This window comes from Atractosteus spatula, chromosome 5, assembly GCF_055471065.1.
Source record: "Atractosteus spatula isolate fAtrSpa1 chromosome 5, fAtrSpa1.hap1, whole genome shotgun sequence".
Lineage (NCBI taxonomy): Eukaryota > Metazoa > Chordata > Actinopteri > Semionotiformes > Lepisosteidae > Atractosteus > Atractosteus spatula.
In genome coordinates this window covers 12,271,137-12,411,804 of record NC_142710.1, presented here as the reverse complement: position 1 = coordinate 12,411,804, position 140,668 = coordinate 12,271,137, and the positions used below count along the sequence as shown (strand labels likewise).

General features: G+C 50.1%; 6 protein-coding genes and 3 long non-coding RNA genes across 14 annotated transcripts; 3 read left to right on the top strand and 6 right to left on the bottom strand.

The window, feature by feature from the left end:
- Positions 1-4,425: 4,425 nt before the first annotated feature.
- On the bottom strand, positions 4,426-24,513 carry LOC148834137 (myosin-7-like). 2 transcript variants are annotated; one of them, XM_088916681.1, is made up of 39 exons: positions 24,343-24,513; positions 23,889-23,934; positions 22,982-23,191; positions 21,996-22,139; positions 21,487-21,643; positions 21,360-21,387; positions 20,733-20,838; positions 20,311-20,403; positions 20,093-20,156; positions 19,674-19,772; positions 19,485-19,588; positions 18,973-19,111; positions 18,513-18,631; positions 17,939-18,088; positions 17,132-17,302; positions 16,560-16,869; positions 16,002-16,078; positions 14,887-15,092; positions 14,681-14,804; positions 14,459-14,595; positions 14,113-14,368; positions 13,650-13,892; positions 13,378-13,554; positions 13,104-13,249; positions 12,933-13,023; positions 12,461-12,850; positions 10,637-10,763; positions 10,437-10,555; positions 10,151-10,347; positions 9,648-9,831; positions 9,378-9,543; positions 9,139-9,263; positions 8,671-8,979; positions 8,349-8,552; positions 7,970-8,266; positions 7,747-7,851; positions 7,409-7,504; positions 7,166-7,300; positions 4,426-4,558 (listed from the first exon to the last, which is right to left on the bottom strand). In XM_088916681.1, the coding sequence occupies exons 3-39, from the start codon at positions 23,180-23,182 to the stop codon at positions 4,538-4,540; spliced, it is 5,817 nt and encodes a 1,938-aa protein (XP_088772807.1). In that variant the 5' UTR covers positions 23,183-23,191; positions 23,889-23,934; positions 24,343-24,513; the 3' UTR covers positions 4,426-4,537. The 2 variants fall into 2 exon arrangements, with proteins under 2 accessions (XP_088772807.1, XP_088772808.1); XM_088916682.1 differs by lacking the exon at positions 24,343-24,513 and adding an exon at positions 24,262-24,328.
- Positions 24,514-33,889: 9,376 nt separating this feature from the next.
- LOC148834135 (uncharacterized) lies at positions 33,890-49,953 on the top strand. The gene is made up of 4 exons (XR_016091077.1): positions 33,890-34,002; positions 37,778-37,855; positions 38,860-38,956; positions 49,816-49,953. It is a non-coding gene; the product is annotated as an uncharacterized LOC148834135 (long non-coding RNA).
- LOC148834136 (uncharacterized) lies at positions 34,971-36,696 on the bottom strand. Its single transcript, XR_016091078.1, has 3 exons — positions 36,141-36,696; positions 35,547-36,039; positions 34,971-35,257 (listed from the first exon to the last, which is right to left on the bottom strand). It is a non-coding gene; the product is annotated as an uncharacterized LOC148834136 (long non-coding RNA).
- On the bottom strand, positions 42,046-65,549 carry LOC148834133 (myosin-7-like). Of its 2 annotated transcripts, none has more exons than XM_088916679.1 (39): positions 65,398-65,549; positions 63,398-63,450; positions 61,965-62,172; positions 61,419-61,562; positions 61,179-61,335; positions 60,654-60,681; positions 59,269-59,374; positions 58,064-58,156; positions 55,936-55,999; positions 54,880-54,978; positions 54,493-54,596; positions 53,597-53,735; positions 52,835-52,953; positions 51,990-52,139; positions 51,449-51,619; positions 50,853-51,162; positions 50,672-50,748; positions 50,296-50,501; positions 50,094-50,217; positions 49,860-49,996; positions 49,019-49,274; positions 48,560-48,802; positions 48,288-48,464; positions 48,014-48,159; positions 47,843-47,933; positions 47,371-47,760; positions 47,147-47,273; positions 46,880-46,998; positions 46,594-46,790; positions 46,100-46,283; positions 45,830-45,995; positions 45,618-45,742; positions 44,984-45,292; positions 44,329-44,532; positions 43,950-44,246; positions 43,733-43,837; positions 43,416-43,511; positions 43,173-43,307; positions 42,046-42,177 (listed from the first exon to the last, which is right to left on the bottom strand). In XM_088916679.1, the coding sequence occupies exons 3-39, from the start codon at positions 62,163-62,165 to the stop codon at positions 42,157-42,159; spliced, it is 5,817 nt and encodes a 1,938-aa protein (XP_088772805.1). In that variant the 5' UTR covers positions 62,166-62,172; positions 63,398-63,450; positions 65,398-65,549; the 3' UTR covers positions 42,046-42,156. The 2 variants fall into 2 exon arrangements, with proteins under 2 accessions (XP_088772805.1, XP_088772806.1); XM_088916680.1 differs by having other exon boundaries at positions 61,965-62,167; positions 65,398-65,488.
- LOC148834134 (uncharacterized) lies at positions 52,797-55,566 on the top strand. Its single transcript, XR_016091076.1, has 2 exons — positions 52,797-52,933; positions 55,172-55,566. It is a non-coding gene; the product is annotated as an uncharacterized LOC148834134 (long non-coding RNA).
- Positions 65,550-76,421: 10,872 nt separating the features above from the next.
- Positions 76,422-93,302, bottom strand: slc22a17 (solute carrier family 22 member 17). The gene is made up of 10 exons (XM_088916698.1): positions 92,799-93,302; positions 88,898-89,489; positions 88,091-88,194; positions 86,512-86,666; positions 86,254-86,419; positions 85,400-85,518; positions 84,961-85,075; positions 82,173-82,396; positions 79,124-79,235; positions 76,422-78,227 (listed from the first exon to the last, which is right to left on the bottom strand). The coding sequence occupies exons 2-10, from the start codon at positions 89,321-89,323 to the stop codon at positions 77,951-77,953; spliced, it is 1,698 nt and encodes a 565-aa protein (XP_088772824.1). The 5' UTR covers positions 89,324-89,489; positions 92,799-93,302; the 3' UTR covers positions 76,422-77,950.
- A 1,953-nt stretch (positions 93,303-95,255) lies between these two features.
- tm9sf1 (transmembrane 9 superfamily member 1) lies at positions 95,256-106,580 on the bottom strand. Its single transcript, XM_088916695.1, has 9 exons — positions 106,232-106,580; positions 104,038-104,249; positions 103,038-103,169; positions 102,505-102,627; positions 101,329-101,657; positions 100,054-100,208; positions 98,596-98,781; positions 97,748-98,021; positions 95,256-96,745 (listed from the first exon to the last, which is right to left on the bottom strand). The coding sequence occupies exons 2-9, from the start codon at positions 104,239-104,241 to the stop codon at positions 96,352-96,354; spliced, it is 1,797 nt and encodes a 598-aa protein (XP_088772821.1). The 5' UTR covers positions 104,242-104,249; positions 106,232-106,580; the 3' UTR covers positions 95,256-96,351.
- Positions 106,007-118,706, top strand: fen1 (flap structure-specific endonuclease 1). Of its 4 annotated transcripts, none has more exons than XM_088916710.1 (12): positions 106,007-106,073; positions 108,469-108,576; positions 109,643-109,745; positions 110,096-110,198; positions 111,067-111,130; positions 111,688-111,797; positions 112,561-112,697; positions 112,815-112,881; positions 113,637-113,768; positions 115,571-115,722; positions 116,024-116,138; positions 118,388-118,706. In XM_088916710.1, the coding sequence occupies exons 2-12, from the start codon at positions 108,495-108,497 to the stop codon at positions 118,463-118,465; spliced, it is 1,143 nt and encodes a 380-aa protein (XP_088772836.1). In that variant the 5' UTR covers positions 106,007-106,073; positions 108,469-108,494; the 3' UTR covers positions 118,466-118,706. The 4 variants fall into 4 exon arrangements, with proteins under 4 accessions (XP_088772836.1, XP_088772835.1, XP_088772833.1 ...); XM_088916709.1 differs by lacking the exon at positions 106,007-106,073 and adding an exon at positions 106,526-106,596; XM_088916707.1 differs by lacking the exon at positions 106,007-106,073 and adding an exon at positions 106,730-107,514.
- Positions 118,707-120,357: 1,651 nt separating this feature from the next.
- Positions 120,358-139,793, bottom strand: pck2 (phosphoenolpyruvate carboxykinase 2 (mitochondrial)). Its single transcript, XM_088916691.1, has 10 exons — positions 139,319-139,793; positions 127,050-127,265; positions 126,646-126,830; positions 126,332-126,535; positions 125,987-126,174; positions 125,295-125,457; positions 124,622-124,840; positions 122,790-122,927; positions 122,280-122,375; positions 120,358-121,764 (listed from the first exon to the last, which is right to left on the bottom strand). The coding sequence occupies exons 1-10, from the start codon at positions 139,348-139,350 to the stop codon at positions 121,280-121,282; spliced, it is 1,926 nt and encodes a 641-aa protein (XP_088772817.1). The 5' UTR covers positions 139,351-139,793; the 3' UTR covers positions 120,358-121,279.
- Between the last annotated feature and the right edge of the window lie 875 nt (positions 139,794-140,668).

Genomic DNA, 140,668 nt, shown 5'->3' with positions numbered 1-140,668 from the left:
TAAAAAAACTAAGTTTGCAACCTCCTAAAACTCCGGTATAGCATTACAATAATTTAAATAATGGCTTATTCAGTCTATTAAAATAATGATAGAGGTCTACGATAATCCAATATATTAGACTTTTTAAAGAAAACTACAATTTAACAATAATGCTAAAGGCTTGGAGAAAGCATGTTGCCTGCCTTATCAAAAGCCTCATGAACATACTGTAAATAGTACTTCTGTGCATTTTTTAACACCGGGTAGTGTATTAGTGTATACAGCACACATACCAAACTATTTAAATAGTCTTTCCACTAATCGAAACACATTTAAGCATACTCATGTCCATCACCATGCTGGTTAAAAGAATATGCTGCTTTTAAGGTGTTTTCTTGATCACATGCCTTATAAAAGAACAGGCAGGTTAAAAGCTATAAGATACAAGCTTCATGAATAATAATTGGCACTGAGTTTCTCCAGATTTAAAAGGCCAGATTAAATGGTTTCATTACTGTTGATGGCAATTCGCTCTGGTGCCTCACAGCTCTTGTTTCTGGGTTTGATTCTGGACTCTGTGTGGAGTTTGCCTGTCCTCCACATGTTCATAGGGGTTTTCTTCAGGTGCTCTGGTTTCCTCCTACATCCCTTTGACATGCTGGGTAGGTGTGTGTGTAGCCTGTGACAGACTGGTGTCCCATTCAGGGTGAAGTCCCACCTTGCAGACTGTGCTTGTAGGACAGGCTCTGAATTGCCATAATCCCTTACCAAGAGCAAGTGGCTGTTCTGACACAGGAATGATCAATTTGATTATGTGGCCGAAAAGGCTAAAAATGTATCAGTATGATGAAGGAAAATAGAAGGTTTGAGTACTGATTTGTTTTCATATGTTGTAATGTCTCTATGAAGAGTGTAGAGGTAAATCGCACTGATGTGCACACTAGCTTCACCAGTGCAATTTGCCTGTTTAGAAGGTCTTTTAATCAGCCTGGTTTATCTGTGGGGTGGCATGGTGGTGCAGCGGTTCGCAGCGCTGCCTCACAGTGCTGGTGCAGTGGGTATAGTTCTGATCCTGGAGTACTATCTGTGTGGAGTCTGTAAGTTCTCCCCATGTTTGGGTGGGTTTTAGCCAGGTACTCTGGTTTCCTCCCACAGCCGAAATACATACTGGTGGGTTAATTGGCTTCTGGGAAAACTGGCCCTGGTGTGTACATGTGCGTGTCTGTGTGTCTATCCTGCGATGGACTGGCAACCCATTCAGGGTGGATCCTGCCTTGTGACCTTGCTTGCCGGGATATGCTCTGTTATATATACATGATATATATACGGGATATACATCTATACATATACACACGGGTACAAATACTACTCGACTGTCAAGGCTATCACCACTAACACACACAGGAAAAAATAAAGAAGCCTATTTGGGATATGCTCCCCGGCGACCTTGAATTGGAAGAAGAAGCTAGAAAATTGATGGGTGATTTAGCTGTGTGCTTGTGTGCCTGTGTGCCCTCCAGTGGTCATGACAGGTAACCACACAGGCTTTTGTGCTGTACTAGAATTTCTCTGTGTCCTGCGAATTCCATCCGTTTTATCCATTTTCAGAAAGCCTCCTATTCCTATTATCCAGAAAATTCCAAAAGAAGTTATTCTGGCATTAAAATATGTCCAGGAAAATATCTTAACCAGGAAATTCTCGGCTCAAGATAATCTCCCCATTCTACTAGAGCTCAATAATTCCATACGGCTGGAGGATACAAGCATCAAGAATTATTTCAAGCAGGCAGCTGCGTCAGCATGCGCAGGCTGCAAAGGAACAAGCAAAGGTTTATTCCTGCTGAAAAGAAAAGAGACCTGAAGAAGGCTCCACAGCCGAAATGCTGTGCCTCTTTTCTTTTCAACATGGAATAAACCCTTTACTTGTTCCATCAAGGATTATGTTAATGTCCAAACACAGACTTGAAAAGTCATTTGACTTCTATCATGAGCTCGTTCTTCTCTGTCTCAGAATGAATTAAGGATGTAATGTAAGACTACGCATAAAATCAGTTTTGAAATAAAAGACAAAGAGTCATGACAAATTGTTCCTGAATTCCTGTACAGACTTATATCAGTACTGCAATAAATTCCCACACTTTAGCAAGTATAAAATTCCTCTACAAGGAAACAGCGCTTTATGAATCCAGCACTAGATGCTCTTTAAAATGTCTAAAAAGTATATAGGCAGAGAGGGATGTTGTTTTAAAAACTACAGCTGATAAAATAATGTTTTTTCATTAAAACGTTATAGACATATTTATAACCAGTGTTTTGTCAGACTGCACATCTGTGACAGTAAAATGATGGAATTAACTACACAAGTAAACAACACTGACTTAAAACATTGTGTACCATATGCCATTGTTTATTCTTTTTCGCCTTTAATCTCTTTCTGAAATAATTAAAAAAACTGTAACAGGGAAATCAAGAATTGAGAATCTAGTTTTGGAAATTAGTTTCTGACATTCTCAGGATATTTAGTAAAATTGCAGCTGTAGTGGATCTGATTTAGTGATCTACTAATCAGGTAACAGTATGGAGATATTAATAAAATGGTGGGGTTTCTAAGTAAACCTGGTTTTCAGTGTTTATTTATTAATCAACACATCTCCCAAAAAAATGTATTTACTCCTCTCTATGTCCTAATTATGATTTTTGAGTCCTAATCAGAGGAAAGGTTTATAGAAACATGCAATTTGCCTGTATTTCTTAATTATTACATCACATGTCTGCCATTTCTCTATAACAAATAAAGGAGAAACAAATGTAATCAATACAAATATTTAAGATGTCCTTGTTTTATAATTATTGTTTTTTTTTCAATTATCAAATGGAAACAGCTCACAGTATTTTTAAAGTGGTGTTACTGTACATGGTCAAAAATAAACACCGGAAGCCAGAAACCCTATTTACTGTATAATCCTCAAAAAGTTTCACGCCAAAAATTCGAACAGTACAGTGATTGTGCAGCCTGATGTGTTTTTTTGAACACTTGCATGATATAACCCTTGCCTGTGTCTGGCATATGAATTTTGACACTTCAAGCTGAGTCCAAATATTAAAAGGGCATTTTAAAGCATTGCCTTACACTTTACACTTTATATACTAGTCATTGTATACAGACCTCAAATAACTCTTTCAATAGCTCACATATCGCTACCTTCATCCATCTTCAAAGATCTAATGTGAATTTAAAAAGCTTTTTCTTTCATTTCACTTTATGCCACATTTGTAACCCTGTATAGGATGATCTTCAGTTGTGCATGCAAGTCTTGAAGGTAATGTTCTATCAAACAATAAAATAACCTAGCTTTTGAGATCAAATCTGTGGCAGTAGCAGTAGCAGTTCATAAGGGAAGGCAATTTCCTAAGATTCCTCTCTTTAAACACCACTTACCACTGCCTCTTACCATTACCTTACACCACTGCCTAACAAGGGAAAAGACTGTAGAAAAGGCTTGCTAATTACTGGAAAAGATTTCCAGGGTTTATTTTTTTTATTTTCAGTCTTCAGATTCAGTGATTTACACACTATAATGAGCAGTGGAAAAGATTCATTATCACAGGTGCACTACTTCTGTATATTTTAGGCTCCATAATGACATAAATATATAAGTCAATTCACATAATAATAATAATAATAATAATAATAATAATAATAATAATAATAATAATAACTGCTTACACTTCTATAGCACTTTTCTGGGCACTCCACTCAAAGCGCTTTACAGGTAATGGGGATCCCCTCCACCACCACCAGTGTGCAGCCCCACCTGGATGATGCGACGGCAGCTATAGTGCGCCAGAACGCTCCCCACACACCGGGTATCAGTGGGGAGGAGAGCAGAGTAATGAAGCCAGTTCATAGATAATGAAAACATATGTTGTTACAATAAATTAATGCTCAACATTTTGTGTTGACACACTGAGTAAAGAGTAAAGAATTTACCATAAGAATGTACCAATTGTTAAAAAATGGCTTTCAAATCTATTACAGCAGTTGGTAGTAAAAAATATAAGTACAGTACATTATCATCTTAAACTTAAGTTTTAAGGGGATTCTGACCTGTTCAGGTGGAGGAATCTTCAGAAACACTTTAAACTAACTTGTGAGTGCTATCCACCAGTACTATAGTCATAAAAGTCTACAGTCACATGTTTTGTACTATGTTAGGCAGTAACATAGAGAAACTCAACTATTTAATGTGATCCAGTCAATGAATCCAAGCTCTGATCAGCACCCACAGGTTCAGTTCAAAGTTGTTTTTACATTAATAAAACCTACAAATATTTCTTATAGTATATATTGTACAGCTTTATATCTGAACAAGACTGTGAAACCAAAGACAGACCCTGTCTGTAATATCTCCTATCTGTCAAAGCAGGAAGCACAGAAAAGAGATGTTCGATTTGAAACTGATTTTATTCTACAGAATTAGAGGAAGGGCAGAGAGAAAGCAGAGGTAGACTAAAGCACAGCAGACTAGAGGTTTTCAGAAAGGTCCTTCTGAGAGCTTCACTCTTCATCAAGCCCTTTCTGTCAGAGAGAGAGGGAGAGATGTACAGAGAGAGAAGGAGAGAAAAGACCTGGTGAGTGTTTGGATACCATGTAGCTGCTGTTATTACCAGAAGAACTAAGAGAGTTAATAGGCTCTGCACTGTGTTAGAGCTGCGTCTGGGCTCAGTTAGTGTTCAGGAGCTGGGAGGCATGAAAACATGTAATTAACAACTATTAATGTCATATTAGTTAATTAACAAAGAGCTGTGTATCTCGTAAGATGATAGTATGTACTAAATTCAGACTCCTAAATCTTAAATTTATTATATAAATTAAAACAAATAATTTGAATAAAACAAATGTGGATTTTCTGAACTCACTGCTAATAACTATTATTCCTTTACCTACCATATTTAGCAGCACCAAGAAACATTCTTCATGTTAAATAATCGCTCGGATAATAATGTACTGTTTACTTCTGCCATATTGAAACCCCACAGGGGTGAGTTTCCCGAAAGCATCGTAGCGCTAAGAACATCGTAAACTCGCTCTTAAGATCGATCGTTAATTTACGAGTGTTTCCCAAAACCTATCGTAACTAAAGTAGCACGTTAAATCCTTCGTACTCTACGTGCTCCCCGACCCACTCGTTCATCATTATGTGCTTCTTAAACTGGCTACCTCTTGCGCCAACCTTAGCGACAGAGATCGCCAGACAGAGGACAGTCAATTCACGTCATGGGAATTCTCTGGAAATATAGGATACTAAGAGTTTATATGAAGGATTTTGATATTTTGTTGTACTATGTAAGAGGACATTCGAAAAAAGAACATTTATTTATACAGTAATGAATTTATTAGTCATCTTGGGTAAATTTCATATTCATAAGTCAAATGTTTTAATAATACTCCCTCTTTTGTACTTTTGGGGTGGGGTTTAAATTGTATTTAAATTCCATAAAGAACGTGAAACATGTAACATGTATTACAATGTAGCGCCACGCAGGGCGGGCTGAGAACAGCGCCTGGGGGCGGGACTGCGGGGCTGTGTACAGCGGGGCGGAGGCTGAGAGACACTCTCTTCCCTTCGTGCGTGTGTGTGTCAGTGCAGGTGCAGCGCTGTGACCCCTGTCCCTGCGTGTGTACCTTTCTCCGGTTCTGGTTATTAAATGTGTTGTTCAACCCCATTCCCTGAGTCCCACGCCTGCTCCATTCCGTAAAGAAACCCGCGGTCGATGCCATATTTAAAGTTCCAGTTCTGTCGTGATCGATGACGGTAAAGCTTAGACCTGCTTCTTTTCAAATGTGATTATAGGTCCTGTATTTGTTGAGTGACACGTGCCAAGCTTAGCAGTTAATTTTTCCAGATGTCGTGTTAATAAGACCGATTAAAATGGAGTTCCAACACACCCAACAACCTTAAATAACAACAGTATTTTCTCATGAAACACTGTGATTCTTAACGACGGCAGCGTGACAGAAAATCTTGCTTTAAATCAAAGACGCCGTGCAGGACGCGTCACTGTCCACGCAGTTAAACCTGGTTTTCTTTTACGGTACGCCAGTCATTTATTTTCTTTTCTCTTAGAAACAATAAGTGTCCTATTTTGTGCCTATCGATACGCTTTCGCTGAAATGGTTGTTAAATTAATAATTAATATCGTGTTTACTTCATATTCCTTTTCACAACTTTATTTCATCCCACTGAAGGACTAAAACCGACACCGCATAATGAACGTATTGTCAATCGATTGCTTGTCAATCGACTTGTGATGGTGTTTGCTAAGCGACTTCAGGGGCGGGGTGAGCAAAGAAGGACTTTATACTCGCTCGTAAAATGACCGATTAAGAGGGGTTTTGGGAAACGCGCGAAAAAGTAGCACGTACATCGTAATGTTGCTCGCTAGTCTCTAAGATTCATCGTTTTCGGGAAACTCACCCCAGGACCAGTTATTGGGTTGAAAGTGCACAAACTCACAACACCTCAACTGTCACCCTCCTCTGACATTGCCAAATCCCAAATCAAAAACTGAAGAGGGAACTGCACTTTCCACTCTAATGCCCAGTTCAAGATGTCTTCATCTTCATCTCTTCACATGTTCTTTAATAATCGAAACTTAAACTTCTCCATTAATATATCTCAGAAGGTATTAAATATATTGGTGTTCTACTGAGAAATGTTAGAATGACTCCATCTCATGGCAAAAGGTGTAACTGTCATGTCAATACTAATGGGTTAACAGTACAAGCAACATAGACAGTTTCAGCAAAGAGGTTAAAAAGTCCTAGAGATGCTGTTGTCTGTTAAAAATAATTACTTGAGTAACTTCAGACATTAATAATCCTTATATATAACGTATTCACACATATACTGTACATGGGTATATTCATAGATTATTTGTCTCTTACATAGGTTTTTAGTTTCACTACCATTTTCTTTATTGTAAAGCTGTGCTTTACTTTTGAATTATAACATTTTGATCAGATAAATACTTCAAAATATCAGTGAAAGGTAGTACAATGCAGAAACAGAAGAAAAACTTGGGACGCAGTGAATTTTCAGTGCAAACTGGTGCACAAAGTAGTGTGGTATCAGGCTGTGGTACAGAGCACAGTGGTGAGCTCTCAGGCGCCGGGGTCACTGACCTTGGAGCCCACTTCACGGGTCTTGGCGCGCAGCTTGTTGACCTGGGACTCCGCAATGTCAGCCCTCTCCTCGGCCTCGTCCAGCTCGTGCTGCAGCTTGCGGAACTTGCCCAGGTTGGTGTTGGCCTGCTCCTCCTGACACAGACAGACACACAGCAGCACAGCTGGGCGTCAGCCCTGAGACTCAGGATGAAACACTGAGGCCTGTGCGTCGGTGTGGGGATGGTGTTGTCAGATACTTACAGCCTCCTCAGCAGCTCTCTTGTAGGATTTCACCTTCAGCTGCAGTTTGTCCACCAGGTCCTGCAGGCGGGCCATATTCTTACGGTCCTCCTCTGTCTGTGCAGACACAGGGACAGTCAGACACAGGACGAGTGATACTCAGGACATCACTGATACCACACATACAGGACCCACACATGTAGTACAATCATGCACTCAGGACACGCAAACACTGGACAGTCACTCATAGACACAAGATAGACGCACACAGACCCATGCCAGTCACACACACAGACACAGGACAGTGACACACAGACACAGGACATTACACACAGATAGAAGGAAAGAACAGGAGGTACCTGGTAGGTGAGCTCCTTGAGGCGTCTCTCGTATTTCCGCATTCCCTTCACGGACTCTACAGTTTTTCTTTGTTCAGCCTCCAGCTCGTTCTCCAGCTCCCTCACCTGCAGAGACATTGAATGAAAAATGTTACCAGCTCAAGGTAGTCTCTTCTCCTCTGTGTGACTGCAGATCTGATCTGCACACACACTCAGGCAGTGGCACAATCTGTCAGGCACTCACGCGGGCCTCCAGCTTCTGGACTTGCTTCTTGCCGCCCTTCATGGCGATCTGCTCGGCCTCGTCCAGACGGTGCTGCAGGTCCTTGATGGTCTGCTCCATGTTCTTCTTCATGCGCTCCAGGTGAGCGCTGGTGTCCTGCTCCTTCTTCAGCTCCTCTGCCATCATGGCAGCGTCAGTGATGGCCTTCTTGGCCTTCTCCTCTGCGTTCCTGCACTCCTGCACAGCCTCCTCCACCTCCGTCTGCAGCTGGGACGTGTCGGCCTCCAGCTTCTTCTTCTGGTTGATCAGGCTGGTGTTCTGCCACAGGGAAGGAGGGGTGAGTGTGAGGCTCTACACTTGGAGCCCAAACTGTGTGGAAGAGCCAGCAGGATGACAGTACCTGGGAGTGCAGCAGCTGCACCCTCTCGCTGACGTCCAGCAGCTCCTGCTCCGCCAGCTTCCGGGCTCTCTCTGTCTGCTCCACCACCGAGCGCAGCTCCTCCAGCTCCGCCTGCAGCAGGTTGTTGCGTCTCTCCACAATGGCGATGTTCTCCTTCAGGTCATCGTTGACACGGAGGGAGTCGTCCAGCTGCAGCTGAGCATCCTGGGGGGGAAAGAGCTCAGATTAATGACATTACTTTACTAGTATTCTGTGACACTACAGAACAAAATGAAATTTTACATCTGAGATGAATTTCAGTAATAAAAGTAAAGGTTGTCACCTTCAGATGGGAGTGCAGGCTCTTCAGCTGTTTCTGGGCTTCTGCCGCCAGCCTGTTGGCCTGGCTGAGCTGGATCTCCATCTCATTGAGGTCTCCCTCCATCTTCTTCTTCACCCTCAAGGCCTCGTTCCTGCTGCGGGTCTCTGCCTCTAGGGAGGTCTGCAGGGAGTCCACCACCCTCTGGTGGTTCCTCTTCGCCTGCTCCATCTCCTCGTCCTTCTCAGACAGCTTGCGCTCAATATCGGCCTTGATCTGGTTAAACTCAAGCTGGGCTCTCAGGATCTTTCCTTCCTCGTGCTCCAGAGAGGCCTGTCAAGAACAACAGAGGGTCTTGTGACAGAATTCACTGATTAAGGCAACATCTATCGATTGGGTGAATGTATAATGAAGGACTTGGTGTATCAGGGTGTAGACACAATGTCTTTCACATGTAATTTGCATAGTCCACACTGAAAGTCAGTCCCTCACCTCTGCCTCCTCTAGAGCAGCTTGGATCTCACTCTTCTCCTGCTCCAGCTGCTTCCTGGCTTTCTCCAGTTCATGGATGGTCTTGCCTCCCTCACCAAGTTGCTCGGTCAGGTCAGAAATTTCCTCTGGGAATCAGGAGGTCAAGAGATATGTCAGCATCTTTATGGATTCCATTCTGATAGGAAACACAGGTTTATTCACCCCCAACATGTCTGTGAAGAGCACACAGCATGTCTCACCTTGCAGGTTCTTGTTCTCCCTCTTCAGAGTCTCCAGGTGCTCCAGAGACTCCTCATAAGCGTTCTTCAGCTTGAAGAGCTCAGTGCTGAGTGACCTGGCCTCCTTCTGGGAGCCCTCCAGCTCACTCTGTGACTCTTCAAACTTCTGCTTCCACTCGCTCAGGATCTGGGGGGATCAGAACAGACCATTGGAAGCACATTGAACACAGGGGCTTCAGAGAGGCTCATTGAGGTCTCCCTCAGATCAGTCAGACCCATGTCCAGTGGTACCTTGTCAAAGTTCCTCTGTTTCTTGTCCAGAGCGGCAGCAGCTGCATTAGACCTCTCCAGATCCACCATCAGATCTTCGATCTCATTCTGCAGCCGGTGTTTGGTCTTCTCCAGGGAGGAGCATTTAGCGTTTATAGCCTCCACGGCCTCCTCTGCATCCTGCAGCCTCTGAGCCAGCTTCTTCCTGGGAAGGAGGAAGGCAGACAAGGGAATGATTGAGGCAAGAGGAGCTCCTTAAGCCACAGGCTCAAACACTTCTTCACTTACCACACGCACAGTCGTACAGTCTGCAAACAGACAAACTTTTTGTTCGTCTTATATTCTAATTTAAACATAACGCAAACAAAAAGCTTATCTGTTAGAAGAAATGAAACAGCACCTTCTAAACTGCAACTACATGTATAGTATGAAATCTACACATTTCTAACTTTGTAAAGGATATAAATGGATATAAAGGACACAAATACAAAGATAAGAAGTAGGTATTGGATATCAGTCCTTACTTTGCATCCTCCAGCTCCTCTGTCCTCTGGATGGCGTCAGTCTCGTATTTGGTTCTCCACTGAGCCACTTCAGCATTGGCCTTGGACAGACTGCGCTGCAGCTCAGCCTTGGCCTCCTGCTCCTCCTCATACTGCTCCCTCAGCAGGTCTGCATCATGGCGAGCAGACTGCATTGCGTGGGCCAGCGCATTCTTCGCCTGAGGACACAGAAACACACAGAGGACATTAGAGTCTGGGCACAGAGTCCTGTTTTAACGCTCTATGGGGAAAATAACCAAGTAATTACCTTGACTTCCTCTTCCAGTTGTCTCTTGAGGTCCTCAATCTGCTGGGTGTAGGACTGCTTGCCTCTAGTCAGCTGGGAGACTAGAGACTCCTTCTCTTCCAGCTGCCTGGACAGCTCCCCTAGTATAACAACACAGTGGATAAGAAACTGGACTGTTTCAAGGACTGTCTTCAAAATTAATATTCAATGAACATGCCTACCATTCTCAGTCTGCAACTTGGCTTTCTGCATAGTAAAGTCATTGATAGCACGCTGGCTTTCTTCAGACTTGGTCCGGTACTCATTCATCTGGTCTTCCAGAGTCCTGCACATCTTTTCCAAATTAGTCTGAAAGAGGCAAAATAACTTGCATGTATGTATTGATGCCTCCAGTCAACCTGGAATAGTCCTATAAGGGATTGACTGTCTTCGCGTCCTGTGGACATGTGCAGCCCAGCTGACCACAGTGTTTACGGACATCTTTAACTCCTCCCTGTCACAGTCCATGGTCCCCACCTGCTTTAAAAAAAACACTATTGTTCCAACCCCCAAAAAGGCAAAAGTGACGTGCCTGAATGATTACCGCCCAGTAGCATTAACATCTGTGGTGATGAAATGCCTGGAGAAGCTGGTGTTGTCACACATCAACTCCTCCATCACAGAGTCCCTGGACCCCTTGCAGTTCGCCTACCAGAACAACAGATCAGTGGATGATGCTGTCTCCCTGGCTCTGCATACAGCCTTGGAACACCTGGACACTAAGAACTCGTATGTGAGAATGCTGTTTGTGGACTACAGTTCAGCATTCAATTCCATCATACCCAGTCAACTGGTGACAAAGCTCAGGGGATTAGGTCTGTGCAACTCTGTCTGCAACTGGCTGCTGGACTTTCTTATCGAGAGACCGCAGGTGGTGAGAATAGGCAATAAAACATCAACACCACTCACCCTGAGCACTGGAACCCCACAAGGCTGCTGTCTGAGTCCAAGGTTGTACTCCCTATTTACTCACGACTGCACAGCAAGACACAGCAACAACCGCATCATTAAGTTTGCAGATGACACCACTATAATAGGACTGATCAGTGATGATGACGAGTCCACTTACAGGGATGAAGTCGTACAGCTGCTTAGGTGGTGTCATAGCAATAACCTGGACTTGAACATAATGAAAACGAAAGAGCTAATAGTGGACTTTCGGAGACACAGGCCATACACTCACAGCCCACTCAGTATTGATGGAACGGAAGTGGAAACAGTCACCAGCTTTAGGTTTTTGAGAATTCACATCTCTAAAGATCTAACCTGGACTGTGAACACTGACTCTATCATGAAGAAGGCTCAGCAGCGCCTTTATTTCTTGAGGTGCCTCAAGCGATGGGGGATGCCAATACATGTGTTGCTGAACTTCTACCGCTGCACCATCGAGAGCATCCTCACCAACGGGATCACCGTGTGGTATGGCAACACCTCTTCGCGAGAAAGAAAGGCACTGCAGAGAATGGTCAATATGGCCCAGAAGATCATCGGCTGCGGTCTCACCGAGATTAAACAGCTCTATGAGGACCGCTGCCGTGGTAGAATTCTGGCCATCACAGAGGACAGTCTCCACCCCGGACATGAGCTCTTCACCCCACTGCCCTCAGGCAAGAGATATAAGAGCATACGGACACTTACCACTAGATTCTTCAATAGCTTCTATCCACAAGCAGTGAGACTGGCGAACACATTTAGCCATCCCCCTCGGACCTCACCTACACCATCACCATCTACCTCTTTATGATTTCTTATCTATTGCACATCTCCAGTCATTGTTTACACGTCTGTATTGTTTACATTCAAACTGTCTACATGTTTACTTGCACATTGTCTATTGTTTGTTTGTACATTGTCTTGATGCACTGTTTGCACTTTGTTTTGTTTTTTACACTTGTTTTACAATCGAGAGACTTTCTGTAAGTAAGAATTCCATTGTACCAGTACCGGTTACATATGGCAATAAAGTTCAAGTTCAAGTTCCACATTGAACTGAGTCCCCAGTTTACCTTGGTCTTGACGATCTGCTCCATGTTGGAGACCACATCATCCAGCTCCAGCCTGAGCTCGCTCTTCTCCTTCTCCAGCTTCTGCTTCACCCTCTGCAGGTTGTCTATCTGCTCGCTAAGGTCTGCCACACTGTCGGCATGTTTCTTCCTCAGTGTGGAGGCAGTGGCCTCATGCTGCAGAGTAGCCTCCTCCAGGTCTCTGCGCAGCTTCAGGAACTCAGCCTCCCTCTTCTTGTTCATCTCGATCTGGGCAGAAGTGGCCCCTCCAGCCTCCTCCAGCCTCTCGCTGATCTCCTCCAGCTCCCGGGACAAGTCTGCCCGCTGTTTCTCCACCTTGGCCCGGGCAGCTCTCTCAGCCTCCAGCTCCTCCTCCAGCTCCTCGATGCGAGCCTGGAACAGGGAGAATACAATTCTCATATTTCAGCTCTTGACAATGAGCTACAGTCTCACTGAAAATAGAACATGAAGTCACCTGAAGTTCCTTCAGTTTCTTCTGGAGCTGAGCTGCCAGGACCTGTTCATCCTCTATTTTGCTGTTCAGGTGGCTGATCTCAAAGTCTTTCCTGACAAAAACAGTAGTATGACTCATTAAATCATCTTTCTGCAAAATAACCAGATTTAGAAGATTTGTGTTTACTCTTACTTCTTAAGCCTCTCCTCCAGTTGCTGCTTGTCATTCTCCAAGTCCATCACACACTCCTGGGTCAACTTTAAGTCTCCCTCCAGCTTTCTCTTGACTCTTTCAAGGTCCATTCTTATCTTCTTCTCCTGTTCCAGGGAGCCTTCAAGCTGATAAAATAAATCACAAGAACCATCTCAATTCAGATCTAATATTGTACAGTGTTTATGAGTCTGCAATTCCTGTTCCTCTGTATGTTGTAAAAAAGAGTTATTCCAAATAAATCTGAGTGACTCACATCATCGACCTGCTGCTCCAGCTTGGCCTTGGCTTTGGTCAGCGTGTTCACTTTGTCCTCCTCACTCTGCAGGTCATCCAGAGCTTGCTGGTGAGCCTCCTGCAGAGCCTTCTTCTCCTTGGTCAGCTTGGCAATGATCTCATCCAGACCTGCCATTTCTTCAGTCAGATTCTTCACCTGTTAGCACAGAGCAGGAACTCAGCAGACTGTGGGACAGACACACAGACAGAAGAGCAACAGGCAGACACACTGAGAGAGTGCTGCAGGCTGACCTTGTTCTCAGTGGCATGCTTCTCCTTCTCCACTTTGGCCAAGGTGAGCTCCAGATCATCAATGTCCTTCTTCAGCTCAGAGCACTCGTCCTCCAGTTTTCTCTTCTTGGCAGTCAGCTCTGCATTCATCTCCTCCTCATCCTCCAGCCTCTCTGTCAGCTCCTTCGCTTTGGCCTCCAGCTGGATCTTGTTCTTTATCAGCTGGTCACACCGTTCCTCAGCATCACAAAGATTATCTTGTTCCTGTAAAGGAGTTCACCAATTGAGTTACTGTATATGATCAACAGATGTAGCATTTTTCCACCAGTAAATTTCTGATTTCAACTATAGGTTTAAAACATGAATAGGTTAAATACAGCTTGAAGGTAGAGTGTTGTGCACACAACCACCCATCCAAGAATAACTGTCAGAACCCACTTAATTGTTATGGTAAAATATAAACTAAATATTGGTGTGAACTCACAGCCTGAACTTGCAGCTGCAGGTCATTCTTCTCTTGGAGAAGAGAGACCATCTTCTCTTCCAGCTCCTTCCTGCGGGCCTCAGATTTGGCGTAGGCCTCTTTGAGCTTCAGGAACTCCTCCTTCATGTTGGCCATCTCCTTCTCAGCTTCAGCAGATCTTAGCAAAGGTTTGATCTTGAAGAACAGCTTCATCCAGGGCCAATTCTTCACACTCATGAAGGCTCGGACGTTCCACTGGATCACGAGCAGGGCATCTCTTCAAGGAACAAATGCAACATTGGTAAAAGGATAAAATGTAATTGTAAGGCTAATATAGAGTGTGTTCATGAAACATTGATATCCTTACCTGCGCTCTACGATCTTCTGGTACTCAATTCTTGAGAGAAGACCACGGGACCTGGCCTGGATAGCAGTGATGATGAGAGACAAGCGGTCATCTCTCATCTCCTCCAGCTGACCCAGCAAACCAGCCTTGAAGAACACCTGACAGAGGCAAAAAGGAAAACGTATGTCTTGTCTCTGCAAATACATCTCTAAATGATATTTTGCATAACTTGTTGGCTCTTACCTTAGTGTGTCCAAATCTGTACTGTTGGCAGTCAATGTCCAGTGACCCCAGCAGTTTCTCTGCTCCCTTCTTGCTGTCTATGAACTGGCCTTCAGGGATGGCAGAGGGGTTCAGGATGCGGTATCTGTGAAGGCAGCAGACACATTTTGAGAAGGCATTCGAAGGCTGTATTAGGAGATATTAGTTCTGGATAGAGTGACTCCTACCTCTGTTTGAAGTCCCCGTACAGGATCCTGTTGGGGAAACCCTTTCTGCAGATCCTGATGCCTTCCAGCACACCGTTACAGCGCAGCTGGTGCATCACCAGAGGATTCTCCATGGCTCCTGGAGTCTTGGTCTCATTGGGGATGATACAGCGCACAAAGTGAGGGTGGGTGGACCTCAGGTTTGTCATCAGCTTGTTCAGGTTCTCCTGTGAGAATGAGCAAAAATAAAATAAAATTAAATTACACAGGTGAATCACAAAGGCAAAGACTTAAGCAGTCAAAAGAATGGATCCCAAGCACAATTGTTTCAAAGTGTTAGAATTTCAGTTGCATTTCATAAGTGTGTATTGTTCAGTACACAGAATACAGTGCCTATGGGAAGTCATCAAACCCTTTCCATTATAACACATTTGGTGACCAAACAGCCTAAAAATCAAGGCACTTTAAATCAGACTTTTTGACCATATTTTACACATTGTAACACACAGGAACACTATGTGAAAAACAAATGCCTTAACATTCTGAAAAGTGTATTCAGCATGTAAAAGACACTATAAAGGACTATGAGAAAATGGATATTGCATTTTTCTTAAATTAGTCAGGAGCTTGAAATTTCAGGAATTGTAAAGAAAATGAGCATCCACAACAACTGTAGCACACACAAGCCACTGTATTTATGTAGCTGTTACTTACATTTTAATTTATGAAATTTGATTATTTTGGCTGAGAATTTAAAACAAAATGCATTATTTTAAAAATAAGTTTCTATAAAATATGATACCAATAAATTGTTCAGTTTTCCATTTTATTTGATATAATAATCAATTATTTCCCAAAAGTAACATAATTGAAAGAAATCTAAAGCAGATGGTAGCTAAAGTGATGGAATGCAATGAATTGTCCTGAAGAATGGATCTACTTTATTGTTTGAATAATTGGGTTGGCAGGTTACCTGTTGGAAGTGTATAAAAACTCCTGAAGACCTCTGATATCAATTTCATGAGTTACACAGGAGTGGCTCTTGGGCCCTCCTCCCTGTTGCATCATGAAGAGTGGTCAATGGCCAGTGACACAGACATGGGCCCGGGGAATCAGAGAGGCTCTAGCTCACTCACCCTGTGGAGAGCTGACACAGTCTGAAAGGACGAGCCCTTCTTCTTTCCTCCTCCTTTGCCTTTGCCCCCTTCTTGTGCTGCTCAATAAGAGAAGAAGGTTCGTGTCTCTCTTTGCACCACCAGATCTGTGGCTGGATCCACAGTGTAAGAATCAACAAAGCACCAGCAGTATCTATACTGCTGTATTACAATGTAAACAAAAAATTCTGGACAGATTCAGCTTGGGAAACCAATCATTCTTTCATTTATTTGCCATTTGTTGTTACTATAAGAACTGAGAATGTGTTTAATGAATACCCGCAGAAAGTTTTAAACCCTATAACAAAATTAAAAGCACTTGAATTTACCACATTTACTGGGAAAAAAATCTTCTTTTTTATTTCTACAGGTATGTTAAAATTAATTGTGATTGATTTCTGTCTTCTGAATGAATGATTTGTCATTGTACTATATATATATTGTTGGTCACATTTTGAAAACAATGCCCTGGAATTCAATTTAATTCAATTAAAAACAGATCACACTTTATTTTAAAAATGAAAAAATGCGAGTTCCTACCTGAGTCACTACTAGAATAATTAGCGAACAGGATGCTGAGCAGCTTGAGAGAAGACTTCTGGTACAGCCCCACCACCGTCTCATTCAGGGGGTCCTTGTTCTTCACCAGCCAGCCATTGATGTTGTAGTCCACAGTGCCAGCGTAGTGAACCAGGGCAAAATGGGCTTCTGGTTTCCCCTTTACAATCCTGGGCTTCTGGAAGTTTGCTGATTTGCCAAGATGGTTGTCGTACAGCTTGGCTTTGAAGGTAGTATCACTGGCCTTGGGGAACATGCACTCCTCTTCAAGGATGGACATGATACCCATGGGCTGGAATGAGAGATAGACTACAGATGGCAAAGATGCTAGAGCATTTCAGGAGAGCAATCACTGACACCAGTGCTACAGTAACATGACCCACAATAGAGCAGCAATACTCTGTGAGGAACTGACAGCCCTACAGAGTGTCTACATAAGGTATGTAGTGCTTGATCTGTAGTGGGCTACCTTAGAAGTTACTCTTCTTTGTGTTGCTGTGTTCACCACCTGTGTGAACCTGCAGTGCCTCTGTGCTCTCATGTGACTGACAAACCTTCTCAATGAGGTCAATGCAGGCCTGCAGGTCCATGCCGAAGTCAATGAACTCCCATTCGATCCCCTCCTTCTTGTACTCCTCCTGCTCCAGCACGAACATGTGGTGGTTGAAGAACTGCTGCAGCTTCTCGTTGGTGAAGTTGATGCACAGCTGCTCAAAGGTGTTGAACTGCAAGAGACATTGGGAATCTTGGTGTTATTAGGGGTCAATTAAATAAAATGGAATTTAAGGGTGAGATTGAGTGAGATTATGCTGTACAAAGTCAACAGTCTTTGTGTTGCTGACACTGGGAGAGAGTTCAGACTTGTCATTGTTACAGGAGGCTTTTTCAAATGGTAGCATTTGCTTGATATTAATTCCATAACTCAGTGACAAGAAAAAAAAACATTTTCATTTTAAGCTGTAATTGTTTCTTCTAGAACCTTTCAATTTTAGCCCTTTGCAGTAAATGTGCAAGAAACACACCTACATTTTCTAAATCCATGTTGATTCATTCCTAGAATCCTATTTGCTGTACAGATAGTCCTCTTGTTCAGTCCTAATTATTGCTTTCAGACTTTCACTGTTTTGACTTCTGTCACTTTTTATTGATGGGCGGTACTTAAGTAATTTATGAGTCAACAGGTATCACCTCACTCCTGAGTGACTCCTGGAAGGGTTTACTACTAGACAATGAACAACCTCTATTGTTTTCTTAAGTACAGTCGGCAGAATACCACAAGGCCCTTTAAGAGCTTTTAGTACCTGTAACACTTCTCCTCTTCTATGTTAATATTTATTATAGACCTTTGTCTTTCCCTTCACCTCAAAGATCTCAAACCCGGCGATGTCCAGCACACCGATGAAGTACTGGCGAGGCTGCTTGGTCTCCAGGGACTGGTTGATTCTCACCACCATCCACAGGAACATCCTCTCATACACTGCCTTGGACAGGGCACCAACGGCGTAGTTCACCTGTGGGCCGAGAGAAAGGAAGGCAAGGCTGTTCAGTCAATAAGTCATCAAACCAATGTTCAGATTGACAGGTCAACGAGAGGTATGTAAACTGCTGTATTTTGTTTATAGAAAATTATGGGGATATTAAATTGAAGCCATTGTCAAATGTCTCAGCTTCAGCAGTAACAACTTGTTTTAATTGTAAGGTACATCTTCATTTTCTTGTTTTTCATGTGGGTAAGTTTTACTTTCATTTAGTCCCATTTTAACATTATTTTCTTATATGTTACTTTTATTTGGAAGAAACACTTTAGTTCCATATGTGGAGTAGACAGGACAAAACTGTTGTTGAGCTACTCTATGTCAATCCTTTGGTAGATATCAACAGCTCCTTACTCATTCTGGATCAGTTTGTTGGTGTATATGCTCTTCTGAGTCTCACCTGCTGGACATTCTGCCCCTTGGTCACCCATTCATTCCCTACTTTCACCCTGGGGTGACACAGACCCTTGATGAGATCAGCAGAGTTCAGACCCATCAGATAGGCAGACTTGTCAGCATCTGGAATAGATTTAAACTAGATTCGTTTTTATATTTATGTTTTAGACATTAATTAATCAAATTAATCATTAATAATCACATTAATTATAGGGCTTTGACAAGGCTGACACCCAAACCAAAAACAACCCACTGAACATATACAGTGATTTTTACATGCAGGAGACAGACTGCTCACACAAATGTTTCAGGGATAAATATAATCAGATTTTGGCAATCAGTAATCTTCCACTTTGACCTGGTATTTGAGTGAAGAAACAGGCTTATTGGCGAATAAACTGTTTGATTTTTGTAAGCATCCCTAGACAGTGTAATGAAAGGTGGCTCAGTGAAGCCAGGCCTACCCTCAGTGCCGTCAGACTCTGCCTGCTCCTCTCGCTGCTTCTGCTTGAACTTCATGTTGCCGTAGTGCATGATGGCTCCAGTCAGCTTGTAGATGCTGTTTTTCTCTTCCTGAGTGAAGCCCAGCACATCAAAGGCGCTCTGCAGGACAGGAGAGAATGATTCAATTCATTATGCTACTGAGCGCACTTAACCAGAGAGTGAACAAAGTGTCACTGACAGCTCTTTAGCCTGAAGGTGTATTTATTATAATTCTTACACTTATATAGCACTTTTCTGGACACTCCACTCAAAGCGCTTGGTAATGGGGACTGGTGAGTACGCTCACCACACACCAGCTCTCATTTTAGTATCTCCATTTCTATACTTTGGAATTAGGACCCACACAGACCGCAGGGTGAGCACCCCCTACTGGCCCCACTAACACCTCTTCCAGCAGCAACCTTAGTTTTTCCCAGGATGTCTCCCATCCAATATTTATTCCACCTCAGAGCCATTTAGTCTTGTCACTCACGTCTGTGGCCATCAGCTCCTCAGCATCATCAATGGACGCCACTGTGGTCTCTCCTTGGGAGATGAAGGCATAGTCATAGGGGTTGTTGGTGATGAGCAGCATCTCTAGAGAAGAGAAAACCCAACTGTCAGACCAGGTGCTGGTGAGTCTCTGCAATTCACGCTCTAGAGAACAGACTGCAGTACTGACCCAGCAGCTCTGGCTTCTTCTGGGACAGGATCTGGTAGAAGATGTGATAGTCTCTCTCAGCCCTGAGCTGGAAGGTCACACGAGACTTCTCCAGCAGATCTGTGAAGATCAACACAAGACACTACTTAGAACGAACACTTAACATCTCACAAATACAGTCCCAAGTAGAAATCTGGTCCATCCATCCATTTTCTAACCACCAGATTACAGTTAACCTACCAGCACGTCTTAGCGCGTTGAAATGGGAGAAAACCAGAGCACTCAGAGAAAATCCATTCAAACACAGGAAAAACATACAAACTCCACGCTGACCACACCCCAGGAATTGAACCCAGGGTCCCAGTGTAGTGAGGCAGCAATGCTTAACACTGCACCACAGTGCCCCGCTGAAGTAAGCTTATTTTTAAGGAATTTCTCACATGTCTCAATGTCAGCAGATGCAAGTTTTCCAGTGGCCCCAAAGTGAATTCGGATGAATTTCCCCTAAGAAGAGAGAGACAAGAGAAGTCAGCTCTAATATCAACTACACTAAGAGTCGGTACTGCTTTGTTGAGCTGGGATGTCGTTTCAGCACTGCTGAAGATGAATGTTTTTTACACCAGTCTCCTGATCTTCAGGCAGCAGAGGGGTTACTCACGAATCGCGAGGAGTTGTCGTTCCTCACAGTCTTGGCATTGCCAAAGGCTTCCAGGGCTGGGTTGGCCTGGATGATTTGATCCTCCAGGGTGCCCTGGGATGGAATATAGGGTCATGGTGAGCAGACATATGGACTTCTCTATGGACCTATGGAGTCATTAGTTTCCAATACTTCCAATACTTCACACTCCAAACAAATAATGGTGCACCCTTATTTTTAATCCCACTACAATGACAGCACAATTGCAAGACTGAAAACTCAGATTGAGAAAGTGGCAGCTGAGGAGGCTAAATGTTTTTGGTCCAGATAATCCAGGCCAACTCCCTCTGTGATAATAATACATTTCTAGTGTTGAGGTCTTCCATCCAGCTCCCCACTCACTCCTTCACTTCTACTGCTACTGTAGCAGGACCAGGACCCACCTTGTTAGCCGCTGCTGAGTCCTTCTTCCCGCCCACAGCCGCAATGCTGGCGAAGTACTGAATGACCCTCTTGGTGTTCACAGTCTTCCCAGCACCGGATTCTCCACTGGGGACACCGACACAGGCAAGACAAGATGAGGGATGCTCATTCACACTGAAACACTCCAGTCTCATCATCGCTCCAGACATATTTGCAATTATACACAGCAGTCTCATCAGCAGAGGAACTTCAGAAAACAGAAATACTAATCATGTAAATACTTTTTATGTTCTTATGTTCTTTAGCTTTTGAACAGAAGCTAAAAAATGTGAAAGGATAACATAAATGTTTTATTTTGTGAGTCGTATGACTTAACATACATTCACACATTAACATATATGTACATACATTCTGATAAATGTTCTAATTTCTATTGTTTATGGAACTTGTGTCTGCTTGTTTACATATCAGCTGGCCTGAAAAGAGTGTCATTAGAGTCCTGTGTGGCACTGTTCATGCTTCTGGATAGGCAGACGTATAGCCATGTGCAAGTTTATCTTGGATCGAATTGTGGCTTTTTGATTGGAAGACAAGGGGACACAGACCATTTTTCTACAAAGCATAAAGAATCAAGGGCACAGACTTACGTGATGAGGATGGACTGGTTTTCTCTGTCTGAAAGATGAAGAGTAATATGATTTGATGCAGAAGCAGCAGTAATGTTTTAAAATGGTACTGTGTAATGTGACGAGATTTCATGTGCGGTGTGTTTACCTGTCAGCATGTACTGATAGGCGTTGTCAGAGATGGAGAAGATGTGGGGAGGAGCTTCGCTTCTCTTCTTGCCTCTGTAGGCATTGACCACCTCTGCATTGTACACAGGCAGCCACTTGTAGGGGTTGACAGTGACGCAGAACAGCCCAGAGTAGGTCTGTAAAACAGAAGCAGCACCCAGGGGATTACACAGGCTCTACAATCCTAGCTTAAAATACTACATTCTGCAACTGCGCTGTGTCTTCATAAGAGGAGGAATCAAGTTCTGTATGTGTAACAAATTTATAACAACCTGCAGTTGTGGAGAGCGGTTTCAATGAATTGGAATTTGTTCTTCACTTTTTTAGGCAGAACAAACTTGAACTGAAAAAAATGTTTGTTTAAAAGACATTAATATGAAGAAACGCTGCAGCTGTGGTCTGGAGGTTAAAATTGAAGTTGACATGAGCTGTGGTGATCAGAACTTTCTGTTCTTTGCTGGGTATAGTGGGTGAGCGAACTTTACTCACGTAGATCATCCAGGCTGCGTAACGCTCTTTGAGGTTAAACAGCACAGCGGGCTCATTCAGGAAGGTGAACATGGCCATGTCTTCGATTTTATCAAACTTGGGCGGGTTTTGAGGGTGTACATCACACTCCTTCACTGTCACTGTCTGGAGAAACAACGGACACAGACGCATGACGTACCACTCTGATGAACTTATTTAAGCACTGTACTCATAAATATGCCTGGCTAATCTGAAAAAGTATTTTATTATATTTTAACTTCACTCAGATCTAACAAAGTCATTGTGTATCTATCCATAAAGTGTGAAAAGAGTGCAGAGTGGTTGCACTTGTGTGTATGTACAGTGTACCCAGTAAGAGTCTATACAGGTGTGTGTGTGTGTGTGTATAGTGTCTCCAGTAACAGTCTCTACAGGTGTGTGTATACAGTGTCTCAAGTAACAGTCTGTACAGGTGTGTGTGTATACAGTGTGTCCAGTAAGAGTCTGTACAGGTGTGTGTGTGTGTGTGTATACAGTGTGTCCAGTAAGAGTCTGTACAGGTGTGTGTGTGTGTGTGTATATACAGTGTGTCCAGTAAGAGTCTGTACAGGTGTGTGTGTGTGTGTATGTACAGTGTGTCCAGTAAGAGTCTGTACAGGTGTGTGTGTATACAGTGTGTCCACTAAGAGTCTGTACAGGTCTATGTATACAGTGTCTCCAGTAAGAGTCTTTATAGGTGTGTGCACACATACAGAGTGAAACCATTTCAGTCTGACAAACTTGCCCCAGCCTGTGTTTATGGTTACCATCATTTCAACAGCTAAATTCACTTTTAAATAGAAAAATTGTAAAAAATAATTTGCTTCAAAATCTGCCTGTCTTATTCTGCAATTACAGTATGTACTGTATGTACTAGGACCAGGTGACCCATTGTGTGCCTCAGCCGTGAGTCTAAGGCTGCCTTGCCAGTGGTCTCAGTCTCATAGACACTTATTGGTGGGTCTCACCTTGCCTTTCTCCGTCTCGACGGTGACTTTGTCCCCATCGCGACTGACGATCGACCCCTTCACAAACTCCTCCACAACGTCTGGTACGAAGCACTGCTTCTTCATGTCGAAGGGGCGAGTCTGCGCCTCCAGACGCTCCCTGTCCGATTTGCGCAGGTAGGGGGCAGCAGCCCCAAACTCCGCCATATGTGCATCTCCCATTGTTGTAAACTACAGAGTGAAAGTTAGAGAGACCCTCCTCATTTCAGGGAAGTGTCAGGTTTCATCCAAATCCTCAGACATCTGCACTGACGGATCTATGAAAAGGTACCTCAGATGTTAAATATCTGGACTGCAAACAGCTACAAGATTATGAAAGCAAGCAGAATTTTGACAGTGAGGTAAGGTGCGTCTTCGAAAGAATGTAAGCTGTAAAAAAGAATATCTATCGTCAGACGTACTGTACACCCCAATCCTCTTGGTCTCACGGTGATTGTCCTGAATTTTTAAATTGATAGTCTTTAAGCTACAAGAACTTAAAATCTGATTGAAAAACAACAGAGGAAGCAACACTTGATTTTGGTCATTTTTTCATCCAGCCAAAAAGGTTTTCCAGATTTCAGAACAGGATGTTTCCAGTGGGGGTTTCCACATCACTCTCTGTTCTCTCAGAAAACATAGACAGCAATCATTGTTTTAGTACAGGATTTTAAACTACATTTCTTTCAGTGGGTGACTATTGCCTTGTTGGTCATAGTTGTGGTTTGCTAATGTTAGTATGAGGCAGTTAACTTTAATAACCAAGCACCAAGAGTTACAAAGGGGAGAGCTTTTAGCATGAAAATAAATGGGTTACATGGTCATGGGCTACAGGGAAATGGCTCATCAACTTCAAAACCAGAGTATTTTAAATGAAATAATAGCTTACCTGTGTTGTGCAGCCCTGTAGAGAAGATCAGCTGAGGTTCCTGACCCTGTGAACACACACAGACAGTGAGTCTGAAAACTTGAATATTCCCCTTTCCCCCTGCTTTTAGCGGTCCTGCCCTTCCAAAACATCCCCAGCAGATGGCAGCACAGAAAACCTTTGCCTCAGAACCAACCTTTCTGCTCACTGACGCCTGGATGTTAAAGAGCTGAGTGTGGGAAAGGCTGGGAGCAAAGAGGTTAGAAACCTCTAGATGTTTTCAATGGCACAACCAAGTATTTGTAATCCTACAGCAGATGTATAAAGTATTTTCAAACTCCTCTGTGCTAGCGTGACACTGCCACAGCAGAGAAAATAGGAGGTAATGGCTCACAGCAAAGCAGTGTATCTTCATTGTGAGGCAGAGTGACCCCCTTCTTCCCTTCGGACACAGTAACAGCCCCCCAAAGCTTACCTTCAGATGCTACAGTAACCTCTCTTTGTCCAGTCCCCACTTCTCTTTATAAAGGGATCGAGCCTCCCAAATTTGGAGGTGGCATCTGAGCAAGAAGGAATGCCATTGTGTCTGTATTCGAGGGAGGGTGGGGGTGGGGGTGTGCCTGTGTGTTGTATGTGGCATGTGCATGAGAGCTGGGGAGAGGGGAGCACAACAGAGAAAGCAGAAAGGAGGGAGCCTTATCAGTGCCAGGGTTTTCTTCAGTCCTTATTAGGAATTCCCCACACTGAGGTAGCTTCAGATTAGCACGGAAACACTACTGGGTACAGAAGGACGCATGAGCTTTAACTTAAGGCACACTGACGCTCACAAAGCAAAGATGGAATAAATCAGGTAAATCTTGGGATTTAGACAAAAAAAGGTGCTTGGTCAACCCCACATCACGCTTAAGAAAAGCTGAGTCTCAGAAAACAGTTTTGTACAGGTATGCAGTGTCTGTCAGATGCTAGAATGTATTAAATAAATATCTCAACAAATCTTAAATTTACTTGTTGTTTGTTGTGGAGCTTAAAACATGAAAAAAAGAGACCTCTACTCAAATGCAATCTCTAGGTGTATGTTTCAGTGCACAGGATCGTACTGTAACTAGTTTTCAACTTGAAGTTCATCATCAGTGTTAGAAATGAAAGCGGACCGTCTGGAAACCGATGGAAGGACAGCCCAGATAGCATCTGTTTCGTGCTTGACCAGTGTTGGGTCCACACATGGATGCTGTCTGCGAAGTGGTTAACTAAGAAACATTTCTAAACTTTTAATCATTTTATGTAGGAGAAAGTTTGCCAAAATGTCTGAGTAGTGTTTTGTACAGATGTAAACAATCGTAAGCACAATTCCTAACATGACTGTAACCTTTAACACAGGACCAGCTCTAATCTGTTCAGGTCCGGGGCTCACTGGTTGACTGACTGACCAGCCATTGATTGTATTGATCTACAGCACACTGCATATAGGGGGGGACTAAGTCAGGCCTTTATTGAGAGAACATTATTCATTTATACTTCAATTAGGCAGCTCCATCAGCATGCGCAGGCTGCAAAGGAACAAGTAAAGGTTTATTCCCTGCTGAAGAGAGAAAAAAAGAAACACAAGGTTTCGGCTGTGGAGCCTTCTTCAGGTGTGCTTCTTATACGAACCTACATGTGACTTTTAACATTTTGAAATAAATAAGTTCAAAAATCATTTTATTGCTATCTTTTTTTGCATTTAAAATGAACTAATTAAGGTTTAGAAAATAGTGGACTATGGTGGAACATGTTTTTTGAGAATTGTAACTGAATATTTTGGTGTTGTACATAAAATCTACATTTCCTGTCATCTATTAAGGTCCAGAATAAAACTGTTTATACTTCATCTTCCAATTTGTCATGTCCTAAAACTGTACTTTAAAATTAATGGAACAAAACATAAGACTTAAGGCTTAAGGTTGCACCATGTCTAACTAAACAACCATCATATAATTAAATCAACCGGTCTCAGAATATAAGAAGGTAATAAATGAGAGAACAAGTAAAGGGTTATTCCCTGCTGAAAAGAGAAGAAAAGAAACACAACGTTTCGGCTGTGGAGCCTTCTTCGGATCTCACACCTGAAGAAGGCTCCACAGATGAAACGCTGTTTCCTTTCTTCTCTTTTCAGCCTGGAATAAACCTTTACTTGTTCCTTTGCAGCCTGCGCATGCTGACGCAGCTGCCTGCTTGAACATAAATGAGAGAAGCCCATTTGGCCCATCTAGCCCATTTGGTAGTTAAAACCTAATAGTTACTAGCAGTACCCTGTACATATATCACTTTAAAATAATTTAAAGTTCTATTTTTCTTGAACCTAGAAAAGTAAAGTATATTTACCATTATTTAAATCATATATTTTTCTGCCCATATTGGAGCAGGTAATGGGTCATATATGCTAATATCCCAGTTTTAACTGCAGAATTAAATCTCAGAACATGAGAGCCCTATTACTCCAGGGGGTCAAGAAAGCTTTAATGTGTTTATCTGATACATTTCTAATTAGGTTTTGTACTAAATACAGTACACAGAGGTGCAGTGTGCAGCTAATAGACAGCAAGAGACTCAGCTGAAAGGGGTTTTGGCCATGAGGATTAGTGAGGTGACGGGTGCCAGTCAACACCTTGAGGCCTGTCACAGGTGACAGACTGACAGCCCCTCTGTGAGGAAGCTGTGGCCCCACAGTGAACCAAGGCAAGTACAAGGTCAGTGCTGACCTGCTCCTCTCAGTGGGCCAGTGAAAGCGCTGCCTCCGACTCCATCTCGTTGACACGGTATTGTTTCCTTCCCTTTATCCTTGAGTACAAAGATAACCCTGTGAAATTCCTGCCGAGTGCCTCTCGCTGATTGAGGAGGACAGCTTGAGAGGCACATTGAGGTCTAGACTTCAGTCACGGTGTTTGTATAGGATCAACGGCAGCAAGTGACCTCACTCAAAAGGTCTCAGTGCACATAAATAAAGTCAGAGACAGAGATAGAATCAATGCCATAAACATTTTTTTAAGTATGGTATGAAACACTGCTAATGTTACAAGGCCAGTAATTAGCCAATGATGATGACAGTTTACAGTTCTATAAATAATTATGTTATGTCTGAAACTGATAATGCAATTTGTACCAACCATGTTGCAGTAAAAAAATAAAAACATGCACGGTATGCGTGCCTGTATGAAACAAAATCAATAACAACGGGCAATCACAAGAGGCTCGGGCTCAAGAAAAAACAGGAAAAGGGACACACCTGTCAGATGGTTCACAGTCCATGCAGATTGCAAATTAACAAAAGGTTGAAAGGAAGGGCACAGAACTGTCACTCAGGAAACACGTCGCTTCACAAGGGCACCTCACAAACCAGGCAGGTTTTCAGCCCAGCCAGGTCTTGAAGAGCTGCTCTCAGCCCCAGTCGTTCATCTGCAGTCTGTGAGGCCTGAGGGGTAGATGGAAAATTAGACTGTAGCACTCCTGTGTCTTTTTCCTTTTTTCTTCTGCTTTTCAATCTGAAAACACCTGTCAAGGGATTTGTACTTCCATGATTTAGAAATGCAATTTTGTCCAATTTTGCTGCTCCCCAGAGCTTCGATCCCCAAGAATATCAGCGCTCCACCTTCCCTCAACTCCTTCAAATCCAGACTCAAAACCTTCTTCTTTAGGCAGGCGTTTATTTAATCGATGTCTGTCCGTCCCTTTACACCTCTGTTACAGTATAAACCCTTATGTTTATTTTTGCCAAAAGAAACATTGTTGCTGGGTTTAATTCTAAGTTTTATCTTTCTTTAACTTTTCTGTAACGCACTTTGAGCAGTGGCGTAGTTGGTAAATAATAATAATGCACGTGCTGTAGAAAACTACCTTCACAGACATTGTGAAGGTCGGGAGTGAGGGAATACTGGAGATGCTGAACAACTGTAAGTTGTGTTTTAATTATGGTAAACAAGGCCTTTGGTAGTGAGTGACCTCTGTGGTACAGTATATAACCTGTCACAAGGGATAATTCAAACGTTATTTCGAGCACCACACAGTTGAGAGATTAGTTACACCTGTACTAAATGTGTTCCCTCATCCTTTACCCTCATCCCTGCTTGCAAGTGTCCCCCTAATGATAGCAATCAGTGAAAACTGACGCTCCAACATTACACTGATTACAATGCAGGAGGAAATAATATTTTTAGCAGCACTGTAGAGTAGGATTTATAAATTACACCTCATAAATTTGTAACATTCATCCATCCCTTAATTTTCTAACTGATTTATCCAATACGGGGTCGCAGGGGAGAGGGAGCCTATCACAGACAGCCGTAACATTCAATTGTGCATCAATAAAGCGTTTACGTATGGGAAAAATCTACACTTTGAATGTAAATTTAATAAATTTTAAATTTTAATAAAACCTCAGTTATTACAGTATAAGCACCTCCCAGGTTTTTAGTACTTCAGAGTAAATACTCTGAGTAAATACAAAAAAAAGGGGAAAAGATTATACATGGATGCATTTTATTGCAATGTGCAATCGTACAGTGTTGGTCCTTTTCATAAACTGGTCAACATGATGCTTAGCAGTTTACTTCATTGTATCTTATTCATGTTATTTCTGTTCATTATACAAACGTTTTTCAAATATTTTTTTATTAAATAATTTAAATATGTGTGGACATTTTATCAATAAAGAACATTTTTGATGTGTATATCAAAATTGGCTAATGTCGGTCTGTTCATCTTCATCAACACTATTAACAGTTTTGAATGTTGGTATTTGTACCTTTTTCCACATTCAGTGAATCGTAATGTTCAAAACTTTGAAAATACAACCTAGGGATGTTTTACCTAGATATATACATTTTGCTTCTCTGAACAAATAACTCTGGTTTATAACACAGGAGAGACACTAGAATCTAAGTGTAAGGGCAGCCCAGTACTGTATGTTACTGGTGAAGGTGTGGAATATACAGTAACTGGACAGAGTCAGGTGCGTGTTCTGACAAACTAACCCATTTAAATACTAGGAAATATGGTGAAGTTACTTTGTTGCACTAAACATGTAAGATTTCCCAGCATTTAAAAAAGTGGTTCAGATATGTACCCTGTTTTCATTTATGTAGCAACACATAGAACACAGTCTTCTTGCCCGCATCCCCAGTTACACAACTTTCCTACGATAATAGAGGCAAATCAGAAACACTTCACCATATTGTGTACCTTCGTACTTGACGCAATTCATTATTCATTTCCTTCATTCATCAATGTAACTCAGCAATTAATTCCTTAATTCCAAACAACTACACTAATATGTTTTTTTTTTCAAAACATGTGTGTAGGGTATAATATCATTGCAATTACAAGTACCCATGTATAAACTTAGTACAGTATTTATGTACTAATAATGTGTTACTAGAAACATTATAATGACAGTATTTAAAAATTAGAAGTGAAGTGTTCACAAAAAAATCCATTTACCATCACAGCTACTGTATCAGACAATGTCCTCCTCAGCGTCAACAGCACACCCCCTGAAGAGGACACGGGTGTTCAGGTGTATAAAGGTATTTGGAATCTAGGGGTTGCTGTGGAGAAGAAGGACACATACTGTCCCCAGTCTCTCTGTAAGTGGTGTCCCTCAACCTATACAATTAGAGTGACAAACTGACTGTATACAAGGAAGCCAACACAAGCAGCGCCCACTCTCCCCACTATTACAGCTTTCTTAGCGAACGGAGGACACATCACATCTCCACCTTCACACCTAGACAAGTTCCTCATCAATGTCTCTGGTTTATCCTATAAAGGAGCAGATAGCTGCTTGTCCAGGGAAAGCAAAGCCATGAGTGAATCCAGAGATTAAAGGGAAGAAGAATTACAGCTATTGCTCTCTTCCCAGGCTTCTCTGTACAGGGTGTTTAAAAACAACTGAAAGGTACCGAAGTTGTTTAGAGTGACAAAGGGTTAAAACATCCAAGCTACCTTAGAAAAACAGATACATCTAAAAAATATCTAAGAGGTTTTCATAACAACGTCACTGAAATATTTGGGTCAGAAAAGGAAAACCGATGAGAGCTTTTCCAGGCACGGAGGCACAATTGAGCCCCATGAATCACACTGACAAGTGAGTGAAAAGTGAAAGAAGAAGCAATGGCTGATGAAGACTGCGCTGCAAAGGTCAACAGATAAAACAAGCACCCTGTGCCCGTGTCAAGTGTCAAGATAGCTGTCATTTTGACAGCATCCCCTACACATTTTCCCAAACACAGTGTTAGAGTGGCAAATGTTCTGGAAGATTGAAAATTATCTACCCTTCCTTCAAGGCCTCAGCGTTAACCCTCTGTGGTGTCTGTTTGTATATACAATGTAACCAGTGTTTGTTCTCCTGTTTTCCAAAAGGTTGAATATCTAGATACAGCAGGGCTGCTTTTAAAAGCCTCTAGCTTATAGTGCTCTTGTGTAAGATTTCTTGTCCTTGCTATTCTGCCTTAGTAAAATGGATTTAGTTGTGTACACTTTCTCCAGTAAGCACTTGGAAGATACAGGAATGTGAGACACAGGTTGCACAAAATGAATCCAGAAGGTGTGTACATGCCAATACAACACTTTACAAGTTACAAAAGTTTCAAATATTTTATAAATAGCTACTAGCTTTTAGTTTTTTTCCTCCAACAGTTCACCCTTTATGCATACGCTAAAGAAAGGATAAAAATAAAACTCTCGATAACCTCTGTGAAGATTATAATAATAAAAGTTAAATAAAACCCTGGGACTGACAAGGATACATGTTTTCTAGGGTACAAGGCTTCAAATCGATAATTGCAAAATACACATCAAAGCGCTGTATTAGAAAGTTTCAAAGTTTAGCCCCGCACACCCTTGTCATCCAATACATTTTTGTGCTACGTGTATACAAAAACAGCAGAGGAATTTGATCCCTTTGTCTTGCAGGTCCTTGTCTCTGTGTTCCTTAATTAGCCCGGGCCTGGTGGCTGAGCAGCACTTGAATGTGCTATTCCTGGCCTCTCAATGAGTTCACCATAGACCCCATTCCCAGCTGTCCCAGCTCCTTCTGTAATCAGCGGCGTGCCGCTGGATGCCATGTCAGCCTGACCCCTCCTCCACTGCCCGACACACAGAGTACCTTTCCACCCAGCCTGTTTATCACAAGCAGAAACCTGACTCGCCGCTGTCTTTTAACACCGGCCTATTATTAGGGCGCTCCTGCATATGCTGTGATTGAAGGGACACATGGGAGATACCTCGCCTCACCTCCCGGCTCCCCGTCTACCAAAGGCTTCTCTCTGCTCAGCTCTGATGGGAGATCAAAGCTGGTCAGCAGACAGAAACTCTGGGGATCAGTGAGACCTCCGTGGTAATGTGTCACTTTGAATACGCAGTCCTGGCCCAGCTGTTGTTTTTAACAATGAACGCTTTTCTAATGAACTCAGCTTTTCATTTAAGGTTGGAAATTATAGAACCAGTGTTGGTTTAACCGTTTTATATCATAGAAATTGTAAAATGAAACAAAGTGTTGCACAGTATATACTGTATATACCCAAGGACAATTTGGAACTAAAGCCTCTTCTTATTTACAGTATTTTCATCAGAAATCACAGAGACCAGTTTGTGAGTAAAAATCTATAAAGCCCCAGCTTTAAAAAACCCTTTTCTTACAAATTAATACAAAAAACAAGGAACCCTCTTTACGGTTGTGGTGCTATTTAAATGCACAGTGTGGCTATGAATTATGATGTCAATAGTAAGTAAATCTGTCTGTTTCACTACAGTTTCACCACAACAGAACTGCCCGAACACACTTCTAATTTTGTTTCGCAAATAAATATAATTGTATACCTAGTTTGTATATGTATGGCTACAGTATACAGTGCCTATAGAAAGTCTACACCCTCTTCGGACTTTTTCACAGTTTATTGTGATAAAGCATGGAACCATCAACACAAAGTACTCTATAATGCCAAAGTAAAAAAATCCAGACATTTTACTAAATTAATTAAAAATAATAAACAAAATAATTGAATGCATAAGTATTCACCCCCTTGCTTTGACACACCTAAGTTACTCTGAAGTAACCAGCTCTCTTCTCCAAGTCACAGAATTACTTGACTGGTCCACTTGGAGTCCACCTGGAGGTACTTCACATGATTTCAGAATAACTACACCTGTGTCTGGGACCTTCCCCACTTAGTTAATGAATTTGTAAGGAAACACTACACCATGAAGACCAAGGTATTGAAAAATACCAGTCAGGTCAAGGATATAAGAACATTTCCAAGGCATTGAATATACCTCAAAGCACAGTGAAGTCCATCATTTATTGAAAAAAACTCATATCACATCTCGGCTGGAGTTTGCCCAAAGGCATGTGAGAGTATCAACAATTTGGAGGAAGATTCTATGGTCTGATGAGACCAAAATTGATCTTTATGTTTGGTGCAAACCTAACACAGCACACCACACTGAGAACACCATCCCTACAGTGAAGCATGGTGGTGGCAGCATCATGCTTTGGGGATGCTACTCTGTGGCAGGGACTGGAAGACTCATAAAGATAGAAGGAAAAATGGATGGAGCTAAGTACAGAAAAATCCTGGAGAAAAATGTACTGCAATCCATAAGAGCACTGGCATTTGGAAGACTTACCCAAAGACACTTACAGCTGTAATTGCTGCCAAAGGTGGTCTAACCAAGTATTAACCTGGGGGGCTGAATACTTATGCATTAAATTATTTTCTGTTTTTTATTTTTAATTAATTTAGTAAAATGTCTGGATTTTGTTTTACTTTGACATTATAGAGTACATTGTGCTGATGAGTGGCAAACATTCTGTTAAATACATCATGGTTCCATGCTGTAACACAATAAAACATGAAAAAGTCCAAGGGTGATGTAGACTTTCTATTGGCACTGTATGTGTACATGTAACAAAGCATTTTCGTTAATGAATCGTGAGATTCTATCACTGTCATTTCAAAGCTATTACAGAAACGGGCTTTCGTTCTCAGTGAACTACGATAAATACAGCTAGCTGTAATTTGTGATGGGAAACGTTTATATAATGAATATGCATTACCTGTGCTGTACGACAGATCAAGAGTAGACAGCCAACAGCTGGAAAGCATAAAGAAAGAAAAGCATGTGAGTATGAAAAAGTGATGACAGTGATGAAGACTGGTCTCAGGACAACAGACAGGACCCACCACAGGGGGCACACATATGAGGCCGAATGATAATGCCCATTCGTGTGTTGTCCTTGTCCTGATGTTTTAAAATCTGCACTCTAGTGATAAAGCTATAAACCTGTATTTGAAGGTGTGAATGACAGATTTTAGCAGCGCTGGAGGTGTTCATGACCATGTTCACTTCATCTGACTTATTTTATTTTCCCTGCAATAGCAAAGCAGCAATGAGCTAGCATTAGCAACTACGGAAGGGATGGCAACTGAGTAAAAGGTTACAGCTTTTCAGATGAACAGTGAAAGCAGCAAGTCAAGATTGTAAAGAGAGGCAAGCAGGGCAGATAAAGGAAAGGAGATCAAATATGGAAATAAACAAGCAGAGCCTTATGTGTCTCTGGGGGTGTTTGTAGTAATCATCTGTGTTTATGCTCACAGAAAACAGGTGTTCGCCCAAGACCCCTGACTTCAGAGAAAGTATGTGGAGGTAGAGGAAGAACCTGGGCCTTGCCCCCATCACAAACAAACACTATGTGCTGCCTCCTCGTTATTTCCCCAGCTCAAGTTTGAAGCCACATCTGTGTCCGAGTGTGATGGCGTGGCCCAGAGGGGCCTATGCAGCTGGCCAGCCCCTCAGTTCGGCTCAGTGCTCAGTCCAGCACAGCCTGCCTTGTGGAAACAGATACCTGCTCCTTTCTCAGGCTGTCACTTGATAGTTCACCAAGAGGACCTGTGAAATCTGTGCAATCTCAGCCGTGCGAAGACTCACAGCAGGGGGATAATGTGCCTTAATTAGGATGCAGTGCCCCTCTGCCTCTCTCTCCTCCCTCTGGCTCCTGCTGGCACACACAGGCTCTGCCTCTGGCAGAAAGTGTCCTGAGGCCTGAAGGTGACCTGCTTGGAGCAACAGCTCACTGCACCACAGCTTCTGGAGACACAGGGAGGTAAGGGCTGAATGAGCACTCGTGCTGGGAGTACTATACAAGTTATTAATGATATTATCATTACTGCTGAGGAACAGGGAGGGGGGTGGTTGTAGATCCTGGAGAGGAGACACAGTTGAGAACTGCAGTCTGCTTCTGCTTATTCAGTTAGCTATGAACATTTATAGTTCACTGGGGTTAGAGAGGAGGGAGAATTGAGGTAAGTGTCCTCTGGAGTGTTTCATTCTGCTTCCAGGAAACAGGTAAGATGTTTCCTTCTCCTACACATGATTAATAAGCCAGACTAGTTATTGGAAACGGGGCTGTTATGCCAATCTTAATACAATGCTAACACAGACAATTTTATCTACTCCCTCACCTACAAGACAGGAACTCCTAACCCCGCCTTTGTTTTCTCCTTCAGCTAAGATTGGGAGCTGTCTGTTTGACAGCCACAGAGCTGCCTGTTTTTTCTTGGGGAAACAGATAACAGTCACTGTGTGCATGGTGCCTTTCTGACTGGTAGTGGTTTTACAAACAGCTGACAACTTTCCTTCCAGGTTCCATGTTGCCAGATTACTTGAGGCCAGCAGACTGAAGCCATTAATGACAATAAAAGGGTTTAGTATGGATAAAGAATGACATGGCACACGCAGTGTGGTGAATAATGAACACTGCCTTCTCTCTGCTGTCAACTTCACTGTCACACATGAAAATGGTAGGATGGCTTCTCTGGAGACTATAAACCATTTATTTAGATGATGCATCAATAAATGTCTAAGTGCCAGTTGTATGTAGTTGAAATGAATTTGTGCCACAGAAAAATTGTCTTGATTGTACTTGAATCTGAAAGCAAATATAAACAAACATTTAGTGTCTTTCTCTGCATTTCAAGAGTGAAGCATCCCGAAGCAGGGATGACCATTTTAACGTTAACTCTAAGATTAAGAAAATGAAGAAAGAGAAACATATTTGATATTAATATTATAAACAAATATAATGTACTGCATTTTAAATATTCAGATTCATAAAGTACAATTATCGGTGCTCGCATTTTATTTCAGTCTCCTAACATTAATCCAGAACCCTGGATCTGTGCGTACAGAAGATCATTTCCATGATCACGTTAAAAGAGGGCTTTTGTTCTTAATACAGTCAGGAATGTGTGAAGAATGTAGCTGTGCTGTACTCACTGTTCTGGGCCTGCATCCTGGCGCAGACAAGCAGTACTGACGGAAAGGGCCCCGTTGCTGCGCCTCCAGGCCACCCCAGGATTCTAGGTGTACATGGACAGGACACAGTGCCGTGTTAGTTAGTATTTCAATGTAGTTCCCACACGGACGTGGGAAGAAGGTCGATGTTGATAATTGCATTCATTTACATGGAGGATGTCTTATTTAACAGGACTTTTTAAATGAGGAACTGGAACAATTGTCATGGGATGATGAACTATTAAACAGAGAGTAGTGTCACTGTTACAAAATTCTATTTTTACATGCAGAGCACCCAGAAACACACATTTTTCTTTGCACAAAAACACCTTTTTGTTCCACAGGCATACGCACCATAGTACACACCAGAGTAGTGCCACAGTGCGACAGAATTACTGCCCATCTCCCAGTTCCCGCTCAGAGATGTGTGTGAGATCCACTGGGGCACTTTCACAGGGAGTGGGGCAGAAGAGCCTGCACAAGCCCCCTGGGGTGGGTGCCTGCTGATTTGCCATGGACCCCTGTGGTAGCCGAGCAGATGAGTGAACACAAGCCTTGCTGAGGAGAGCATCGGTCAGTGGGTTCATACTGCCCAGTCCCAGCAAAATGTGTGTCTGGGCACGGGTTCTGGGCAGAGAGAGGGGCGCCAGGCAAGCAAGTGCTCTGTACAGGCTTCAGCCGGGTCCCCGCAGTGTGAGGTCTGTCCTGGGGTCGCTCACTCTGCCAGTGAACTCAGGGCTGACCTCGGTTCGGACTTCTCACTCCATTCCACCGGAGGGCTCTGCTGCCCTGAAGCTGAATCATAACTTGACTGAGCGACTCAGGAGCTGACTGCAGACCCTCGGCCCTGTGTAAGGAGATGATGACAATCGGATTGTTGCTGTTTCATCCATTTCATCAGTCTCAATGGATGATGTCGGTGTCGGTAGTCAGCAACAAATACTGTACCTGCTGCAGCTGAAAATGCCTGTGGACTCTCACAGCTGTGTTGAGGGATCCCACTGAACACAGATCAGACCGTCTTCTCTTCAGGTTTTACTTCAGGCCTGTTGAAACCATTGAAAAGCACAACAAAGTCATTCCCGATACATGTCTTCTAAAACCAGTCTACTGTTTTTTAAAATTAGACAGAGACGAAGGGAAAGGAGGGGAAGAGAAAGGACAGAGAGAGAGAAAGGGGAAAGACCACAAAAGAGGAAAGAGAGAGAGGGGAAAAGACAAGAATGGGAGACAGGGAGAAGAGAGAGAGAGGACTGGGAGATGAGATGAGAGATAAAAAGAGGGGCAAAAGAGTGAGGGAAGTGTATTTGCTTGGGACTCACTTGTCTTTGTTGCAATTAAAACTTAGCCCTTGACCATTAAAAACTGTAGTTTAGGGAATTTGAACATTAATATTATTATTATTGTAACGCATACGGCCATCAGGGTACGTAAGAGCCGGTTTACCAGAGCGGTGATGTCGACGCCCTTCCCTTTGATAGCAAGACTACAGCCCCTGGGCTATGAAGAGATCTCTCTTTGGCTCACTGGGCTGGTTCCCTGTTGAGTGATGTGGGAGTCCTGGGTTTGAGCCCCTGATGGTGCAGGGCTGACCTAATGTGGCAAGGGTGCCCACCTGAACCCCGTTGCGTTACATTATTATTATTATTATGTAATGGCCTGGTTTATTGGAGCTCTGTTGCATTCATAATGTGTTTTTCTGCCTGGAAATGTAGCTACTGTGGACACAGTCCAGACAGAATTCCTATAATCGCGTTAGTGCTGTGCTCTTCCACCCCATAAACATACCTCACGCACATAAATACAAATGAACTTTCAATAATTGTACAGAGTTCAGATACACCTATCTCAAAATACGTCAATAAAACGTCGATGATATAAACGCGGGTTCCGGTATGTTACCTGTATTGCCTCTTCCCTTTGTCCAATTACTGTCCGTTAAGCTTTTTAACCCAGTAAGCTTTGTTTATTTTAATGAGTTAAACTTTAGAAGTTTTTTTTTAATGATTGTTATTGTTGTTCTTTTATCCCCAAAGGAAAAAACAAAAAGAAAAACGAAACAACTCTTCAACTACGCTCACCTGTTAACTGTGGGAAACATTCTTTTTTCCCCCGTTTTCTTTCTCTCGAAGGATTTATTTATTTTTTTCAAAATGCCGTTTCCTAGCATTTTACAGGACTGTACGTGCGGTTTTAAGGCAAATGAATTAGATGTTAGGCGTCAGATGGGCAGCCGCTGCACGAGTCCGGTCCGCTTTCAAATCCTAACGGTTCTGCGGCAGGTCGGCCACGCGCTCCTGACTGCCCGCGAAGAATATTCGCGAATACGGGGGACGAATCTTAAATCTAAATCGACTGAAGACGAAAAAACACCATCTTATCTTTAATACAGCAGTGTCGCAGCGGTCATTACAGGCTGAAATGTGAAAGGACAGGCTGTAAGGGAGCAGCGACTTTTTTTCGGTACGAGGTGCTGCATTTTGTCTTTTTATTAGGAGAGCCGCTTGTATGAAGCCTGTGTGGATTACGCTATTTTGCTTGATTTTTCAGGCTATTAAATGTTTGTTTTTTTTTTACTTTGACAGCCTCCGTAGCTTGACAGAGCAATATCACCCGATTTACTGGAGTCACTGTTAAATACAAGCTGACTAATTGGAAGTAAGGTACAGTATAGTATTTCATTGAAGGCATATACTGTATATATATATGTTGTAATTCCGAGGGTTATATTGCTTGTCCTGATTCATTAATCTGAATTCATTAAACTGTACAGTATATCACCCAACTGGCCTGATTCCTTAACCTGAGAGGTATATCATTCAACCTGATACATTAATCTGAGTGCTAGATCATCTCACTAATTTGATTCATTATTCAGAGAGATATATCACTCAACCAATTCCTTAATCTGAGAGATATATCACCTGATTGACCCGATTCATTCTGAGAGGTACAGTATATCACCCAACTGGCCTGTTTCATTAATCTGACAGGTATATCACCCGACAGGCCTGTTTCATTAATCTGAGAGGTATATCACCCGACTGGCCTGTTTCATTAATCTGAGAGGTATGTCACCCGACTGGCCTGTTTCATTAATCTGACAGGTATATCACCCGACAGGCCTGTTTCATTAATCTGAGAGGTATATCACCCGACTGGCCTGTTTCATTAATCTGAGAGGTATGTCACCCGACTGGCCTGTTTCATTAATCTGACAGGTATATCATCTGACTGGCCTGATTCATTAATCTGAGAGGTTGATTTAGGGCAGTATGGGAATGAGTGATTTCACACAATGAGTGTTTATAAAACCATTCTTTTTTAAATTGTTCAACAAAAGCAGCTACAAAAAATGTACCTACAGTATCATTTTTTTCCTTCCTCAAACTTTTTAGTACATGGATATCCTTATACGAACTGAGGCAGCCCTGTCCTGTCCATGGGGAGAGCTACTAATAATATACAGCTGATTTAAAAGTCAACGCCTGCCGTCCTCATCACACTGGAACATGTACAGAAAGACCCACAACATTCATGTTAGTGTATAGAAAAAGACTGAACTAACAACAATGTTATCCATTGCCATCCACCCGTTAGAATGACCTATATAACTCAGATCTCTTTAGAGCTAATAAACTCTGTTTTGCACGGTCATTATTCACAGATTTTGACGGGTAATCTGACTGTAAAACTGCCCAATCCAGGAACCACACTGGACAAACTGCTGGGAGTCCCACAACGCCCCCGTCTGGACAGAGCAGGTAAGAGCCCCTCTTAACTGAGCTCTTACCTAACTTTGGAGGCGGAGCCCCGTTGTTCTTTTAGATAATGTTCTGCCCTTTAAAGCTGCATCACATTGCTCTGCTATGAAATCATCGATTGGGTGAACAGCGGAGGTCCAGAGCGAAATGTCACTGGTGGACACCAAAGACCTGGGTCCCTGCCATGTGAGCAGCACTGTGAGCACAGCAAGCCCAGCTCGAGAGGCCAGTGACCAGACCGCAACGGCATCGCGGCATACATAACCCTCATGTACTGTACAGCACAGTGCACGTCTATACACGATAATAATAATGTTGCTTTATTAGCCCTATACAATTTCTTGCATTAGGAATTTCTCTTTTTGCATACCCCAGCTTGCTCTCCATGAGACACACAGACAGGGAGAGAAGCTGGGGGTCAGAGCACAGGGTCAGCCATTTATACAGCACCCCTGGAGCAGCTGGGGTGAAGGGCCTCACTCAGGGACCCAACAGAGTAGGATTCCTCTGCCAGCTGCAGGATTTGAACAAGCAACCTTCCAGTCACAGGCACAGCTCCTGAGCCACAGAGCCACCACTCCACCCTACATACCCTCAACAATATATAGGCTAAGGATCTGTGAATGAGTAAGCCCTGCTTTGAGAAAATCTGCCTCGATTTGCAGTTGTCCAAATTAAACAAGTGAAAGGGATTATACCCCCCCTTTGAGACAAACTAGGATATGTAAGGGAACAAGTAAAGGTTCATTCCATGCTGAAAAGATAAGGGAAAAAAAACACAATGTTTTGGCTGTGGAGCCTTCTTCGGGTGTGTCACGTTTGTTCTCTTTTCAGCCTTTACTTGTTCCTTTATAGCCCACTCATGCTGACACAGCTCCCTACTTGAACTAGGATATGTACTGTAAGTACATCTTTCTTCTGTATTACTGCGAGTCCTGCCTGATGTTTCCGATATTATCAGACACGCCACGCCAACTTCGGAGAAGCCCTCCCGCTCTCAAATCACGAAAATGAGTGTTTTAAACCCCCCCCCGATGATCCTTGTGCGTGTGATTGTCTGTGTACTGGGGAGACGCGCGCCCCCCCCCCGACACTGGGAACTGCTGCCTCCACTCGAGACAGGCAGAGAAACCTCATCAGGAATGTGAGACTGGTTTTCCAGAAACAGCTCTGGCGGGCGAATGGGCTGCAATGTGACCTGCAGATAAACGCAGAGGAAAACTTGGGTGGCTCAACAGGGCTGGTCTCCCTTGTGAGTCAAGAGCACTCTAGCCAGCTTCAGTCCCCGACCCTCTACTCTGCAGTCCCAGGAGTCCTGGGCCCTGAATTCCTTAGGATTTTTAACACAGACAAAGAGCACAAAATCCCCTCTATTGCACTGGTGCATTCCCACAGTTGTTAGGTTTCTGAAGACAATACGGATGGGTGATTGACGTTTTGGACTATTTGGGGGGGTGAGTGCCTTGTACTGGGTATTATATATTTAGCTCTTGGATAGCAGGCTGGAATTTTATCATTGAAGGCACGCATGCTGCCGTCTGTGCATAACAGTCAGGCTGGCAGACCGTAAGGGTGCTATGTGCCTGTGACAAACTGGGCTACCTCGTGTGTGAATGTGTAAAAGAGTAAGTTATCCGCCCAAACTACCACTCAGTGTTGTACAGTACAACTCCTACATTTGAAGATGTGCGTGCGTGAGACGGGCTGAAGTATCCTCACTCAACGCCGTGTAAGTGTGTGAACATGAGCAGGTGACATAGCAAGTTACAAACCACACTGACTGCCAGATAATACCCTTTCTTGTGTGTGTGGTTTTGTGGATGTGACAGAACGAGTCATCAAACCTAGCTTTCACTCAGTGTTGCGTGTGCTTGTGCAGCATGTTTGAGTGTGTGTGAAAGATGTCAATGAACTGGGTGTTAGAAGTGTATGTGTGACAGAATATGTGATCCACCCGGGCTGTCAGTGTTTTGTGTGTGTGTGGTTTTTGCGAATGTGACAATGAGTTATCTAACCTAACTTTCACTCAGCGATGACAGTGACAAACTGTTTCATGGTTGTGCGTGTGCAATAAAATACATTAACTGATACTAACTGACTGCAATAAAAGAGTTATATGATATCCGTGACAGAGTAAGTTATCCACCTGTGCTGCCACTCAGTGTTGTGTGTGTGGTTAAATGAGGGCGATAGACTAAGCTGTCTTCCCTGACTGTCACTCAGAGCTGTGTGTAACTGTAAGTTACCTTCTTTGGATGTCAATCAGTGTTGTGTGTGCATGTGACGGAGTGAGATATCTTCCCAGGTAGTAACACAGTCCTGTGTAACAGAGAGTTTATGCATGTGTGATATACTCGGATATCTTGCAAAGTTGTCACTCAGTGTGTGTATGTGCAAAATAGGTTTTTCACCTGGCTGTGTGTGTATGTGACAGACTGGGTTTTCCATACCCAGTGTTGTGTGTTTGTTGGTGCGAGTGTGTGGCAGACCTGTGTGGTGTGTGAGCTGTCCCCACCCTGGCTCTCGCACAGAGCTCTGTTTGAGACCGGGAGTAGTCAGCCTCAACCCTTCGCCTGCCTGACCTTTCTCTTCTGTGAGCCTGACATCCACTTTCTCTCGCACTGCGTCACCTCCCCGCAGCTGCCGCAGCCCCGCTCAGTGACACACAGCCTGTTAATCCCCCAGCCCTCTGCACTTTCGCTGGGGCCCTCAGAGGTTAATGGGAAGACGGGGGTGATGAAGTGTGATTTGCTCTTTCGCTGTGGGTGTCAGGGTTCTCCAACAGGGAAAAATTAAAGTGCCGGTTTAAGCTGCGTTACCTGTAAGTTTATGCAGGGAGGATTCCTCTAAGCAGAGTATAGCAAAGTCTTTTCTGCAGTCAGTTTCCCAGTGAGTTATCATATACCCAGTGTCCCAGACCAGTCCGGTCAGTGGGATTAGGATTCATGAGGGATCCAACAAGGAGAGGAGCAGAGGGTTAGCTGCAGCGTCTGCTTTAGGTAACAGCTGGAGAACCTTGCCACGGCATACACTCTGCAACGTTACACACACCAGCGCACGCACACACCATGAGCAGGACACAGGAGAACTGCTTTTGAAACCAGTTTTATTCTACAGAATTAGAGGAAGGGCAGAGAGAAAGCAGAGGGGGACCAAAGCACAGCAGACTAGAGGTTTTCAGAAAGGTCCTTCTGAGAGCTTCACTCTTCATCAAGCCCTTTCTGTCAGGGAGAGAGGGAGAGATGTACAGAGAGAGAAGGGTGGTGAGCCGCAGCTAGAAGCTGTTTTGTATTCTCTGGTTTGTAGGTTTCTCTCCACCGGTGAGGTGCACCTTTCAGTGGATGTGAACCATGCACTGGAAAAGCCCTTATGCTCAGGGGTTGGTGTTAGTAAGCCAGGGCTGTCTCTTCGCCACCCACCCACACGCTGACACTCATTTTTACTGTCCAATGAAACTGGAAAAGTCAGCTGAGTGACAAAAAGGATTCTCAAAACCCCAATTTGCACTTTATAAAAATGTGCTGCAGAGGTAATCATAAAAAACAGTAAAATAGATGCCAGTTTATTGAGGTTGTTATATTCCTGACTGGTAAGATCCTGTCAGACATTATGACCACAAATGAACCACAGGGATTTTCTCAATTCCCTATTTTTTTTTTCATCTGCTGCTCACAAAAGCTTTCGCTAACAAGAGATTGAGATTATTTAATGTTTTTCTCCCCTTGAAAAGTGAATTCAATGGAAACACAGAAGGAAAGAATACATGGATTCATATGAACCCCAAATAAAGACATGTGAGAAAAAAGTACCTTGATAGCTCTCTGCTCCAAAACCAGAAAATCCGGTGTAAGAAGATACTATACCGCACTGAACTGGACCAGTATCTGGCTCATATTAGCCATAATACAGTAGAAAATGGTTTTCAGATTCTCATAATTCCTTATGCTCAGCAAAGACTCCAAACACCTGGTACATCGGCGGCAGACAGAATGTATCAGCTGAACAGTGCACTGTGTATCAAGCAGGTTCATAGTCATTTCGCATGTATACTAAATCTGGCCAGCAGGAGTCATCTTACACAACAAGTGGCAGCACTGATGTATTGTGAACTGAGGCAGCTGTAAAGGAGACACAGCCAACATGGAGGAAGCCTGAATCAAGGAAGGGGCAGGGACTGTCAAAAGTGCAGGGCTGGCATGGTTTTGGGGTCACTGACCTTGGAGCCCACTTCACGGGTCTTGGCGCGCAGCTTGTTGACCTGGGACTCCGCAATGTCAGCCCTCTCCTCGGCCTCGTCCAGCTCGTGCTGCAGCTTGCGGAACTTGCCCAGGTTGGTGTTGGCCTGCTCCTCCTGACACAGACAGACACACAGCAGCACAGCTGGGCGTCAGCCCTGAGACTCAGGATGAAACACTGAGGCCTGTGCGTCGGTGTGGGGATGGTGTTGTCAGATACTTACAGCCTCCTCAGCAGCTCTCTTGTAGGATTTCACCTTCAGCTGCAGTTTGTCCACCAGGTCCTGCAGGCGGGCCATATTCTTACGGTCCTCCTCCGTCTGTGCAGACACAGGGACAGTCAGACACAGGATGAGTGTTACTCAGGACACCACTGATACCACACATACAGGACCCACACATGTAGTACAGTCATGCTCTCAGGACACGCAGACACTGGACAGTCACTCACAGACGCAGGATACACGCACACAGACCCATGCCAGTCACACACACAGACACAGGACATTACACACAGATAGAAGGAAAGAACAGGAGGTACCTGGTAGGTGAGCTCCTTGAGGCGTCTCTCGTATTTCCGCATTCCCTTCACGGACTCTACACTTTTTCTTTGTTCAGCCTCTAGCTCGTTCTCCAGCTCCCTCACCTGCAGAGACATTGAATGAAAAATGTTACCAGCTCAAGGTAGTCTCTTCTCCTCTGTGTGACTACAGAGCTGGTCTGCACACTCAGGCAGTGGCACAATCTCAGACACTCACGCGGGCCTCCAGCTTCTGGACTTGCTTCTTGCCGCCCTTCATGGCGATCTGCTCGGCCTCGTCCAGACGGTGCTGCAGGTCCTTGATGGTCTGCTCCATGTTCTTCTTCATGCGCTCCAGGTGAGCGCTGGTGTCCTGCTCCTTCTTCAGCTCCTCTGCCATCATGGCAGCGTCAGTGATGGCCTTCTTGGCCTTCTCCTCTGCATTCCTGCACTCCTGCACAGCATCCTCCACCTCCGTCTGGAGCTGGGATGTGTCGGCCTCCAGCTTCTTCTTCTGGTTGATCAAGCTGGTGTTCTGCCACAGGGAAGGAGGGGTGAGTGTGAGGCTCTACACTTGGAGCCCAAACTGTGTGGAAGAGCCAGCAGGATGACAGTACCTGGGAGTGCAGCAGCTGCACCCTCTCGCTGACGTCCAGCAGCTCCTGCTCTGCCAGCTTGCGGGCTCTCTCTGTCTGCTCCACCACCGAGCGCAGCTCCTCCAGCTCCGCCTGCAGCAGGTTGTTGCGTCTCTCCACAATGGCGATGTTCTCCTTCAGGTCATCGTTGACACGGAGGGAGTCGTCCAGCTGCAGCTGAGCATCCTGGGGGAGGGAGAGAAACACAACAGGTGGATTAACTTCAGTTCTATAAAATGGTAGATCTGCTAATTTGTTTAAAAAGTCTAAAATTATATATATTTCATTTTGAACAAGAACAAAGTTCTTGGATACCAGAGCAACCTCCTACTGTAAACTAGTTCTGAAATCAAATTTTTTTTTTTCTAGTTGAAATGTTTGCATGTCAATAACCTGTATGATATTTTAAGATATCTTGTAAATAATTTTCATTATTATTATATTTTTAATCTCATGGGTGTTAAAAAGCTCATTTATTTTAATATAAACTTGCTTGGGAATAAACTATTTTTTAGTCAGTAATACAGTTTTGGAAGCTCTGGCCTGCAATGTGTAGATACTTCCTGACAAAAAGCCTACAATTGTGTTATCATCTCTTGTCATTTCTCTAACCTAGAAGGGAAAACGGAATACTTACTTTAAGGGCTGCATGGACGTTCTTAAGCTGTTTCTGGGCTTCTGCCGCCTGCCTATTGGCCTGGCTGAGCTGGATCTCCATCTCATTGAGGTCTCCCTCCATCTTCTTCTTCAGCCTCATGGCCTCATTCCTGCTGCGGGTCTCTGCCTCCAGGGATGTCTGCAGGGAGTCCACCACCCTCTGGTGGTTCCTCTTCGCCTGCTCCATCTCCTCATCCTTCTCAGACAGCTTGCGCTCAATATCGGCCTTGATCTGGTTAAACTCCAGCTGGGCTCTCAGGATCTTTCCTTCCTCGTGCTCCAGAGAGGCCTGTCAGAAAACAACGGAAGTTGTTTAACAAGAAGTCAAACAAAGGCAATCACAAAAAAGAATTTGCTATCGTTTCTTAAATATATTTGTGCTAAGATCGCAAACCCTGCCTTTTGATAGAGAACATCCTGAATATCCACCTCTAATGGATTTGCTGTATTTAACAATTGCAGATGCCAAACACGTTCCTTCTCAAATTTCATGATGGTGACAAACCATTAGAATCCATACAGCAAAAATGAGAGGAATGTGTGGATAATTTGCTTCACACTCCTCGTGAGATGAGCTTGGTGTCTATACCAAACTCCCTTTCCTGTTTCCCCACCTCTGCCTCTTCCAGCGCTGCCTGGATCTCAGCCTTATCCTGCTCCAGCTGCTTGCGGAGCTTCTCCAGCTCATGGATACTTTTCCCTGACTCTCCGAGTTGTTCAGTCAGATCGGAGATTTCCTCTGAAGAAACAAGTCATGCAGAATTTCAAAACACAGGCTCATGTTTCAAATTCTGACATACATTGAGAGCTCAGTGTAGACCCTGACCTTGCAGGTTCTTGTTCTCCCTCTTCAGAGTCTCCAGGTGCTCCAGAGACTCCTCATAAGCGTTCTTCAGCTTGAAGAGCTCAGTGCTGAGTGACCTGGCCTCCTTCTGGGAGCCCTCCAGCTCACTCTGTGATTCTTCAAACTTCTGCTTCCACTCGCTCAGGATCTGGGGGGATCAGAACAGACCATTGGAAGCACATTGAACACAGGGGCTTCAGAGAGGCTCATTGAGGTCTCCCTGAGATCACTCAGACCCATGTCCAGTGGTACCTTGTCAAAGTTTCTCTGCTTCTTGTCCAGAGCGGCAGCAGCTGCATTAGACCTCTCCAGATCCACCATCAGATCTTCGATCTCATTCTGCAGACGGTGTTTGGTCTTCTCCAGGGAGGAGCATTTAGCGTTCACAGCCTCCACGGCCTCCTCTGCATCCTGCAGCCTCTGAGCCAGCTTCTTCCTGGGAAGGAGGAAGGCAGACAAGGGAATGATTGAGGCAAGAGGAGCTCCTTAAGCCACAGGCTCAAACACTTCTTCACTTACCACACGCACAGTCGTACAGTCTGCAAACAGACAAACTTTTTGTTCGTCTTATATTCTAATTAAAACATAACGCAAACAAAAAGCTTATCTGTCAGGAGAACAAATGAAACAGCACCTTTTAAACTGCAACTAAATGTTTAGTATCAAATCACACTTATACACATTTTAAATTTTAGAAAGGATACAAACGCAAAGATAAGAAGTAGGTATTGGACATCAGTCCTTACTTTGCATCCTCCAGCTCCTCTGTCCTCTGGATGGCATCAGTCTCGTATTTGGTTCTCCACTGAGCCACTTCAGCATTGGCCTTGGACAGACTGCGCTGCAGCTCAGCCTTGGCCTCCTGCTCCTCCTCATACTGCTCCCTCAGCAGGTCTGCATCATGGCGAGCAGACTGCGTTGCGTGGGCCAGCGCATTCTTCGCCTGAGGACACAGAAACACACAGAGGACATCAGAGTCTGGGCACAGAGTCCTGCTTTAACACACTATGGGGAAAATAGCCAAGTAATTACCTTGACTTCCTCTTCCAGTTGTCTCTTGAGGTCCTCAATCTGCTGGGTGTAGGACTGCTTGCCTCTAGTCAGCTGGGAGACTAGAGACTCCTTCTCTTCCAGCTGCCTGGACAGCTCCCCTAGTATAACAACACAGTGGATAAGAAACTGGACTGTTTCAAGGAGTCTCTTCCAGCTGCCTAGAAGAAGTTCACCTGTGAAAGTAGAAAATATAATATCTTTTTTTTAAAGTGAACATTCAGTAACATTCTTCTAAACTATCCTTACCATTCTCAGTCTGAAGCTTGGCTTTTTGAGTTGAAAAGTCATTGAGAGATCGTTGGCATTCTTCAAACTTGTTTCTATACTCTGAACTTTGGTCTTCCAATGTCCTGCACAATTTCTCCAGGTTTGTCTGTAGAAGATTTATGCATGGTTTGAATTCATAGACTACATTTTGTCAATGCATTTCATCATTTTATTTAAAACATGTAGATTAGCGTTCTGTTTACCTTTGACTTGACTACCATCTCCATGCTGGAGACCACATCATCCAGCTCCAGCCTGAGCTCGCTCTTCTCCTTCTCCAGCTTCTGCTTCACCCTCTGCAGGTTGTCTATCTGCTCGCCAAGGTCTGCCACACTGTCAGCATGTTTCTTCCTCAGTGTGGAGGCAGTGGCCTCATGCTGCAGAGTGGCCTCTTCCAGGTCTCTGCGCAGCTTCAGGAACTCAGCCTCCCTCTTCTTGTTCATCTCGATCTGGGCAGAAGTGGCCCCTCCAGCCTCCTCCAGCCTCTCGCTGATCTCCTCCAGCTCCCGGGACAAGTCTGCCCGCTGTTTCTCCACCTTGGCCCGGGCAGCTCTCTCAGCCTCCAGCTCCTCCTCCAGCTCCTCGATGCGAGCCTGGAAAAGGGAAAATACAATTCTCATATTTCAGCTCTTGACAATGAGCTACAGTCTCACTGAAAATAGAACATGAAGTCACCTGAAGTTCCTTCAGTTTCTTCTGGAGCTGAGCTGCCAGGACCTGTTCATCCTCTATTTTGCTGTTCAGGTGGCTGATCTCAAAGTCTTTCCTGACAAAAACAGTAGTATGACTCATTAAATCATCTTTCTGCAAAATAACCAGATTTAGAAGATTTGTGTTTACTCTTACTTCTTAAGCCTCTCCTCCAGTTGCTGCTTGTCATTCTCCAAGTCCATCACACACTCCTGGGTCAACTTTAAGTCTCCCTCCAGCTTTCTCTTGACTCTTTCAAGGTCCATTCTTATCTTCTTCTCCTGTTCCAGGGACCCTTCAAGCTGATAAAATAAATCACAAGAACCATCTCAATTAAGATCTAATATTTTACAGTGTTTATGAGTCTGCAATTCCTGTTCCTCTGTATGTTGTAAAAAAGAGTTATTCCAAATAAATCTGAGTGACTCACATCATCGACCTGCTGCTCCAGCTTGGCCTTGGCTTTGGTCAGCGTGTTCACTTTGTCCTCCTCACTCTGCAGGTCATCCAGAGCTTGCTGGTGAGCCTCCTGCAGAGCCTTTTTCTCCTTGGTCAGCTTGGCAATGATCTCATCCAGACCTGCCATTTCTTCAGTCAGGTTCTTCACCTGTTAGCACAGAGCAGGAACTCAGCAGACTGTGGGACAGACACACAGACAGAAGAGGAACAGGCAGACACACTGAGAGAGTGCTACAGGCTGACCTTGTTCTCAGTGGCGTGCTTCTCCTTCTCCACTTTGGCCAAGGTGAGCTCCAGATCATCAATGTCCTTCTTCAGCTCAGAGCACTCGTCCTCCAGTTTTCTCTTCTTGGCAGTCAGCTCTGCATTCATCTCCTCCTCATCCTCCAGCCTCTCTGTCAGCTCCTTCGCTTTGGCCTCCAGCTGGATCTTGTTCTTGATCAGCTGGTCACACCGTTCCTCAGCATCACAAAGATTATCTTGTTCCTGTAAAGGAGTTCACCAATTGAGTTACTGTATATGATCAACAGATGTAGCATTTTTCCAACAGTAAATTTCTGATTTCAACTATAGGTTTAAAACATGAATAGGTTAAATACAGCTTGAAGGTAGAGTGTTGTGCACACAACCACCCATCCAAGAATAACTGTCAGGACCCACTTAATTGTTATGGTAGAATATAAACTATTGGTGTGAACTCACAGCCTGAACTTGCAGCTGCAGATCATTCTTTTCTTGGAGAAGAGAGACCATCTTCTCTTCCAGCTCCTTCCTGCGGGCCTCAGATTTGGCGTAGGCCTCTTTGAGCTTCAGGAACTCCTCCTTCATGTTGGCCATCTCCTTCTCGGCTTCAGCAGATCTTAGCAAAGGTTTGATCTTGAAGAAGAGCTTCATCCAGGGCCAGTTCTTCACACTCATGAAGGCTCGGACGTTCCACTGGATCACGAGCAGGGCATCTCTGCAGCAATAAGAAAGCATTCCACTTGTTTTTTTCTGTTATAAATAGTCTGAATCAAGATTTATTACAGTATATATCAATACATGTGACCACCATATGTACCATTGAAGCTTCACATACAGCAGTCATGTGCCATAAACACTAAACAACATATCAGGCATACAGTAAGAAATTGCTTCAATTTAGGAGAATTAAGGGGACATTTAGAGAGTCCAACACCCCTACTCTTGCATGCAGTTCCACAAAATATTCACCAGGACCACTGTTTCACAGTTTCCTTTATTTTAGGACAACAGATTTTGATAGATTGCAGATTGTCATCTGATTTTCACTTAAAGTATTTTTTATATTCAGGTATGACAGGAATGTGTAAATCTTAGAAAAGCAAATCTGTTTTGTATTTATACATTAATAAGCACAATTTATATTAAATACTTGCTAGGCTGCCTGATGGAAGGAATTGACTGTCAATGCCCATGGAATCCCAGAGTCCAAAGGATGCAATAGCACATAAACAAATTCTCCTTCTCCTTTTTCCTAGTATTTTGTAATTATGGAGCTTGTATGTGGACAAGCAATCCTGACCTGCGCTCTACCATCTTCTGGTACTCAATTCTTGAGAGAAGACCACGGGACCTGGCCTGGATAGCAGTGATGATGAGAGACAAGCGTTCATCTCTCATCTCCTCCAGCTGACCCAGCAGACCAGCCTTGAAGAACACCTATTTTAAGGGTAAAATCAAAGGAAGAAAAGTGTGATGTTTCTCAGATGTTGCCTTCCTCATCAAGAAATCTACATAAGTGGATATGAACCCTTGCCTTAGTGTGTCCAAATCTATACTGCTGGTTATCAATATCCAGGGACCCTAAGAGTTTCTCTGCTGCCTTTTTGCTGTCCATGAACTGGCCCTCTGGAATGGCAGAGGGGTTCAGAATACGGTACCTGTGAAAGGATACAGTGTCAAGTGTCACGTTTATACATGTACAAGGAGATAGTGAAGACACTGCTGTCACATTTTACCTCTGTTTGAAGTCTCCGTACAGGATCCTGTTGGGGAAACCCTTTCTGCAGATCCTGATGCCTTCCAGCACACCGTTACAGCGCAGCTGGTGCATCACCAAGGGATTGTCCATGGCTCCTGGTGTCTTGGTCTCATTGGGGATGATACACCGCACAAAGTGAGGGTGGGTGGACCTCAGGTTTGTCATCAGCTTGTTCAGGTTCTCCTGTGCATGGAAATACCTAGTCTGAGACGAAAGCTCGGAAGACTTCTCTAGAAATTTTCAGCTTTGAAGGCTGGAGACAATATCTAGCCTCTAACGTTTAATGCTTTCTTATACCCTTTGAAGAGAAAATGCTGTCTGGAAGGAGGACTCAAGCTCTTTCAACTACTCACCCTGTGGAGAGCAGACACTGTCTGGAAGGAGGAGCCCTTTTTCTTCTTTTCTTTGGTTTTGCCTGTTTCTGCCATGACTGAGCACAAAACAGAAATGAGGGTGGGCCTTCAGAAGCAAAGAGAGAAAGCACACATGACAGAGTTCTTTTGTTCTGTCATATCAAGTATTCACCATCCCTACCTTGATCGGCACTGGCATAGTTGGCAAAGAGCACACTAAGCAACTTGACAGAAGACTTCTGGTACAGCCCCACCACTGTCTCATTCAGGGGGTCCTTGTTCTTCACCAGCCAGCCATTGATGTTGTAGTCCACAGTGCCAGCGTAGTGAACCAAGGCAAAATGGGCCTCTGGTTTCCCCTTGACAATCCTGGGCTTCTGGAAGTTTGCTGATTTGCCTAGATGGTTGTCATACAGCTTGGCTTTAAAGGTAGTATCACTGGCCTTGGGGAACATGCACTCCTCTTCAAGGATGGACATGATACCCATGGGCTGGAATGAGAGATAGACTACAGATGGCAAAGATGCTAGAGCATTTCAGGAGAGCAATCACTGACACCAGTGCTATAGTAACATGACCCACAATAGAGCAGCAATACTCTATGAGGAACTGACAGCCCTACAGAGTATCTACATAAGGTGTGTAGTGCTTGATCTGCAGTGGGCTACCTTGTTTCATAGACACTCAAGACTCAGATTGAAGTTACTTCTTTGTGTTGCTGTGTTCACCACCTGTGTGAACCTGCAGTGCCTCTGTGCTCTCATGTGACTGACAAACCTTCTCAATGAGGTCAATGCAGGCCTGCAGGTCCATGCCGAAGTCAATGAACTCCCATTCGATCCCCTCCTTCTTGTACTCCTCCTGCTCCAGCACGAACATGTGGTGGTTGAAGAACTGCTGCAGCTTCTCGTTGGTGAAGTTAATGCACAGCTGCTCAAAGGTGTTGAACTGCAAGAGACATTGGGAATCCTGGTGTTTTAAGAGGTCAATTAAATAAAACTTAGAAATATATAATAATAAATGAAAATTCTGAATATTTCCTCACAGGAAAGAGCGGAAGAACCCTTCTTCAAATCCAAAACTGTGTCAGAAATTTGTCCCAATAATGTACAGTATGCCAGTATATGTAAATTTTTCCTTCTGTTCCATTAGTCGTTAGAAACAGTGTATTTCCCTGATATATCTTGAAAACACAATGAATATTACTGTATGTAGCTTTAAGATGATTTTGGATGAATACATCAGCACTAAGAATAGATCTCCCCTTTCTTAAAGAGCCGTTATCTACTCATTTTCAAAGTCAGAAAAATACACCCACCTCAAAGATCTCGAACCCGGCGATGTCCAGCACACCGATGAAGTACTGGCGGGGCTGTTTTGTCTCCAGAGTCTGGTTGATTCTCATCACCATCCACAGGAACATCCTCTCATACACTGCCTTCGCCAGGGCGCCAACAGCATAGTTCACCTGTAAGCCAAGAGAATACCCATCATTCAGTCCTCCACTCAGCTGCCCAGACGTGCACAAAAAGCCATTCAATAGCTGTGTTAGATCCTAATGACTGCAAGAGAAGACAAATATGTATAAAGTATTTCCCTTCATGTGGTTTTCCAAACCCTTCCCCCCCCTTACTATTGCAGGAAAGTGAGCTAGAGAGTTTGCCACGAGGGAGTAGACGGGCAGGAGGGGAGAATACGGGAGAGACACAGTATACGACAGGATCCGAGGCGTATATGTACAGGTGTAGGTTAGTGGAAGTGTGCAATATTAGGATGTAACCTTCCCCCCCAGTGTCTGTTATAACTTACAGTATGTTCCATAGTTATGGCAAACAGTTTTTAATGGGTTCTGCGTTCTGGGTTCAAGACAAGAATGAAAAAAATAGACTGTAAACCAGGGGATGGCATTTGGCTTATCTGGCTCATTTTGCACCAGTAGTTAAAATAATTGTAAATTCATTTAGCCATTTCTTGAAGGATTGAGGAGTCTGTGCCTTAACTGCCTGGCTAGGAAGCCTGTTTTAAACACCCATAACTCTTGGCATAAAGAAGTATTTGCTCTTCTTGTTGCTCTTCTCTGAACAGTTTCTAAGGCTGTAAATATCCTTACAGGAGACAGCAGGACTGTAGCAGTAACCCTGTGACATTAGTTCATAGACTCACTTGCTGGACATTCTGCCCCTTGGTCACCCACTCGTTCCCCACTTTGACCCTGGGGTGACACAGACCCTTCAGGAGGTCAGCAGAGTTCAGGCCCATCAGGTAAGCGGATTTGTCTGCCTCTTTGCATGTGAGGAGAGGAAAACAAGGTCAATGAAAGTGGTGTCTTTAGGCATGAGCTCTTGGGTGCTTCAGACATAGCAAGCAAAGCAGTGAGCAAGATGAAGGAACACCTGAACTAGTTGCCTGTGTACTTTATATGTTTCTAAGGTGTTGAGTGTCTTGGGTTATCTTCAAAGGGTTAGGAACATCTCTGGTTAGGAAGGCATCTGCCTTTCAAAGAGTACACTATATTCTGAGTGTTTCAGAAGAGGTTTCATACTGTTTGCTGTATGAACAAGAAATTGCATTCTGCTACTGAGGGCTAGGGAGAGCATAACAGACAATGGTGATCACTCTTGCTGCACCACAGAAGATTCTGGTAACACAAATTACTGAAAAAGGCCACCCAGACACAGCATTTTGCCAGCTGAAGTCACTTGGAATCCACTGCGGATCCATTCCTCCAATGACATCAGAGGAATGAATCAACACTAGCGATTCAACTGACTTCACCACCAGTGGAAGTAATGACAGATACCATGATTAAATGCTATGGTAAATCCACCACAGCTTGCTCAATCCTTGACCAAATTCCAGATGAATTACTTGGTATCTCCTAAGGTATACAAAATATGCCAGGGAGCAAGAGGCAGCCAGACCTACCCTCAGTGCCATCAGGCTCTGCCTGCTCCTCTCGCTGCTTCTGCTTGAACTTCATGTTGCCGTAGTGCATGATGGCTCCAGTCATCTTGTAGATGCTGTTTTTCTCTTCCTGAGTGAAGCCCAGCACATCGAAGGCATTCTGCAGGAGTGATAGAGAAAACCAGTTTAAGGTTTTGCAGCGTCTGCAGATTCAAATGTCATCCCTGGCTCCAGAGGACAAATTAAAATATAACAAGCAAGAGGAGGAGAAGATTGCTTAGCTTCAACATTTCTGCTTTATCATTTCATATCACTAACATACCTCTTTGGATACATAAAAAATCTTTCTCCTGGCATTTATTTAAAGGTTATGTACTTTGTCTACAGTGAGTATGATGTTTGCATATCCTTGAATCATTTGTAGAAATTGCTGCGGGTGCACTACACGTTCCTCATTAGGTGACCACAGAATAAATTCAGTTTGTTAAACAGGGTGCTGTGTTGGTGCAGAAAGTGTTGGTACCCCTGATGGAAAGGCTAAATGGGCAGACTGGCGCTGTCGTGAATGTGGAACAATCACAGTGTAAGGATTTGGCCACCTACTTCGAATTTAGGGATGTCTCCCCTAGCCGTATTGGTTTGTAACTGAGTGTATAGGCTGATTCCACTGTGTTATTCTGAGTCTAAAGATGAGATGACAGGAAACTAAGCAACACTCCTGAAAGACTGGCAATTAATGAACTCTGGGTGGACAGGCAGAACAGTAATGCACTCGACTTTAAAAGTAATACTTTTAGCCTAAAACCCAAGTGCAGAGAGTGTGCCAGCTAGATGAGCACTGGGAGGACGATTCCTCACTGTGTACACATATGAACATCTGGTGAGGGGCTATGCTTGTGATGGAGGAGAGTGCTTACATCAGTGGCCATCAGCTCCTCTGCATCATCAATAGAGGGCACAGTGGTCTCCCCCTGTGAGATGAAGGCATAATCGTAGGGGTTGTTGGTCACCAGAAGCATTTCTGTAATGGAAAGACAGGAAATCAGGCATGTGGTGACAGAGTGTGACATACACCTGGGAGAGCAAGGCAGTCAGTACTTAGATATCTCCCACCTTCCATTTGTGTTTTTCACACCGCACTGTTGTCATTGATGTGTTTAGCTGAGCCGCACAGCATCAAGACTTCATTCTAATCTGCTTTCAGCAGGGTCTGTAACTCCCACCCTGATGAGAGTGGGAACAGGAGACGCCCTGAACTGTCATTTATACCAATGGCAGTCAGGAATGGGGCTGCATGTACTCACCCAGCAGCTCTGGCTTCTTCTGGGACAGGATCTGGTAGAAGATGTGATAGTCTCTCTCAGACCTGAGCTGGAAGATCACTCGAGACTTCTCCAGCAAGTCTGAGAGAGAAGACAGAGGGAGAGGAACGTGAGAGAGAGCAGAGTGTTATGTCAGCACACAGCGTGCATTTGTGTAGCGTAACACAGAGAAAGCAGAGATGATGGACATAGCAGATAGAGGTGAAAAACCAAACTGTGCACTGGCCCTTCATTCCCTCCCTGAAGATGACACATGACGTTTTGTGACCCATAGGGCTGCTTGTGGAGAGGCGAATGCATCTGGAGTGACCCAATTCGGAATATGAATTACTGTGGGCAACCACATCTGGACTCCCCAGGAGCTGCGGCTAACAAACATCTTCATAAGAACAGGGGAATACTTTAGGAGGCCATTCAACCTGTCTTGCTCTTTTATAGCTGAATGAACTAAGAATGCCATCAATCCATGTCTTAAATGATCCAGCTGAGGCACTGTCAACCACATGACTGGGGAGTTGCTTCCAGATTCCCACCATCCTCTGTGAAACAAAGTGTTTTTTGTTGGCAGAACTGAAATGTTCTAGGTTTAATTTTTACTTCACTGGTCCTTGTACTTCTGCCAATCTTAAAGATTCTTAAACATTGAATTAAAGTTCCCATGTAATGTCACTCTGGCTGCTCTCTTTTGTGCTGTCTCTAGAACAGCAGAATCTTTTCTGTTTCATTCTGCTGTGAATTGCTGATTGCTCAGCCATTGTTCCAGGTTTTACCAGCATATCAAACTGCCTATTCAGCTGATGCCAAATTTTAGACTCTAGTGGACAATATGTCTGACCCATTGGCCTCCCTGCCATCCAAGAGCCCCATTGAACCCACGTTTTATTACATTTTCATTTCAGCATTCAACAGTACCTTTGGAGTCTAACAGACTGTAATGTGGAAGGGATTACTAGGGAAATATGAGTTTCGCTATTGTCCTCATTTGGAGGAGGGGATCCTCACACAAGAACGCTTGATCGGAGCAAGATAAGGACTTACAGGTCTCAATGTCTGCGGATGCCAGCTTCCCCCTGGCTCCAAAGTGGATTCGGATGAATTTGCCCTGAAAGTCAGAACAGCGTCACTGAACTTGTCAGGCTCCTCCTGCAACTGGGCCTCAGAGATGGCCTGTCTGAAAACATGTTTTTTTCCTGTTTCAATAACTTTCTCTCCCACTGTACTGCAAGACCTCAGTTAAAGCGAACCCGGGCAGCTCTGTCTTGGTTAACACTCTACGATTAAATATTCATTTAAAATATAAAATATGTGAGTGAAGTAATAAAGAATTTACTGTACAGTATGTACATCCATCCATTTTCTAACCACACCAGTCACTTCAGTCACTTTGCCTGTCTAGGCAAGCAACAGGCCCAAGGCAGGATGCACCCTGGCCGGGACGCCAGTCCATTGCAGGGCAGCCGCACAGACACACAAACTGGCTCCAGGGCCAGGCAGTCAGGAATGGGGTCTCCAAAAACCAATTAACCCACCAGCATGTCTTTGGACTGTGGGAGGAAACTGGAGCACCTGGAGGAAGCCCATGCAAACACAGCAAGAGCATATAAACTCCACACAGACAGCACCCCAGGAACTGAACCCAGGGCCCCAGTGCTGCAAGGCAGCACTGCTATCCACTTCGCCACCATAAATATAAATTTAAGAAATGAAATATGTAATGTAATGAACACTTTACTGCACTGTATATACATAAACACAGTATAAAAGCTCAGCATGTTTATATTTTTATTGACATGCAAATATATAATCCAGGCAGGATGGAAATCACTTGCTGTCTTGTCGATTTAAAGACACAGAAGCCAGGATTAACCCTGGCCCCATGAGCCTGTATGATTTGGATATGGAAATGACCTACATAATCCAGGCAATTGTATAGAGTTTCTACGCATTATATAAAATGATAAGTTTGAAATATAGTCATTGTTTATTTAAAGAGCTTGTCAAACTTCGGGCTGAGCAAGACAACGAGGGAGAAGAGACTGGAGAAGAGGAGAAATTCCTTAGCACACAAACAGTAAAGGGCCGCTTTAGAGATCTGGGCAAGGAAATTCACTTCCTCCCGGACAGCAACTTGGGTATGGAGCGCCGCTCGCAGCAGCAGAGAACACAATCCTGCGAGGTTTCACGGTCGATGAGCAGCTGCTGTCAGGGTGAAGTAAAACACCAGCTTTGCTGATTAAGAATAAGCTACTCTTGGCCTGCCCACCCAGCGGCAGCTCCTCTTCCTCAGCTTCCTCCACAGCTCCCTGAACAAACTGCAAGCTGTGAGTGTTGATGGATTGTCTACTGTATTCTCGTACTTCATATCTGTGTATATTTTATTTAACTGTACCAGTAATGCGGTGTACTTATAGTGACACTCAAGGAAGTGTTTGTAGGTAACTTATGATGATGCGTGGAACACATGAACTCTCTGTAGGAGCCATGTTAGAATGACCCTGGGTAAACCCTCTTTTTGGTTAACATTTTGACCTCTGGAGCCAAGCTTTAGCCTTGCTAACCAAAGTACTACAGTATCTTCATAACTCTATGTCTTCAAGCTAACGGTATGTGTTCATAACCCATTCCCCACCTGTCCTCATAAATCAACAAGAGAACAACATAAGAAAGATTACAAACTGAGGCCATTCTGCCCTTGTTCATTGATAGCTTGATGTTTGTTAATCCTAGGATCTCATTGAGATTCTTGAAAGTTCATTTGAAGATCACAAAATATTCTTTGAAATCCTCTAGGAAATGGCTAGATGATATTTTAGGATCCAAATAAGCTATTATCATCTGGGATCCTAAATGAAGTGTTCCAACATTCACTTTTTGACTTTGGACCACCAACTTGTACTTGTCCTCCTTTTTAAAACTGGCCATGGTAGAAAAGGCTATAAGGACATGTGACAGCAACAGGAAACTGAGAAGGAGTAACTGACCAGGAGAAGCCCAGTGGGACTGTTGTGGTTTGCTCTGTCCTTAGAGTGGGTTCACAGAATAATGGTTCTGAGATTGGTCAAGAGAAGAATGGCAGCCCTGCACTATTCCAGTTCCTTATGATTGTGCTTAAAGGTACGGGCTGCTTCCATGCCTTGCTCTCTGAAGCAGCAGAGGGGCTACTCACGAATCGCGAGGAGTTGTCGTTCCTCACAGTCTTGGCATTGCCAAAGGCCTCCAGCGCTGGGTTGGCCTGGATGATTTGATCCTCCAGGGTCCCCTGGAACGGGACACAAGTTCAGGGTCAGCACACATACCCTCTACATGGACTTCTAAAACATAAACACTGCCCCTCTCTAAAAACAACCCATCTTAAGACCCAGAAATCCAAGTTAATCACTTCACTGTTGGGCCATGGAAACCTTCTTGTCATTCTGATTATTTTTAGTTCTTTGGTTTCCCCTCTAGAAGTTTAACGGTAGCATGACTGTTAGATGAAAATATGCTTCTAAAGAAAGCGGTGACTGAAGGAATGTAATGCTTATGGCTGGAGACTTGTTCCAGGTTGTGACAACTGCGGCATTCCACTCCATAGAAGCGACCAGGACTAATCTACTTTTAGTCTATAAGCCCTGTCAGTGCTGCGAAGTGGTGCCTGCTGTACACCCACATACAATCTGTGTGCACCATGTAGATTTGACATTCATTTATCAGGTCTGTCCACAGTTTTTTGTCAAAAAAACAGATGTCGATGAGCTCTCACTCTCCTGTCAGGCACTGTTCAGTTCTAAATGCAGTGATGTCAGTGAGTCACAGCGGTAAATGCAGTGATGTCAGTGAATCACAGTGGTACTGTAAATACAGTGATGTCAGTGAGTCACAGCAGTAAATTCAGTGATGCCAATGAATCACAGCGGTAAATGCAGTGATGCCAGTGAATCACAGCGGTAAATGCAGTGATGTCAGTGAATCACAGCGATAAATGCAGTGATGCCAGTGAATCACAGCGGTAAATGCAGTGATGCCAGTGAGTCACAGTGGTAAATGCAGTGATGCCAGTGAGTCACAGCGGTAAATGCAGTGATGCCAGTGAATCACAGTGGTAAATGCAGTGATGCCAGTGAATCACAGTGGTAAATGCAGTGATGCCAGTGAATCACAGCGGTAAATGCAGTGATGCCAGTGAGTCACAGTGGTAAATGCAGTGATGCCAGTGAATCACAGTGGTAAATGCAGTGATGCCAGTGAGTCACAGTGGTAAATGCAGTGATGTCAGTGAATCACAGTGGTAAATGCAGTGATGTCAGTGAATCACAGTGGTAAATGTAGTGATGCCAGTGAGTCACAGCGGTAAATGTAGGGGTCTAGGAGAGTGTGATGGACAACACTGACCTTGTTAGCAGCTGCTGAGTCCTTTTTTCCCCCTGCTGCTGCAATGCTGGCGAAGTACTGAATGACCCTCTTGGTGTTCACAGTCTTCCCAGCACCGGATTCTCCACTGGGGAAAAAATAAGACTCGGCATTGTCTGGTCATTGTTTTCCTTTAGGATGCTTTCTGAATGTACATTCTGAATTAAAATGTTAATATTAATGCCTTGCATTGGCCTCAAGAGGAATACTCCACAGATCTCAATCCTGTTGGAAACTAGAGAAACTGATGGACTGTGCGTGCCCATCCCACACACCATTACTCCTCATTACAGCCTGGACAGCCTGAAGGTGATTAAATTATAATTATAAATATATCAAAACCTTTCAGAACACATGCCCACTTCTGTTTCAGCTTTTCAAGCTCTTTTTGCTGCTTGCAGAGGCCAAACACATTATTTGTTGAGGGGGGTTCCTAATATTTCGGCCAGTTAGAGCATGACCTATTGTGAAGACATCTATGCACATTCCTAATTGCCCTATGCCCTCATAAAGATCATGAGAAAAACAGAAAGGCGTTTTGCGTAGTGACACCGACTTCTACTGCTGATCACACGTGAAAGGAGAGTGGCAGCTCACGAGATCACTTAAAGTGGAAAGGAACCTCCTGAAGACTTGTCATCACTGTACAACATGCCTTTACTCTTCCCCTCTCTTCCTGCGTTTTCAACCTACAGCTGCACATTGTTTCCAGCACCAGTCACTGATTGTATGGAAAAGCACTTGCTGACAATCTGCTGACAAGTGCAGAGTAGTGTCTGCGGCGCAGGACACCTGACTGCAGGAAAGCAGATTCGAGCACCAGCTTGTACCCTTGAGCAAGGTGCTGTGCGTGCTTCAGGCCACCCAGGTACCACCCATGTACCACTGTAACTGACTCTGGTCAAAGGTGCCTGCCAAATAATTTAATTTAAGAATGAACTTGATAACTTAATTTATCCTGGCACCTACCATCACAAGATATTGCTCGCAATTAAACCGCCCTGTGTTTTAAGGGAATGAGGGTTTGATTTGGAGTCCAAACAGAATGGCGCGGCTTGGGTCGCGTGTCTTGAAGTGACCTTTTGTTCCTTCTCTGTGTCGGGCCAACAACACAGAGAACAGGAGAGTGTGGGTGGACAGTTTACAAAACAGAGCTGCATTCGACAACCTTTTCATTTCTTTCTTCTGCAGGGGACAGAGATGTTATCCTGGAATTTGGCATCATGGCGTCATCCGTTCAATGATGGAAGCATCAGTGAATTTCCTTGAGGAAAACCGGAGCCTCTTTTCCCCTTTAGAGCTGAGAGGTGAGCGAGTGAGCTGTTATTAAAAAGGTTTATTTCTGATGAGACTTGGATTATACTCACGTAATCAGGATGGACTGGTTCTCTCTGTCTGAAATGGAGTAAAAACATTATTATTATTATTATTATTATTATTATTACAGTTGTAAATGAAATCCCCAGCCAGTGCTCTTAACAACAGCAGAGCAGGCAGTTTAGTCTAAAGCGTTCTGCGGAGTGGTCAGATGAACACATGCAACACCTTCCTGCCAGCAAAACTCACAGACGGACCCAACACGTCAGGCAAAGCCAAGCACACACTGGCTTGACAATATTTCATGGTGAGGCCAGGGACACTCTCCCTCACAGGAACTGGTCGCTCCAAGCCCTGAACTGGAGTGAGTCTTCTTCCAGCTGTGCTGCCTGACCTCTCCACCTCGTGGGAATCGCTCACAGGCTGGTCCCCCCACCCACCCCCACTGCATTTGGTCTGTGCATTCAAGTACGCCACCTGCACCTCCTCCCCAGAATACTGCTTCCGACGACAGGCAGTGGCTCCAGTGCCTTGCCAGTCAGCCTACACAATGATTCTTGCAAAGCCCAGCTTACCCGTCAGCATGTTCTGATAGGCGTTGTCAGAGATGGAGTAGATGTGAGGAGGAGCTTCAGTCCTCTTCTTGCCTCTGTAGGCATTGACCACCTCTGCATTGTACACAGGCAGCCACTTGTAGGGGTTGACGGTGACGCAGAACAGCCCAGAGTAGGTCTGCGGGAGAGAGGCAGTGGTCAGGATCTCCCCTCCCTCCAGCCTGTCTGTGTGAAGAGGGGTGAAGGGTGCACTCTACTCACGTAGATCATCCAGGCTGCGTAACGCTCTTTGAGGTTGTACAGCACAGCGGGCTCGTGCAGGAATGTCAGCATGGCCATGTCTTCGATTTTATCGAACTTGGGCGGGTTCTGTTGGAGGACCTGACTGTCTTTCACTGTGACAGTCTGGAAAAACAAAGGAGACACTGATCTACTGCCACACCAAGACTTAAACACTTACACACTGTTACCCCAACACATAGGCTCTGAGACACACTGACATGCCAAGACTCCTGCCCTGAGCATTTCCCACACCGAGACACTGAGGCCTGAGCCCCTGGGACATTTCCCACACCAAGACACTGAGGCCTGAGCCCTTGGAGACATTTCCACACCAAGACACAATACCTGAGACAAAGACATACGGAAACTGAGACACATTTATGCACTGAGACAAAAACACTGAGGCTCCAAAACATTCTCCAAAACGGAGATCCACTGACTTTTAAACTCAGTGACACAGTGACTGACACACTTGTCAATCCAGACAGCCTGGCAAGATGACCCTGATGCACACACAGCCCTCACCTTCCCGTGGTAGGTCTCAGCAGTGACCTTATCTCCTTCACGGTTTGTGATAGTTGCCTTCACAAACTCCTCCACGGGGTCGGGTACGAAGCACTGCTTCTTCATGTCGAAGGGGCGAGTCTGCGCCTCCAGACGCTCCCTGTCTGACTTGCGCAGGTAGGGGGCGGCGGCCCCAAACTCCGCCATCTCAGCGTCTCCCATGGCTGCTCTGAAAGCAGACACATTGTGAAAAAATTGTCAGCAAACAGAGATGTGAACCCAACTGTCACTCCCACGCTTTCAGTGTGCCTCCTGTCCCGTCGCTTGTGTTTAGTACTGGAGGATTCTCTGTTATTTCCTTTCTCTGTCACTGTGTCTCCCGTCCTGTTGTGTGTGTTTATCACTGAGGGCTTCTCTGTGATCTCCTCTCTCTCACTGTGTCTCCTGTCCTGTTGTGTGCTTATTACTGAGGGATTCTCTGTGATCTCCTCTCTCTCACTGTGTCTCCTGTCCTGTTGTGTGTGTTTATTACTGAGGGCTTCTCTGTGATCTCCTCTCTCTCACTGTGTCTAATGTCCTGTTGTGTGTGTTTATTACTGAAGGATTCTCTGTGATCTCCTCTCTCTCACTGTGTCTCCTGTCCTGTTGTGTGCTTATTACTGAGGGATTCTCTGTGATCTCCTCTCTCTCACTGTGTCTCCTGTCCTGTTGTGTGTGTTTATTACTGAGGGCTTCTCTGTGATCTCCTCTCTCTCACTGTGTCTCCTGTCCTGTTGTGTGTTTATTACTGAAGGATTCTCTGTGATCTCCTCTCTCTCACTGTGTCTCCTGTCCTGTTGTGTGTTTATTACTGAGGGCTTCTCTGTGATCTCCTCTCTCTCTCACTGTGTCTCCTGTCCTGTTGTGTGTGTTTATTACTGAGGGCTTCTCTGTGATCTCCTCTCTCTCTCACTGTGTCTCCTGTCCTGTTGTGTGTGTTTATTACTGAGGGATTTTCTGTGATCTCCTCTCTCTCTCACTAATTCTCCTGTCCTGTTGTGTGTGTTAATTACTGAGGGATTCTCTGTGATCTCCTCTTTCTCACCGTGCCTCCTGTCCTGTTTTAATGTGTATTACTAAGGGATTCTCTGTTGACTTGTATGAGGCTGTACCCTGCTGCACATTGCCATACAGTACAGCAGAGAGGAACAGAGTGTATTTTTACAGAATATTATACAGTATTATAGAGCACAGAGAACGAGACCTGTGTGATCTGTTTCATCCTGAAATTTAAAGAGCAGAAATCCTTCCATTTCATCAAACCAAAAGCTGGCCCTGGCTCAGGCCCTCTGTTGGCAAGTCCTAAATTCAGTATCAAGACTATAATAATCAGCCTCCAAGACCCATTTTTAAACATGGTCACGTCACCTGTGTCTGGCTTCTGTCCACATGCGAGACAAGCAAGGCGGACTGACCTGCAGGCTGAACTGTCACTTCAGGAGGGAAGGAAGCTTGTCAGGCAAAATACCTGGAGAGAGACGAGAACAGAGGAAGGGGTCAGAGAGACCCCGCCGCTCACACCAGCTGGCTGAAAGCTCTCCTGCTTCGTTTCTACATGCCGGTAGCATCCGAAACCCTGCCGTGCGAGCAACTCATAGTTAGAAACATTTCTCCAAATATGTCGCTGTGTGGGCTCTAGCCTTCGGATCGCTGACTGTCTCAATATTGCGTATCTCACACCGCCTCTCGCACACTTCTCTCGTCTGTTTACAGGACCCCGTCCTCAGCCTCAGAGGCACGCACGCCCCTGTGAGCACAAACACACACGCCTGTCCGTATCCCTGCCCTTCCCATTAACATCCCATTGACTCCAGTTCCATTTTTACTTACTATTCCAAAAACCATTTAAATGAAAAAGAAGGGTAACGACCTGAACACTAATTTTAGTTTCATGTTTAAATGTAAAAGAAGAAGCCCATCGGTCTATAAACATGTCAGGGAGACCTGTCTAAAGGCACACCTTGTCTCCCACAGACATTCACTGAAACCTTTTAACTTTGATGTCAAACCAAACCCCCTACTGCCTCCTATCTCACCCACTCTTGGATCGGCTGTCCTGACACTAATGTCTCCAATAGAACAGACTCGGTGACAGAGCCCGTGCACATTCATATCAGTACAGGCAAGTACAGTACATTCACAAAGGCAGAGTCTCATGCAGTATAAGTATACACAGAGACCGTGACTGTGACAGTGAGTGCCATAGACTCAGGCAGGAGCAGAGAGACAAACAGACCAACAGATGATAACAGATGACAATCAGGCTCAGTTAGAGATACAGAGATGGACAGACTGAGAGACAATCACAAGGGGAGATTGTTTGACAGATAACTGACAGTGACAGCGAGTGACAAACAAGCAGACACAAAGACATACAGTGAGAGTTGGTTGGTGACAGACAGTGAGAATCTCAACATTGTGTCAGACACAGAAAGATGGACAGCAAGCAGTACATCAGAAATATATGATAGATAGGTACCAATGACTCAAACACAGATGGACACAATGACAGACAACAAGCAGCAGTCAATCAGACGCAGATGGACACACTGACAACAAGCACCAGTCAATCAGACACAGATGGACACAATGACAGACGAAGAGCACCAGTCAATCAGACACAGATGGACACACTGACAACAAGCACCAGTCAATCAGACACAGATGGACACAATGACAGACAAAGAGCACCAGTCAATCAGACACAGATGGACACAATGACAGACGAAGAGCACCAGTCAATCAGACACAGATGGACACAATGACAGATGAAGAGCACCAGTGAATAAGACACAGATGGACACACTGACAGAGAGAACCAGTACGTCAGGCACAGATGGACACAATGACAGACAAAGAGCACCAGTCAATCAGACACAGATGGACACAATGACAGATGAAAAGCACCAGTCAATCAGACACAGATGGACACAATGACAGAGAGAACCAGTACATCAGACACAGATGGACACAATGACAGACGAAGAGCACCAGTCAATAAGACACAGATGGACACAATGACAGACGAAGAGGACCAGTCAATCAGACACAGATGGACACACTGACAGAGAGCACCAGTCAATCAGACACAGATGGACACAATGACAGACAACAAGCACCAGTCAATCAGACACAGATGGACACACTGACAACAAGCACCAGTCAATCAGACACAGATGGACACAATGACAGACGAAGAGCACGTCAATCAGACACAGATGGACACACTGACAGAGAGTACCAGTCAATCAGACACAGATGGATACAATGACAGACAACAAGCACCAGTCAATTAGATACAGATGGACACACTGACAGACAGACAATAAGAGACAATCGGTCAGACACAGATGGACACAGGGGCAGACAGACAATAAACGACACAGATGGACACAATGGGGGGGTGACATCGTACCGCAGTCTGGCAGGCTGGAGAAGTCAAGGCTCTCACTGACCAGGGACAGCTTTATACCTTCGACCGCCCTCCCTATAAGGCCAAGGACAATGGCCTTGGAACAGTCCGATACCCCCTCCCGGCTCTGACCTGCTGGCACTTACCTCAAGGACAAAGGCCTTTCACAGAAAAAAAACACACAGAAACCAGGCTTTTGTCTCTCCAAAATATCTCCCTGACAGTCCTGGCATTCCAGCCTGGGAAAGATGCCAGGAATTCGGCATGTCTGTGCAGTGAGTCACGCCCCTGTCCTGGCGTGTCAGACCCACCGTCCTCTCCCTCTATCCCTCACTCTCCTGTTCTCCCTCTGGGGACACAAGGTCACCAGATGCTATGCCATTCCCTTCCTGGTGTTATTGTTCTTACTCCAGCACATTTATATCTGGAGATCATCCACAAAACGCACACATTCCAGCACCATTCCTGGGCACCACTAAATAGAAACTCGCTTTGGCTCAGTCAATACACCCCCATCATCAGCAACATCAATGAATTTGTACCCTACTAACGATAAACTTTTTTGCTGGGCCTCTTCTGCATTAACTCAGTTTTGTCTAGCATCACTGTGATGCACAGCCAACCTCAGCACAGTTGGGACGATTTCAAATGAACCTTCTCCCTTCAGCACATCTATAGCAAAACTCTGAAGAAGCTCAACTTAGTGTAGCCACAACTGCAACTTAAAAATGCCACCATCGTCATGATCATTTCTCTGAATATTTTAATGAACTGTCACCGGCTCAACTCAATATTCTTTCTGCATTCGCTGTGTAGAATACTGACACTAAGCTCATCTCCAACCAGATTAATATGTTCATCAAAACTGTAGAGTAGCTCAATACAGCTTCAATGTATTTCATGCACAGGTTCAAACTGACACCCCATCATCGACCGATCTGCCCATTACTAAACAAAAGCTTGATCTGGGACGCTCACACATTCAGCCTCTAGATCAGGATCTGGATATTATGTACAATTTTGGTCTCCAGGTTACAAATAAGATGTTGCTGTGCTGAAATCAGTGAGAGAAGAGTAACCAGGTAGGTTTTCAGGTTTTAAGGAATGCCCTACACGGACAGGCTGAAAGAACTGATCTTTTTTTTTCTTGAACTGAGAAGATCGTGAGGGAGCCTTGTATAGGCATTCGAAATCCTGAAAGGCACCAACAAAGTCAACCTAGCAGATATCTTTTGGATAAGAAAAACCAGAGGACACAAGTGTAAACTACTGAGAATAGGAGCCATTGCTTTACCTCAAGGGTAGCGGGAGTTCGGAACAATCTGTCCTGCGATGTGGTAGACGCTGATACCCTGGCTTCCTTCAGGAAACTGCTGGATGAGACCCTAGTACCAGCAAGCTGCTAACTACCAATGCGGCCGGATGGACCTCTCGTTTGTAAACTTATGTTCTTGATGAGGGACGTGCTTTTCCTTCATTCGGTGCTGGACGTCTTGTGGATCACTGTGGAGCATCCAGCATGTCAAAACCTGACTGGCATAAGGATGGGCAGGTCAGAGGAGCCTGTCTGCCCTTCCTCATTCTCGACTACACGGGTCAGGGACCATAGCTGTGAGCCAAGACATAAAGACACAGTTATTACAACACAAAGCCCACAGTCTGTTGTTAATATGGCAATGTGGTCGATGAGGCACAGTGCAGCATACACTAAAGGTATCGAATCCTTATCCCACCGAGGGCTGGTGTTTGCAGATTTTCAAATCAGCTCTTAACGACATAAATCAGTTGATTATTGAATTATTTGGACCAGTTTAACATCTTTCCCGAGCTCTGCAGGTACTGCTGCTTTAAAGAGACCTAGAAAACCTCCAGACGCACCAGGCCTGTGGGATCAGGACCAGGACTCCCTGGCCTGAAATATGTAAAATGGGTTGTTGAAGTGAGATGCACATGGATAGAGATTAGTAGCTGCAAAAGCCAGAGACACTGGGGACTTCATCTATATTGGGCTCAGATTGTTGCAAGCCACCCTCTGTGAATGTTCAGATTTTGAAAAGGATTACAGTGTTCAGCTGAGGATTTTCATGCCTTGCCATTTATAGAGTGACTGATTGTGTCAATATACAGCGCAAGTCTTCCAGGGTGTGCAGGCAGACAGCAGACACAGCGCGAAGCTCGAGGGCAGCCCGTCCTTGGAAAGGTTCACCGTAGCAACCGACGATTTGACTCCTTTCCTTTAGGATTAGTTTTAGACAATTTCTTTTTGCCACGTGTACACACTCAGTTCTCATCTCAGCATGAAATTCAGGATTTAGGGGGTTCCCAAAGGGGGCAGTCGGTAGAGGCAGGGCCTGAGCCCCGTCTTCCGGACAGCTTTCCGGTCTGGGCCACGTCCCAGACGCTGACTGGGACCCTGATGGCCACTGTCGTCAGGGATCTGCCAGCTTGCGGCACTGCCGGCGAGAGCTGTCACTCCTCCCGGCTCCAGCCCTCCCCTCGGGCCCTGCGGATGAACAGGGGATGAGTAAGAGTGGAGCAGGGATGCACAGACTTCTCAGGTGCTCGTTTGCAATCATCGCTTACCCAAGTCAGCGTCACGATGGCCCGGAGGCCTTACTGGGAAGCACCAGGCTCCATGCGGGACACACCCTGAGTGGAAGGTCCATGCAGCAGAACTTCCCAGTTTCCTTCAGTGCTCCCTAAGTCTCCAACCGACTGTACACTGGAGTATAAAGGTCAGTGGTTAATGTCCGCTAGCTGCAGTTTGTATCACCAATCCTCCTTTGAAATACCCTTCACTGTCTGCACCATGGCCAGTCAGCTTGCAGCCTGCAGCAGTCTGCTCCTCTGAGGCATTTGCTTCCCACTACTTGATCAGTAACTGCAAGCTCAGTGCAGCGATGAAGGGAGTTGATGTATTATAGTACTGTTTTGAGGCAGATCAGAGGGGCTTCACGTGGAGTAACTCTGGTCAACAATATAACAGACTCAGACTCAGACTCATAACAATATATGAGAACAAAACCCCTGGTTGAAGTTACAAGATACTAAAGAGGCCTCCTTTCCTCTTACGTACAAATCTCTGCCTGCGCAAGGCTTTGCAAACTTTTCATCAAAAGAAGATCAGAGTCTGTGGTTTTTGCCATTGTTGTCCTGGTCTTCTACCACACCTCAGCCTTGTTTTCACAATGCTGTGTTTCCCCTCAGCCCATCAGCCACACTCTAGTCTTCCAGCTCTCTGCTCCTTGCAGCTAGCACTGTTACACATTGTACAGAAAGCTTTCACTTCTGGACAGGTAAAGACCTCCTTACCAAGAGCGCGCTGGTTCGCCCCACGGCCCTTGTGAGCTCCACAGAGAGGTACCGGCTCTCTCCTCTGCCCTCTGTGCTCTGTCCTTCACATGAGATGTCAGGATAAGAGCCTGCTCTCAGTGGCTTGGCTTTGCAGCAGCAGCTATCACCGTTGCACAACTGTAGTTCCTTGTATCTGTAGCTCAGTTTCTACAAGAGCATCTGCTTAACAACAAATGTAGGCCTTACTACGTCTACAATCAAAACTGTGCTGCCAGTCGTAGAAGCTTCGAGATTGTTCTCGGTACTGCCACCACACGAGCTGTGGGACCACAATGCCTTGGATCCAGCTCCAATCCTGGTCCTGGAGGGTTGGTGTGTCTGCTTGCCATTCCAACTCAGCTCTTGAAGACCGAAATCCGTTCATCACTGGCTTAATAAGGGCAATTCAACAGCTTCTCCCAGCTCCTCAGGCACAAAAAGACCATCCGACCCTCCAGCTACAGTGCTGTTTACAGTTGTAGAAGTCCCCTAGGCTGCTGCTGTTTTCCCTTCTGCACACAAAGACTGACATCACAGCTGGGATGCGAACAGGGATATTCATCCAATCCATCCCAACTGGATCAGATGCACTTGGATCCCCTACCTCTTAGCTGTGCCCACACACTGGTCCCAGAGAGAGAGATACACAGCACCGCACAACAACGATGAGCGACGGAATGCCGAAAATGTGGGGACAGAGACAGACAATGGTGGCTGCACTGAGAGAGGCATCGTGATGTCACCTCTGGGACATGGCCATGGTGGGTGGGAAGACTGGGGCTCCCTCACACCTCTCCCCCCCCCTCTCCCTTCCCACCCCTGCTGGCCGCCAAATTCCACCACGTCGCGTCATCCCAGCAAAGCCTGCAACAACCCCCAAAGGGAAGCTCCGTCGGGAGAGGAGCCACCGCTCACCGCTGGGCCGGGACGAGAGTCAGGCCGAGATAACCCGGCGCGAGAACAATGGACCCGCCGCCTGCCAGGCGGACTGGAGGGTCTCCAACGCCAATCGAAAGCCAAGGCCACGTGAATCCCAGAGGAAGCCATCTGGCAGCCCACCGAGCCGTGAAAATGTCTCAAGCTGGTGCCAGCAGACGATTCAGCACAGGAGCGGTTATCGTACTCATTCTCGGACCTTCGTCCCCCAGCACTCAAAGCGTCCAGTTCGCCCAGAGGCACTTGCGTGTTGCTGTCAGACACGCTCATCGCAGCTCCTGTAGCCTCTCGGTTGCAGAGGTCTGAGTCCCATCAGCAAGCGTAGGCGGCCAAGGAGCCGATGAAGGTTCCCCACCTCTCCCTCGTGCTTGCTCCCTCTGACACTCTCTGTCCCCTCTCCCTCACAGCAGAAGAAGACTCCACAGCCTTTCTTTTCTTCACCTTCCAGCAGGGGATGAACCTTCACCCATTCCTGTAAACAGCATCGATCTTTTAGCAAATGGCTCACACTCTGTCCGGGGACCGTTTCCTCTGCGGGACAAACCTGTCTTGTTTTTGGGGACTCTGGCCTGACCAGATGACCACGTGGCAGACCCGGTGGGCTCAAGCAGATCCGATCACTCTCCAGAGCCAGAGCTCTGATCCCTAGGGATCCGGTGACACAGCATGAGCAGGGAATCAGAGGACCTGGGGAATCGGCAGCAGCTGGAACTGCTGCGTAGTAAACGCCTATAAGAGTGACAGCGGTTAATCCTGGAGAATGATTATGGATGAGCTGCTGGTTGTTACAGTGACGAATCCAACAACAAACCTTCCCTTACTATATTCATCCCGGGTGTGCCTGAAAATGCTGCACAGCACAACAGGTGAGGAGATAGTGTTCATGTGTAAATACTCTGCTTCCACACCCAAAACCCTTCATCGTCTTCATCGCTCTGATACCTACACACAGGGATCGGAGTAAAACTCCCAGGTGGTACGTGTGTGAAAGCGTCTCAGACGTCTCTCCCCCCACAGAGTAATCGCACCTCAGCACTCTCTCCTGCTGTCAGAGCATGGCGGTGTGACCGGTACAGCCTGTCAGAGCTGTGTCTTTCACACTGTTTCTCCCTGGTCGTACTGTCTGGCCTCACTCTGTCTCTCTCTATTCCCTCCCCTTCTTGCACTTTCATACTGCTCCACTCGGACTGTTTCTCAATCTCCGCTGGGCTGTAAATCCCCTGACCCTGACCGACCACTGGACAGCAGACAGTCAGTCTACAGCCTGACCACTGGACAGTCAATCAATCTACAAGATGACTGCCTGCCTGCACATTCACCACTGGACAGGGTACAGATTGACCACTGGGTCAATGAGAAGGGTTCATACAGACACACTGACTGACTGGACACTCCAGTACATTAACACTGCACTGAGAGAGAGGGGTTCATACAGACACACTGACTGGACACTCCAGTACATTAACACTGCACTGAGAGAGAGGGGTTAATACAGACACACTGACTGACTGGACACTCCAGTACATTAACACTGCGCTGAGAGAGAGGGGTCAATACAGACACACTGACTGGACACTCCAGTACATTAACACTTCACTGAGAGAGAGGGGTTCATACAGACACACTGACTGGACACTACAGTACATTAACACTGCACTGAGAGAGAGGGGTTCATACAGACACACTGACTGACTGGACACTCCAGTACATTAACACTGCACTGAGAGAGAGGGGTTAATACAGACACACTGACTGGACACTCCAGTACATTAACACTGCACTGAGAGAGAGGGGTTCATACAGACACACTGACTGACTAGACACTCCAGTACATTAACACTGCACTGAGAGAGAGGGGTTCATACAGACACACTGACTGGACACTCCAGTACATTAACACTGCACTGAGAGAGAGGGGTTAATACAGACACACTGACTGACTGGACACTACACTACATTAACACTGCACTGAGAGAGAGGGGTTAATACAGACACACTGACTGACTGGACACTCCAGTACATTAACACTGCACTGAGAGAGAGGGGTTAATACAGACACACTGACTGACTGGACACTCCAGTACATTAACACTGCACTGAGAGAGAGGGGTTAATACAGACACACTGACTGACTGGACACTCCAGTACATTAACACTGCACTGAGAGAGAGGGGTTAATACAGACACACTGACTGGACACTCCAGTACATTAACACTGCACTGAGAGAGAGGGGTTAATACAGACACACTGACTGGACACTCCAGTACATTAACACTGCACTGAGAGAGAGGGGTTAATACAGACACACTGACTGACTGGACACTCCAGTACATTAACACTGCGCTGAGAGAGAGGGGTTAATACAGACACACTGACTGGACACTCCAGTACATTAACACTTCACTGAGAGAGAGGGGTTCATACAGACACACTGACTGGACACTACAGTACATTAACACTGCACTGAGAGAGAGGGGTTCATACAGACACACTGACTGACTGGACACTCCAGTACATTAATACTGCACTGAGAGAGAGGGGTTAATACAGACACACTGACTGGACACTCCAGTACATTAACACTGCACTGAGAGAGAGGGGTTCATACAGACACACTGACTGACTAGACACTCCAGTACATTAACACTGCACTGAGAGAGAGGGGTTCATACAGACACACTGACTGGACACTCCAGTACATTAACACTGCACTGAGAGAGAGGGGTTAATACAGACACACTGACTGACTGGACACTACACTACATTAACACTGCACTGAGAGAGAGGGGTTAATACAGACACACTGACTGACTGGACACTCCAGTACATTAACACTGCACTGAGAGAGAGGGGTTAATACAGACACACTGACTGACTGGACACTCCAGTACATTAACACTGCACTGAGAGAGAGGGGTTAATACAGACACACTGACTGACTGGACACTCCAGTACATTAACACTGCACTGAGAGAGAGGGGTTAATACAGACACACTGACTGACTGGACACTCCAGTACATTAACACTGCACTGAGAGAGAGGGGTTAATACAGACACACTGACTGGACACTCCAGTACATTAACACTGCACTGAGAGAGAGGGGTTAATACAGACACACTGACTGACTGGACACTCCAGTACATTAACACTGCGCTGAGAGAGAGGGGTTAATACAGACACACTGACTGGACACTCCAGTACATTAACACTGCACTGAGAGAGAGGGGTTCATACAGACACACTGACTGGACACTCCAGTACATTAACACTTCACTGAGAGAGAGGGGTTCATACAGACACACTGACTGGACACTACAGTACATTAACACTGCACTGAGAGAGAGGGGTTCATACAGACACACTGACTGACTGGACACTCCAGTACATTAATACTGCACTGAGAGAGAGGGGTTAATACAGACACACTGACTGGACACTCCAGTACATTAACACTGCACTGAGAGAGAGGGGTTCATACAGACACACTGACTGACTAGACACTCCAGTACATTAACACTGCACTGAGAGAGAGGGGTTCATACAGACACACTGACTGGACACTCCAGTACATTAACACTGCACTGAGAGAGAGGGGTTAATACAGACACACTGACTGACTGGACACTCCAGTACATTAACACTGCACTGAGAGAGAGGGGTTAATACAGACACACTGACTGGACACTCCAGTACATTAACACTGCACTGAGAGAGAGGGGTTAATACAGACACACTGACTGACTGGACACTCCAGTACATTAACACTGCACTGAGAGAGAGGGGTTAATACAGACACACTGACTGGACACTCCAGTACATTAACACTGCACTGAGAGAGAGGGGTTCATACAGACACACTGACTGACTGGGCACTCCAGTACATTAACACTGCACTGAGAGAGAGGGGTTAATACAGACACACTGACTGACTGGACACTCCAGTACATTAACACTGCACTGAGAGAGAGGGGTTCATACAGACACACTGACTGGACACTCCAGTACATTAACACTGCACTGAGAGAGAGGGGTTAATACAGACACACTGACTGACTGGACACTCCAGTACATTAACACTGCACTGAGAGAGAGGGGTTCATACAGACACACTGACTGGACACTCCAGTACATTAACACTGCACTGAGAGAGAGGGGTTCATACAGACACACTGACTGGACACTCCAGTACATTAACACTGCACTGAGAGAGAGGGGTTAATACAGACACACTGACTGGACACTCCAGTACATTAACACTGCACTGAGAGAGAGGGGTTAATACAGACACACTGACTGGACACTCCAGTACATTAACACTGCACTGAGAGAGAGGGGTTCATACAGACACACTGACTGACTGGACACTCCAGTACATTAACACTGCACTGAGAGAGAGGGGTTCATACAGACACACTGACTGACTGGGCACTCCAGTACATTAACACTGCACTGAGAGAGAGGGGTTAATACAGACACACTGACTGACTGGACACTCCAGTACATTAACACTGCACTGAGAGAGAGGGGTTCATACAGACACACTGACTGGACACTCCAGTACATTAACACTGCACTGAGAGAGAGGGGTTAATACAGACACACTGACTGACTGGACACTCCAGTACATTAACACTGCACTGAGAGAGAGGGGTTCATACAGACACACTGACTGGACACTCCAGTACATTAACACTGCACTGAGAGAGAGGGGTTCATACAGACACACTGACTGGACACTCCAGTACATTAACACTGCACTGAGAGAGAGGGGTTAATACAGACACACTGACTGGACACTCCAGTACATTAACACTGCACTGAGAGAGAGGGGTTAATACAGACACACTGACTGGACACTCCAGTACATTAACACTGCACTGAGAGAGAGGGGTTCATACAGACACACTGACTGACTGGACACTCCAGTACATTAACACTGCACTGAGAGAGAGGGGTTCATACAGACACACTGACTGGACACTACAGTACATTAACACTGCACTGAGAGAGAGGGGTTCATACAGACACACTGACTGACTGGACACTCCAGTACATTAATACTGCACTGAGAGAGAGGGGTTAATACAGACACACTGACTGGACACTCCAGTACATTAACACTGCACTGAGAGAGAGGGGTTCATACAGACACACTGACTGACTAGACACTCCAGTACATTAACACTGCACTGAGAGAGAGGGGTTCATACAGACACACTGACTGACTGGACACTACACTACATTAACACTGCACTGAGAGAGAGGGGTTTATACAGACACACTGACTGACTGGACACTCCAGTACATTAACACTGCACTGAGAGAGAGGGGTTCATACAGACACACTGACTGACTGGACACTCCAGTACATTAACACTGCACTGAGAGAGAGGGGTTAATACAGACACACTGACTGACTGGACACTCCAGTACATTAACATTGCACTGAGAGAGAGGGGTTCATACAGACACACTGACTGACTGGACACTCCAGTACATTAACACTGCACTGAGAGAGAGGGGTTAATACAGACACACTGACTGGACACTCCAGTACATTAACACTGCACTGAGAGAGAGGGGTTCATACAGACACACTGACTGGACACTCCAGTACATTAACACTGCACTGAGAGAGAGTGGTTCATACAGACACACTGACTGACTGGACACTCCAGTACATTAACACTGCACTGAGAGAGAGGGGTTCATACAGACACACTGACTGACTGGACACTCCAGTACATTAACACTGCACTGAGAGAGATGAACAGAGGTGGGGGATTAACGGATTAGAGAGAGGCACAAAGAGAGAAGATATTTAAAGGCACAATAGCAGCTGAGAAACCCGTGGCATTCTTGACATACCGGAGCGCTGACACTGTCCCTAGAATACAGAAAACACAACTGATACATCCTGAATCCTGACAGTTTCTCAGCCAAGAAGATACAATGATGCCAAATCATCTCTTTCTCCCTCTTGTGGCCGAGCCCGGTAATGACATGGAAACACCAGAATACCAGTAAAGCCCTTTGCTTCTTGTTGACTCTCCTCCTATTCTTGTGTCCTCTTGCATACTCCCAAGACGTTTAACTCCACAGGCGTGAATACATACTTCTGGCATTTTACTATTTTGAAGATACTGCTTTCTTCTTTGTAAACGAAGTCCCCATGCCATAGGTTTGTCTGTTAACCTTGGAGGGAAAGGTGCTCAGAATAGGTGCCCACAGCTGTTGGTATCAGCTTGATATCAACTCACAAGTGGAGGTGACGTTTCTGTAATTGAAAATGTTCCAAAGCTGCACAGGGGCAAGGTGGAGAGTTTCTGTAAAAGAGGTACTTGAAAACTACATTATAGTGCATCTGAATGGCCCCCGTTAATGCTGTGCCATGGGAGAAGACGTGAGATCGCTCACATTAAGCAGGTCAGGCAGGTAGGGAACTTTAAGTACATGCATAGCCTGAGGAAAGGGTGGGGTGGCTGGATCCGAGATTAAATCTGTCCCGAGCAGGAGCTGCCTTGAAAATGGGAGGGTGTTGCTCACCTGCAGCATCTCTGTGTCAAAACTGGAAAGACGTCAGTGCTTTGCTGACTGCAGGAACAATTATCACTGGTACGGCAGCCTCTGCTGGTCAGAGCTAATAACTGCAACAGAGAATCTTCACAGCACGAACTACAGTAAATAGGCAACTCCAACATTCCCAACTCCCATCAGTCCATCACACATAAAAAAACAGCACAGACAGGAGGGGGTTGTTTTCTGCAGATTTTATTGTCATTTTTCAAACTGGAAGCTGAGAACTGTTATACATCTCTCACAGACGTCCCCGCCATCACCAGCACTGAAGGGGACACTGTGAGGAGTGTCCCTGTAGACGCCCGACAGCCAAGCACATTCAGGTACAGAAGGTCTGACGACAGCCCCGCGTGCGGCTCCTCGTTTCCACTAGCCACCTGCAGGCTGGGCCGGGCCGGGCCAGAGGCGCTGGCTGACTCTGCAGGCACTGCCCGCCTAGGAAGCTGCTGAGCTGCACCGGAGGCCACCGAGCTGCAGTCACCCGTTATTACAGCCCTGTTCCCTGCAGGATACTGCAGAGCGGAGACGAAGGAACGCACGCCTCTCGACAGAACCCGAACGCTAAACGCTCATCTCTGGGCCGACAGTGGACACTTGCTTCGATGCCTGGGGCGAGTCTGGATACGGTTACCTGTCGCGTCCTGCTCGAGAAGTGCAGGCCCAGAGCACAGGGCACAGGGCACAGGGCACAGAGCTCCTCACGCGACCCGAAAGGGCTTCTTCAGAATCAACTGCAAAACAAGAGCCAGGGGACACAAGAGGAAACGGCAGGGAAGAGCATTTAAAACCGAGAGCAGGCCGCACTGCTTTACACAGAGGGTGGTGGGGGTGGGGAACAGGCTGCTCAGCCATGTTGTTGAAGCCGATACCCTGGCTTCTCTCCAGACACAGCTGGGTGAGCTCCTCCAGTCAGGACAGGAGGCTCTTCTATACACAGAGGGTGGCGGGGTTGGGGAACAAGCCGATACCCTGGACTCTCTCGAAACACAGCTGGTGCGGGACCCCCAGTTCCAGTAGGTATTAACACTGAAACGAGCCAGAGGAGCCCAGTGGCCTCCTGTCGTTTGTGAGCTCCTGTGCTCTCCTGTACTCCCCCCGCCCACTCTGGCGCCGGCGGACTACCGCTCGTGACCCGCAAGGCTGCCGAAACAGCAGAGGTGCCACACGGACCCCCAGGCCTGGGGGGAGGGGGATTCCCCATTCAAACCCAGAACTGGGCCATCGGGTCAGTTCTGGGTCACACCCCCTACCTTCCACGCTGCTCTGTCCCAGGACGCTGCCGCACACAGAGCGCGGAGCCGGATCAGCGGAGGCCCTGGAGTTCCTGGCCACGCCGCCACAGGCGCCCGCCCGCCCGCCCGCCAGCCGGCGAAGAGCACGCTCTGCTGGCTCCTCCCGGAGACGACCGTCGGACCGCGACCGCGAGCGGCACCGACTCCTGCCCCAGACGTCACGCGCACATTTCTGACCGTCCCACCGCCGCCGTCGCCACCAGGAACACAAGCGCGCCATTGCCGGACCTCCAGGGCCCACGCGGGGTCAGCGCCGCCTTGAACCCGGACGGGCGGGCCTGGCACAGCCACACTGCAGGGCACAGGGAGGAAGCAGGGAGGCGGGAGCAGAACCAGCACGCGGGCCGAGCGCAGCCACAGACCAGCGCGAGGAGGGCAGCGGGCCGTCAGCAGTCCCGCGCCAGCCCCCCGCCTCAGATGGAGGGGTTGGGTGTGGACAGCAGGGGGACGTTGTCCTTCCTCCTCCTGCCCAGCGGGGGGCGGCGGTACGCCTCGCCGTCCGGCAGGGTCTCCGGCAGGGGCTTCCTCTTGCTCTCTGGCAGCAGCAGGATGGACAGGACGCACAGCAGGGCGAGGGAGGAGTAGACCACGTGGTGCAGGAAGTAGCCGTAGTGGTTGTGCAGGTCCATGATGGGGGCACTGAGACGGCCCACTGAGCCCAGAGCCAGAATCACACCAACACCACAGCCCCTGAGAGAGAGGGTTTAATAAAGACACACTGACTGACTGGACACTCCAGTACATTAACACTGCACTGAGAGAGAGGGGTTAATACAGACACACTGACTGACTGGACACTCCAGTACATTAACACTGCACTGAGAGAGAGGGGTTAATACAGACACACTGACTGGACACTCCAGTACATTAACACTGCACTGAGAGAGAGGGGTTCATACAGACACACTGACTGGACACTCCAGTACATTAACACTGCACTGAGAGAGAGGGGTTAATACAGACACACTGACTGGACACTCCAGTACATTAACACTGCACTGAGAGAGAGGGGTTCATACAGACACACTGACTGGACACTCCAGTACATTAACACTGCACTGAGAGAGAGGGGTTCATACAGACACACTGACTGACTGGACACTCCAGTACATTAACACTGCACTGAGAGAGAGGGGTTCATACAGACACACTGGCTGACTGGACACTCCAGTACATTAACACTGCACTGAGAGAGAGGGGTTAATACAGACACACTGACTGACTGGACACTCCAGTACATTAACACTGCACTGAGAGAGAGGGGTTCATACAGACACACTGACTGGACACTCCAGTACATTAACACTGCACTGAGAGAGAGGGGTTCATACAGACACACTGACTGACTGGACACTCCAGTACATGAACACTGCACTGAGAGAGAGGGGTTCATACAGACACACTGACTGACTGGACACTCCAGTACATTAACACTGCACTGAGAGAGAGGGGTTCATACAGACACACTGACTGGACACTCCAGTACATTAACACTGCACTGAGAGAGAGGGGTTCATACAGACACACTGACTGACTGGACACTCCAGTACAGTAACTGTAATGAGGGGTGGAGGGAGCAGTCCTACCGGATGATGGTGGGCACGATCTCGGCTGTGAAGAGGACGCAGAGCGAGGCCGCAGCCTGCGAGGAGAAGAGCCCCAGGACAGAGAAGATGGTGATCGCCCACTCATTGAGGTCTGTGAGAGAGAGAAGGAGGATCACTGCAGGGGCAGAAGGAGATCAGGCCTTACACACATTCATCTGAAAAGAGAAGCTCAACAAACCAACAGCACTGCAAATCAAATGCAAGGCACAACACATCTTGTGTAATACATCCTCTCCGCCACAAGGGGGCACCTAAGCCACACAGTCACACTAAATTTCTAATTTCTCAAGTTCAACCAGTTTTATTGGCACAGCCAGCAAATTAGCGTCACCAAAGCCACAAGACATTTACAGCTAAATTATTATTGCTGCTATTTTAAATTAAGAGGGCACAAACTTCAAAAGCAATGAGGGTCATGTGGTGCTCCCATCGCTGTAAGTGTACTGAGACAGGCGATCAAAGGGAATTTTCTGGCTAATCATAATAAAGAGCAGACCTTCACCAGAAATGGGGGTAAAAGGAGAGAGCAGGAAGGAAACAGAAGGCAGACAGAAAGAAGAAGCACCATCACCCTCCTCCTCCTCAGAGCTCGCGCCAGGCAAGAGGACTTAGTTCTGATCCGTCTCAGAGACCACAGTCTGGCTAGTTAGTCAGCAACCGGGTATGGAGAGCTCCATGTCCAATTTCATTTCAGGAAATTCCCATTTCCTTGGCTGTGGAATCCTCGGACTAGAGACCTTCTCTCCTAGTCGGTGATGCGCCTTTAGAACAGGAAGACTCCCATTCACCCGGCACAGCCATGCTGTAGGGACTGGTCTTATCAGGGCTCAGGGGCAGTCCGGTGTGTGGTGTGCACGTGGGTGAGGCGGTGCAGTCCGGTGTGTGTGCTGTGCACGCGTGTGAGGCGGGCCTGTCCGGTGTGTGGTGTGCACGCGTGAGAGGCGGTGCTGTCTGGTGTGTGTGTTGTGCACGCGTGTGAAGCGGTCCTGTCCGGTGTGTGTGCTGTGCACGCGTGTGAAGCGGTCCTGTCCGGTGTGTGGTGTGCACGCCTGAGAGGCGGTGCTGTCCGGTGTGTGTGCTGTGCACATGTGTGAAGCGGTCCTGTCTGGTGTGTGGTGTGCACGCGTGTGAGGCGGTCCTGCCCGGTGTGTGGTGTGCACGTGTGAGAGGCGGTGCTGTCCGGTGTGTGGTGTGCACGCGTGTGAAGCGGTCCTGTCCGGTGTGTGTGCTGTGCACACGTGTGAAGCGGTCCTGTCCGGCGTGTGGTGTGCACGCGTGAGAGGCGGTGCTGTCCGGTGTGTGTGCTGTGCACATGTGTGAAGCGGTCCTGTCCGGTGTGTGGTGTGCACGCGTGAGAGGCGGTGCTGTCCGGTGTGTGGTGTGCACGCGTGAGAGGCGGTCCTGTCCGGTGTGTGGTGTGCACGCGTGTGAGGCGGTCCTGCCCGGTGTGTGGTGTGCACGCGTGAGAGGCGGTGCTACCCGGTGTGTGGTGTGCACGCGTGAGAGGCGGTGCTGCCCGGTGTGTGGTGTGCACGCGTGAGAGGCGGTGCTGTCCGGTGTGTGGTGTGCACGCGTGAGAGGCGGTGCTGTCCGGTGTGTGGTGTGCACGCGTGAGAGGCGGTCCTGTCCGGTGTGTGTGCTATGCACGCAGGTGAGGTAGTGGTGTCCAGTTTGTGTTGTCAGTGTCCCAGTGGGCTTGGTTTGTTCTGTGCATGTCTGTGTGTACCAGCGTGAGAAATAATGCTGTCCAGTGTGTGTTGTGTGCGTGTGTGTGTCCCAGTGCATGAGGTGGTGCAGTCCAGTGTGTGTTGTGTGCGTGTGTGTGTCCAGTGTGTGAGGTAATGCTGTTTGGTTTGTGCTGTGATTGGGTTGACTGTGATTCATGTTGTTTCAGCTGTGCTCTCCTGAGGTGTCGGTGAGCTTCAGGACCAGCTGGATCAGCTCTGGGCTCAGCAGGGCCTTGTGGTGGTTGGAGGACTGGTAACTTTTTTAAGGTGTAGCCTATAGATAACCAATACTGTGTATTTTATTTTTCTTCTGTTTATCAATTAGCAGTAGATATTGGCCTAATTCCTCCCTGCACTCATTGTTAGCAGTTTGTCTCTGCACATGCAAGATGTTTTTACAGAAATCTGTGAGCAGGGCTTTAACAGAGTGTTTGTGTCATTGTAATCCTGGACTGTGACAGGAGTCCACACTTCACTGCCACATGGCCAGCAGCCATGTCACCCAGCAGCTCACACAGGCAGCCCACTGGAGCTCAGCAGGTGTGAGCCTGGCCAGTACCTGAGTGGGAGACCTCCTGGGAAAAGCTAAGGTTGCTGCTGGAAGAGGTGTTAGTGGGGCCAGCAGGGGGCGCTCACCCTGCAGTCTGTGTGGGTCCTAATGCCCCAGTATAGTGACGGGGACACTGTACTGTAAACAGGCGCCGTCCTTCAGATGAGACGTAAAACGGAGGTCCTGACTCTCTGTGGTCATTAAAAACCCCAGGGCATTTCTCGAAGAGAGTAGGGGTGTAACCCTGGAGTCCTGGTCAAATTTCCCCCTGGCCTTTACCAGTCATGGCCTCCTAATAACCCCCCCCCCTCTGAACTGCCTTCATTACTCTGCTCTCCTCCCCACTGAGAGCTGGTGTGTGTGAGCAGACTGGAGCATCATCCAGGTGGGGCTGCACACTGGTGCTGGTGGAGAGGAGACTCCATCACCTGTAAAGAGCTTTGAGTGGAGTGTCTAGAAAGCGCTATGTAAGTGTAATCAATTATTCATTCTTATTACATACTCTAGAGCAGCAGGATGGACAACAATTTCTACTCTTCAGAGCTGGACTTTGAGGGGAGGAGGGGATATTGCAGACCCGTTCAATGGTGCAGAAAGGCCCGCGTGCCCTCTCCTTCAGCACCCTCCCTGCCAGGTCAGTCAGCAATGAACCGATTCTCAGCATGAGGCTACGCAGGAATGAACATGCAACAGCTGTGCCATACACGCACTCAGCCACAAGGGGGAGCAGGAGTCACGATGACTGACTCACACTCTATGAGTCCCAGCAGTATCAGGGAAGCAAGGCCCGTCATCGTCATAGCCAGGAGCAGGATGCCACGGCGACCGCAGCGATCCACAGTGGCGCAGAGACAAGCACAGGCCACGCCCCCCGTGCTGCACGACAGGAGATAGGAGGAGTAGAACCCAGTCTGGGTCCCCCGGACATCCCCCCGAAACGAGCTGTAGCAGTGGTGGATACCATGAGATATGAACCTGCCAGAGAGAGAGAGGGGTTCATACAGACACACTGACTGCCTGGACACTCCAGTACATTAACACTGCACTGAGAGAGAGGGGTTCATACAGACACACTGACTGGACACTCCAGTACATTAACACTGCACTGAGAGAGAGGGGTTCATACAGACACACTGACTGCCTGGACACTCCAGTACATTAACACTGCACTGAGAGAGAGGGGTTAATACAGACACACTGACTGGACACTCCAGTACATTAACACTGCACTGAGAGAGAGGGGTTCATACAGACACACTGACTGCCTGGACACTCCAGTACATTAACACTGCACTGAGAGAGAGGGGTTAATACAGACACACTGACTGGACACTCCAGTACATTAACACTGCACTGAGAGAGAGGGGTTCATACAGACACACTGACTGACTGGACACTCCAGTACATTAACACTGCACTGAGAGAGAGGGGTTCATACAGACACACTGACTGGACACTCCAGTACATTAACACTGCACTGAGAGAGGGATTAATACAGACACACTGACTGGACACTCCAGTACATTAACACTGCACTGAGAGAGAGGGGTTCATACAGACACACTGACTGACTGGACACTCCAGTACATTAACACTGCACTGAGAGAGAGGGGTTAATACAGACACACTGACTGGACACTCCAGTACATTAACACTGCACTGAGAGAGAGGGGTTCATACAGACACACTGACTGGACACTCCAGTACATTAACACTGCACTGAGAGAGGGATTAATACAGACACACTGACTGGACACTCCAGTACATTAACACTGCACTGAGAGAGAGGGGTTCATACAGACACACTGACTGACTGGACACTCCAGTACATTAACACTGCACTGAGAGAGAGGGGTTAATACAGACACACTGACTGGACACTCCAGTACATTAACACTGCACTGAGAGAGAGGGGTTCATACAGACACACTGACTGGACACTCCAGTACATTAACACTGCACTGAGAGAGAGGGGTTCATACAGACACACTGACTGACTGGACACTCCAGTACATTAACACTGCACTGAGAGAGAGGGGTTCATACAGACACACTGACTGGACACTCCAGTACATTAACACTGCACTAAGAGAGAGGGGTTAATACAGACAGACTGACTGGACACTCCAGTACATTAACACTGCACTGAGAGAGAGGGGTTCATACAGACACACTGACTGACTGGACACTCCAATACATTAACACTGCACTGAGAGAGAGGGGTTAATACAGACACACTGACTGGACACTCCAGTACATTAACACTGCACTGAGAGAGAGGGGTTAATACAGACACACTGACTGACTGGACACTCCAGTACATTAACACTGCACTGAGAGAGAGGGGTTCATACAGACACACTGACTGACTGGACACTCCAGTACATTAACACTGCACTGAGAGAGAGGGGTTCATACAGACACACTGACTGGACACTCCAGTACATTAACACTGCACTGAGAGAGGGATTAATACAGACACACTGACTGGACACTCCAGTACATTAACACTGCACTGAGAGAGAGGGGTTCATACAGACACACTGACTGACTGGACACTCCAGTACATTAACACTGCACTGAGAGAGAGGGGTTAATACAGACACACTGACTGGACACTCCAGTACATTAACACTGCACTGAGAGAGAGGGGTTCATACAGACACACTGACTGGACACTCCAGTACATTAACACTGCACTGAGAGAGGGATTAATACAGACACACTGACTGGACACTCCAGTACATTAACACTGCACTGAGAGAGAGGGGTTCATACAGACACACTGACTGACTGGACACTCCAGTACATTAACACTGCACTGAGAGAGAGGGGTTAATACAGACACACTGACTGGACACTCCAGTACATTAACACTGCACTGAGAGAGAGGGGTTCATACAGACACACTGACTGGACACTCCAGTACATTAACACTGCACTGAGAGAGAGGGGTTCATACAGACACACTGACTGACTGGACACTCCAGTACATTAACACTGCACTGAGAGAGAGGGGTTCATACAGACACACTGACTGGACACTCCAGTACATTAACACTGCACTAAGAGAGAGGGGTTAATACAGACAGACTGACTGGACACTCCAGTACATTAACACTGCACTGAGAGAGAGGGGTTCATACAGACACACTGACTGACTGGACACTCCAATACATTAACACTGCACTGAGAGAGAGGGGTTAATACAGACACACTGACTGGACACTCCAGTACATTAACACTGCACTGAGAGAGAGGGGTTAATACAGACACACTGACTGACTGGACACTCCAGTACATTAACACTGCACTGAGAGAGAGGGGTTAATACAGACACACTGACTGGACACTCCAGTACATTAACACTGCACTGAGAGAGAGGGGTTCATACAGACACACTGACTGACTGTACACTCCAGTACATTAACACTGCACTGAGAGAGAGGGGTTCATACAGACACACTGACTGGACACTCCAGTACATTAACACTGCACTGAGAGGGGGATTCATACAGACACACAGAGGTAATACTCACGAAGTGAAACCCAGCACACAGAGGTTCTTCCAGATGTTCCTGCAGTGCAGCAGTTCAGGGAGCGACAGCCAGGGGGCAGTAGAGTGGGGCCTGTACAAGCTCACCGAGTCCAGCTCTGTCAACACACAGCACAGTTACACACAGGTGACTGCCAACATTGCTTCGCATGTCTCTCTACTCTACACAACAGGAGCTACAACAGCAGCTCTGTCGACACAGCAGCACAACACTGTAATACACCAAGTGTCACTGTGTAGCACTTTAACAACACAGATCAGGCACAGCCACAGGCTCCAACTGTGGTGAAGTACAAAATCACAACAGCACACAACAGGAATGTACAGCAACGGTCCAGACTACACAGAGTGCTCCTCTGCCAACACACAACACAACACTGCCTCGCCAACCTGAGCACACACGCACATGCAAACGCACATACCTGTGAAGCCGTCCTCCTCTCTCTCCCTCTCCCTCTGCTCGCGGAAGGAGTGCAGGTCTGTCTGCTCTGGGCTGGAGAGCAGGAGCCAGCGAGGCGACTCGGGGAACACACCTGGCAGGCTGACACAGGCCGCAGGTTAGCATGTCCGTGACGTCACTTCCTGCCAGACAGGACCGAGGCCCTGCCTGACTGGCCCAGCCCCATACCCACTCCTGTCCAGCCAAACCTAACGCACTGCAACCCAGCCCAGCCCCATACCCAGTCCACCTCAGCTGAACCCAACCCACCCCAGCCCAGTCCAGCCCCACACCCAGCCCCGCAGAACCCAACACACCCCAGCTGAACCCAACCCAGCCCAGTCCAGCCCAGCCCCACACCCAGCCCCGCAGAACCCAACACACCCCAGCTGAACCCAACACACCCCAGCCCAGTCCAGCCCCACACCCAGCCCCGCAGAACCCAACACACCCCAGCCCAGTCCAGCCCCACACCCAGCCCCGCAGAACCCAACCAATCCCAGCCCAGTCCAGCCCCACACCCAGCCCCACAGAACCCAACACACCCCAGCCCAGTCCAGCCCCACACCCAGCCGCGCAGAACCCAACACACCCCAGCCTGGCCCAGCCCTACACCCAGCCAAACACCCCAGCCCAGTCCAGCCCAGCCCAGCCGAACCCAACACACCACAGCCCGGCCCAGCTCCACACCCAGCCCAGCCCAGCCGAACCCAACACACCACAGCCCAGCCCAGCCGAACCCAATACACCCCAGCCTGGTCCAGCCCCACACCCAGCCCATCTCACACAACCCACATAGCCCGAGAGATCCTGACCGAGCCCGAACCCGACTCTCACCCGTAGCTCAGGAACAGAGCCAGGGGGGCCGTGATCGCCCCCTGTAGGCCCCTCCAGGACTGGCAGCCCACAGCCACGCCCAGCAGCAGAAACTCCCCGGCAACCATCACCAGGCCCGCTGCCATGGTGACCATCAGCCGCATCGACGGGTCGCACAGCTCCACACCTGTGGGTCAAGCACAGAGGCGGTCAGCTCGGAGGAGCCCTGTCTGTCCCTCTGCCCGCCCCGCCCTCTGCCCCCCGACCCCTGTCACTCACGGGTGATGTACAGAGTGAGGTAGACTCCGGCTGTGGCAGCGGCGAGGAAGAAGCGCGTGAGGATAAAGATGGAAGGGGAGGGGGAGAGACACACCAGCAGCCCGAACAGCACTGACAAGGACAAGGAGGACAAGAAGGCCTTCAGCCGCCCAAACCTGAGAGAGAGAGACAGACAGGAAGTCAGTGTGTCTGTATGAACCCCTCTCTCTCAGTGCAGTGTTAATGTACTGGAGTGTCCAGTCAGTCAGTGTGTCTGTATGAACCCCTCTCTCTCACTGCAGTGTTAATGTACTGGAGTGTCCAGTCAGTGTGTCTGTATGAACCCCTCTCTCTCAGTGCAGTGTTAATGTACTGGAGTGTCCAGTCAGTCAGTGTGTCTGTATGAACCCCTCTCTCTCAGTGCAGTGTTAATGTACTGGAGTGTCCAGTCAGTCAGTGTGTCTGTATGAACCCCTCTCTCTCAGTGCAGTGTTAATGTACTGGAGTGTCCAGTCAGTCAGTGTGTCTGTATGAACCCCTCTCTCTCAGTGCAGTGTTAATGTACTGGAGTGTCCAGTCAGTGTGTCTGTATTAACCCCTCTCTCTCAGTGCAGTGTTAATGTACTGGAGTGTCCAGTCAGTCAGTGTGTCTGTATGAACCCCTCTCTCTCAGTGCAGTGTTAATGTACTGGAGTGTCCAGTCAGTCAGTGTGTCTGTATGAACCCCTCTCTCTCAGTGCAGTGTTAATGTACTGGAGTGTCCAGTCAGTCAGTGTGTCTGTATGAACCCCTCTCTCTCAGTGCAGTGTTAATGTACTGGAGTGTCCAGTCAGTGTGTCTGTATGAACCCCTCTCTCTCAGTGCAGTGTTAATGTACTGGAGTGTCCAGTCAGTGTGTCTGTATGAACCCCTCTCTCTCAGTGCAGTGTTAATGTACTGGAGTGTCCAGTCAGTGTGTCTGTATGAACCCCTCTCTCTCAGTGCAGTGTTAATGTACTGGAGTGTCCAGTCAGTGTGTCTGTATTAACCCCTCTCTCTCAGTGCAGTGTTAATGTACTGGAGTGTCCAGTCAGTCAGTGTGTCTGTATGAACCCCTCTCTCTCAGTGCAGTGTTAATGTACTGGAGTGTCCAGTCAGTGTGTCTGTATGAACCCCTCTCTCTCAGTGCAGTGTTAATGTACTGGAGTGTCCAGTCAGTGTGTCTGTATGAACCCCTCTCTCTCAGTGCAGTGTTAATGTACTGGAGTGTCCAGTCAGTGTGTCTGTATGAACCCCTCTCTCTCAGTGCAGTGTTAATGTACTGGAGTGTCCAGTCAGTGTGTCTGTATTAACCCCTCTCTCTCAGTGCAGTGTTAATGTACTGGAGTGTCCAGTCAGTCAGTGTGTCTGTATGAACCCCTCTCTCTCAGTGCAGTGTTAATGTACTGGAGTGTCCAGTCAGTCAGTGTGTCTGTATGAACCCCTCTCTCTCAGTGCAGTGTTAATGTACTGGAGTGTCCAGTCAGTCAGTGTGTCTGTATGAACCCCTCTCTCTCAGTGCAGTGTTAATGTACTGGAGTGTCCAGTCAGTCAGTGTGTCTGTATTAACCCCTCTCTCTACCTGTCAGCAATGTAGCCCAGGATCAAACATCCGGTCAGGATGCCCAGTATGAAACAGACCTCCTCCACTGGCACCTTCCAGTACTGGTCACACACTAGGTCCCACTGTGGAGAGAGGGTGGAGGGACACAGGAGGGTTGAGGAACTCACCTATCAGAAATAACATTGTCCCCACACTGCCAACAAGCATAGCATAGGAAGAGGAGCATGCATTAACAACAGCAAGAATTAATAAGGGTAAGAAACAGCGCCCTCTCCCTCTGCACAGACTCAGCAGGGGAACTGCAGTCCCCATCATCACTAACAGTAATAATGCTGTAAGAAACAGCGCCCCCTCAATGTGCACAGGCTCAGCAGGGGAACTGCAGTCCTCATCAGCAGAAACGGTAATAATGCTGTAAAAAACAGCGCCCCCTCCCTGTGCACAGGCTCAGGGGGGGAACTGCAGTCCCCATCAGTAGTAACAGTAATAATGCTGTAAGAAATAGCGCCCCCTCCCTGTACAAAAGCTCAGCGCGGAAACTGTAGTCCCCATCAGCAGAAACGGTAATAATGCTGTAAAAAACAGCGCCCCCACCCTGTGCACAGGCTCAGCGGGGGAACTGCAGTCCCCATCAGCAGTAACAGCAATAATAGAGTAAGAAACAGCGCCCCCTCCCTGTGCACAGGCTCAGCGGGAAAACTGCAGTCCCCATCAGCAGTAACAGTAATAATGCTGTAAGAAACAGCGCCCCCTCCCTGTGCACAGGCGCAGCAGGGGAACTGCAGCCACAGGCAGCACTCCCAGACCAGGGCAGGCCCTCGGTACCTCGGTGACCATGTTGTGCTTCAGGCCCTCAGTGCTGTTGTAGACCCAGCCCGCCTGGCAGGGCACAGTGCCGGCCGGGGTCCCATTCACCAGCTGGACCTGCTGGCACTGGGCGGGCGTGGCGTTGAGCGGCGCGCGCGTGTCGGGGGCCGGCGCGCAGCGGTGCGGGGGCGACCGCGTCAGCAGGGCGTCGGAGGACAGGACGAAGGCCAGGAAGAGGTTGGGGGCGGCGGTCAGGGCCAGCAGGAGGCGCTGCCGGCGCCGGCCCAGGGCCAGCACCACGCCCTCCGCGGTGGAGGACAGGGAGGAGGGCGGGGCGGGGGGCGACGGGTCCGAGAGGGAGAGGGGGGGCGTGGGGGCCTCCGGGAGGGAGCAGGGGGGCGCGGCCGAGCCGGGGCTGGGCAGCGGGTCGGAGTGGGGGTCCATCTCGGAGCTCTGTGGGCTCGTCCCGAGTGTGAGACTGAGAGAGACAACAGGAACCAGGCCGACGCTCCGGGCCGGGTCGGGTCGGCTCAGACGATCAGAACCCTGCGCTGCTCCCCTCTCCCCCTCTGTCCGGCTCCCAGGAGAGAGAGAGGGGGGAGGGGGGGATCTGGAGACAGGGAGACAGGGAGAGAAGGCTTTTCAGTCTCCACATCACCAGCAATGACGACACACAACATGAAGCACAACACGGAGGAGGCACTAGCCCAGCAGGATAAGAGCTCCGCCTGGGAACTGCGTGGGGCCTGACGCAGTTGCTCGTTCACACTACAGGCCGCGGGTGTGATATGGATAGCGGGATGCATCATTTACCCCCCTCAACTCTGATCCCGGAGGGCTGGTGCATCTGAAAGCGTCTAACTCAGCTCTCTTCAGGCTCCTAATACCCTGCTCTTCTATAGCGCTTTTCTGGACACTCGACTCAAAGCTCTTTACAGGTAATGGGGATCCCCTCCACCACCACCAGTGTGCAGCCCCACCTGGATGATGCTCCAGTCTGCTCACACACACCAGCTCTCAGTGGGGAGGAGAGCAGAGTGATGAGGCCAGTTCAGAGAGGGGGGTTATCAGGAGGCCATGATAGGTAAAGGCCAGGAGGAAATTTGGGCAGCATGCTGGGGTAACACCCCTACTCTCTTCGAGAAACACCCTGGGGTTCTAATGACCACAGAGAGTCAGGACCTCTGTTTTACGTCTCATCCGAAGGACAGCGCCTTTTTAGATACTACTGTCCCCATCACTATACTGGGGCATTAGGACCCACACAGACCACAGGGTGAGCGCCCCCTGCTGGCCCCACTAACACCTCTTCCAGCAGTAACCTCAGCTTTCCCAGGAGCCTCCCATCCGGGTACTGGCCAGACTCACACCTGCTGAGCTCCACTGGGCTGCCAGTGTGAGCTTCAGGGTGATGTAGTTACTGTTTAACAAACTCAACCAGCTCATTAGCAGTTTAATTGGCTGAATCTGGTCCAAGCTTCTCAGGACCCGAGTTCGATCACCCCAATTTACACACTCCCAACACCCCACAGCCCACACATTGACCTGAACACCCCCCCACACACTGCCCTGAACACACCCTCAACACCCCCCCCACACACTGCCCTGAACACACCCTCAACACCCCCCACACACTGCCCTGTACACACCCTCAACACCCCCCACACACTGCCCTGTACACACCCTCAACACCCCCCCACACACTGACCTGAACACACCCTCAACACCCCCCCACACACTGACCTGTACACACCCTCAACACCCCCCACACACTGACCTGTACACACCCTCAACACCCCCCACACACTGCCCTGAACACACCCTCAACACCCCCCCACACACTGCCCTGTACACACCCTCAACACCCCCCACACACTGCCCTGAACACACCCTCAACACCCCCCCACACACTGCCCTGTACACACCCTCAACACCCCCCACACACTGCCCTGTACACACCCTCAACACCCCCCACACACTGCCCTGAACACACCCTCAACACCCTCCCACACACTGCCCTGAACACACCCTCAACACCCCCCCACACACTGACCTGTACACACCCTCAACACCCCCCACACACTGACCTGTACACACCCTCAACACCCCCCCACACACTGCCCTGAACACACCCTCAACACCCCCCCACACACTGACCTGTACACACCCTCAACACCCCCCCACACACTGCCCTGAACAGACCCTCAACACCCCCCCACACACTGACCTGTACACACCCTCAACACCCCCCACACACTGACCTGTACACACCCCCACACACTGACCTGAACACACCCTCAACACCCCACCACACACTGACCTGTACACACCCTCAACACCCCCCCACACACTGCCCTGAACACACCCTCAACACCCCCCCACACACTGACCTGTACACACCCCACCACACACTGACCTGTACACACCCTCAACACCCCCCCACACACTGCCCTGAACAGACCCTCAACACCCCCCCCACATACTGCCCTGAACACACCCTCAACACCCCCCCACACACTGACCTGTACACACCCTCAACACCCCCCACACACTGACCTGTACACACCCTCAACACACCCCCACACACTGCCCTGTACACACCCCCCCACACTGACCTGTACACACCCTCAACAGCCCCCCACACACTGACCTGTACACACCCTCAACAGCCCCCCACACACTGACCTGTACACACCCTCAACACCCCCCCACACACTGCCCTGTACACCCCCCCACACACTGCCCTGTACACGCCCTCAACACCCCCCCACACTGACCTGTACACACCCTCAACAGCCCCCCACACACTGACCTGTACACACCCTCAACACCCCCTCACACACTGACCTGTACACACCCTCAACACCCCCCCACACACTGACCTGTACACACTCCCAAACCCCCCCTCCACACTGACCTGTACACACCCTCAACACCCCCCCACACACTGACCTGTACACCCCCCCCAACACACTGACCTGTACACCCCCCCACACACTGACCTGTACACACCCTCAACACCCCCCCTCCACACTGACCTGTACACACCCTCAACACACCCCCACACACTGACTTGTACACACCCTCAACACACCCCCACACACTGACTTGTACACCCCCTCACACACACTGACCTGTACACACCCTCAGCACCCCCCACACACACAGGGCAGTGTGTACACTGCCCTGTACACACCCCCACACACTGACCTGTACACACCCTCAACACCCCACCACACACTGACCTGTACACACCCTCAACACACCCCCACACACTGCCCTGTACACACCCCCACACACTGACCTGTACACACCCTCAACACCCCACCACACACTGCCCTGTACACACCCTCAACACCCCACCACACACTGCCCTGTACACACCCTCAACACCCCCCCTCCACACTGCCCTGTACACACCCTCAACACCCCCCCTCCACACTGACCTGTACACACCCTCAACACCCCCCCACACACTGACCTGTACACACCCCCACACACTGACCTGTACACACCCTCAACACCCCCCCCACACACTGACCTGTACACACCCTCAACACCCCCCCCACACACTGACCTGTACACACTCTCAACACCCCCCCATACACTGACCTGTACACACTCCCAACACCCCCCCCACACACACACTGACCTGTACACACCCTCAACACCCCCCCATACACTGACCTGTACACACTCTCAACACCCCCCCACACACACTGCCGACCACAACACGCGCTGCCATATGTTCACAGACAATACAGACACACGTGTACAACACATACACCCCACAACCGCACACACATATCTACACACACAATACACAATCACACACACAGACACCGCACAGCGACCACCCACAGGCAGTAACGGGCACACGACCCACGGACGGACACCCACGGAGCCCCAGCCCGTTTACCTCTCGCTGTCAGTATCCGGGAGGCGGGCAGGAGGATGCAGGGCCGGTACCGGCCCGGGGACCGGGAGAGAGAGCCGGGATGCACCGGAACCGCAGGTGCAGGAATATGCGGGATGAGTCTCGCCGTCGGGACAGGGAACCGGGCCGCCGCTTCAATCTCACTGAAAACGACACGTATTTCACCCGCGTCAGTCCCTCTCCCCGTCTACGTCCGTGCCTGTCGGCGCTGCTCCTGTTCGACTTTCCCAGCTTGAGGTCGTCTCTCCTCCTGCTCCTCTCCTCTCTCTCTCTCTCCCCTCTTCCTCTCCGCTGTTCCGCAGCGTCCCCTGCTCGGGCGGGAGCAGATCAAACCCGAGCCCGTCTGCCTCTGGCCCAGGATGCGGGACCGACCGAGATCCGTCTCCCTGCCTCGCCGGTCGCCGGTTTCCAACGTGACTCACACGACCCGCATCTGTCGGATTTTTAATTTGTGTTTGTTGTCGGCCGACGTAAAAAATAAAAAAAGAGCGTGCCCGTCTAACGTGCGCCGAGGTCCTTAAAGGGGAGGGCGCTGTGAGGCTCTGTGTTTACCATTTCCACATCTGAGCGTCACGCAAGCTGGAGGTCAGGGGAATTATAATATTTTAGATAAGAAACGTCATAATAAATATATCCGGGAAATTAAGGTTGGGTGTATCGTCCCCTTTATGGCGAGGAAAGTAAATTTTGAAGATAGCGGTGATGAGACTCTTGTTTGAGCGAGAACAGAGTCCGTACAATTTATTCATTATGATCACATCACCGCGTCAGAAACTAAAGACATTCGTGTTAAAATTCTTCACATTCCTGAGAAAATGGCTTTATTTTGACTGTAACACCTGTAATTTTGTGAATCTGACAGTGAAAGATCTGAACTTTTGTTCATGTTATCATATATAACAGCTGTCTTGTGTTCTGTTTCTGGTTAAATACTGTAGCCCCTATTGTAACAGACTGTTCTCCTGTACTGGACTGTAGCTCCTATTGTAACCGGACTGTTCTACTGTACTGGACTGTAGCTCCTATTGTAACAGGACTGTTCTACTGTACTGGACTGTAGCTCCTATTGTAACAGACTGTTCTCCTGTACTGGACTGTAGCTCCTATTGTAACCGGACTGTTCTACTGTACTGGACTGTAGCTCCTATTGTAACAGGATTGTTCTACTGTACTGGACTGTAGCCCCTATTGTAACAGACTGTTCTCCTGTACTGGACTGTAGCTCCTATTGTAACAGGACTGTTCTACTGTACTGGACTGTAGCTCCTGTTGTAACAGGACTGTTCTACTGTACTGGACTGTTGCCCCTATTGTAACAGACTGTTCTCCTGTACTGGACTGTAGCTCCTATTGTAACAGGACTGTTCTACTGTACTGGACTGTAGCTCCTATTGTAACAGGACTGTTCTCCTGTACTGGACTGTTCTCCTGTACTGGACTGTAGCTCCTATTGTAACAGACTGTTCTACTGTACTGGACTGTAGCTCCTATTGTAACAGGACTGTTCTCCTGTACTGGACTGTAGCTCCTATTGTAACAGGACTGTTCTACTGTACTGGACTGTAGCTCCTATTGTAACAGACTGTTCTACTGTACTGGACTGTTGCCCCTATTGTAACAGACTGTTCTCCTGTACTGGACTGTAGCTCCTATTGTAACGGGACTGTTCTCCTGTACTGGACTGTAGCTCCTATTGTAACAGGACTGTTCTCCTGTACTGGACTGTAGCTCCTATTGTAACAGACTGTTCTACTGTACTGGACTGTAGCCCCTATTGTAACAGACTGTTCTCCTGTACTGGACTGTAGTTCCTATTGTAACAGACTGTTCTCCTGTACTGGACAGTAGCTCCTATTGTAACAGACTGTTCTCCTGTACTGGACTGTAGCTCCTATTGTAACAGACTGTTCTACTGTACTGGACTGTAGCTCCTATTGTAACAGACTGTTTTACTGTACTGGACTGTAGCCCCTATTGTAACAGACTGTTCTACTGTACTGGACTGTAGCTCCTATTGTAACAGACTGTTCTACTGTACTGGACTGTAGCTCCTATTGTAACAACACTGTTCTCCTGTACTGGACTGTAGCTCCTATTGTAACAGACTGTTCTACTGTACTGGACTGTTCTACTGTACTGGACTGTAGCTCCTATTGTAACGGGACTGTTCTCCTGTACTGGACTGTAGCTCCTATTGTAACAGGACTGTTCTACTGTACTGGACTGTAGTTCCTATTGTAACAGGACTGTTCCTCTATACTTGACTGTAGCTCCTATTGTAACGGGACTGTTCTCCTGTACTGGACTGTAGCTCCTATTGTAACAGGACTGTTCTCCTGTACTGGGACTGTAGCTCCTATTGTAACAGGACTGATATATTGTACGGACAGTTAATCTTCCGAATACAAGATATGCATAAACAAGACTGTTTATAGGTCATTACAATGGAATTCTATTCTTATTTATTCATTATAATAAAAAGGACTGACTTTATTGAAAACAGATTGTATATTTACATCAGTACTGGAGTCACAGCCAGTCAACGGAAGTTGATAATATGTAATATTATATTGCTCCCCACCAACACACACCAACAGACACACGCACACACGCACAGTCTGCCCCCACAAGCGGGACTTCTTCATTATGAGATCACTCCCCCCTTCCCACCAAATCTCAGGATTTGGAATCACAATTAACTCCAGGCTTGTGTTCTCTCAGTCCTACATCACCCGTCACACTCACACTCATACACACAAGCACTCGCACACTGCCTCACTGCCCACTCTCCGTCCTTCAGTGTCTCAGTCCTACACCATCTCTGTTGCACTCACACTCGCATGCACACTCGCTCACTCATGCCCACACTCCCTCGCACGCTCACACTCGTTCACACTCACTCACACTAACACGCAACACACTCTCAGTTGCTCACTCACTCAAAACTCACACTTGCTCACACTCGCTCGCACGCCAGCACTCGTTCACATTTGCTCACACTCACACTCGCGCGCACGCCAACACTCGTTCACACTTGCTCACACACTCACACTTGCTCGCACGCCAACACTCGTTCACACTTGCTCACACACTCACACTCATTCGCACGCTAGCACTCGTTCACACTTGCTCCCACACTCACACTCGCTCGCATGCTCACGCAAACACTGCACTGCCCCTCCCTGTCCTTTAGTCTGAGGTGCAGAACCCCACACAACAGTCTCTCCCTCCTCCTCCCCCTCCTCTTCCTCAACCAGCAGTAGAGCAGATGACAGTCTCTCCCTGCCCCTCCTCAACCAGCAGTAGAGCAGATGACAGTCTCTCCCTCCCCCTCCTCTTCCTCAACCAGCAGTAGAGCAGATGACAGTCTCTCCCTCCCCCTCCTCTTCCTCAACAGCAGTAGAGCAGATGACAGTCTCTCCCTCCCCCTCCTCTTCCTCAACCAGCAGTAGAGCAGATGACAGTCTCTCCCTCCCCCTCCTCTTCCTCAACAGCAGTAGAGCAGATGACAGTCTCTCCCTCCTCCTTCTCTTCCTCAGTCCATCTTGAGGTTGCGGTAGATGTAGCGGATGAAGGCCAGGGAGGACCAGAAGGAGACAGTGCCCAGCATGAGGGCGAAGACGAGGGCGGTGAGGAAGGAGTAGCCGAAGAACTCGACACTCTGGACCAGCCCGCTCATGCTGGAGCGGTTGCGGTAGTAGAAGAGGGAGTAGAGGAAGATGAAGATGCCGGTGGAGCCGGTGCTGAGCACGCTGCGCCACCACCAGCGGTGGTCCTCGCCCGACAGCAGGAAGTAGGTCAGCGCCACCGAGATGCAGGCGCCCACTGATAGCAGGATGGCGAAGACCACCAGCAGGATCCCGTACAGGGTGTAGTGCTCCCTGCCCCACACTGTGGCAAAGATGTAGTACAACTCCACGGAGATAGCGCTGAGAGAGAGACAGGGGTTAATACAGACACACTGACGGGACACTCCAGTACATTAACACTGCGCTGAGAGAGAGGGGTTCATACAGACACACTGACTGGACACTCCAGTACATTAACACTGCACTGAGAGAGAGGGGTTAATACAGACACACTGACTGGACACTCCAGTACATTAACACTGCACTGAGAGAGAGAGGTTAATACAGACACACTGACTGACTGGACACTCCAGTACATTAACACTGCACTGAGAGAGAGGGGTTCATACAGACACACTGACTGACTGGACACTCCAGTACATTAACACTGCACTGAGAGAGAGGGGTTCATACAGACACACTGACTGACTGGACACTCCAGTACATTAACACTGCACTGAGAGAGAGGGGTTAATACAGACACACTGACTGACTGGACACTCCAGTACATTAACACTGCACTGAGAGAGAGGGGTTCATACAGACACACTGACTGGACACTCCAGTACATTAACACTGCACTGAGAGAGAGGGGTTCATACAGACACACTGACTGACTGGACACTCCAGTACATTAACACTGCACTGAGAGAGAGGGGTTCATACAGACACACTGACTGACTGGACACTCCAGTACATTAACACTGCACTGAGAGAGAGGGGTTAATACAGACACACTGACTGACTGGACACTCCAGTACATTAACACTGCACTGAGAGAGAGGGGTTCATACAGACACACTGACTGGACACTCCAGTACATTAACACTGCACTGAGAGAGAGGGGTTAATACAGACACACTGACTGACTGGACACTCCAGTACATTAACACTGCACTGAGAGAGAGGGGTTCATACAGACACACTGACTGACTGGACACTCCAGTACATTAACACTGCACTGAGAGAGAGGGGTTCATACAGACACACTGACTGACTGGACACTCCAGTACATTAAAAAAAGCTCAATCTCGCATCAGGATGTTGGACCTGTGTAGCCCTGCCCGCCCCGGCCAGCAGTACCTGAAGGGCAGGAACCCCCCGATGGCCATGTGCACAGCGGTGTGCTTGTACCAGGGCTGGGGGGGCACCTGGCGGGGGATGTTGCGGGTGCGGCAGGGGGCCTGGAAGGGGCCAGCGCGGTTCTTGCCCAGGATGCCCCCAATGACGGCCAGCGGGAAGCCCACCAGCGCCCAGACGCACAGCAGCAGCAGCACGGTGGACACAGGCAGGGCCTGCGTGGAGCCGCTCAGCCAGTGCACAGTGTTGACCACACTCCAGGTCAGGAACAGGGGCGCTGGGGGGAGAGAGACAGGGTCACAGAGAGACAGACAGGCAGTGCACAGTGTTGACCACACTCCAGGTCAGGAACAGGGGCGCTGGGGGGAGAGAGACAGGGTCACAGAGAGACAGACAGGCAGTGCACAGTGTTGACCACAATCCAGGTCAGGAACAGGGGCGCTGGGGGGAGAGAGACAGGGTCACAGAGAGACAGACAGGCAGTGCACAGTGTTGACCACACTCCAGGTCAGGAACAGGGGCGATGGGGGGAGAGAGACAGGGTCACAGAGAGACAGACAGGCAGTGCACGGTGTTGACCACACTCCAGGTCAGGAACAGGGGCGCTGGGGGGAGAGAGAGAGAGACACCTGGGTGTCAGGACAGGGATACAGACACAAGAGAACAGTAGGACACTTAAAGACCAAAACAGTGAGGTGTAGCGACACAGAGAGATGTGCAGACAGAGAGACAGGCAGGCTGATGAGCAGACAGACAGGTGCTGTTCCTGGAGAAGAAGCTGAAGTCAGGATGTTAAAGACAAGACAAAGACCGACAAAGAGGAAGACCGGTAGAGAGACAGGACGTGTTACCGGAGAAGAGACTGGAGGTCAGGATGATGTTCCAGACCCAGCGCTGTCCCTCGATCTGCCTGTAGAAGTGCGAGGAGACGAATCCCGACACGCAGCTGGTCAGGGCGTACAGCGCGATCGCGGCGGAGTTGATGGCGCCATGGCGATGCACGTTAAACATTCCCAGCAGCGCCATGACGATGATCCCTACAGAAAAGAGAGACGGCAGGTGGTCAGCGTACTGCAGTCTGTCACCATCACTGCTAGTTGAGGTGCAGTTCCACCGCTGAGCCTGTGCAGCGCGGGGGGGCGCCAGATCACAGAGCAGTATTCTGAACAGCGACGAAGCATGTATACAGTCCTGATTTTCCAAAGCTGGTAAAAATTTTATAATGAATGGGAACAAATAAAAGGAAACAAAGTCTAAATCTGTATAATGATCTGAGTTCACAATTAGTCATGAGTGTGAACAGGGCATGACATCAGTGTGGGTCACGGTGAGTAATGAGTGTGAACAGAGCATGAGATCAGTGTGGGTCACAGTGAGTAATGAGCGTGAACAGAGCATGAGATCAGTGTGGGTCACGGTGAGTAATGAGTGTGAACAGAGCATGACATCAGTGTGGGTCACGGTGAGGAATGAGTGTGAACAGAGCATGAGATCAGTGTGGGTCACGGTGAGTAATGAGTGTGAACAGAGCATGAGATCAGTGTGGGGCACGGTGCGTATTGAGTGTGAACAGGGCATGAGATCAGTGTGGGTCACGGTGAGGAATGAGTGTGAACAGGGCATGAGATCAGTGTGGGTCACAGTGAGTAATGAGTGTGAACAGAGCATGAGATCAGTGTGGGTCACGGTGAGGAATGAGTGTGAACAGAGCATGAGATCAGTGTGGGGCACGGTGAGTAATGAGTGTGAACAGAGCATGAGATCAGTGTGGGTCACAGTGCGTAATGAGGGTGAAGAGAGCAGGAGATCAGTGTGGGTCACGGTGAGGAATGAGTGTGAACAGAGCATGAGATCAGTGTGGGTCACGGTGAGTAATGAGTGTGAACAGAGCATGAGATCAGTGTGGGGCACGGTGCGTATTGAGTGTGAACAGGGCATGAGATCAGTGTGGGTCACGGTGAGTAATGAGTGTGAACAGAGCATGACATCAGTGTGGGTCACGGTGAGTAATGAGTGTGAACAGAGCATGAGATCAGTGTGGGTCACGGTGAGGAATGAGTGTGAACAGAGCATGAGATCAGTGTGGGTCACGGTGCGTAATGAGTGTGAACAGAGCATGAGATCAGTGTGGGTCACGGTGAGGAATGAGTGTGAACAGAGCATGAGATCAGTGTGGGTCACGGTGCGTAATGAGTGTGAACAGAGCATGAGATCAGTGTGGGTCACGGTGAGTAATGAGTGTGAACAGAGCATGAGATCAGTGTGGGGCACAGTGAGTGACTACTGTGTGGCAGTATCTGCGTACTCACCAGTGGCCAGAGTGAGAAACTGTGCCCCAACCCCCAGCACAGCACACAGCAGGCTCTTACAGGAAGGGAAGCGGAACACATCAGTGTGGATGATTTTCCAGCCATTGTCACCCTGATCGAGGTCATCACAGCCTCCCTCCTCCTCTACATTGTACCTGAGAGAGAGGGGTTAATTCAGACACACTGACTGACTGGACACTCCAGTACATTAACACTGCACTGAGAGAGAGGGGTTCATACAGACACACTGACTGACTGGACACTCCAGTACATTAACACTGCACTGAGAGAGAGGGGTTCATACAGACACACTGACTGGACACTCCAGTACATTAACACTGCACTGAGAGAGAGGGGTTAATACAGACACACTGACTGACTGGACACTCCAGTACATTAACACTGCACTGAGAGAGACGGGTTAATACAGACACACTGACTGACTGGACACTCCAGTACATTAACACTGCACTGAGAGAGAGGGGTTAATACAGACACTGACTGACTGGACACTCCAGTACATTAACACTGCACTGAGAGAGAGGGGTTCATACAGACACACTGACTGGACACTCCAGTACATTAACACTGCACTGAGAGAGAGGGGTTAATACAGACACACTGACTGACTGGACACTCCAGTACATTAACACTGCACTGAGAGAGAGGGGTTAATACAGACACACTGACTGACTGGACACTCCAGTACATTAACACTGCACTGAGAGAGAGGGGTTAATACAGACACACTGACTGACTGGACACTCCAGTACATTAACACTGCACTGAGAGAGAGGGGTTAATACAGACATACTGACTGACTGGACACTCCAGTACATGAACACTGCACTGAGAGAGAGGTGTTCATACAGACACACTGACTGACTGGACACTCCAGTACATTAACACTGCACTGAGAGAGAGGGGTTCATACAGACATACTGACTGACTGGACACTCCAGTACATTAACACTGCACTGAGAGAGAGGGGTTCATACAGACACACTGACTGACTGGACACTCCAGTACATTAACACTGCACTGAGAGAGAGGGGTTCATACAGACACACTGACTGACTGGACACTCCAGTACATGAACACTGCACTGAGAGAGAGGTGTTCATACAGACACACTGACTGACTGGACACTCCAGTACATTAACACTGCACTGAGAGAGAGGGGTTCATACAGACACACTGACTGACTGGACACTACAGTACATTAACACTGCACTGAGAGAGAGGGGTTAATACAGGATGCTGTCCCTCTCTCACCGGGCGAAGTCGTTCTTCAAGACCCTCATGAGGATGATGATGACGAAGCCCAGCAGCAGCACCACCAGCACCAGCGAGTTGATGATGGAGAGCCAGTGGATCTCCAGTGTCTTGGGGAAGAAGCTGTAGTCGCGCAGGCGCTCGCTGCGCCGCCCATGGGGCAGGGGGCTCTCGAACCAGCGCACGCTGTAGGTGTGGGTGACCGCCAGGCCCCCCGCTGCGGTGCCGTCCAGCGGCACGGGCTTCACGTCCTTCACCGACACGTTGGCGAAGATGACCGCGTCGCCATTGTACTCGATGTTGAAGTCCAGGTGCGTCCAGAGCCCCACCTGAGAACGAGGGGGACCTCAGTTACCACAACTCACACTGCCGCACACCCCTTCTGCCACGCGGCATCTGAGGGAGGAGTATTCCTGATGAGTGTCCCAGTAAGCCGAAAAATATCCCACGTATTGCCGAACGCGCACACACTCGCACACACACGACACTCGCACGCACACACTCTCACACACTCTCACATGCACATGACACTCGCACGCACACATTCTCACGCGCAGACACTCTCGCATGCACGATACCCTCACACGCACGCTCACACTCACGATACTCTCGCACGCACTCGCAGACACACGATACTCTCGCACGCACTCGCAGACACACGATACTCTCGCACGCACGCACACACTCACGATACTCTCGCACGCACTCACAGACACAATACTCTTGCACGCACTCGCAGACACACGATACTCTCACACGCACGCTCACACTCACGATACTCTCGCACGCACTCACAGACACACGATACTCTCGCACGCACGCTCACACTCACCATACTCTCGCACGCACGCTCACACTCACCATACTCTCGCACGCACTCGCACATGCAGACACGATACTCTCGCACGCACTCGCAGACACACGATACTCTCGCACGCACGCTCACACTCACGATACTCTCGCACGCACTCGCAGACACACGATACTCTCGCACGCGCTCGCACACGCAGACACTCTCCCATGCATACACACATACGCACTCACTCTCGCATGCAAACCGACACTCTCAAACACACTGTGGGCAACGAGCTGTGCACAGCTGTGGGCTGTGCGCTGTGCACTGTGGATTGTGGGCAGTGCTCTACAGAGTGCAGGGAAGTGGCTCTCTAGCCCCACCTTGTGGCTGTGAGGCAGGAAGCCACTCTCCTCCATGTACCCCACGAAGCCCCAGATGGGGATCTCGTCCAGAACGAACTCAAAATAATACAGCTCCTCCACAGCCTCCTTCAGCTGCTCCACCTGAAATAGAGAGGAGACCAGTGGAAACTCCAGGGAAATACAGTTACAACGGAGAACAGGATGCACTTTGCACAAAGGATGGTGGGAGCATGGAACAACCTGCCCAGCCATGTACATGCATTTTGCTTTAGAGTTTTCTTTACATTGTCTGCTGCTGTAAAACAAAATATGCCCCAGGGGGGACAATAAAGACTCTGTCTCATGTTGTGGAAGCTGATACTTTGGCTCCTCTCAGGAAACAGCTGGATGAAAAGCTTGGCTCAATTAGAGACTAATGAGCTAACGAGCGAGATGGGAGAAATGGACTCCTCTCCTCTGTGACCAGTCTTGTGTCTCGAGACAAAGGCGGCGACAGAGCTGCTCAAAGACGGAAACGGTCTCGAGAGAGACACCGCCAGTGGCCCGCGCACCTCCTTCTCCGTCAGCGTGAGCTCGCACAGCGTCTTGCGCTCGGCATTCTCCCGGAAGCGGATCTCGTACAGGCTCTCCGCCATCCTGTCCCCGTCCAGCACCTCGCCCAGGCTGAGCGCCTTGTGCCGCACCTGCAAGGCAAGACCAGGCACTGGAAGAGGTGCAGGCCAGTGAGAAACGGCGCCCCCTCCCGCCCCCCAGGCCCAGCGGTAGAACTTCAGCAGCGCCGCACCAGCTGGCCGAGCACTGCTCACGCCTGCTCATGCAACGCACGGGCTGCCAGGACCCTTCTCCCACGGCACTCACTTTTCACACACCGCGCTCGGAACAGAGCGGCCAAGCACACTTCCTGCCCCAGCTCCCACACTCACTGCGCTCAGACTCTACACATATTGGTAACCAATCAATCAATCAATCAATCAATCAGTCAAAGTTTATTTATCAAATGCACAGCAATACAGTGTGCAGCAGTAGTTGCTGGCAATGAGATGTCTAGTAGTTAGGCAGCTGCGTCAGCGTGCGCAGGCTGCAAAGGGACAAGTAAAGGTTTATTCCAGGCTGAAAAGAGAAGAAAAAAATCACAACGTTTCAGTTTCCGTGGAGCTGTGAAGAAGGCTCCACAGACGAAACATTGTGCTTCCTTCCTTCTCTTTTCAGCCTGGAATAAACCTTTACTTGTCCCTTTGCACATATTGCTCACACTCTGCTCTTACTTTACACCAGGTGCACTGACGCTCCACACACCTGCCAGACTCTGTTCTAGACGAGCTCTCAGTTACATAATCGGGCCCTTAATTGGCCTAGTCATAGGATCAACTGGAGCTCTTTACTGGTTTTCAGTCTTGGGGGTGCACAACTCAAAAACCACCAACTCACTGGATGCCCAAACTTGAATTCACTAGTTCACTGAAGGATCAGAAGGAAAGACCAGCTAGTGTGGGGGTCACCAAGACCAGGGCTGGGAACCCCTGCGGTACACCTTACTCACAGTTCACTCACCTCCTTGGGCCTGCACACTGGCAGGGTGTAGTAATGGTAGGTCTCCTGGGGGTTGTGGTAGGGGCCGACCTTGTTCACATACAGGGTCACAGGGTCGCCCTGCTTGTAGGTGGCTGCCCCGCCCCCTGGGGGGAGGAGCCAGCAGCTCAGCAGACACGCCCACAGGCCCCCGCCAGCCAATCGCAGCCCCAGTCTTATCATCATGACAGCCTCTGTGAGAGGAAGAGAAGGGTGACTATAGACATTGTCAGTGACCACAGCCTGAACACAGAAACTGGACACAGGCAGAGCAGACAGGCTCAGTGACCACAGCCCAGAAACCAGGCTAGACAGATCTACTATCCAGAGCAGACAGGCTCAGTTACCACAGCCTGGAAAAAAGGCTCAGACAGATCTACTACCCAGAGAGGACAGGCTCAGTGACCACAGCCTGGACACAGACAGGCATTGTTGTCCAGAGAGGACAGGCTCAGTGATCACAGCCTGGACACAGACAGACATTGCTGTCCAGAGAGGACAGGCTATGCTCTCACTGCCATCAAGGAGAAGCAGAGCCAGAGATGCGCTTTTTGCTGCACTGTGAGATAAGCCAAACATTCCTCCCTAAAATAAAACATCTAATCCCAGAATTCCCACACCTGCCAGAACCAGAACAGCCTTCAATCCTACTGGGAGAGGAAACTCAACAGAGCTGCAGCCCAGCACGTGATCTCCTGTCACAGCCTGAGGAACAGAGAGTCAGCCTACTAATAATATGTTACTGTTGTATGTATTTGTACTAATTGTTACTGCTTTGGGAACACTGTAACCATGCCAATAACCACCTGAATTGAAGAGAGACACAGACTCACTGCACACACTGGCTGTGGTGTTACGTGTGAAGGCACACTGTCCGTTAAGAAGGTATTTAGTGGAACCTGTATACCAAGTTCTACAAGACACAAACCACACTGCTGCAGACACTGACTGACCCCTCCGGGACCAGGACTGGACAGCCCTGCTGCAGACACACTGACCGACCCCTCCAGGACCAGGACTGGACAGCCCTGCTGCAGACACACTGACTGACCTCTCCAGGACCAGGAATGGACAGCCCTGCTGCAGACACACTGACCTCTCCAGGACCAGGACTGGACACCCCTACAGACACACTGACCTCTCCAGGACCAGGACTGGACAGCCCCGCTGCAGACACACTGACCTCTCCAGGACCAGGACTGGACAGCCCCGCTGCAGACACACTGACTGACCCCTCCAGGACCAGGACTGGACAGCCCCGCTGCAGACACACTGACTGACCCCTCCAGGACCAGGACTGGACAGCCCCGCTGCAGACACACTGACTGACCCCTCCAGGACCAGGACTGGACAGCCCCGCTGCAGACACACTGACTGACCCCTCCAGGACCAGGACTGGACAGCCCCGCTGCAGACACACTGACTGACCCCTCCAGGACCAGGACTGGACAGCCCCGCTGCAGACACACTGACTGACCCCTCCAGGACCAGGACTGGACAGCCCCGCTGCAGACACACTGACTGACCCCTCCAGGACCAGGACTGGACAGCCCTGCTGCAGACACACTGACTGACCCCTCCAGGACCAGGACTGGACAGCCCTGCTGCAGACACACTAACCGGACCCCAAACACATTTGGGAGAGACAATTGAGAGACATCAATTACCCTGTGTGGACTCAGGAAGACCATACAGACTCCACACAGTCCCTTACCAACAAGGATCCAACTTGGATATACAGACAGGTCACGAGAAGTTGTACACGCGGCTTAAATCACTCATAAAGGAAAACTACATTCAAAATATTAAAAAAAAAAGAAGAAGAACAAAAGTCCTTCTGTAGACGGCACATGAAACGCACCGATCCACAATTTCACCCGCTCATATTTGCATACACGGGGGGGGGGTCATTCCCGAACGAGCTGTCGCCGACAGCGGAGAAGAGCTCGGGTTTGGAAAGACGCCCCGCCGCCGCTCACGTATCGACAGAGGCAGAGACCGCGCAGACCCGCGGGCAGGTGAGAGCCGGAGCCGCTGGACAAGGACCGGTCACTCTGCGTCCAGCCTGGCCAGGCGCAAACCCCCTCCCTCCCCCTCCGCCTGTCCCGGCCGAGAGAGAGACTGCCAGGCGCAGCTCCCGCATGTCTAAAATCGCAGCGAAATGTTAGGCTCGTACCCCGGCCCGTTTCCTCGTCCCTGTCGGTTCCCCGGGGCTGCTCGTTTCAGCTGCCGGAGAAGCGGGCTCCGACTCCGGCGACACGCCGCTCGCAGTCCTCGGTGTGTGGTGGTGGTGGTGGGGGGGGGCGGCCCAGGCTGCGACCTGTTTCTTCTTCACCGTCTTCCACCAAGGCCAGGGCCGTGCGGGATCTCAGACGTCGCCGGCTGGTCTCAACCCGAGCTGGATTCCGCGGGCAGGACGGCGGCCCGCAGCAGGCGCAGAGCAGACACCTAATCCACGTCAACTTCCAAACAAACCCCTCCAGCCGGGCTGTTCCGGGTGGGGCGGGGCCTGCCCCGAGGACGTCACCGCGGAGGAGAAAGGTGTGTTTGTGACGACATCAAAGGGGCGTGTGGGTGTGGTGGCCATATTGGTAAAGGAAACCTTTTTTATTGTAGCAACAGAACTACATACACTACATGCAAAAGTACATACAAGTTTATCAGGAGTACTTAATACAGTTGCATTTTACAAAAAAAAGATTAAATGAGGTAATTAAAGAGAAGGTACGCACAGCTTTCGTGTTTTTACATTTGGAAATAGTCTGGAGATATGCTGTAAAGGAAAGTTTTCATTTAGAAAATAAGTTAGTGAGCTATCAAACCGCAACAGATTAATAGAGAAGACGCTCGCATCACTTCAGGCGTTTTCTGGTACATTTCTTCCTTCAGTGACACTGAAAAATGCTATTTAGAAACTTGAAAATACAGCTTGTTTGAAAGCTATGATCATAATCTTTTATGGGAATTTAAGCTGGTGAGAGCTAAGACGAAATTCGGATTTTGATTGTGATATTTTTTCAATTTTTAGATAAAAAAAAGATACTTGTCCTTTCGGTAACATTGTCTCCCATTACCAAAATGGCGACTCAAAGGCTTCAAGGCTGCTCACGGTTGGAGCGAAAGCCTTTGCAGGCATAACATATCGCGTATCGAGCCTTAGCGCCTCACATCAATGACATTAAAAAATGACATCGATGTTGCGTCGATCGATGCCTTTTCCTGGATCATTCCTCGTCAGGCAACACCAATCAAACGCAACTGATCGATCCCCCTGACTCGAACGTGGACTCGCTCGACGGTCGATGAGAGATGCTTGGTCGGCGAGTTTCGCGCGAAAGCGACGCATGGTATTGGCGCGGTAGCTGCAGGCGGGCGTGAGAGCCGCACTTGGGCACCGCTGTTTGGACGCGTTGGCTGAAAGGGCTGTGGAAGGAGTTTCGGAAACGACGTAGTGGTTTGGTAAGGGTGATGCTGTTTATCCAGAAGCGGTCCCGCCTTGTGTCCCAGGAGTAGCTGCAAGAGGCGCAGCGCTGAATTGGAGGGAGGTGGGGAGAAGCTCTTTTGTTCGCGCTCGTCTCGTCCAGCACGGAGCTGCCCCCACTGTCCAGCGTGCGGCTGTGTTTTCGGGTTCAGGGGTGATGATTTGTGTGCAGGACCGGCTGGTGGGAGCCGTGGCCGCGAAACGCGGGGTCGAGACCCCCGTAGAGACCCGCACGGGACAGACGCTGATGCTATCGCTGAACACAATTGACTAAAAGGCTTTTAATTGTAGAAGATGATGGTTTGGAGTCTCGGATTTGAAAACGGTCGGGGAAAGGTGACTTTGATATTCTTGGGCAGACGGTTCCAGAGCTTAAGGTCGCAGCGGGAGAAGTGTCTGTCACCCCCCCGAGTGTGGATGGGCTCGGGGCACAGACAGGAGCCCAGAGTTAGAAGAGCGAAGGTCGCGAGGTGGGGAGTAGGGCGATAATACTTCAGGCAGGTACTGAGGTGCCAAGCCATGCAGAGCCTTAGAGATGAGCATGAGGGTTTTAACGTCCACACGGAATTTGACTGGAAGCCAGTGCAGGGACTCCAGGACAGGAGTGATGTGATCACTTGCACTAGACCTGGGCAGGAGCCTGGCTGATGAAGTTTGTTCAGGGCAGCCTCGGGGTACCCCAGCGAGCCGGGTGCTGCAGTAATCGATTGTGGGGAGAAACACCAGCAAGGGGTTCGTCTGGCCCACCCACGCGGCTACAGTCTGCGACAACACAGGGTGCAGCCTGGCGACGGGTCCCAGTGAGATCCGTGGCCAGTGTGCTGGGCCGCCGGGCTGTGGCGTGCGGCGCTCTCCGACACCCCCCCCCCCCCCCCCCCGGCTGCGGGTCAGGCGGGTGACGGGGCTGACGGGCTCATCGGTTTCACCCCCAGGGTCCCGGGGAGCCTCGGCCGTCACCATGGGAATCCACGGGCTGGCTAAGCTGATCGCGGACCAGGCGCCCGGCGCCATCAAGGAGAACGACATGAAGAACTACTTCGGTACCCGACCGCCTGCCGTTTCCCGGGCCTGGGCTGCGGTGACGGGAAGCGAGCGAGAGGGGGCGCTGTGCCCCCGCTGTGAAATACTCCAGGGAGCTGGAGTTCCCCGAGTGGCGTGAGGGGAGGGGGAGGTTGTTGTTGTCTAACGTTGTGAGCATGTTGTGAGAACCCTAAGCAGACAATACACACGAGCCGACCATCTAACCAAGATAAATAACAGCAAACAGAAACAGACCCTGACGAAATACAGGCTCAGTGACCACAGCCTGGACACAGAAACTGGACACAGACAGACCTGGCTGTCCAGAGAGGACAGCCTCAGTGACCACAGCCTGGACACAGACAGACCTGACTGTCCAGAGAGGACAGCCTCAGTGACCACAGCCTGGACACAGACAGACCTGACTGTCCAGAGAGGACAGGCTCAGTGACCACAGCCTGGACACAGACAGACCTGACTGTCCAGAGAGGACAGCCTCAGTGACCACAGCCTGGACACAGAAACTGGGCGACACAGACAGACCTGACTGTCCAGAGAGGACAGCCTCAGTGACCACAGCCTGGACACAGAAACTGGGCGACACAGACAGACCTGACTGTCCAGAGAGGACAGGCTGTGCTCCCACTGCCAGCGGGGAGAAATAGAGACAGAGGTGCTCTTCCTACTGCACTGTGACAGATACTCTGGGATTAGAGAAACATTCTTCCCTAAACTCAGAAATCTAGTCCCAGAGTTCCCACACCTGCCAGAATCACAACGGGTCCCAATCCTACTGGGAGAGGGAGGAGGGAACTCAGTGGAACTGGCAGCCCAGTATGTGATCTCCTGTCACAGCCTGAGGAACAGTGAGTCTGTCTCCCAATAATGCTCCATATGTTTATATGAAAATATCTTATGATGTGTCTCTATTGTAAATGTCGGTAGATTGTTTTATGTTAATTATATTTGATTTGCTTTGGCAACACTCATCTTATTCATTTGTCATGCCAAAAAAGCATCTTGAATTGGAATTATCTCTCATGTCGGTGCCTCTGTGCATCACTGTTTCACGATCCAACCCAATAGGCCGTAAGATCGCCATCGACGCGTCCATGAGTATCTACCAGTTCCTGATAGCTGTGAGACTGGACGGCAACGTGCTGCACAACGAGGAAGGAGAGACCACCAGGTAAAAAACCTGTCTCATTGCCTACCTGTCTCTCTCAGTGCAGTGTTAATGTACTGGAGTGTCCAGTCAGTGTGTCTGTATGAACCCCTCTCTCTCAGTGCAGTGTTAATGTACTGGAGTGTCCAGTCAGTGTGTCTGTATGAACCCCTCTCTCTCAGTGCAGTGTTAATGTACTGGAGTGTCCAGTCAGTGTGTCTGTATGAACCCCTCTCTCTCAGTGCAGTGTTAATGTACTGGAGTGTCCAGTCAGTGTGTCTGTATTAACTCCTCTCTCTCAGTGCAGTGTTAATGTACTGGAGTGTCCAGTCAGTCAGTGTGTCTGTATTCACCCCTCTCTCTGTTCCCCTCAGTCACCTGATGGGAATGTTCTACAGGACTATCCGGATGTTGGAAAATGGGATCAAGCCTGTCTATGTGTTTGATGGCAAACCACCAGAACTGAAATCTGGAGAGGTCAGAGGTCGTCGCAGCCTGTCTGTTTTGCTCTCGCAGTAAGAATGAGGCAGAGGACTCACTCCCCTGACCCACTGGTGTAGCTCGGGATTGTGTGGGCTCCCCGGTCCCTGTTCTGAGATTCAGATTCAGTCTGTGTCCCGAGTGGGTATGGACAACTTGTGGACAGCTCCACAAGCATGTCTGTCTGATGATCCCTTGACCTGCAGGACAGAGGGGGTCACGGTGGGGGTCAGGGGGCAGTGGGGTTGTGGTGAGGGGTCAGGGGGCAGAGGGGTCGCAGTGAGGGGAAGAGGGGTCGTGGTGAGGGGCTGAGGGGTCAGGGGGCACTGGGGTCACAGTGTGGGGCAGAGGGGTCGTGGTGAGGGGCAGAGGGGCACTGGGGTCGCAGTGTGGGGCAGAGGGGTCAGGAGACACTGGGGTCGCGGTGAGGGGCAGAGGAGTCAGGGGGCACTGGGGTCGCGGTGAGGGGCAGAGGGGTCGAGGGGCAATGCGGAGGAGTTGAGACAGTCCCTGTCTTTTCCGCCTGCAGGCAATGATGGTGCAGAAACACGATTCTGTCTGCGACTCGTTGAGCTCTGTCTGTGGCGCTCAAGCGCGACCGTTTCCTCTGCTCTGGGAAACAGAGGCGGTTCGTCGCCCCGCAACGCGTACCAGTACTGCCCCCGCGCTGTCCCTCGTTGGCTCCCCGCTCGGGCCTCCTGACAGGAGGAGGAAGGGGAGGGCTGTGTTGCAGGACAGTCTGGCTGTTCGGGGTGCTGGGGTAGAGAGCGCTCAAGTCCGACTGGGCTCCCCGAAAAAGCGGGGTGCACCGGTGCACGCCTTTTGTGGCGACGCTGCCTGACCGGGCGCTGTTCTTTGCCGGCAGCTGGCGAAGCGAGGAGAGAGACGGGCCGAGGCGGAGAAGCAGCTGGCAAAGGCACAGGAAGCAGGTGACTGACTTCAGCACAGGGGCATTGTGGGGAGGCGGGCGAGATCACATCGAGGGGCATTGTGGGGAGGGGGCGGGGTCACATCGAGGGGCATTGTGGAGAAAAGGGCGGAGCCACAACACTGGCTTTGTGGGGGGAAAGGGCGGAGCCACAACACACTGGCTTTGTGGGGGAAAGGGGCGGAGCCACAACACACTGGCTTTGAGGGGGAAAGGGGCGGAGCCACAACACTGGCTTTGTGGGGGGAAAGGGGCGGAGCCACAACACACTGGCTTTGTGGGGGAAAGGGGCGGAGCCACAACACTGGCTTTGTGGGGGGGGGGCAGAGCCACAAAACACTGGCATTGTGGGGGGGGGGGGCGGAGCCACAAAACACTGGCATTGTGGGGGGGAAAGGGCGGAGCCACAACACAATGTACTGCCCTTGTGGGGATGATTGTGAGTTCACAGTGTGTAATATGGGGCAAATGGATACAGCACAGGGGTCACACACACTGTCAGTGTCCTTATACAGTGAGTGCTATGCTGTGACATTATTTTGTGTTACTTAATGTCAGGGGAGCAGGAGAACATCGAAAAGTTCAACAAACGACTGGTGAAAGTCACCCCCCAACACAACGAAGAGTGCAAGAAACTGCTGTCACTGATGGGAGTGCCTTATATCGAGGTGCTGTCTATAACCAGTGTGTCTGTCTTTCTCTCAGTGCAGTGTTAATGTACTGGAGTGTCCAGTCAGTCAGTGTGTCTGTATGAACCCCTCTCTCTCAGTGCAGTGTTAATGTACTGGAGTGTCCAGTCAGTGTGTCTGTATTAACCCCTCTCTCTCAGTGCAGTGTTAATGTACTGGAGTGTCCAGTCAGTCAGTGTGTCTGTATTAACCCCTCTCTCTCAGTGCAGTGTTAATGTACTGGAGTGTCCAGTCAGTCAGTGTGTCTGTATGAACCCCTCTCTCTCAGTGCAGTGTTAATGTACTGTAGTGTCCAGTCAGTCAGTGTGTCTGTATTAACCCCTCTCTCTCAGTGCAGTGTTAATGTACTGTAGTGTTCAGTCAGTGTGTCTGTATGAACCCCTCTCTCTCAGTGCAGTGTTAATGTACTGGAGTGTCCAGTCAGTCAGTGTGTCTGTATTAACCCCTCTCTCTCAGTGCAGTGTTAATGTACTGGAGTGTCCAGTCAGTCAGTGTGTCTGTATGAACCCCTCTCTCTCAGTGCAGTGTTAATGTACTGTAGTGTCCAGTCAGTCAGTGTGTCTGTATTAACCCCTCTCTCTCAGTGCAGTGTTAATGTACTGGAGTGTCCAGTCAGTCAGTGTGTCTGTATGAACCCCTCTCTCTCAGTGCAGTGTTAATGTACTGGAGTGTCCAGTCAGTGTGTCTGTATGAACCCCTCTCTCTCAGTGCAGTGTTAATGTAACCCCTCTCTCTCTCCCAGGCCACCTGTGAGGCAGAGGCGAGCTGTGCAGCCCTCGTAAAAGCAGGGAAAGTTTATGCCACAGCAACTGAGGATATGGATGGGCTGACGTTCGGAACAACAGTGCTGCTGCGACATCTGACTGCCAGTGAAGCCAAGTACTGATGCACCTGCTGTACTCTGTGTACAACACACCCTCTACAGCACAATTGTTTCTAATGATCTATCTTATACTGGTCAGTCACTATGTGTGTCTTTAACTCCTCTGTCCCTAGGAAACTGCCGATTCAGGAATTTCATTTTAATAGAGTTTTACAAGACATGGGACTGACACACGAACAGGTACTCTCAGTGTTCATTTCCAGTCAGTCAGTGTGTCTGTATTAACCCCTCTCTCTCAGTGCAGTGTTAATGTACTGGAGTGTCCAGTCAGTGTGTCTGTATGAACCCCTCTCTCTCAGTGCAGTGTTAATGTACTGGAGTGTCCAGTCAGTCAGTGTGTCTGTATGAACCCCTCTCTCTCAGTGCAGTGTTAATGTACTGGAGTGTCCAGTCAGTCAGTGTGTCTGTATTAACCCCTCTCTCTCAGTGCAGTGTTAATGTACTGGAGTGTCCAGTCAGTCAGTCAGTGTGTCTGTATTAACCCCTCTCTCTCAGTGCAGTGTTAATGTACTGGAGTGTCCAGTCAGTCAGTGTGTCTGTATTAACCCCTCTCTCTCAGTGCAGTGTTAATGTACTGGAGTGTCCAGTCAGTCAGTGTGTCTGTATGAACCCTTCTCTCTCAGTGCAGTGTTAATGTACTGGAGTGTCCAGTCAGTGTGTCTGTATGAACCCCTCTCTCTCAGTGCAGTGTTAATGTACTGGAGTGTCCAGTCAGTCAGTGTGTCTGTATGAACCCCTCTCTCTCAGTGCAGTGTTAATGTACTGGAGTGTCCAGTCAGTGTGTCTGTATTAACCCCTCTCTCTCAGTGCAGTGTTAATGTACTGGAGTGTCCAGTCAGTGTGTCTGTATGAACCCCTCTCTCTCAGTGCAGTGTTAATGTAGTGTAGTGTCCAGTCAGTCAGTTTGTCTGTATTAACCTCTCTCTCTGTCTCAGTTTGTAGACTTGTGTATTCTCCTGGGCTGTGATTACTGTGGTACCATCAAAGGGATCGGCCCCAAGAGAGCCATTGACCTGATCAGACAGCATGGCTGCATCGAGGAGATACTGGAGAACATCGACTCCTCTGTGAGCCTCTGCTTGTTCACTGCTTGACAGTACAGTACAACCTAGTACTGTGTATTTTTTATGTAAACAGTGACCATCAGTCAGACAGTGAACCAAATTGCAGTGCAGTAGTGAGTCTCCAGTCTGAGCCACCCACAGTGCAGTAGTGAGCCTCCAGTCTGAGCCACGCCGCAGTGCAGTAGTGAGCCTCCAGTCTGAGCCACCCACAGTGCAGTAGTGAGCCTCCAGTCTGAGCCACGCCTCAGTGCAGTAGTGAGCCTCCAGTCCGAGCCACCCACAGTGCAATAGTGAGCCTCCAGTCTGAGCCACACCGCAGTGCAGTAGTGAGTCTCCAGTCTGAGCCACCCACAGTGCAGTAGTGAGCCTCCAGTCTGAGCCACACCGCAGTGCGGTAGTGAGCCTCCAGTCTGAGCCACACCTCACTGCGGTAGTGAGCCTCCAGTCTGAGCCACCCACAGTGCGGTAGTGAGCCTCCAGTCTGAGCCACACCTCACTGCGGTAGTGAGCCTCCAGTCTGAGCCACCCACAGTGCAGTAGTGAGCCTCCAGTCTGAGCCACGCCGCAGTGCGGTAGTGAGCCTCCAGTCTGAGCCACACCTCATTGCGGTAGTGAGCCTCCAGTCTGAGCCACGCCGCAGTGCGGTAGTGAGCCTCCAGTCTGAGCCACGCCGCAGTGCGGTAGTGAGCCTCCAGTCTGAGCCACGCCGCAGTGCGGTAGTGAGCCTCCAGTCTGAGCCACCCACAGTGCGGTAGTGAGCCTCCAGTCTGAGCCACACCTCACTGCGGTAGTGAGCCTCCAGTCTGAGCCACCCACAGTGCGGTAGTGAGCCTCCAGTCTGAGCCACACCTCACTGCGGTAGTGAGCCTCCAGTCTGAGCCACCCACAGTGCAGTAGTGAGCCTCCAGTCTGAGCCACGCCGCAGTGCGGTAGTGAGCCTCCAGTCTGAGCCACACCTCATTGCGGTAGTGAGCCTCCAGTCTGAGCCACGCCGCAGTGCGGTAGTGAGCCTCCAGTCTGAGCCACGCCGCAGTGCGGTAGTGAGCCTCCAGTCTGAGCCACCCACAGTGCGGTAGTGAGCCTCCAGTCTGAGCCACACCTCACTGCGGTAGTGAGCCTCCAGTCTGAGCCACCCACAGTGCGGTAGTGAGCCTCCAGTCTGAGCCACACCTCACTGCGGTAGTGAGCCTCCAGTCTGAGCCACCCACAGTGCAGTAGTGAGCCTCCAGTCTGAGCCACGCCGCAGTGCGGTAGTGAGCCTCCAGTCTGAGCCACACCTCATTGCGGTAGTGAGCCTCCAGTCTGAGCCACACCGCAGTGCGGTAGTGAGCCTCCAGTCTGAGCCACCCACAGTGCAGTAGTGAGCCTCCAGTCTGAGCCACGCCGCAGTGCGGTAGTGAGCCTCCAGTCTGAGCCACCCACAGTGCAGTAGTGAGCCTCCAGTCTGAGCCACGCCGCAGTGCGGTAGTGAGCCTCCAGTCTGAGCCACCCACAGTGCGGTAGTGAGACTCCAGTCCGAGCCGCGCCGCACTGTGGTAGTGAGCCTCCAGTCCGAGCCACCCACAGTGTGGTAGTGAGCCTCCAGTCCGAGCCGCGCTGCAGTGCAGCAGTTCAATAGTGAACCTGCAGTCTGCTCCACACACAATCTTTGTGCTGCACAGTAGAAACCACCGCAGGTTATTTTGTTTGAGAGCGTTGATTTTCCCTGCTTGTGGGCTGGACCTGGGGGCTCTGGTGGTCCTGTTTCCCTGGGGACCCCCAGACAGTGTCCAGGAGTGTGACGCCCCGCTCCCTGCCCCCTGCAGAAGCACCCTGCGCCCGAGCCCTGGCTGTACAAGGAGGCGCGCGCCCTGTTCCTGAACCCCGACGTGGTGCAGTGCGAGTCCGTGGAGCTGCGCTGGAGCGAGCCGGACGAGGAGGGGCTGCTCCAGTTCATGTGCGGGGAGAAGCAGTTCAGGTACTGGGTTCTGACGGGCCGGTCCAGTTCTCACTCTGACCTACTGGACCGACGAGCTGGTGTACCGGACTGACGGACCGGCCCACTGGACCGGTGAGCTGGCGTACTGGCCCGCTGGACCGGTGAGCTGGTGTACGACTGACGGACCGGCCCACTGGACTGGTGAGCTGACGGACCGGCCCACTGGACCGGCTCGCACTCTGACCCACTGGCTTGGCACACTGACCCAGTGCAGCGGTCTGATGCACTAATGTGCCGGCGGGCTGACTCTCACTCCACTCTGTGGTTGTCGTGTCCCCAGTGAGGATCGAATCCGTAACGGCTGCAGGAAGATCGCCAAGAGCCGGCAGGGCAGCACCCAGGGGCGCCTGGACTCCTTCTTCACCGTCACCGGCTCCCTCTCCTCCAAGCGCAAGGTACCGGCCCCTTCCTGTCCCTACGCCACGGCCTCTTCCTCTCTCTCTCCCCTTCCTGTCCCTACGCCACGGCCTCTTCCTCTCTCTCTCCCCTTCCTGTCCCTACGCCACGGCCTCTTCCTCTCTCTCTCTCTCTCCTTCCTGTCCCTACGCCACGGCCTCTTCCTCCCTCTCTCTCCCCTTCCTGTCCCTACGCCACGGCCTCTTCCTCCCTCTCTCCTTCCTGTCCCTACACCACGGCCTCTTCCTCTCTCTCTCTCTCCTTCCTGTCCCTACACCACGGCCTCTTCCTCTCTCTCTCTCCTTCCTGTCCCTACGCCACGGCCTCTTCCTCCCTCTCTCCTTCCTGTCCCTACGCCACGGCCTCTTCCTCCCTCCCTCTCTCCTTCCTGTCCCTACGCCACGGCCTCTTCCTCCCTCTCTCTCTCCTTCCTGTCCCTACGCCACGGCCTCTTCTTCTCTCTCTCTCTCCTTCCTGTCCCTACGCCACGGCCTCTTCCTCCCTCTCTCCTTCCTGTCCCTACACCACGGCCTCTTCCTCTCTCTCTCTCCTTCCTGTCCCTACACCACGGCCTCTTCCTCTCTCTCTCTCCTTCCTGTCCCTACGCCACGGCCTCTTCCTCCCTCCCTCTCTCCTTCCTGTCCCTACGCCACGGCCTCTTCCTCCCTCTCTCTCTCCTTCCTGTCCCTACGCCACGGCCTCTTCTTCTCTCTCTCTCTCCTTCCTGTCCCTACGCCACGGCCTCTTCCTCCCTCTCTCCTTCCTGTCCCTACACCACGGCCTCTTCCTCTCTCTCTCTCTCCTTCCTGTCCCTACGCCACGGCCTCTTCCTCTCTCTCTCTCTCCTTCCTGTCCCTACGCCACGGCCTCTTCCTCTCTCTCTCTCTCTCTCCGTCCTGTCCCTACGCCACGGCCTCTTCCTCTCTCTCTCTCTCTCTCTCTCTCCGTCCTGTCCCTACGCCACGGCCTCTTCCTCTCTCTCTCCTTCCTGTCCCTACGCCACGGCCTCTTCCTCCCTCTCTCCTTCCTGTCCCTACGCCACGGCCTCTTCCTCCCTCCCTCTCTCCTTCCTGTCCCTACGCCACGGCCTCTTCCTCTCTCTCTCTCTCCTTCCTGTCCCTACACCACGGCCTCTTCCTCTCTCTCTCCTTCCTGTCCCTACGCCACGGCCTCTTCCTCCCTCTCTCCTTCCTGTCCCTACGCCACGGCCTCTTCCTCCCTCTCTCCTTCCTGTCCCTACGCCACGGCCTCTTCCTCCCTCTCTCTCTCCTTCCTGTCCCTACGCCACAGCCTCTTCCTCTCTCTCTCTCTCCTTCCTGTCCCTACGCCACGGCCTCTTCCTCCCTCTCCTGCCTTCCTGTCCCTACGCCACGGCCTCTTCCTCCCTCTCTCTCCTTCCTGTCCCTATGCCACGGCCTCTTCCTCTCCCTCTCTCTCCTTCCTGTCCCTACACCACGGCCTCTTCCTCTCTCTCTCTCTCTCTCTCCTTCCTGTCCCTACGCCACGGCCTCTTCCTCTCTCTCTCCCCTTCCTGTCCCTACGCCACGGCCTCTTCCTCTCTCTCTCCCCTTCCTGTCCCTACGCCACGGCCTCTTCCTCTCTCTCTCCTTCCTGTCCCTACGCCACGGCCTCTTCCTCTCTCTCTCTCCTTCCTGTCCCTACGCCACGGCCTCTTCCTCCCTCTCTCTCCTTCCTGTCCCTACGCCACGGCCTCTTCCTCCCTCTCTCCTTCCTGTCCCTACGCCACGGCCTCTTCCTCCCTCTCTCTCTCCTTCCTGTCCCTACACCACGGCCTCTTCCTCTCCCTCTCTCTCCTTCCTGTCCCTACGCCACGGCCTCTTCCTCTCTCTCTCTCCTTCCTGTCCCTACGCCACGGCCTCTTCCTCTCTCTCTCCTTCCTGTCCCTACGCCACGGCCTCTTCCTCTCTCTCTCTCTCTCTCCTTCCTGTCCCTACGCCACGGCCTCTTCCTCCCTCTCTCTCTCCTTCCTGTCCCTACGCCACGGCCTCTTCCTCTCTCTCTCTCCCCTTCCTGTCCCTACGCCACGGCCTCTTCCTCTCTCTCTCTCTCCTTCCTGTTCCTACGCCACGGCCTCTTCCTCTCTCTCTCTCTCTCTCCTTCCTGTCCCTACGCCACGGCTTCTTCCTCTCTCTCTCTCCCCTTCCTGTCCCTACGCCACGGCCTCTTCCTCTCTCTCCTTCCTGTCCCTATGCCATGCCAACTTCCTCTCTCGCTCTTTGTCGCTCAGGAGCCTGAGGTCAAGGGGCCGGCGAAGAAGAAGCAGAAGACAGGTGCAACGCCAGGCAAGTTCAAGAAGGCCAAGTGAGGAGGAGGAGGAGGTCACCCTGCTGGGCAGCGGCCGCTGTCGACCTCCCCCCGCACGCCCCCAGCAAGTGGTCCCGCTGTTTCCAGGAGCTGCTTGTGTAGTAGTAGCCAGTGTTCGTGACGTTTTGTGTTTTTTTAGTTTTGGCGCTCCGCCAGGACCTCGTTAGTACGCGTGCCAGTGTGGCTAACGAGTCGCTCCCCTGCTTTGTGCTGTTGAAAACAATAAAATGACCGAGATCTGTCTGGGGTGTGGGCCTGTGCACAGCGCCGGTCGCTCGGCTTCGGAGCAGATCTTCGCCTCAGGAAGTGGGTCGGCTTGATCCGGAAGAGGCCCGCCCCCCCCCCAGCACGTAGCTGGACCGGGGAGAGACCCACGGGCCTGGGAGACCTGCCCTCACAGACTGGGGTTGTGTTTAGGGGTTGTGTGTGTGTGTGTCTACACAGAGACTGGGGTTGTGCTTAGGGGTTGTGTGTGTGTGTCTACACAGAGACTGGGGTTGTGTGTGTCCACACAGAGAAACGGGGGTGTGTGTGTGTGTATCTACACAGAGACTGGGGTTGTGTTTAGGGGGTGTGGGTGTGTGTGTGTGTCCACACAGAGAAACGGGGGTGTGTGTGTTTATCTACACAGAGACTGGGGTTGTGTTTAGGGGTTGTGTGTGTCCACACAGAGAAACGGGGATGTGTGTGTGTTTATCTACACAGAGACTGGGTTTGGGTTCAGGGGGTGTATGTGTCAACACAGAGAAACGGGGGTGTGTGCGTCTACACAGTGACTGGGGTTGTGTGTGTGTGTGTCTACACAGAGACTGGGGTTGTGTTTAGGGTTTTGTGGGTGTGTGTGTGTCCACACAGAGAAACATGGGTGTGTGTGTTTGTCTACACAGAGACTGGGTTTGGGTTCAGGGGGGTGTGTGTCTACACAGAGACTGGGGTTGTGTTTAGGGGGTGTGGGTGTGTCCACACAGAAACGGGTTGGGTTTAGGGTGTGTGTGTGTCCACACAGAGAAACGGGGGTGTGTGCGTCTACACAGTGACTGGGGTTGTGTGTGTTTATCTACACAGAGACGGGTTGTGTTTAGGGGTTGTGTGTGTGTGTCTACACAGAGACTGGGGTTGTGCTTAGGGTGTGTGTGTGTGTCTACACAGAGACGGGTTATGTTTAGGGGTTGTGTTTGTGTGTGTGTCCACACAGAGACTGGGGTTGTGCTTAGGGGGGGTGTGTGTCTGTCTACACAGAGACTGGGGTTGTGTTTAGGGTTTTATGGGTGTGTGTGTGTGTCCACACAGAGAAATGGGTGTGTGTGTGTCTACACAGAGACTGGGTTTGGGTTCAGGGGGGTGTATGTGTCCACACAAAGAAACGGGGGTGTGCGTCTACACAGAGACTGGGGTTGTGTGTTGTTATCTCCATGGAGACTGGGGTTGTGTTTAGGGGGTGTGGGTGTGTCTACACAGAGAAACGGTGGGGTGTGTGCATGTCCACACAGAGACTGGGGTTAGGTTTAGGGTGTGTGTGTGTGTATCTACACAGAGACTGGGGTTGTGCTTGGGGTGTGTGTGTCTACATAGAGACTGGGGTTATGTTTAGGGGTTGTGTGTGTGTGTCTACACAGAGACTGGGGTTGTGCTTAGGGTGTGTGTGTGTGTGTGTGTCCACACAGAGAAACGGGGGTGTGTGTTTATCTACACATAGACTGGGGTTATGTTTAGTGTGCGTGTGTGTCCACACAGAAATGGGTGTGTGTGTCTCCACACAGAGACATGGGGGTTGTGTTGAAGGGAGGTGTGTGCGTCTGTAGACTGACACGGGGTTGTGTTGAGGGCAGGTGTGTGGCTGTAGACAGAGACGCGGGGGGTGTTAGTGTATTGCACAAAGAGACACTAGTGGTCTTCAGCTGAATCTTCTTTATTACAAAGTCAACAGAGCATTGTCGCACTTCACGCGCTCCTTCACCACAGTTGCTACAATAGTCTTTGGCTCTCGTCCTCTTTTCAAGTTTTGAACACGTTCAAAATGTATCTTAAGAATAATCCATAAATTAAGCTACACCCCCGTTTTATTATAAAAATGATTGGTTGTTCATTCCTGAGCCAACCAGAGGCTTGGATGCCTCCCTGAGCCGTGGACCAATCAGGACCCATCATTTTCAGGACGGGTGGAGCTTTGGTACAAGTACTGGAGCGCTTCTACAAAAACAATCATGATCACCAGCTATCTGGTTGTAGAGCTCTCCATCAGTTGAATAGTTTTTCTAATTTTTTCTTTGCGTTTTTGTACAATTCATCGTAAAGGTGCAGCACAATTGTTAGCTTTAAAGTTTCTTGATGCTTTGTTGCATAGTTAAACATTTCTTTCATACACTCCTGCCCCTCGCACTGCCTTCACGGTTTCATACAGTCTAATCTGTCCGCTTCTGGTCTGTATGAACCCCTCTCTCAGTGTTAATGTGCTGTAGTGTCCAGTGTGTCTGTATGAACCCCTCTCTCTCAGTGCAGTGTTAATGTGCTGTAGTGTCCAGTGTGTCTGTATGAACCCTTCTCTCTGTGTGTTAATGTGCTGTAGTGTCCAGTGTGTCTGTATGAACCCCTCTCTCTCAGTGCAGTGTTAATGTGCTGTAGTGTCCAGTGTGTCTGTATGAACCCCTCTCTCTCAGTGCAGTGTTAATGTGCTGTAGTGTCCAGTGTGTCTGTATGAACCCCTCTCTCTCAGTGCAGTGTTAATGTGCTGTAGTGTCCAGTCAGTGTGTCTGTATGAACCTCTCTCAGTGCAGTGTTAATGAGCTGTAGTGTCCTGTCACTCCCTCTCCCTGTCTCAGTCCCTCATCTCCTTCACTCTGTCCTCCAGTCCTCTCAGCTCTCCCTCAATTGCGCCAGGCAGGTCTTCGCCCACCTGCTCCGTCAGGTACCGCCTCACTTCCTGCGTCTCGCGCTCCCAGAATGCCTTAGGCAGGTGGAAGAGGGCGCCCATGTCGACGGGCCCCGGGAGTCCGGCCACGGGCAGGGCGCCCTCCGCTGGCAGCCAGCCCACGGCGCTGCGCACGCCGTCGCCCCTCTCCTCGTTCCCCACGCGCTCGCACCGGCGGAAGATCCACTCCAGCACCCGGGAGTTCTCCCCGAAGCCCGGCCACAGGAAGCCGCCGGTCTGCGGGTCGCGCCGGAACCAGTTGACGTGGAAGATCTTGGGCAGCTTGGTGGGCGCAGGCCGCTGCTCCATGGACAGCCAGTGAGAGAGGTAGCGGCCGAAGTTGTAGCCAAAGAACGGGCGCATGGCAAAGGGGTCGTGCATGATGACCTTCCCTGAGGACAAGAGAGAGGGGTTCATACAGACACACTGACTGGACACTCCAGTACATTAACACTGCACTGAGAGAGAGGGGTTAATACAGACACACTGACTGGACACTCCAGTACATTAACACTGCACTGAGAGAGAGGGGTTCATACAGACACACTGACTGACTGGACACTCCAGTACATTAACACTGCACTGAGAGAGAGGGGTTCATACAGACACACTGGACACTACAGTACAGTAACATCTGTATCCTACAACTCTGCAAAAGAGGACTGTGCTGCACCCTGCGTCTGCTTCCCTCCTGGTCTATGGCTGACGGCCGAGAGCTCCGATTGGCTGTATTCCTGGGCCAAAAGGAATGCTCGTGCGAGCTCCGCCTCCTGTCTAGTGCCGTGTGCCGATTGGCCCTGCCCGACCTGCTGATGTCACAATGCCGCAGGCCCAGAAGGCAGACGTGACAGTGGGAAGACGGAGTGACTACTGCTGCCGTCCAGCCCAGACACGGACAGGAACTCACCCTTGTGCTCTGCAGCTGCCGTGGACTCGGACCTCATGGCGGATCCCACAAACACTCCGTGACGCCAGCTGAACGACTCGTACACCAGGGGGACACCTGCGACGGGGAGACGGGTTCATACAGGCGGAGGCGGACAGGGGCGTTTTCATTCACACAAACACAAGTGTAGCCAGGCAAGTGTATATGCAGGGAGGCTAAAGCAGAGTCAGGCTCCTACAGGGAGAGATGTTATTGTAGAGAGGCTGGCTAATAGACTCAGACAGGGGAACTAACGCAGAGCGTCAATCCAGTGAGAGACAGAGGGGTTACCGCAGAGGGCCGGGCTCATCCAGTGAGAGACAGAGGGGTTACCGCAGAGGGCCGGGCTCATCCAGTGAGAGACAGAGGGGTTACAAACGGTGTGATAAAGACGGAGGGGTCGATACTCGGGCAGCAGGGGGGTCGAGAGCATGCACCCCCCTGCCCTCGTGGGTCGGTGTGATCGGGGGGGCGCCGGGCGTGGGGACTCACCCTCGGGACGGCGGCCGCCGAAGATGATGGCGTCGATGGGCACGCCCTCCGGGCTCTCCCAGTGGGGGTCCATGATGGGGCACTGGGCGGCCGGGGCACAGAAGCGCGAGTTTGGGTGGGCGCAGGGCTGGGGGTCACCTGCGGGAAGACAGGGCGGGGCCCCCACATTCACAAGGGCTCGGGGCCGACAAGAGGCGAGCTGGCAAGGCAGCAGGTCCACCCCGTGGCGGTACGGCGGGTGAAACGTGTACGGAACCGATCATCAGAGCGCCGAGGCGCGGCTTCGACCTCGTTCACACACACACACTGGTCAACTACGAGCTTTCAGCGAGCCCCAGCCCCTCGCTCCCCGCGCCGCCGCCGACACGGAGCCCGCGGGGCCCCGGTGCAGGAGCCACACCAGCTGCTGCGGTCACCACCCTCAGCGCGGGGCCGCCCCGCCCTGCTCCTCTTCCATCCAAGGCCTCCCTGGCCCAGCCGGACCCCGCACGGGCGGGTCTGGGAGAGGGACGGACACCGCGCTGGGAGAGAGGGCAGTGCAGTGGGTGCCTGTGTGGGCAGGGCAGTGCTGTGCAGTGCAGTGGGTGCGTGGGCAGGGCAGTGCAGTGCAGTGCAGTGGGTGCGTGCGTGCGTGGGCAGTGCAGTGCAGTGGGTGCGTGCGTGGGCAGGGCAGTGCAGTGCAGTGGGTGCGTGCGTGCGTGGGCAGTGCAGTGCAGTGGGTGCGTGCGTGCGTGGGCAGGGCAGTGCAGTGCAGTGCTGTGGGTGCGTGCGTGGGCAGTGCAGTGCTGTGGGTGCGTGCGTGGGCAGGGCAGTGCAGTGCAGTGCTGTGGGTGCGTGCGTGGGCAGGGCAGTGCTGTGCAGTGCAGTGCAGTGGGTGCGTGCGTGCGTGGGCAGTGCAGTGCAGTGCAGTGGGTGCGTGCGTGCGTGGGCAGGGCAGTGCAGTGCAGTGCTGTGGGTGCGTGCGTGCGTGGGCAGTGCAGTGCAGTGCTGTGGGTGCGTGCGTGGGCAGTGCAGTGCAGTGCTGTGTAGTGCTGTGGGTGCGTGCGTGGGCAGTGCAGTGGAGTGCAGTGGTTGCCTGCGTGGGCAGTGCAGTGCTGTGGGTGCTTGCGTGGGCAGTGCAGTGCAGTGGTTGCCTGCGTGGGCAGTGCAGTGCAGTGCAGTGGTTGCCTGCGTGGGCAGTGCAGTGCAGTGTGGGCGTGGGCAGTGCATGGGCAGTGCATGGGCAGTGCTGTGGGTGCGTGCATGGGCAGTGCAGTGTAGTGCTGTGGGTGCGTGGGCAGTGCAGTGCGTGCGTGCGTGCGTGGGCGCACGGGGCAGTGTAGTGCTGTGTAGAGCGCGTGGGGGTGCGGGCAGTGTAGTGCTGTGGGTGCGTGCGTGGGCAGTGCAGTGTAGTGCTGTGGGTGCGTGGGCAGTGCAGTGCGTGCGTGCGTGCGTGCGTGGGCGCACGGGGCAGTGTAGTGCTGTGTAGAGCGCGTGGGGGTGCGGGCAGTGTAGTGCTGTGGGTGCGTGCGTGGGCAGTGCAGTGTAGTGCTGTGCGTGCGTGGGCAGTGCAGTGTAGTGCTGTGCGTGCGTGCGTGCGTGCGTGGGCGCACGGGGCAGTGTAGTGCTGTGTAGAGCGCGTGGGGGTGCGGGCAGTGTAGTGCTGTGTGTGGGCGCGTGTGCATGGGCAGTGTGTGGGCAGTGCAGTGTAGTGCTGTGTGTGCGTGGGCAGCGTGTGGGCTGTGCAGTGTGTGTGCGCGTGGCTGCACTGGGGCGCCGTGTCCTTCCTGCTGTACACTATCAGGCTCGGGGCCGGGACCCGGGTGCGAGAGGGTGGGCTCGGGCGGCGTTACCTGGCTGCCAGGCCTGCCCCAGCCAGTTGGTGAGCTTGACCCCGGGTGCGGGCGGCTGGTCGATGCCCTCCCACCACACGCCCCCGTCGCTGGTCTCGCCCACGTTGGTGAAGATGGTGTTGCGCTGGATGGTTGCCATGGCGTTGGGGTTCGTCTTCATCGAGGTCCCTGGGGCCACGCCGAAAAAGCCGTTCTCGGGGTTAATGGCCCGCAAGCGCCCTGAGAGAGGAGATGGGTCAGCACTGAGAGAGACCGCTCCATACTGGCCTGGCACTGGTCAATACCGCTCCATACTGGCCTGGTGCAGGTCAATACCGCTCCATACTGGCCTGGCACTGGCTAATAACACTCTATAGTGCTCTGGTGCAGGTCAATACCCCTCCATACTGGCCTGGCACTGGTCAATATCGCTCCATACTGGCCTGGCACTGGCTAATAACACTCTATAGTGCTCTGGTGCAGGTCAATACCCCTCCATACTGGCCTGGCACTGGTCAATATTGCTTATACTGGCCTGGTACTGGCTAATAACACTCTATACTGGTCTGGCACTGGTCAATACCACTCCATACTGGTCTGGCACTGGTCAGCACTGCTCCATGCTGCCTGGTATTGGCTAAAAACACCAGGTTGCGGGTTCGAGCCCCAGCCCCGCGGGCGGGTCAGTCCTTACCCTGGCTGTCGAACTTCATCCAGGCGATGTCGTCCCCGACGCACTCCACCTTCCAGCCGGGCAGCGTGGGCCGCATCATGGCCAGGTTGGTCTTGCCGCAGGCGCTGGGGAACGCCGCCGCCACGTACCGCTTCACGCCCTGGGGGCTGGTGATGCCCAGGATCTGGGGGGACAGAGGAGGACGCGCGAGGTCAGGGTGTCCGTGAGTGTCACAGCGTGTCCCTCGGCGTCACTGTGCCCCTCGGTGCGTTGTCAGTGTCAGTGTGTCCCTCACTGTGTTGTCCATGTCAGTGTGTCCCTCAGTGGAGGTGAGAGTCTCACTGTGTCCCTCAGTGTTAGTGTGTCCACAAGTCTCACTGTGTCCCTCAGTGGAGGCGAGTCTCAGTGTGTTGTCAGTGTCACTGTGTCCCTCAGGTGAGGTGAGAGTCTCACTGTGTCCCTCAGTGTTAGCGTGTCTCGCTGTGTCCCTCAGTGGAGGTGAGAGTCTCAGTGTGTCCCTCAGTGTTAGCGTGTCCACAAGTCTCACTGTGTCCCTCAGGTGAGGTGAGAGTCCCACTGTGTCCCTCAGTGTTAATGTGTCCACAAGTCTCAGTGTGTCCCTCAGTGTGTCCCTCAGGGGAGGCGAGTCTCAGCGGGTCTCAGGGTCTCAGGGTCTCAGGGTCTCAGGGTCTCAGCGCGTCAGTCAGCCTCACCAGCATGTGCTCGGCCAGCCAGCCCTCGTCCTTGGCGATGCAGGAGGCGATCCGCAGGGCGAAACACTTCTTCCCCAGCAGAGAGTTCCCACCGTAGCCACTGCCGAACGACACAATCTGCCGCGAGTCGGGCTGGTGGGCGATGAGGGTCTTCTCTGGGTTACAGGGCCAGGCGTTGACCAGGGGAGCTGAGACGAGACCCAGGCTGTCTTTACAACTCGTCCAACCCACCCGCACCGTGACTCAACCGACACGGTGGACCTGTCCCCACAGTCCTTCACTCGCCCGTCACCCTCCTACCTACCCCCACAGTCCTTCACTCGCCCGATACAGAGAGGGACAGACCTTTCAGTGGCAGTGGTCTCCCCACAGAGTGCAGGCAGCGGACGAACTCTCCGTCTCCGAGCCGCTCCAGGACCTGCGAGCCCATGCGCGTCATGATGCCCATGCTCGCCACTACGTAGGGAGAGTCTGTCACCTGCACCCCAAACTTGGAGATTGGGGACCCCAGGGGGCCCATACTGAAGGGGATCACGTACATATTCCTTCCTGTGGGGTAGATATTACAATACTATATTACAGTACAGTACAGTACAGAGAGAGACGTGTGATGGTACAGTGAGAGAAAGAGAGAGACAGGTGTGCTCACAGCTCTGTACCTGACATGCAGCCCGGGAACCGCTCGCTCTTGGCTTTCTCAAAGTCACCCTCACTCATCCAGTTGCCCAGCTGGCTCTTGGCACCCCCTGCTGGCATGGGAATGGTGTCACGCTGGTTCTTTGTGACAATAACCGTCTTGCTTTCCACACGAGCAACATCCTTTGGGTCAGTGCGAGCGAGCCAGCTACAGAGAGACAGACAGGCCACATGAACTCTACTAGAACACTAATGTTCATTAACACTGCACTGAGAGAGAGGGGTTCATACAGACACACTGACTGACTGGACACTCCAGTACATTAACACTGCACTGAGAGAGAGGGGTTCATACAGACACACTGACTGGACACTCCAGTACATTAACACTGCACTGAGAGAGAGGGGTTCATAAAGACACACTGACCAGTTCTCATATTTCGGCAGCTTCTTGACCATTCCATCCTTCTGCAGCCTGGCCAGAATATCTGCCGTTTCCTCAGGCTGCCCAGTCACCACAGTCACCCCGGCCGGCCGACACAGTTCCACAGCACTTGACACGAACTTCTCCACAGAGCGAGGAAGCGAAGACAGGGAGGTAGAGAAATAGCGCACCCCACTGCTGACTCCAAGCATTGCATGCCTGGAAGAGAGAGAGAGAGGGGGGAGGGTTAATATAGACACACCGACTGGACACTCCAGTACATTAACACTGCACTGAGAGAGAGGGGTTCATACAGACACACTGACTGGACACTCCAGTACATTAACACTGCGCTGAGAGAGAGGGGTTCATACAGACACACTGGCTGACTGGACACTCCAGTACATTAACACTGCACTGAGAGAGGGGGGTTCATACAGACACACTGGCTGACTGGACACTCCAGTACATTAACACTGCACTGAGAGAGAGGGGTTCATACAGACACACTGACTGGACACTCCAGTACATTAACACTGCGCTGAGAGAGAGGGGTTCATACAGACACACTGACTGGACACTCCAGTTCATTAACACTGCACTGAGAGAGAGGGGTTCATACAGACACACTGACTGGACACTCCAGTTCATTAACACTGCACTGAGAGAGAGGGGTTCATACAGACACACTGACTGGACACTCCAGTACATTAACACTGCACTGAGAGAGAGGGGTTAGTACAGACACACTGACTGAACACTACATTAAAACTGCACCGAGAGAGAAAGAGGAAGAGATCTCAGTGACCTTTCCCCCAGTTTCAGTGGGCGACGTCACAGAGCGACTGAACCCGCACAGTAAAGATCACACAAGCTGAACCAGTTCATCCGTTTCTCTCCTTCCCTCCTCCTCATTCCTGAGCTCTCCTCTCCCTCCCGCCTGCAACTTATCCAGTTCTGAACAAGGAGAATTTCATGAAGAACTGATAAAAAAAATCTCTTTGGATGGATGGGTCCTAGATACACTAATATTTATTCATATAGTGAATTGTAGGCTATTTTTTTCCCCACTTGTGCATCATTCTTGAGAGACTGTATCCAACAGAGCTACAGTAAATGAGCACAGACTCTAGACTTATAAAAAGTACCTGGTCAGGGTTAGAGTTTGAGAAGTATGCGAGATACTGTAACGCTTTGAGCTCAGTCAGGGTTGTGGTGGTATTCCTCCTGGCTGAAAGAAGTCAGCGATAAAAGAATGAAACTACTCTGAACATTTTCAAAGTGGCTCAATGTAGGGTCCTGCCTGTTGGAAATGCCTATGCTACATAAGGCCAGAAATAACCAGGGTTCAAAACCGTGTAGGTATAAAGACAACACCACAAATAATACAGGGGTGGGCGGAGCAGTGGCTCTGTGGCTGGAAGGTTGCCGGTTCGAATCCCGTGGCTGGCAGAGGAATCCTACTCCGTTGGGCCCCTGAGCGAGGCCCTTCACCCCAGCTGCTCCAGGGGTGCTGTATAAATGGCTGACCCTGCGCTCTGACCCCCAGCTCCTCTCCCTGTCTGTGTGTCTCATGGAGAGCAAGCTGGGGTCTGTGAAAAGACACATTCCTGATGCAAGAGATTGTATAGGGCCAATAAAGTGATCTGCTCTCTCATATTTTTCTTCCTATTCATAATGCAGGTGCATCTTTATCAGCATGCCACGCTGCACAGAGGGCGTTACCCTAATCCTCAGTTCAGTTTTAACCCCATGCCTGAAGCTGAACTGAGTAAAACACTGAAAATTTAAATCAAGCAGAAATTTCTGTGAGAACTGATCAAGAACTCTGTGTGCATGTTTCCTACATAATATTCATTCATTAAACGGATTAAGAACTTCTTTGACTTTTGCATAATTCTTGGGTGACTGTTTTGACCAGTGTTAAATGAGCACAGAACCTAGGGTTCTGATATCTACTTAAATACTTTATTACCATAACGACTAGTGGGAATCTGGTTCTGTGAGCTCCTCCAATTAAAGACATGCGCTACAAATATACAACAGAAGGCATCCGCCCAGCACACCGACAAGCTCTTCTAGAAACCCCACTGCTCTTCGCCGTCTGTGCTCTGTAGTGAGAGCGCGCTGGGCCAGTCCGTCTCTCCGGCTCTGTGTCAGCCAGCACACCCACCCTTCTCTCCCCGTGTGTCGGCCCCTCACCCCTCTCCTGCCCCCTTCTCTCTCCCCCTGTGTGTCAGCCCCTTACCCCTCTCCTGCCCCCTTCTCTCTCCCTGTGTGTCAGCCCCTCACCCCTCTCCTGCCCCCTTCTCTCTCCCCCTGTGTGTCAGCCCCTTACCCCTCTCCTGCCCCCTTCTCTCTCCCTGTGTGTCAGCCCCTTACCCCTCTCCTGCCCCCTTCTCTCTCCCTGTGTGTCAGCCCCTTACCCCTCTCCTGCCCCCTTCTCTCCCCCTGTGTGTCAGCCCCTCACCCCTCTCCTGCCCCCTTCTCTCTCCCTGTGTGTCAGCCCCTCACCCCTCTCCTGCCCCCTTCTCTCTCCCTGTGTGTCAGCCCCTCACCCCTCTCCTGCCCCCTTCTCTCTCCCTGTGTGTCAGCCCCTCACCCCTCTCCTGCCCCCTTCTCTCTCCCCCTGTGTGTCAGCCCCTTACCCCTCTCCTGCCCCCTTCTCTCTCCCTGTGTGTCAGCCCCTTACCCCTCTCCTGCCCCCTTCTCTCTCCCTGTGTGTCAGCCCCTTACCCCTCTCCTGCCCCCTTCTCTCTCCCTGTGTGTCAGCCCCTCACCCCTCTCCTGCCCCCTTCTCTCTCCCTGTGTGTCAGCCCCTCACCCCTCTCCTGCCCCCTTCTCTCTCTGTGTGTCAGCCCCTTACCCCTCTCCTGTCCCCTTCTCTCTCTGTGTGTCAGCCCCTTACCCCTCTCCTGTCCCCTTCTCTCTCTCCCTGTGTGTCAGCCCCTTACCCCTCTCCTGCCCCCTTCTCTCTCCCTGTGTGTCAGCCCCTCACCCCTCTCCTGCCCCCTTCTCTCCCTGTGTGTCAGCCCCTCACCCCTCTCCTGCCCCCTTCTCTCTCCCTGTGTGTCAGCCCCTCACCCCTCTCCTGCCCCCTTCTCTCTCCCTGTGTGTCAGCCCCTCACCCCTCTCCTGCCCCCTTCTCTCTCCCTGTGTGTCAGCCCCTTACCCCTCTCCTGCCCCCTTCTCTCTCTCTGTGTGTCAGCCCCTCACCCCTCTCCTGTCCCCTTCTCTCTCCCTGTGTGTCAGCCCCTCACCCCTCTCCTGCCCCCTTCTCTCTCTCTGTGTGTCAGCCCCTCACCCCTCTCCTGCCCCCTTCTCTCTCCCTGTGTGTCAGCCCCTCACCCCTCTCCTGTCCCCTTCTCTCTCCCTGTGTGTCAGCCCCTCACCCCTCTCCTGCCCCCTTCTCTCTCCCTGTGTGTCAGCCCCTCACCCCTCTCCTGCCCCCTTCTCTCTCCGTGTGTCAGCCCCTCACCCCTCTCCTGCCCCCTTCTCTCTCTCCCTGTGTGTCAGCCCCTCACCCCTCTCCTGCCCCCTTCTCTCTCCCTGTGTGTCAGGCCCTCACCCCTCTCCTGCCCCCTTCTCTCTCCCTGTGTGTCAGCCCCTCACCCCTCTCCTGCCCCCTTCTCTCTCCCTGTGTGTCAGCCCCTCACCCCTCTCCTGCCCCCTTCTCTCTCCCTGTGTGTCAGCCCCTCACCCCTCTCCTGCCCCCTTCTCTCTCCCTGTGTGTCAGCCCCTCACCCCTCTCCTGCCCCCTTCTCTCTCCCTGTGTGTCAGCCCCTCACCCCTCTCCTGCCCCCTTCTCTCTCCCTGTGTGTCAGCCCCTCACCCCTCTCCTGCCCCCTTCTCTCTCCCTGTGTGTCAGCCCCTCACCCCTCTCCTGCCCCCTTCTCTCTCCCTGTGTGTCAGCCCCTCACCCCTCTCCTGCCCCCTTCTCTCTCCCTGTGTGTCAGCCCCTCACCCCTCTCCTGCCCCCTTCTCTCTCCGTGTGTCAGCCCCTCACCCCTCTCCTGCCCCCTTCTCTCTCTCCCTGTGTGTCAGCCCCTTACCCCTCTCCTGCCCCCTTCTCTCTCTCTGTGTGTCAGCCCCTCACCCCTCTCCTGCCCCCTTCTCTCTCCCTGTGTGTCAGCCCCTCACCCCTCTCCTGCCCCCTTCTCTCTCCCTGTGTGTCAGCCCCTCACCCCTCTCCTGCCCCCTTCTCTCTCCCTGTGTGTCAGCCCCTCACCCCTCTCCTGCCCCCTTCTCTCTCCCTGTGTGTCAGCCCCTCACCCCTCTCCTGCCCCCTTCTCTCTCCCTGTGTGTCAGCCCCTCACCCCTCTCCTGCCCCCTTCTCTCTCCCTGTGTGTCAGCCCCTTACCCCTCTCCTGCCCCCTTCTCTCTCTGTGTGTCAGCCCCTTACCCCTCTCCTGCCCCCTTCTCTCTCTGTGTGTCAGCCCCTTACCCCTCTCCTGCCCCCTTCTCTCTCCCTGTGTGTCAGCCCCTTACCCCTCTCCTGCCCCCTTCTCTCTCCCTGTGTGTCAGCCCCTCACCCCTCTCCTGCCCCCTTCTCTCTCCCTGTGTGTCAGCCCCTCACCCCTCTCCTGCCCCCTTCTCTCTCCCTGTGTGTCAGCCCCTTACCCCTCTCCTGCCCCCTTCTCTCTCTCTGTGTGTCAGCCCCTTACCCCTCTCCTGCCCCCTTCTCTCTCCCTGTGTGTCAGCCCCTTACCCCTCTCCTGCCCCCTTCTCTCTCCCTGTGTGTCAGCCCCTCACCCCTCTCCTGCCCCCTTCTCTCTCCCTGTGTGTCAGCCCCTCACCCCTCTCCTGCCCCCTTCTCTCTCCCTGTGTGTCAGCCCCTCACCCCTCTCCTGCCCCCTTCTCTCTCCCTGTGTGTCAGCCCCTCACCCCTCTCCTGCCCCCTTCTCTCTCCCTGTGTGTCAGCCCCTCACCCCTCTCCTGCCCCCTTCTCTCTCTCTGTGTGTCAGCCCCTTACCCCTCTCCTGCCCCCTTCTCTCTCTGTGTGTCAGCCCCTTACCCCTCTCCTGCCCCCTTCTCTCTCCCTGTGTGTCAGCCCCTTACCCCTCTCCTGCCCCCTTCTCTCTCCCTGTGTGTCAGCCCCTCACCCCTCTCCTGCCCCCTTCTCTCTCCCTGTGTGTCAGCCCCTCACCCCTCTCCTGCCCCCTTCTCTCTCCCTGTGTGTCAGCCCCTCACCCCTCTCCTGCCCCCTTCTCTCTCCCTGTGTGTCAGCCCCTTACCCCTCTCCTGCCCCCTTCTCTCTCCCTGTGTGTCAGCCCCTTACCCCTCTCCTGCCCCCTTCTCTCTCCCTGTGTGTCAGCCCCTTACCCCTCTCCTGCCCCCTTCTCTCTCCCTGTGTGTCAGCCCCTTACCCCTCTCCTGCCCCCTTCTCTCTCCCTGTGTGTCAGCCCCTCACCCCTCTCCTGCCCCCTTCTCTCTCCCTGTGTGTCAGCCCCTCACCCCTCTCCTGCCCCCTTCTCTCTCTGTGTGTCAGCCCCTCACCCCTCTCCTGCCCCCTTCTCTCTCCCTGTGTGTCAGCCCCTCACCCCTCTCCTGCCCCCTTCTCTCTCCCTGTGTGTCAGCCCCTTACCCCTCTCCTGCCCCCTTCTCTCTCCCTGTGTGTCAGCCCCTCACCCCTCTCCTGCCCCCTTCTCTCTCCCTGTGTGTCAGCCCCTCACCCCTCTCCTGCCCCCTTCTCTCTCCCTGTGTGTCAGCCCCTCACCCCTCTCCTGCCCCCTTCTCTCTCTCTGTGTGTCAGCCCCTTACCCCTCTCCTGCCCCCTTCTCTCTCTGTGTGTCAGCCCCTTACCCCTCTCCTGCCCCCTTCTCTCTCTGTGTGTCAGCCCCTTACCCCTCTCCTGCCCCCTTCTCTCTCTGTGTGTCAGCCCCTCACCCCTCTCCTGTCCCCTTCTCTCTCCCTGTGTGTCAGCCCCTCACCCCTCTCCTGCCCCCTTCTCTCTCCCTGTGTGTCAGCCCCTTACCCCTCTCCTGCCCCCTTCTCTCTCCCCCTGTGTGTCAGCCCCTCACCCCTCTCCTGCCCCCTTCTCTCTCCCCCTGTGTGTCAGCCCCTCACCCCTCTCCTGCCCCCTTCTCTCTCCCCCTGTGTGTCAGCCCCTTACCCCTCTCCTGCCCCCTTCTCTCTCCCCCTGTGTGTCAGCCCCTCACCCCTCTCCTGCCCCCTTCTCTCTCCGTGTGTGTCAGCCCCTCACCCCTCTCCTGCCCCCTTCTCTCTCCCTGTGTGTCAGCCCCTTACCCCTCTCCTGCCCCCTTCTCTCTCCCTGTGTGTCAGCCCCTCACCCCTCTCCTGCCCCCTTCTCTCTCCCTGTGTGTCAGCCCCTTACCCCTCTCCTGCCCCCTTCTCTCTCCCTGTGTGTCAGCCCCTTACCCCTCTCCTGCCCCCTTCTCTCTCCCTGTGTGTCAGCCCCTCACCCCTCTCCTGCCCCCTTCTCTCTCCCTGTGTGTCAGCCCCTCACCCCTCTCCTGCCCCCTTCTCTCTCCCTGTGTGTCAGCCCCTCACCCCTCTCCTGCCCCCTTCTCTCTCCCTGTGTGTCAGCCCCTCACCCCTCTCCTGCCCCCTTCTCTCTCCCTGTGTGTCAGCCCCTTACCCCTCTCCTGCCCCCTTCTCTCTCCCTGTGTGTCAGGCCCTCACCCCTCTCCTGCCCCCTTCTCTCTCCCTGTGTGTCAGGCCCTCACCCCTCTCCTGCCCCCTTCTCTCTCCCTGTGTGTCAGGCCCTCACCCCTCTCCTGCCCCCTTCTCTCTCCCTGTGTGTCAGCCCCTCACCCCTCTCCTGCCCCCTTCTCTCTCTGTGTGTCAGCCCCTCACCCCTCTCCTGCCCCCTTCTCTCTCCCTGTGTGTCAGCCCCTCACCCCTCTCCTGCCCCCTTCTCTCTCCCTGTGTGTCGGCCCCTTACCCCTCTCCTGCCCCCTTCTCTCTCCCTGTGTGTCGGCCCCTTACCCCTCTCCTGCCCCCTTCTCTCTCCCTGTGTGTCAGCCCCTTACCCCTCTCCTGCCCCCTTCTCTCTCCCTGTGTGTCAGCCCCTCACCCCTCTCCTGCCCCCTTCTCTCTCTGTGTGTGTCAGCCCCTCACCCCTCTCCTGCCCCCTTCTCTCTCTGTGTGTCAGGCCCTCACCCCTCTCCTGCCCCCTTCTCTCTCCCTGTGTGTCAGCCCCTCACCCCTCTCCTGCCCCCTTCTCTCCCTGTGTGTCAGCCCCTTACCCCTCTCCTGCCCCCTTCTCTCTCCCTGTGTGTCAGCCCCTCACCCCTCTCCTGCCCCCTTCTCTCTCCCTGTGTGTCAGCCCCTCACCCCTCTCCTGCCCCCTTCTCTCTCCCTGTGTGTCAGCCCCTTACCCCTCTCCTGCCCCCTTCTCTCTCCCTGTGTGTCAGCCCCTTACCCCTCTCCTGCCCCCTTCTCTCTCCCTGTGTGTCAGCCCCTTACCCCTCTCCTGCCCCCTTCTCTCTCCCTGTGTGTCAGCCCCTTACCCCTCTCCTGCCCCCTTCTCTCTCCCTGTGTGTCAGCCCCTTACCCCTCTCCTGCCCCCTTCTCTCTCTGTGTGTCAGCCCCTCACCCCTCTCCTGTCCCCTTCTCTCTCCCTGTGTGTCAGCCCCTTACCCCTCTCCTGTCCCCTTCTCTCTCCCTGTGTGTCAGCCCCTTACCCCTCTCCTGCCCCCTTCTCTCTCTGTGTGTCAGGCCCTTACCCCTCTCCTGCCCCCTTCTCTCTCCCTGTGTGTCAGCCCCTCACCCCTCTCCTGCCCCCTTCTCTCTCCCTGTGTGTCAGCCCCTCACCCCTCTCCTGCCCCCTTCTCTCTCCCTGTGTGTCAGCCCCTCACCCCTCTCCTGCCCCCTTCTCTCTCCCTGTGTGTCAGCCCCTTACCCCTCTCCTGCCCCCTTCTCTCTCTGTGTGTCAGCCCCTCACCCCTCTCCTGCCCCCTTCTCTCCCCGTGTGTCAGCCCCTCACCCCTCTCCTGCCCCCTTCTCTCCCCGTGTGTCAGCCCCTTACCCCTCTCCTGCCCCCTTCTCTCTCCCTGTGTGTCAGCCCCTTACCCCTCTCCTGCCCCCTTCTCTCTCCCTGTGTGTCAGCCCCTCACCCCTCTCCTGCCCCCTTCTCTCTCCCCCTGTGTGTCAGCCCCTCACCCCTCTCCTGTCCCCTTCTCTCTCTGTGTGTCAGCCCCTCACCCCTCTCCTGCCCCCTTCTCTCTCTGTGTGTCAGCCCCTCACCCCTCTCCTGCCCCCTTCTCTCTCCCTGTGTGTCAGCCCCTCACCCCTCTCCTGCCCCCTTCTCTCTCCCTGTGTGTCAGCCCCTCACCCCTCTCCTGCCCCCTTCTCTCTCCCCCTGTGTGTCAGCCCCTTACCCCTCTCCTGCCCCCTTCTCTCTCCCTGTGTGTCAGCCCCTCACCCCTCTCCTGCCCCCTTCTCTCTCCCTGTGTGTCAGCCCCTCACCCCTCTCCTGCCCCCTTCTCTCTCCCTGTGTGTCAGCCCCTTACCCCTCTCCTGCCCCCTTCTCTCTCCCTGTGTGTCAGCCCCTCACCCCTCTCCTGCCCCCTTCTCTCTCCCTGTGTGTCAGGCCCTCACCCCTCTCCTGCCCCCTTCTCTCTCCCTGTGTGTCAGCCCCTTACCCCTCTCCTGCCCCCTTCTCTCCCTGTGTGTCAGCCCCTCACCCCTCTCCTGCCCCCTTCTCTCCCCGTGTGTCAGCCCCTTACCCCTCTCCTGCCCCCTTCTCTCTCCCTGTGTGTCAGCCCCTCACCCCTCTCCTGCCCCCTTCTCTCTCCCTGTGTGTCAGCCCCTCACCCCTCTCCTGCCCCCTTCTCTCTCCCTGTGTGTCAGCCCCTCACCCCTCTCCTGCCCCCTTCTCTCCCTGTCTTGGCCCCTTACCCCTCCCCTGCCCTGCCCTCCTCTCTCCTGCCCCCTGGCCCTGTCTACGCACACTCTACCTCCCTCTCTAGTGCGAGACACCTTTCCCCCCCGTCAGTCAGTGTGCGTCTCTCCCTCCCTCTCCCGGATCCTGCTGACCTTTGCTCTATCCTGTTCTCCGGAATGATCCTCGAGGGGACGGGCCCGGCCCCAGAAAAGCGACCAATGAGAGAACTCGAACCTCGGACACACCCTCCCTCCTCTCCCTCTGCGTTTCCCCTCCTCCGTTTCCCTGCTGTTTAGGTGGGAGACCCAGATGAACTCAGGGACACACATTCTGAACTTACAAACCTCGGCACACACGGAGAGACACTGAGCACACAGCAACAGACACTGCCTTCATAGAGCAATCACACATCAACACTGACCGCACTCACACTGCACACACTGCATTCATAGAGCAATCACACAGCACAAATCCAGCTCACACTGCATTCATACAGCAATCACACAGATCACACTGCACAAATGCAGCACACACTATACACAAGTCGCAGTCACACTGAACATGGTAAGCTCACACTGCAATCATACACACTGCTCACAAGCACACACCCCCACACAGACTCTGTACACAAGACCCGGAGCCTGCACACAGATCTGGATCAGCCATGTGTGGAAGTGCTGATCCCAGTCAAACAGTCCAATGTGTGACTGCAGATAACCGATATGAATCATTAACCACAGGACAGGTCGGATCATTAACTCCCCACACCAGCAGTAGTGAAAGATGCAGCCCGTGGCATCTACAGTGTTAAGTGCTCTTGTGACGGCAGGGGTGGTTTGTATCGCTAGCACACTAGGAGGAGGGGGCAGGGGTGTCCCCAGACTCAGAAGGGTGAGACTAAGCCATCTGTACTTCTCTGTTCCAGTCCGTCAGAGAGAACAGGTGTAAGAACACCGTGTACCACACAAGCTGGCTGGGGCCCGTGTCTCAGTGTCAATGTGTGCGTCTCAATCAGTGTCTCAGTGTCCCTGGGTCAGCTGGTCAGTCGGAGTGTCAGTGTGCTCACCAAGACGCTATAAAAACCTCAAGCTGTCAGGTAAAGGGCGTCACTGAGCTGTTCTGGAGGATGTGTGCAGCTTGTTGCCACGACACCAGGCCGTAATTCGACACCCCGAGTTTCCAGACAGACATGCAACACAGAGCGCACATTGCATCATGGAGAGAGAGACTAGAGCACACACTGAACTTGACAACACACACTGCATCATAGAGAGAGACTACAGCACTCTCACACACAGCAATCACACACTGAGCTTGACTACACACACTGCATCATAGAGAGAGACTACAGCACTCTCACACACAGCAATCACACACTGAGCCTGACAACACACACTACATCACAGAGACTAGAGCACACAGCAATCACACACTGAACTTGACAACACACACTGCATCATAGAGACTACAGCACTCTCACACACAGCAATCACACACTGAGCTTGACAACACACCCTGCATCATAGAGACTACAGCACTCTCACACACAGCAATCACACACTGAGCCTGACAACACACACTGCATCATGGAGAGACACAGAGATAATGGCACGCATGTGAGATTGCTTAACATCCTAACTGAACCCAAATTAAGTTAACCCAGAAAACCCCCTCTTTGGAGTATTATGATATCATGATTACTACCCTCCCCTCTCGACAACACGCTCTTAGGAAGCAAGGCTGTCCCCACAAATCTTTCACTCACAGCGGGAGGTATCCTTTATCGCCAAGCGTTACTTGCTGAATAAACTGAATTCACTGCACACAAATTAATCGTTAATTTAAATGGCAGTAATGGCAAAATAATTGTTAATTGGTAGTGTGGAATAGAAGGGCTGTACTGTGAAGTAGTAGTGAAGTAGTAGTGGGTCAGCAGTGTGCAGTAGTACAGTAGAAGTGGAGTAGTGGGTCAGCAGTGTGCAGTAGTACAGTAGAAGTGGAGTAGTACAGTAGTAGTGGAGTAGTGGGTCAGCAGTGTGCAGTAGTACAGTAGTAGTGGGTCAGCAGTGTGCAGTAGTACAGTAGTAGTGGGTCAGCAGTGTGCAGTAGTACAGTAGTAGTGGAGTAGTGGGTCAGCAGTGTGCAGTAGTACAGTAGTAGTGGAGTAGTGGGTCAGCAGTGTGCTGGAGCAGTGTGCTGGAGTATTGGTGAAATAGCACAGAAACCCCTTGTTCACAAGCGCTCACGTGGACAGACCGGCCTGGGCTGGCTCAGCAGACCCAGTAGCCATGACACGCACTCACACACACCCTGGACAGGACACAGACACACACTCTCACACAGCGTGGACAGACCGGCCTGGGCTGGCTCAGCAGACCCAGTAACCATGACACCTGGGAAACTGCAGTGCCGTGTCAGCAAGAGACCAGAGAGAACTTCGGTGCTTCATCATCTCACTCTGCTGAGGGCGATAAAGTAGCGCTGGCGAACGTACACTCGCCTACACCTGCTGTTCAGAAGGAGGAGCACTACACTGACGGCACTGCGCCTACGGGTGAGAATCGGAAGAAGCATTTGGAGTTCGTAGACTCTACAGAGCCCAGACAGCGGTGGCCTGGGGTTCGACACAGCTGAACCCAATGTGGGCAACCGGCTATTCCCCGACTCTCACAAAGTATCCACCACCAGGGGGCGCTCATCGTGAGAGGACATCTCCCTGCTGTCCCACACTGACAGACTGGAGGAACTGAGTCTCTTTAGTCTGAAGAGAGTGTCCCACACTGACAGGCTGGAGGAACTGAGTCTCTATTGTCTTGAGACCTGAAGACAACTTGAGCAGCAGAGTGCAAAAGCAGAGACTATGTGAAAGTGTATTTAATCTGAGCAGACGGACGAAGATAAGATTCCAGGACCGAAGCACGTCTCTCCACTGCTGTAGAGTTGCTCCGAGCTGCTGTAACCCCTTTTTTGGAGAGCGAGCTTGCCCCCGCACTGCACCCCAGCACACCCCCTTCACCACACAGCTCGCCTTTGCACATTTTTAAAAGTTTAAACTAAACGAAATCGGGACTGTTTTTCCCGAACCCGAACTCCCCCCCCACCCCACCACTTTCGTCTCGCTCAGCGCGTGTCTGACAGGCACGGGGCGCATAGACGCGCGTGAGCGAGCGCACGCAAACAGAGCACTGACAGGACCGACGCAAACACACACACACACACACTCACAAAGAGCGCACTGACAGGACCGACGCAAACACACACACTCACAAAGAGCGCACTGACAGGACCGACGCAAACAAACACACACACACAGAGCGCACTGACAGAACAGACACACACACACTCACAAAGAGCGCACTGACAGGACAGACACACGGACACACACACACACACACGGCTCCGGGACCGACAGAACTGCACTCACCTCCTCATCGTGCGGGACCACGCGGGAGACATCTTCTTCTTCTTCCACGGGAAAAAAAAAAAATAGGACCCCCAAAAAAACACACACACACCAAAACGACTGTCCGGCGGCAGTAACTCGGCGACTCCTCTCTGCCCGGCAGGCGTCAATGCGGTCCACGTGTGAACTCTTCCCGAAGGAAGCAGGCTGCGCCCCCGCGATACAGGCTTATAAACACCCCGCGATCAGCACGCCGGGGCCATTAACAGCCGTACCGGTCCCGTCCCCGCACAGCCCGAGGTATCGCAGCGGCGGAGAGGCTCGGTCACAAGCGGAGTCGCGCAGAAAGCGGTCCAGCCGTCCCCGCAAGAGCGCGATACTCCCGGCGTCCAGTCCTGTCTCCCGGGTGCAGGGGGTGTGAACAGGGAGAGCCGCTCTCTCTAATGAAGTGTCCAGACTGCGGGAGCTCGCTCGCGCTCTCTCGCTCTTATTGCTCCCGGCGAACTTTGACTCCGTGTCTCCGAGCACACGTGCACAAACTAGTGCCCCCGCCCCCCCCGTGCAGGACGACCAGGGAGGCGGGGAGAGGGCTCAGCCCGGCCCACGCTCGGGGTCAGTCGACGGGGTCTCTGCGTTTCACGCTGCCTGCCGCCGTGCTCGGGTCCCGTCAGGCTGTGACACCCCCAGCCCCGCCCCCCGGTCCCCCCCGGTTCCCCCCGGTGCGGGACTAGAAGGCCGGCCGGCGGCTGGCGGAGGGATACCCCGGAGGAAGGCGCAGGGGAGGGGATGCGTTCCGGGCTCTGCGGCGGCGGAGGGATCTGCCGGGCCGCTGCCGGGCCCTCTTTCTTCATTTGAATACCGGGCGGGAAGGACGTGGGCAGCCCGGGGGTTGATGGGTCTATATTTAGCCCATAACAACATAATGACTGGAAGGACGCCGACGCTGTCGCCGAAGGTTACCTGACTGGCTGCGCTGGAAGAGGTATATTCGCCTCCCGGCCGGGAGTGACGTGTCTGAGACCCCGGCGTGGGCGTGGACTTCGGGTCTCCTCGTCCTCGAGCCGTCCACGTGCCGGAGGGAGAGCGCAGGGAAGGCAGGGCTTCGTCCGCGCGCTGTAACTCTGCTGTTACACACGGGGCTCCCACTGCACGTTCAGATACAGCTGCTCCAGCTGCTCCACTACTGCTCTACTGTTACACACACGGCTCCCACTGCACGTTCAGATACAGCTGCTCCACTACTGCTCTACTGTTACACACACGGCTCCCACTGCGCGTTCAGATACAGCTGCTCCAGCTGCTCCACTACTGCTCTACTGTTACACACACGGCTCCCACTGCGCGTTCAGATACAGCTGCTCCAGCTGCTCC

What these genes read in the sequence shown, in the direction of transcription:
- LOC148834137 (XM_088916681.1), bottom strand. Translation starts at nt 23,182, where the DNA reads ATGGGAGATGCACATATGGCGGAGTTTGGGGCTGCTGCCCCCTACCTG. An exon ending in CCGGGTTTGAGATCTTTGAG is followed by an intron (nt 17,303 to 17,938) that starts GTGAAGGGAAAG and finishes TGTCTCTTGCAG; the next exon opens with TTCAACACCTTTGAGCAGCT. An exon ending in AACTGGAAGAGGAAGTCAAG is followed by an intron (nt 10,348 to 10,436) that starts GTAATTACTTGG and finishes CTGTGTCCTCAG; the next exon opens with GCGAAGAATGCGCTGGCCCA.
- LOC148834133 (XM_088916679.1), bottom strand. Translation starts at nt 62,165, where the DNA reads ATGGGAGACGCTGAGATGGCGGAGTTTGGGGCCGCCGCCCCCTACCTG. An exon ending in ACTCAGCAGCTGCTAACAAG is followed by an intron (nt 58,157 to 59,268) that starts GTCAGTGTTGTC and finishes GTCCCGTTCCAG; the next exon opens with GGGACCCTGGAGGATCAAAT. An exon ending in CAGTGTCTGCTCTCCACAGG is followed by an intron (nt 50,502 to 50,671) that starts GTGAGTAGTTGA and finishes TTCCATGCACAG; the next exon opens with GAGAACCTGAACAAGCTGAT.
- slc22a17 (XM_088916698.1), bottom strand. Translation starts at nt 89,323, where the DNA reads ATGGACCCCCACTCCGACCCGCTGCCCAGCCCCGGCTCGGCCGCGCCC. An exon ending in AGCACAACATGGTCACCGAG is followed by an intron (nt 88,195 to 88,897) that starts GTACCGAGGGCC and finishes CTCTCTCCACAG; the next exon opens with TGGGACCTAGTGTGTGACCA. An exon ending in CTGGGCTACATTGCTGACAG is followed by an intron (nt 86,667 to 88,090) that starts GTAGAGAGAGGG and finishes TCTCTCTCTCAG; the next exon opens with GTTTGGGCGGCTGAAGGCCT.
- tm9sf1 (XM_088916695.1), bottom strand. Translation starts at nt 104,241, where the DNA reads ATGATGATAAGACTGGGGCTGCGATTGGCTGGCGGGGGCCTGTGGGCG. An exon ending in TCCTGCCTCACAGCCACAAG is followed by an intron (nt 101,658 to 102,504) that starts GTGGGGCTAGAG and finishes CCTCGTTCTCAG; the next exon opens with GTGGGGCTCTGGACGCACCT. An exon ending in GACCTCCAGTCTCTTCTCCG is followed by an intron (nt 98,022 to 98,595) that starts GTAACACGTCCT and finishes CTCTCCCCCCAG; the next exon opens with CGCCCCTGTTCCTGACCTGG.
- fen1 (XM_088916710.1), top strand. Translation starts at nt 108,495, where the DNA reads ATGGGAATCCACGGGCTGGCTAAGCTGATCGCGGACCAGGCGCCCGGC. An exon ending in TGGGAGTGCCTTATATCGAG is followed by an intron (nt 111,798 to 112,560) that starts GTGCTGTCTATA and finishes TCTCTCTCCCAG; the next exon opens with GCCACCTGTGAGGCAGAGGC. An exon ending in CTGACTGCCAGTGAAGCCAA is followed by an intron (nt 112,698 to 112,814) that starts GTACTGATGCAC and finishes CTCTGTCCCTAG; the next exon opens with GAAACTGCCGATTCAGGAAT.
- pck2 (XM_088916691.1), bottom strand. Translation starts at nt 139,350, where the DNA reads ATGTCTCCCGCGTGGTCCCGCACGATGAGGAG. An exon ending in CTGCCGAAATATGAGAACTG is followed by an intron (nt 126,831 to 127,049) that starts GTCAGTGTGTCT and finishes GTCTCTCTGTAG; the next exon opens with CTGGCTCGCTCGCACTGACC. An exon ending in CGGCGGCCGCCGTCCCGAGG is followed by an intron (nt 122,376 to 122,789) that starts GTGAGTCCCCAC and finishes TCCCCGTCGCAG; the next exon opens with GTGTCCCCCTGGTGTACGAG.